This window comes from Rhinolophus sinicus, chromosome 14 (genome assembly GCF_057876585.1).
Source record: "Rhinolophus sinicus isolate RSI-liver-muscle chromosome 14, RSI-T2T, whole genome shotgun sequence".
NCBI lineage: Eukaryota > Metazoa > Chordata > Mammalia > Chiroptera > Rhinolophidae > Rhinolophus > Rhinolophus sinicus.
The window spans coordinates 143,344,903-143,483,845 of NC_142514.1; the positions used below are offsets into that span (position 1 = coordinate 143,344,903).

The window sequence follows — 138,943 nt, forward strand, 5'->3', positions numbered from 1 at the left end:
GAAGAAATCCAAAATGCTACTTTGAGGGCACATGTGTATCTATATGTTTGTTGGAGCATTGTTTACAATGGCCAAGATGTGGAGGCAGCCTGGGTGTCTGTCAATGGAAGAATGGATAAAGAGGAGGTGGTACATATATACATATATACAATGGAATATTGCTCAGCCATGGAAGGGAATGGGTTCTTATCATCTGGGGTGGCATGGATGGACCTAGAGGGTATTGTGGAGTACATCAGACAGAGAAAGACAGATGCAATGTGGTTTTGCTTATGGAATCTAAAGAACAAAATAAACAAACAAACAAACAAAACAGAAATAAACTCATAGATACATAGAATATTTTGATGGTTGCCAGGTGGAAGGGGGATTAAGAGAGTGAGTGAAAAGGGGAAGGGATTAAGAAGTACAAATTGGTTGTTACAAAGTAGTCATGGGCTGGGCGTATAGGGTATAGCACAAGGAATATAGTCAATAGTGTAATAACTATGTATGGTGTCAGATGGGTACTATATTTATTTGGGTCATAGATGGGAGGGGAGGTGGGGGACAGGGTGAAAAAAAGTGAAGGAATTAAGAAGTACAAATTGGTAGTTGTAAAATAGTCACAGGGATGTAAAGCATAGGGAATAGCCAATAATATGGTAATAACTGTGTATAGTGCCAGGTGAGTGCTAGACTAGTGGGGAGGGGTCACTTCTTAAATTGTACAAATATCTAACTACTATGCTGCACACCTGAAATCAATATAAAATAATACTGAATGTCAACTGTAATTGAAAAAGTGAAAAAAGGGGAAAAGGTGAAAGGCAATAAGAGGCCCAAATTTCCAGGTATAAAACAAATAAGTCATGGGGATGTAATGTGCAGCATAGGGAATATAGTCAATAATACTGTGATAGCATCATACAGTGTCAAATGGTTACTGGACTTAATCATGGTGATCACTTCTTTAGGTATATAAATGTTGAATAACTATGGTGTACATCTGAAACTGATATAATGTATGTTAGCTATATTTTTAAGAAAAACTTTAAAAAATAAATAAATAACAGGTGGTATATATACACAATGGAATACTACTCAACAATAAAAAAGAATGAAATCTTGCCATTTGCAACAACATAGATGGACCTAGAGGGTATCATGCTAAGTGAAATAAGTAAGACAGAAAAAGACAAATACTGTATGATAACTCTTATATGTGGAATCTATTTTAAAAAATGAACAAAGAAAACAAAAACAGACTCATAGAAACAGAGAACATTGAAACCTATGTAACTTTACTAACCATTTTCTTTTTTTTTTTAAATTTATTGAGGTGACAATTGTTAGTAAAATTACATAGATTTCAGGTGTACAACTCTGTATTACATCATCTATAAATCCCATTGTGTGTTCATCACCCAGAGTCAGTTCTCCTTCCATCACCATATATTCGATCCCCCTTACCCTCATCTCCCACCCCCCACCCCCCACCCCCTTACCCTCTGGCAACCACCAAACCATTGTCTGTGTCTATGAGTTTCTGTTTCTCATTTGTTTGTCTTGTTCTTTTGTTGCTTTTGGTTTATATACCACATATCAGTGAAATCACATGGTTCTCTGCTTTTTCTGTCTGACTTATTTCGCTCAGCATTACACTCTCAAGATCCATCCATGTTGTCACAAATGTTCCTATATCATCTTTTCTTACTGCCGAATAGTATTCCATTGTGTATATATACCACAACTTCTTCATCCATTCATCTATCGAAGGACATTTTGGTTGTTTCCATGTCTCGGCCACCGTAAACAAAGCTGCAATGAACATTGGAGCACACGTGTCTTTATCTCTAAATGTTTTCAGATTTTTTGGGTAGATACCCAGGAGAGGGATTGCTGGGTCATATGGCAATTCTATTCGTAATTCTTTGAGGAACCTCCACACCGCCTTCCATAATGGCTGCACCAGTCTGCATTCCCACCAACAGTGTATGAGGGTTCCTTTTTCTCCACAGCCTCTACAGCACTTGTTACTATTTGTCTTGTTGATGATAGCCATTCTGACTGGGGTGAGGTGATATCTCATTGTGGTTTTTCACCCCAATAAACTTTAATTTAAAAAAAAGAAAAGAAAGAAAGAAACAGAGAACTGATGGTTGTCAGAGGGGAGGAAGGTGGAGGGATGGGTGAAAAGGGTGAAGGAGAATATAGTCAATAATATCGTGATAACTTTGCATGGTGACAGAAGGTTATTAAACTTAGTGTGGGGATCACATTGTAAGGTATATAAATGTCAAATCACTATGTTGTACACCCGAAACTAATATAACTTCGTATGCCAAATATACTTCAATAAAAAAATTTTAAAGAAATTATACGAAAGAATCAAATGGAATTTCTGGGATTGAAAAGTACAATAACTAAAAAAAAACTCACCAGAGGGGCTCAACAGCAGGTCTGAAATGGCAGAAGAAAGAATCAGTGAACTTGAAAATAAATCAATAGAAAGTATACAATCTGATAGGCAACCACTTAAGTAATACCCTATAGAGGTACTTGGCAGCTTAAAAATTGTCCCAAGCAAATCTCATTTAATCCTCATAAAATCCTGTTAGTTAAATATGCTTCTTGACATTCAAAAATTCTGAAAATCAAACTAATTCAGAGACTGACTGTATTACTAAGAATACGACTTCAAAGCTTCAGTTATTTAACCCAATAAAACATAAGATGCAATGGGGCAGCTGGTTAGCTCAGTTGGTTAAAGGACGATGTTTGTAATGCCAGGGTTGCCGGTTCAATCCCCACATGGGCCAGTGTGAGCTACGCCCTCCACAACTATTGAAAGAACTACTTGACTTGGAGTTGATGGGTCCTGGAAAAACACACTGAAATAAATAAAAGTTTAAAAACAGAAAAAGAAAAGACAAAATGATGGTGTTGCAGGTTGAATGATTCTATTGATGGCTCTCCTCCAAGTGCTTACTTCCCCAGCTTTATTAAAATAGAATTGACATATAATGTCAGTTTAAGGTGTACAATGTGTTGATTTTATATACATATATATATTGCAATATGATTACCACCACAATATTAGCTCCATCATGTCACATAATATCACTTCTTTTCTGTGGTGAGAACATTTAATATATACTCTTTTAGCAACTTTCAAGTATCTAATACATTAGTATTAGCTATAATCGCTGTACTATACATTAGATCTCCAAAACTTATTTGTCTTATAACTGGATGTTTGTACACTTTGACCAATCTCTCCATTTCCCCCACCCTCAGCCCCTGGTAAACCATTCTACTCTCTGTTTCTATGAGTTTGGCTTTTTCAGATTCCAGGTGTAAGTGATATCATACAGCATTTGTCTTTCTCTGTCTGACTTATTTCACTCTAACACTTCACTCTTTTGCCTCCTTTTTTCACTTATAAGAATGCTTGTGACTACATTGGCCTCACACACATAATCCAGAATAATATCTGCTGATTAGCAATCATTTTTAAAATTTATTTTTTATTTAAGTATAGTTGGTATACAATCTTTTATTGGTCATATTAGTTTCAGGTGTACGATATAGTGATTCGACATTTTCATAATTTACAATGTGATCACCCTACTAATTCTAGTATTCATCTGTCACCTTGTAAACTTATCACCATATTATTTATCTGCAACCTTAATTTTCCTTTGCCATGTATCCTAACATACTCACAATTTCTAGGGATTAAGACGTAGATATCTTTGGGGGCCATTATTCTGCCTACCACAGAAGGTTAAACAGAAAAAACTCAGAGCTTTGCAGAGAAAAAAGAATTGTTTCTAAACTCCAAACAGTAAAAAATGGTTTTTAAAAGCTTCAAGCAAAACCTCCCTATAAAATGTCTCAGTTAATTAAAGTACCTAAAGATAAAGATCATGTTATGAGGGTGCTGACAAGTAAACATCTCAAATAAATAAAGCAACTGAGTGCAAAGATCAGATTAAAGATGGTACCTTCCACTAAAGCATCATAGTCCCAAATTAGCCTTCATTTAGTTCAGAGATGTATATGGAAGTGATAAATAGAAACTAGAAAACATTTGAGAATTAGATATTTATAAGATTTTGGGGTGTGTTTATTGGCACATAAGTGAAACCAAATACATGAGAAGTATATAAGGTTTATTTTATTTTTATTTTTATTGGGGAACAGTGTGTTTTTCCAGGACCCATCAGCTCCAGGTCAAGTCATTGTTTTCACTCTAGTTGTGGAGGGCGCAGCTCCCTGGCCTATGTGAGAATCAAACTGACGTCACTGGTGTTATGAGCACTGCACTCTAACCAACTGAGCCAACTGGCCACCCCGAGAAGTATACAGGTTTTTAATAAACATATATTAAAAAAAAAACAAAAGAATTCAGCTAAGAAAGCCTTTGACTATGAGAGTTAACATAATTCTTGGAACCCAACCGTTCAGCACCAGGAAGTAGACTGAGAAAGCTGTGCTGTCCCCAAGAAGGACATATTCACCAATGCCAATTTTAGATACAGCCTAAAAAGATAATGGAAAAGAAATACGCTCCCAGAGAGAAGCTCCCATGAGCCACAGAGAGGAATGAACAAGAGAGTTCCTGCTAGTCTAATCAAGACACTTCTCCCAAACCCAAGGCACAGAACCTTCCCAATGTTCTGGGGTTTTAAAAATTATGTACATATAGGTACTTTTTTTGTATTATGAATTAATGACTATTGTGTGTCTTATACTCTTCATCTTTCCAAATGGGGGAAGTTATTATTGTTAAATGTCCCTGTTACATTAGTATATATTTAATAAGAAGGTGAGAAGTAAGTAAATAAATTTTCTTTTAAATCATAGGTCTCTAGACCAAGAAAAGCCCCCGCCAAATCTGATAGAGAAGTTCTTGTATATCACCTGAAGATCTTACTCTTTGAGCTGAGTAAAGTGCCTAGATGGGACTTTGGGGTCTCTCCTACGGAGAGGATTTGACTGTTTCCTATACGTGGGAAGAAGGGAACAAAGAAATATTAAGTGACCAAAAGCACAGATGGCGGCAGAGAAATTAGCACTCATTGCAAATCCATGAACACTCCTACATTTCCCACTTTCCCTGGAAGTTGAGTTGGGGCCATGTTAGGGCAACACGCTCACCAATGAAAATGTGAACAAAAGTGATAATTCACTTCAAGACAAAGGCAATTAATAATTGGAGTACCTCACCTTTCCCTCTCTTTCCTTACTTGGCAACTCTGAAAAATGCATGTTGATACGACAACTTCATGAAATGGGAAGATCTAGGATTCCTGGGTAACTAAATAGAGAATAGATTCTGTTCACATACACTACACTTTAAATGAAAGAGGAATGAACTTTGTTTTGATAATTCACTGATATTAAGCATAACTTAAGCTATCCTAATACAGACATTTTATTTTGAGGTACCACATAGACATACAATTGGAGATGTCAAGAAACAATTGAATACATGAATATGTGATCTCAAGGGAAAAGTCTAGGAAGTCATCCTAATTTAGAAATGAGATTTTAAAGCCTTACAACTATCTCTAATTAGGAAAAAATTACCAATAGAGAACATATAATCATAGAGTATTGGCTTGCTTCATCTTTTTAAAGCTGAATGTTTATATAACATATCATATTTTCTATTATCAATGTGCCCCCATAAATTGTTTTTGTTCATGTGTCCAGCTTTCTAAGGGCAATGCCTGTGTCTGGGTCACTCAACCCATTTCCTGTATAAGAGATTTTTTAATATAATAATGGTGATAGTTCCTTACATATAAAATGTAATCAATATCAATGTTAGTCTTTTTCAACAGCTTAATTTTTTAAAAACACTCTTTTCTATTCATTATCTAATTTAATTTTTACAATAAACTTGTTATGATGGCAGTGGTGTTGGAGGTGGTGATAGTCATCATATAGTCTTACAAGGGAAGCAGGAAAAGGCAGAGGAGCCTCTGAAAATACTGGAAATCTCATATACATCAAATCTAAAACATCTTCCTCAGGTACAAACTTCAAGTTAGAATCATAGCTAACAGTGAGAGCCCACGAAATGCTGAGCAATGTAACAAGTAGTTTACATATTTAATTTAACTTTTACATAAACCTTAGAGCCCAGATACAAGTGGTTTCATTTTATAGGTTAGGACTAAATTTCCAAAAGGTGAGAACCTACCCATGGTCAAAACTCAGAAAGCAAGAGGGCCAGGATTTGAATCCAGATGCATTTTATTCCAACGTCCATGTTCTTTCTGCTGCAACACACTATAGTGCCTACGTTCTCTTTTCTCCTGCTGGTAAAAGAAAACTATGAAGGAACTGTGAGCTTTCTCAAGACTTCCCCACAATAGATAACATGTGAGACATACTGTCCCTGATTTGCTTGATCTTTACTCCATAGATGATGGGATTAAGCGTGGGAGAAATTAATACATACAGATTTTCCAAAAGGATGTGGATATGGTGGGGGATATTCTTGCCAAAGCAATGAGTCAGAAAAGTAAATAAGGATGGGATATAAAAGAGGAGAATGACTCCAATCTGGGAAGCACAGGTATTGAGATTTGTGTCCGGCATCCTGGGAAGGAAGTCTAAACACAGCTTGGAGGATCAAAGTGTAGGAAATACTAATGAGTGCAACATCTACTAAAACTGATGCCATTGGCACTAAGAAGCCATACAAGATATTGACAGTGATGTCAGCATGGGCCAATCAGGCCACCCCAATGTGTTCACAGTATGAGTGGGGGATGATATTGGTCCGACAGTATGGCAGCCTCTTCAGCAGGAATATGATAGGAAAAATTATCCCAATACTCCGTCCCCAGATTGCCAGGGTCATTTTTCCAATTGCCATAGGAATTAAGATGGCTGTTTATCTCAAAGGAGTGCAAATGGCCACATGGAGGTCAAATGCATGGCCAGCAGGATTCCTAATTCAACCACAAAGGCAACATGGGTGAAAACCATCTGAGTGATGCAGGCATCAAAGGCAATCTCCCCAGCATGGAACCAGAAGATAGCCAGGGCTTTGGTTACAGTGGTGGTGGACAACAAGATGTCAGTGCCAGCCAGCATGGATAGGAAGACATACATGGGTTCATGGAGGGTGCGCTCATTGAAGACAACAAAGATGAGGGCTCCATTTCCCAAGATTGCAGTGATGTGCATGAGCAGAAGGGGATGGAAAGCCAGGTGTAGTAATTCTCCAGTCCTGGGATGCCAAGTAGAATGAACACAGTGGGGTGGGGTATAATGAGGTTAGCACCAAACATGCCTGCTTCTGGAATGTCTCTATGAAGACTGCAGAAAGTGAGAGTCAGTGGGCAGAAACAGCTATAGATTTCACTAAAAGTTGAATATTAGATAATGGAATCAATCACTAATGCCATGACTTAGAGTATATAATATTATGCTTTCACTTCCTACATTATCATTACAAACATAAATAGAAACAAAAGTTCCCGATCATACCTCAGCAATGTCTAGAATCCATTCATGCCTCACCATTTTCGCTTACATGCTCCTACTCAGGCTTTGGTCATCCTTCACCTTTTCTACTGCAATAGCATCCTAACTAATCTGGTCTCCCCACCTCCCAGCTTCCCATCCTCAACCCCTCCATGTCCATCAGCTATTTTGCAACCTGGATGGTGTGCCCAAAACAAAAATCTAATTGTGTTTTCTCTTACAACTTTTGTATGATTTATTGAATATAAGATAAAGCCCAACTTCTCAAGCATGCAAAGACTTCTCAATCCCAGTTACTCTCTTCTCTAGTTTTGATCACCTTTAGGAACTCTGACAAAGCTAAATTAAACTATAATCCATTCTCCACACAATTTTTAAACCTTCATGACTTTTCTCAAGCTTTTCTCTTAATCTGGAACATACTTTTATACCTTTGGTGTTAGTTAAACCTACTGATCTTCAAACTCACAGCTTAAATAGTTATCTGGGAACCCTTCCCCAGATTCAAATTCTGGGCTTCCAATTTTCTGATTATTAACAGAAGGCAAGTTTTTCACATCTCAGAAATTAAGCCAATCTGTGAAAACTATTGCTACTCATCTTGCAAAGTATACATTAAATATTTTTTTTAAACTGCCTAGTATAGTGCCTTGTATAAAAACACTAAATAAATGCTACTTATTACTATTCAGTGGATCAATACAACTTAATAGAGAACACAAAAACTAATATAAGTATATTTGGAATTTAAAGTGTGATAAAATGGCATTTCAATTTAGTGGGGAAAGGAAGGCCTATTCAATTAATGACATTAGGATATTGGACAATGTTGTTTTTGTAAAAGAATAAAATTAGTTCCCTCCTCATTTAGTAAAGAAATAGAAATTCTAGACAAATTAAAGGTGCATATTTTTAAAAATAAAACCACACAAATATTAAAAATTTAAATGAAGGTCTTAAGAGAAAACACAGGAAAATTTAGGGGGGATTGGAAAGATCTTCCTGAGTAATATAAGAAAACCATATTTCATAGTCAGTAATAATTGAATGATTTAATTATGTAAAAATGTAGATAAGAATAAATGAAAATCCTAGGAGAAAAACATTACAAAACATGTAATAGGCAAAATGTTATTTTCCCTAAATACTAAAAGTTGGTATGAATGAATGAGGAAAAATTAGAAAATGTGCAAAAAATCAAAATAGGCAATTCATGGTCAATATTCGTATGAATAGATGCTCAAAATTTAAAGAAATGAAAACCAGTGTCATTTGGAAATATTATAGTTTTCTTATCAAATTGAAAAAACATAGGAAAAACAATTAGCCCTCAGAGTTCAGGACACAGCATGAGAACATATAAATAAATCTATAGGGGTAGTCATTGCTATATTGTTGCAATAATAAAAGAAATTATTACAATTTCCATATCTATCAATAGAGCAATAAATAAATTATGGTACATATATTAAAATGAAATGTTTTGTTTCCATGTTTTTAAAAAGGAGTCTTAACCATGGCAATATAATTATGTGAAAAAGCAAACTGAAGATTAAAATGCATAATATAGTTTTTTTTCTTTTTCTCTTTTTATCAGGACAGTTTACATTATAAGTAACAGAAAATCCAATCCCATTTTGGCTTTCACACAAAGGGAAATTTCTTTGCTCGAGAAACTGAAAATTATGTTTCTAGTATCAGGTTTATCTAAAGATTCAAGACATCATTAGGGGTTCCATTTCTTTGTGACTCTCAGGCCCGCCCTCCAGGTGTTGACTCTCCTGTGGCCAGAACTAAAGTTAAAAGAGTAAGGCTCTTACTTCAGGTGCAAAATTTAAGTGGGTATCAAAAAACTCAGTAAAGATAAATAATATTTTAATAAAATTTTTAAAATCAAACTTAATGCAAAATACCTATAATGAAAAAATATCAAAATTTTAAGTAAAACTAGGATTGACAGTGCTTCACTGAGCCATATGGTAGCCTGAGGCAAAAGAAAAAATGGAAGCCTATATATGATTTTATGTGTTTTTAATCGTCAAATTTTTCCATAATTTTATTTTGAAAATGTTATTTATGAGTTTCTTTCATTAAATCCAGCAAAATTACACTAAATTCTAATTTTCATATACATAATATATTTAAACTTAAACTAATGTGAGTTTTAATGTGAGGAGTTTTAATATACCTATTTTTCAATGTTATTTTTTAAGCTACTTTAATGATCTGGGGGAAAAAATTAACCTTAGTCCCAGTCCTGCATAGCAAAAATGTCTGCAGCACTTCAAGATGTCAAGATATACACACTGGATAGTGGGTACTTACGCTACATCTTCCAGAAAACTCAAGAATATCTCATCTGAATCACAGTTCAGTGGGTTTATTCCAAGAAATAATCTAAAAATCCCAGGAACCAAACATTTATTCTCTTCCCAGAAACTTACCCCAACTCAAGAGAAAGAGCTTCCCCAGTATGTGAAAGAAGCTGCCAAATGCAGATTCTGGAATAAATTAGGATAGTATTTGTCCTTATCTGCAGGAACCTTTTGGGTGAGGAGAGAGTTTCTACCCCACTAGGTCTTTAGGGAACATTCGTTTGATTAGACAGGAGTAGACACTAGTACAACCCATCTCCAGAGACCACTGGCTCAGGAACAAGAGAGGGTGGGTACTCTAACTACATCCTGCCTTCAGCAGTCCATATGTACTGCATCTGTTAATGACTCCATATACATACTTCACCAACATATGGACACAGAGTGGATTTGGGTTGCTGTTAGTCAATATGTAGAATATTAAACCCCTGCTATTACCTGCTAGACCTCAAAGTACATAGAAGCCTGGAGATATAGAAGAAATAGTAGGTCGGAAGGAGTTAAGTGTGGGGTGTGGGGTGTGTGTATGTGTGTGTATGTCCAAATGATTTTCAGTCATAAAATTAGATAATATTTAACAGTGAAGGGTCCAGAGATCAACCACCTCATCAACATTTCAAATTAATCAATCCACAAGTATATATATTGAACCCTATGCTAGATGCTGGAACCATAATAATGAATGAGACATATTTATTGCCCTCACAGAGTTCAAGTTCTGATGGTTTCAAATAATAATTAATATTCAGTTGAAACTATAAATGTCATTGCTGTGGAGACCCGGAAACAAGCTGATCACCTCCAACTTAGGGGCTTGGCGAAGGCTTCAAAGAGGAGTTGACATCAGTACTCTACATTTGCCAGCTGTGTGGCCTTGGTTATTTATCCTCTATGAGCCTTGGGTGCCCCTGTGTATAAAACAGAGATAGCAAAGGTACAATCTATGAGGTTGTATGAGGATTAAATAAACTAATGGCAGGGCACTTAACGTGGTTCCTAGCATAGAGTAATCTCTTCATAAACATTGGCCATTGTTGTAATTATTATTATCATTAATATTATTATGGTATATATTATGTGTTACAATATGGTGGTGTGTTTGGAAATCGTGATGGAAAACTAAGTTAGGACCAGATTATTAATGCTCAGTTTAGAAATTACTCTGTAGTCCTGTGATTTCTAAACTGTGGCTAATGGAACATCAGGTTATTTTAGAGATGTAAATTGATGTGCTATAAAAATAATTATATGGATATGGATACAAATACCTATAGTCAAATAAGTATGGGAAACATTGCAAACTCTAGCCTTCTCTTAGACAGCCATGTGTGTGACTCACAGAAAGTCAGCATTTTTGACCATGGAACTTTTTAATAAAACATTCATTACAATATCTGATATTTTTTTCTACACAATGTTTTGTGGAAAACACTTCTGTAAGTAATGAAGAATGCTCAAAAGTATTTAACAGAAAGTAGTATAATCCCCTCTGTCTGTTACAATGCTTAACATCAAATAAATTTATAGTTTAAGTTACAATGTAAAAGATTGGAAACATTGAAATCAATTAAGAAACTAGTGCGATATCTGAGGTGAAAGATGATAAGGGACATAAGTAATTGGTAGAGGCAATGTTAAGAAGAAAATTAACAATACTAACAACTTACCATTATTTTTCAGATACCCACTATGAACTAACGGTTATGTTAAGTGATATATATATATATATATATATATATATATATATATATATATAGTTTATTTCTATTAATCTTCTCAACAAACCTAGGCGGTAGTATCACTACCCCCACTTTACAGATGAAAAAACTGGGGACTAAAATTGTTAAAGAAATTTCACAAGTTCACACAGCTAGAAAGCAATGGGGATAGGACTTGAATCCTGATGTGACTCCAAATACTATCCAGGTAACTATTTAGTGGTACAATCAATATGAGTAACAAGTAATTTCTTGAGGAGCAGGTTAGAAAGGAAGAAGTTGAGAAACTCACTAGGGTTTCCAGCTCAGTGAAGTTGATGGGATCATCATGATCTAGTTCCCAAGAACAGGAACAAGAAGAAAAGCTGGCATGAGTGAGAGTTCTATACTCTGGAGGAGATATCCAATTGTTAGGCGGGTTTATGCATTTAAAACTCAAAAGAGTTCTCGGATGGAAAGAGAGATGTGGGACTCATTAGTATAAGTGATGATTGAGGAAATGAGTGTGCATGACCTTTTCTGGAAAAGCATGAAAGAATGAGAGTCAAGAAACTATTCCAATTTTGCTAACCTGGCCAAGAACAATGTGCTATAATTCCTAATATGGAGATGTTCAGAAGCCAGGTAGAAGAGACAATCAAGAGTACCCTGTTTCCTCCTACTCTTGTCTATTGCCTGGAGTAAAAAGTACTGTAATCAGCAGCTTATTTGCCTCCATGATACCAAATTGTCTTTGTGAGTAACTTGTTTACTAACCACTAGGTTAGTGGACTAATTTAACTGATCATTTCAGTGCATGATAAAGACGCGTGTTCTAACTTCAGGGAGGTAATTGTACTGTCATTCATATCATAAACATTTATTACATACCAGGCACTTTGTAATGCACTAAGACTACAAATATGAATGACACACTCTTCTCATTTCAAGGAGTTTACAGTTAATTGGGGGTACAAATAAATAAACAACCCATTATAATTCATTACATACATTTAGAAATTTGTACAAGATGCAATAGACATGCAAAGATAATACCCTTGGATTGAAAAATCAGGAAAGACTTCTCAAGAAAGACTGTTCTTGAACTGAAATTTGAAGAATGAACTCCTGTTTTCCAGATGACTGAATGGCAAGCATGGCTGTTTTTCAAAACACCTGCCACTGTAAAAGTGCATGGAGAGCTACTTGATTCTGTACAAAGAATCAATACACATTTTGGGATAAAATACTGCAACCTTTTCTGATGTTAAACATAAAATTATTTTTATCCATTGATTCATAACTCCCTTTATGTCAACTCCCTATGTTTCTGGAGTACATCTGGTTTACTGGAGATACCAAATGTTCATAACAGAGGCATGTACACTTAGTTATCATTTTGGGGCTGTGTGGGAGGGACATGAGCATAAGATAGAGAAAACAAAAACAGGCGGAGGCAAAAAGAAAGAGCCAGAGAGAGAGAGAGAGAGAGAGAGAGAGAGAGAGAGAGAGAGAGAGAAAAGAAGAGTTGGAGGAGTAGGTAGATGAAGAAGGAAGAGAAAGAGGACAAGAAGAAAAGCCCTCTCAGTTCAGGAAATCTCTGTATTTCACACCTAATTTCCTTGATAAAGCTAGGAGTGGTGATGCATGGGGAGCCATCAGCCCAGAGGGTAAGCACAGTATCAAGACTTGATTTCAAGGAACCGGCGGGCTACACCCTCACGGATCTGCTTAGTCTTCACACCATAGACCATGGGTTTGAGCACTGATGGCACCACCACATAACGGTTGGCCAGCAGGATATAGACATGTTGAGGAATGTTACATTCAAAGCGGTGGGTCAACATGGTAAAGACAGATGGAACATATAATATGAGATGACACAGAGGAGGGAGACAAAAGTGCCAAGAGCCTTGTGCCGGGTGTCCTGGGAGGGCATATGAAACACTGCTTGGAGGATCAGTGAGCAAGACACAGTGATGAGGGTCACATCCAAGATGACTCTGACAATGGGCCCTGAGAAGCCAACCAGATGTTAGCAGTGATGTCAGCACAAGCTAAGCGGGCCGCCCCAGTATGCTCACAGTAGGAATGGGGGACAATGTTGGTCTGGCAGAAGAGCAGCCGCTTCAGCAAGAAGATCACTGGGAAGATGATGCAGAAGCTTCAGGTGGCAATGGCCACAGTAATGCTTCCCACAACAGGTCATGTTAGCACTGTTGTATAATGCAGAGGGGCACAGATAACCACAAAGCGGTCAAAGGCCATAGCTAATAGGATGGCTAACTCCCCCACAAACAGCACATGGACAAAGAAAACTTGGGTGACACAGGCATCAAAGGCAATATCATGGGCATGGAGCCAAAAGATGGCTAGGGTCTTGGGTACAGTAGTGGCAGACAGCAGGATGTCTGTGATGGCCAGCATAGAGAGGAAATATTACATGGGCTCATGAAGGCTACATCCTGTGATGACCATTATCAGGATACTGCTCCCTAGGACTGCAGGGATATACATGAGGCAGAGGGGTATGGACAGCCACGTATGATACACCTCCAACCCAGGGATGCCAAGAAGGACAAAAACTGCAGGGGGGAGGATGGTAAGGTTGGTGTGAGTCATGATGAACTTTAGGGTCCTCTCTATGATGACTTAGAAACGAATCTGCTGAAAGTGATAGGAACAGAAAGCAGCACCCCTCAGTATGTGCAGAGTTCACAAAAGATAGCATGGTTCTGGAAAGGAGGTTACTCTCTGTGTGAAAAAGGACTTTCATTTCATTCAATGGCTTCTGAGGGTTCCATCTCAGTCCTGCTGAGGTTCTCAGCAGGAGAGTTCTAGGCTAGTACAGGAAAGGGTCGGGGGTGAGAAGAGAGGAAAGTCACAAGCACAAAGAGGCATATCCAAAGTCTTATGGAAAGTACCTCCCACAGCCCTAGTAGAATATCCAGATGAGCAAGAGAAAAGAGCAGAACAGCAGAGAAGGGTCATGCTGAGTGGGAGAGAACACATGCAGTGGATAAGGACACAGTTCTGGAGCCAGACTTCCTGGGCTAATTTTCCAGTTCTTCCCTGACTCGCTGATTGGTATTGGACAAGTTACTTTACTTCTGCATGCCCCTGTCTTTTAATTTATAAGATGAGGAGAACAATAAACTCCATGAGGTAACTGGGAGGATTAAATGAGAGTCAATTCATATAAGTCCTATTTTTAGAAGAGTAGGCTACCATTATTGCTGTTATTATTATTTATAAACCTGTTTGGCCATCATCCTATTGTATTTTTCCAATATTCAAAACATCTTAATGAATATTCAGCAATATTAATGTTTTATTTTTATCCAAATATAACCAAAGGGAATCCCTTTCCTGGGAACAAGAGGGAAAGGGATGAGAGAAGTGCCAAGGAAGAGAAAAATACCTTGAGAACAGATCTCTCAGATGGACCTGGTGTCTCAGAACCAAGGCCTGAGGGCTTTGAGTGGTGCACCAGGCAGGTCCACCAGTATTGAATTTAGCTTGGGTCAGAGTTACTTGACAGGTTTCTCTCAAATGCTTTGAAAACATCCATGTGTCTCAGCAGAAACAGAATGTCTCCATCATTTATAGAATCCCCAGGGAAATGGTAGAATGATGAGAGTGATAGCTTCAGCTATAGAACCAAGGAGAGCTGGGAATCATAGGGAAGAGTTGATCCAGACTAAGGAGAAATGGAATCACTCTTCTATTCTCTGCTTTCTCCTTTTCTTCCTAGTGTCTTTTCTTCCTGTGAGTCCCATCCAACCCTATTTTTGGTTATGGCCATTCCCTATTTAGGGGAAAGCCTTTAATGTCTTTATGCAATCTTAATTTTGGAAGCCTCTCCTAATACCATGACAACATATTAAAGTACATCCACAACCCACATCAGATATAATTGTTAGATAACTATATTCAGTCGAGTTACTTTTCTGCCTAGTTGTATGATCTATTTATCTGTCCTTTACATATACTTCTACACACACACACACACACACACACACACACACACACACACACACCTGCCAATTCCCCTCCTTGCCGTCATCAATGCTCTTAAACTCACCTACTACATCACAGTATCAGCTGAAGGATTGAGAAAATGGTAGAGAAGAGCTAAAAACTTTGCTTGTTCTCAGAGAAGAGGAATAAGAAGAAAAGAGAAAACTAGACTGATCATGTTGGTATGAGGGGTATCACTATTCCTGCCCCATCTTTGGTGCGTCTGTCTAGAGACAGAGAAGCCATATGCTTCCTTCTTCTGGGGGCAGTGCCAGAGTCACTTCTGGCATCACTGAGCATGGGGTCAATGAACAAAAGGAGAAATGAAAACCCTAATGCCAAGAAGAAATGAAAACTCTAATGCCAAGAGGGAACACTAACTCTAAGAGTAATTAGCAGCTCCAGAGAAAATGCACATAAAGCATTTGAAAACACAGCATAATAGCAGTGACAGAAATCCCAGCAATAAAATAATAACTTAATAATGGCAACATTTATTGAGCCCTTACTATATTCCTGTCACTGTGTTAGGGTTTATCATAAATTGTCTCATTTAATTCTCAGAACAACCTAATGAGATATGGCACTATTACTATTTTCATTTGGCAGATGAGAAAATAGAAGCTTATAGAGACTAAGTAGTTGATAAGGGGAGAAGACAAAATCCCTCAGGTGAACATGTCAAAGAGTTCAGATTCAGTTCAGAAACACTGATTAAGGGATCATTTTAAAACAACCCTGAAAGCTCAATCACTCAAGTTCAAGGGGAAAAAAGGTACAGAATAAATGAAAGATTGATTAAAATTTTCACACCATTAAAAACAAACATTACATTGTGTGAACACTTAATTAAAGTATTCTAACATTGTTGGGAGGCGAGTAATTGTTCCCAACTCATAATATCTAGAGCAAAGAAGTTTCTAGAAACCCAATAAGGAAAGAAAAAAAAAAAGACATCAACCTAGCAATCCCACTCTTAGGTATTTACCCAAGAGAAATAAAAACATAAGTCCACAAAAGCCTTGTACACAAATGTTTACAGCAGCTTAATTCATAGTAGCCAAAAACTGGACAAAACTCAAATGTCCAGTCAAAAGAAGAATGGATAAACAAATTGTTATATACTCATACAACGGAATAGTATTCAGCAATTAAAAATTTTAAAAACTACTAAAACATCCAACAATTTTACTAACCAATGTCACCCCGATAAATTTAATAAAAATTTTAAAAAGCATGTAACAATACAGATTAAGTTCATTATTATGTGTATAAAAAAAAAAAAAACAGATACAAAAGTCTACCTACTGTATGATTCTATTTATATGAGGTTTTACAACAGACAAAAACTAGTCTGTGGTGACAAAAATCCAGAATAGTGATTACCTCTGGAGTAATCCTTTGATGGAAATATTTTATAAATTGAGAGGAGTGTGAGTTACATAGGTGTCTGCATTTGTCAAAAGAAAGATTTTTTTAGGAGCATCAGGAAGGAATAAAAAGAGTGGAAGTATAGGTAAATTCTTTTTCTAATGCGTTTTTATATCACATGCAATGATTAAAATAAAAATTATTACACCATCTGATACTCAAGATAATGATATTTGAAAGTAAGAAGAGTAAAGGAAATTAAATGAAACTAAGATTTCCTTATTTAACGTAAAGTGGTAAAATGTTGATACCAGTGGACTGTGAGTCACATGTTTTAATAGAGCAACCACAAACAAAACTACACAAACCATACACTCAAAATCCCTATAAATAAATCAATAAGGAATCCTAAAAATGTTCAAATAACCAACAGAAAAGCTAGAAAACAAAAACAGAGGAATGAGACACAGGAAACAAATAATAAAGTGGAAGGCTTAAGTCCTAACATATTAATAATTACCTTAATATAAATGATCTAAATACACCAATTTAAAAAACAGAGATGGCATTTGCAAAATAATAACCCAACTATAGAGGAGAGATCCAAGATGGTGGAATATATAAACACTGTGCCTCCATTCTTCCCTGAATACATTAAAATTACAACTAAATTATAGAACAATCAACCTGGAAAACCATCTGAAGTCTAGTCAAACAGAAGTCCTATAACTAAAAATATAAAAAAGAAACTACATTGAGATTGGTAGTAGGGGAGGAGACATGGAACAGGCCCCACACCTGCGTGTGGTGGTTGAGAATAGGGAGGGTTATCTCAGCCACTTTGGTTCCCCCCAGAGGAGTGAGGGACCCCAGCCCCCCACACCTGGCTCCCAGCCCAGAGTACTGGTACCAAGAAGAGGAGCCCTAAAAACATCTGGCTGTAAAAAACAGTGGGGATTCCAACAGTTCGAGGGCGCCGGAAGGTTGCAGGAAACCCAGACTTCCTCTTAAAACGCCTGTGCACAGACTCACTCACTCACAGGCACTCACCTAAAGATCCAGCAGAGAGATGGTGACTCAGGAGTCTTGGAGACATACGGGGGTGCAGACTGAGGTGTGTAACTTTGCGGGGAGGATTGGAGGACAGTCAGCATGTTCCCAGTGAGGGGCCACCTTCTATGCAGCCAGCAGGCGGGCGCCATCTTTCCTGTGTTGAGCCCGCCCCCACAGGCCAAGTCTGAATCTGATTGGCCTGGAGAGCTCTGCTGCTACACCCTGCTGACTCACTAGGATCCCATCCCACCCAACTTGTGCACTGCCGGAGGCACTTTCTGAGCTAGCAGCCAGTCCTGCTGACATTGCACTCTTTCTTGGAAAACTGTCAGAGTCCGGCAGGCCCCAGGCAGGCGGCAACTGGTCTCGGTGTTCTCTGAGACTTTTGCTGAATCACTCCAGGCTCAACACTGGCACCAAACAAAATTTACATTAACCTGGTGACCAGGATTCTTCCCACTCAAGTGACTTCTTGAAGCCCTGCCTCACTCCACTTGAATAGCTCACCAGACATTATCAGTGGCTCAGCTTAAAGCAAGCTGGCAGGTGGCAGTAGGCCTTGGGGTGTTGTGGCTTTTTGCAGAGCTAACCCAGACCCGATAGTGGTGGCAGCCAGCCTCCCACGCACCTCCAGGTCCAGCACAGGCAGCAAACAATTGCAGATCACTTTGTAGCTTCTACCAGGCAGTCCCCGACAAGTCATAGGCAGTGGCTGACCTGGGCCTGCACCAGAACCCCTCCCAAGAGGCCCCAAAACCAACATACTTGGAAGTTGGCTTCAGACCACAGCAGAGCACCACCCAATTAGTCCCACAAGTGGCACACACAAAGGGTGGTCTCAACAGACACCAGAGCCCATTAGGGCAAATCCCATTCAGTGGGAAAAGCCTCCCACACAACAGTCCGTAAGCTGTGGACATTGCCAAACACCACAGTCAGTCAGTTTAAAGGTGAGTCCCACCCAATGATGTGCCAAGAGCAATGAATGCTCAACTATAGGAAGGCATACACAACCCGCACAAAGGACCTTCATAGAGCACCCAGCTCAGGGACCAGGGAGACTGTGCCACTGAGCCCCATAGGACACCTACTACACAAGGTCACCCGGCCAAGACTGGGAGACATAGTGGATCTACCTAATGCATAGAAACAAACACAGAGAGGCAGTCAAAGTGAGGAAACAAGGAAATGCATCCCAAATGAAAGAACAGGAGAAAACTCCAGGAAAAAAAAGAACTAAACGAAATAAAGACAAGCAACCTACAAGTGACAGAGTTCAAAACAATGGTTATAAGGATGCTCAAGGAACTTAGTGAGAACTTCAACAAAGAGATAGCAAGCCTTAGAAAAGGACATAAGGGGGCGGACGGATGGCTCAGTTGGTTAGAGCATGCACTCTCAACAACGAGGTTGCAGGTTCAATTCCCTCATGGGATGGTGGGCTGCACCCCCTGCAACTAGACTGAAAACAGAGACTGGACTTGGAGCTGAGCTGCACCCTCCACAACTAGATTGAAGGACAACGACTTGAAGCTGGTGGGCCCTGGAGAAACACACTATTCCCCAATATTCCCCAATAAATTTAAAAAAAAGAAAAGAAAAGGACATAAAAACCATAAAGAACCAGTCAGAAGTGAAGACTATAATAACTGAAACGAAAAATGTACTAGAAGGAATCACCAGCAGACTAGATAAAGCAGAGGATAGAATCAATGATTTGGAAGATAAGGTAGAAGAAAACATCCAATCAAAACAGCAAAAAGAAACAAGAATTTAAAAAATAAGGCTAGTTTAAGAGACATCTGGACAACATCAAGTGTAACAACATTTGCATCATAGGGGTACCAGAAGGAGGAGAGAGAAAGCAAGAGATTGAGAACATATTTAAAGAAATAATGACTGAAAACTTTCCTAACCTGGAGAAGAAAATAGACATACAAATCCAGGAAGTGCAGAGAGTCCCAAACAGGATGAACCCCAATAGGCCCACACTTAGACACATTATAATTAAAATGGTGAAAGTTGGAGACAAAGAGAGAATCCTAAAAGCAGCTAGAGAAAGATAACTAGTAACTTATAAGGGAGCTCCCATAAGACTGTCAGCTGATTTCTCAACAGAAACTTTGCAGGCCATAAGGGATTGGCAAAAAATATTCGAAGTGATGAAAAGCAAGGACATACAACCAAGACTACTCACTCCAGCAAGGTTATCATTTAAAATTGAAGGATAGATAAAGAGCATCCCAGACAAGAAAAAGCTAAAGGAGTTAATCACCACCAAAACAGTATTACAAGGAACTTTAGACTTCTTTAAGATGGAAAAAAAAAATCAAAATTATGAATAATAAAATGGCAATGGCTGCATATCTATCAACAATTACTTTCAATGTAAATGAATTAAATGCTCCAATCAAAAGACATAGGAGGGCTGAATGGATAAGAAAATAAAACCCTTATACATGCTGCCTACAAGAGACTAATTTCAGATTAAATGACACACACAGACAAAACGTAAAGCAATGGAAAAAAACATTACATGAAAATGGAAACAACAACTACAACAAAAATCTGGGGTAGCAATACTTACACCAGACAAAATAGACTTTAAAACAAAGGCTATAAGAAGAGACCATGAAGTACCCAGTAATCCCACTTCAGGGTATTTATTAGAAGAAACCCAAAGCATTACTTCGAGGGGATGTGTGCATCTATATGTTCATTGCAGCATTGTTTACAATGGCTAAAATATGGAGGCAGTCTCAGTGTCTGTTGAAGGATGAATGATTACAGTAGGTGGTGCGTATATACAATGGAATATGGCTTGGCCATGGAAGAGAATGGGTTCTTGCCATCTGCAGCAGCATGGACGGACCTGGAGGATGTTGGGCTGAGTGGAGTATGTCAGACAGAGAAAGACAGATGCAACGTGATTTTGTTTATATGTGAAATCTAACAACAAAACTAACAAACAAAACAGAAACAAACTCATAAATTCAGAGAACACTTAGATGGTTGCCAGATGGGAGGGTGGCTGGGGATGTAGGTGAAAACAGGGAAACGGATTAAGAAATACAAATTGGTTGTTACAAAGTAATCATGGGGATGTAGGGTATAGCATAAGGAATATAGTCAATAATACTGTAATAACTATGTATGGTGTCAGATGGGTACTAGATTTGTTGGGGTGATAAATGGGAGGGGGTTGAGGGCAGGGTGAAAACAGTGAAGGGATTAAAAAGTACATATTGGTAATTACAAAATAGTCATGTGGCGCCACGCAACAGCTTAACCGTTTCTACCTGCCCCCAAAGAAAGGAGAGTCTGTAAGACGGATCCTTTCAGGGACTTTGCTAAACCTTTGTGTTTGCATTTTGTACCTCCCTGTTTGGTCCCAGAAAGATGACTGGACAGTCAATGATGAGTAAGATTCCTCACTTAAGGAACAACTCAAGCCAGACGCAGTCGTGTGGGGACCAACAGGAGAACCCACAGGGTTCATGGAGGTGGGCACAGCCCCCCACCTTCCTCAGGCTAAGGAAAGCCTCAGCCTCTGTGGCTGCATTCCTTCCCAAAACCTGCAAGGGAAGTGATTCAATGAGGTACTCTCCATCTATTCATATGCATATAGGTTTTGTCTTTTGGGCAAGTTGAAACTTATGGTCCAGCTCTCTGCAGGCAAGGGTGATTGACTTAAATCAGTTTCCTATTATGATGTATAAGATTCACAAATCTTGAGATTGACAAGCTTTATCTTCTTTACTTCCCCACCGAACTAATAAAAGCTGGTGCAAGGCTCGATTCGGGGCTTCCAGTCCTTGAGATTGGGGGTCCCTTGGTCTGCTTAAACCCTATTCATGACTACTGTCTTTTCTTAACCCTGTGCCACCCTGCTCGCTCCCCACAACTCTCATCACGCTGGACGCGACAGTCATGGGGATGTAAAGTAAAGCACAGGGAATATAGCCAATGATATGGTAATAACTATGTATAGTGCTACGTGGGTACTAGACTAGTCAGGGGATCATTTCTTAAATTATGTAAATGTTTAACCACTATGCTATACACCTGAAATTAATATAAAATAATATTGAATGTCAACTGTGAATGAAAAACTTAAAAGGGGGGTAGAGTGGAAAGGGAATGAAGTCCTAATTTCCAAGTATAAAACAAATAAGACATGGGGATGTAATGTAAAGCATAGGGAATATAGTCGATAATATTGTAATAGCATAAAACAGTGTTAGATAGTTGCTAGACTTATAATGGTGATAACTTCTTTAGGTATATAAATGTTGAATAACTATGGTGTACAACTAAAACTAATGTAATATTGTATGTTAGCTATATTTTCAAATACAATTTTTTAAAAAATAACCCAACTATATGCTGTTTACAAGAAACGCACTTCAACTTCAATGACATAAATAGGTTGAAAATAAAAGGATGAATATATATATATATACATATATATATGTATATATATATATATATATATATATATATATATATATATGTGTGTGTGTATATATATATGTGTGTATGTATATATGTGTGTATATATATACACACATATATATATTCTGGAAACATTCATCAAAAAAAGCAGAAGTTGATATATTAATATCATATAAAGTAGACTTCAAAGCAAAGAAAATTACTAGTAACAAAGAGATACATTACATAATGATGAACGGATGAATTCACCAGGAAGATATAATGATCCTGAGTATGTACATACCAAACAACAGAGCCTCAAAACACGTGAAGCAAAAACTGAAAGAACTGAAAGGAAAAATAGACAAATCACAATTATAATTTAAAACTTCAACAGCTGCCTCAGTGTTAAAGTTCTAACTCAGCAACTGATAGAACTACTAGACAGAATATCCACAAGGATTTGGATTTGGAAGCACTAATCAACACCATCAATCAACAGGATCTGGTTAACGTATAGAAGACTCCACCCAACAACAGCAGAATATACAGTTTTTTCAAGCACCAATGGACATTTACCAAGATAGACCTTATTCTGGACCATAAAACAAACCTCAGCAAAAAAATTTTTAAGGCAGAAGTCTAATATATGTCATTTTAGGTACATATACAATTATACATACATAATTTTAACAAATGCTTGAAAAAACCAAGTGTACAATTTGGTCTTTTTTCTATGTAGCTGATATAGGAGAAACAGAAATATGCATACCAAAATATTAACAATGAGTAGGCTTTCTAAGAGGTGATATCGGGAATACCATTTATTTTTTCATTTGTTTATTTCTACATTCTAATTTTTTCTAAAAGAGTACATGAGTTGTATTACAAAAATCTTGAAGTTTATGTTTTAGGATCACAAGTGTATTCAACTGAACTTTATTATTAATCCAGTCTATTTTTTCAAGTTCTCTTTAATGTGTGTGGTAACCCATTTGTTAAGTCAAAGGAAGTATGACGACATAGTTATTTTAACTACTGACTTATTCACATTATTTGAGTTACGTTCTGTTCTCTTTTTTTTTAATTTATTTTTTAAATTTATTGGGGTGACAATTGTTAGTAAAATTACATAGATTTCAGGTGTACAACTCTGTATCACATCATCTATAAATCCCATTGTGTGTTCACCACCCAGAGTCAGTTCTCCTTCCATCACCATATATTTGTTCCCCCTTACCCTCATCTTCCACCCCCAGCCCCCTTACCCTCTGGTAATTGAGTTACTTTCAATACTTTATAATACAATGCTATTGAAATGGGCATTTTTCCCACTTAATATTGTTATTTATTGTAGAAACTAGAAAATGTTCCCTGAGACACAAACATAAAAATTATTAAAGATAAAAGTTTAAAAACATACTACTTTTTGGAGGACTCTATTTTTTTTTAAGGAAAATGGAACTTGTTGTAATGCCATTAATATTTTATTTTAATCAAGCACCAGGTAAGAGCAACATTATCATGCTTGAATGCCTAGAAGAAACATGTTTACATCATTGGAATTTATTGATTTACATAGGAAAAAGTGGGAGAGATAAAACACTCTAAGTTAGTAATGGTCGTGACTTCTTTTGTTGGGATTATGGTGGTTCTTTTTCATCTTATTTAATTTTTCTATATTTCTAAGCATTCCCTAAAAAATTAAAATACACATTTCTAAGATAATCTCAACAATTCCTTTAAAATGTGATGTTTAATTTTATTTGTCAGTGTGACTTGGCTAGGGAATGCCCAGACTGGTAAAAAATTTCTGGGTGTGTCTATGAGGGTACCTTTAAAAGAGATTAAAATTTGAATCAGTAAACTGAATAAAAAAGACTGAGTGGGCAATGCAGGTGGGCATCATCCAATCCAGTTAAAAGCCTGAATAGAACAAATAGGCAGAGGAAATACAAATTTGTTCTCTCTGTTTGAGCTGAGACATCCATCTTCTCATGTCATACACGCAAATGGATTAAAAAAATGAAATGTAAAAATGTCTATACACTATGAAAAGAAAATGTACGAGTTCTGACAATTAAATTCAAGAACTTGCTACCATGAGCTTACATTGGTAGCACTGCACAAATAGCTCGGTAAGGTTTCATAATCTTGTTATATCAGTGTCTCACAGCTGTGTTCATGTCAATGTGTGGCGGTGTCTTGCCGAGTAGTCTTCAATATTGTTGTTGTGTGTTTTTGTGTGCCGTCACAAGAATGTCTGCACTTAAATTAGAGTAACGAACAAACATTAAATTTCTTGTTAAACTTGGCAAGTGTGGAAGTGAAATCAGGGACATGTTAGTCCAAGTTTATGGAGATAAGGCCATGAGGAACCAACAGTGCACAAATGGATTAAACATTTTTTCTGAGGGGAGAGAACATATTACTGATGAAGAAAGGTCAGAGCGACCAGTAACAAGCAGAACTGATGAGAACATTGCAAAAATTCATTGAATTCTGCGTCCAATTCATTGGCTGACTGTGAGAAGCATAGCAGACCAAGTAAACATCAATAGAAAAACAGGAAAATCTTAACTGAAAATCTTGGCATGAGAAAGGTATGTGCTAAAATGGTCCTGAAGACTGACACATGCAAAAAAATGAAACTGGACCACCTCCTTACACCATATACAAGAACAAGTTCAAAATGGATTAAAGACTTAAATGTAAAACCCAAAACCATAAAACTCCTAGAAGAAAATATAGGGAGTGAATTTGCAGACATTACCCTGAGTAATATTTTTACTGATATATCCCCTCAGCCAAGGGAAGTAAAAGAAAAAATAAACATATGGGATTACATCAAACTTAAAAGTTTTTTGGGGCTGGCCAGGTGGCTCAGGCAGTTGGAGCTCCGTGCTCCAAACTCCGAAGGCTGCTGGTTTGATTTCCACATGGGCCAGTGGGCTCTCAACCACAAGGTTGCCAGTTCAATTCCTTGAGTCCCGCAAGGGATGGTGGGCAGTGCCCCCTGCAACTAAGATTGAACACGGCACCTTGACCTGAGGTGCCGCTGAGTTCCGGGATAGCTCAGTTGGTTGGAGCGCATCCTCTCAACCACAAGGTTGTCGGTTGGACTCCCGCAAGGGATGATGAGCTGTGCCCCCTGCAACTAACAACAGCAACCGGACCTGGAGCTGAGCTGCGCCCTCCACAGCTAAGACCAAAAGGACAACAACTTGAAGCTGAACATCATCCTCCACAACTAAGATTGAAAGGACAACAACTTGGAAAAAAGTCTTGGAAGTACACACTGTTCCCCAATAAAGTCCTGTTAAAAAAAAAAAAAAAAAAACTTGAAAGATTTTTCACAGCAAAGGAAACCATCATTAAAAAAAAAAGGCAGCCTACTGAATGAGAGAAGATATTTGTCAATGACACATCTGATAAAGGGTTAATATCCAAAATGTATAAAACAGTCATTCAACTCAACACCAAAAAAATAAACAACCTAATTAAAAAACGGGCAGGGTATATGAAGAGTCATTTCTCTAAAGAGGACATACAGATGGCAAACAGACATATGAAAAAATGCTCAACCTCACTGATCATTAGAGAGATGCAAATGAAAACCACAATGAGATACCACCTCACTCCGGTCAGAATGGCTATCGTCAATAAACCAACAAACAACAAGTGCTGGCGAGGTTGTGGAGAAAAGGGAACCCTGGTGCACTGTTGATGGGATTGCAGATTGGTGCAGCCACTATGGAAATCAGTATGGAGCTATCTCAAAAAACTGGAAATGGAACTACCTTATGACCCAATAATTCCACTCTTAGGTATCTAGCCAGAGAAATCCAAGACACTAATTCAAAAGAATATATGCACCCCTATGTTTATTGCAGCATTATTTACAATAGCCAAGACTTGGAAACAACCGAAATACCCATCGGGTAGACGACTGGATTAAGCAATTGTGGTACATTTATACAATGGAGTATTACTCGGCTATAAAGAAGAATGAAATCTTACCATTTGTAACAATATAGATGGACCTAGAGAACATTATGCTAAGTGAAATACGTGTGTCAGAGAAAGACAAATACCATATGATCTCACTTATATATGGAATTTAAAGAACTGAATAAACAAGCAAAGTAAACAGAAATAGTCTCACAGATATAGAGGAAAAACTGATGGTAGCCAGATGGGAGGGGGATGGGGATGAGAGAGAAGGGGAAGGGATTAGACAGCATAAATTGGTAACTACAATATTGCTGCAGGGATATGAAAGACAGTTTGGGGAATATAATCAATAATGTTGTAAAGATTTTGTAGGGTGTCAGACGGGCACATGTCTTATTAGGGAGACTACTTCTTAGACAGTGTAGATGCTTGACAAATGCACTGTACACCTGAAGCTGAAGCTGAATAATATTGTATATCAACTATAATTAAAATATATATATATATATATATATATATATATATATATATATATATATATACACACACACATATACATATATGTATATGTATGTATATATGTATATATAGTCACAGGATACAGAGTACAGCATAAGGAATAGAGTCAATGGAATTGTAATAGATATATATGATGTCAGAGGGGCAATAGATTGGGGGAGAGGGGTTATCACTTTGTGAGGGGTGAAATGCCTATTACATTGTTTGTACACCTGAAACTAATAATAAAAAATAAATAAAAAGAAAATGATCCCAAAGGAGCTCACCGATGAACAAGAACAAAGAGTCAAAGTTTGACAAAAACTTTCGGAGAGGCAAGATGATGTTTTGGGCCATGTTATCAAAGGTGATAAAACATGGATGTACCAAAGCATCAAAGTGCACAATGGAAGTCAGCCAATTCTCCAGGACCAAAAAAGGTCTGTCAATCCAAATCAAGAGTCAAAATGATGTTGCTAAACTTTTTTGATATAGGAATATTATTCATTCTGAATTTGTACCAACTGGACAAACAGTTAACCAAGTTTATTATTTGCAAGTGCTGAAAAGGCTGCATGAAAAAGTTAGACAAAAACGACCTGAACTTTTTGCCAACAATTCATGGCTCTTGCATCTCAACAATGCACCAGCTCACACGGCACTCTCTGTGAGGGACTTTTTAGCCAGTAAACAAATAACTGTACTGAAACAACTTCCCTACTTACCTGATCAGGCCCCCAATGACTTCTTTCTTTACCCAAAGATAAAGCAAATATTGAAAGGAAGACATTTTGATGACATTCAGGACATCAAGGGTAATGCAATGACAGCTCTGATGGCCATTTCAGAAAAAGTGTTCCACAATTGCTTTGAAGGGTGGGCTAGGCTCTGGCATTGATGCATAGCTTGCCAAGGGGAGTGCTATGAAGGTGACCATAGTGATATTCAGCAATTATATATATAGCAATTTTTCTAGGATATGTTCACAAACCTAATTGTCAAAACTCATATAGTGATTTTTACAATCTCAAGATAGGAAAGGACTTAGTAAATAATACACAAAACTCCATGGCCTAGATGTGCTTTTTATTAAAATCAAAATTTTCTGTAAGGCAAATGACATCATAAACAAAATTAAAAGATAATTAGTAGACTGGAAGGTTATATTTCCAACATAAAGCATTAACATCCAGAATGTATAGAGAAGGGCTACAAAAATACAGGAGGAAAAAAGGCAACTGAATAAAAAATGGACAAAGGAAATGATCAGACAACTTAAAGAAGAGGAAACCTAAATTATCAGTAATTATATGAAAGATGTAAATTAAAATAATGAGCTAATATTTCTTATTAACCAGGTTCACAAAAATGTAAGTCTAATAATATAAAGCGTTGTCAAGGAATTTAAAAAACAGTATCTCTCATAAACTACTAGTGGGAATACAAACTGGACTAACTATTTTAAAGAGCAATTTGACAATATCTGCTAACGGTGAAAATGTGCATATTTATGACCCAGCAATTCCACTTCTAGATGTATACTCTAGAGAAGCTTTCATATATATGAAAATGGAAGCATGCATAAAGATGTTAACAGTGGTATCCATAGCAAAAAAACCCCACATAATTGTAAGTATATCAATAGATAAATAAATATAATTTGGCATAATCATATGCTGTAAAACTATGTGGCAATTTAAAGGAATGAAAAAGATCTGTATTTCTGCATAAATAGAACTAAAACATAATTCTCTGTGTACAGTAGGAGGTTAGTAAATATTTTAAAGCACTAATTAGCAAAAGCATTAAAACCTGAATTAGAATGATAAGACTAAATTCATGATAACTACTATCTCTGAGGTGAAAATGGAACAATATAGCAATATAGGAGATAAAAGAGACTTTAATTTTATCTGTAATTTTTACTGCGTTTATTTACAAAGGACTAAAAACAAGTGGGACAAAGTGTTAATAATTGTCAATTCTGGATGTGTTGATACATGTGCATTTGTTTTTATTCTTTGTACTTTTATATACATATATATTAGCCAATTCCCAAATAAAAGTATAAAAAAAATACGAAGAAGTATATCAGAGACAAAGGTATCAGTATGAGGGTACTGCAATATTTTAAGCTTGTGGGATGTAAAATAGGACATTCTCTAGCAGGTACAGAGAGAAGAAATACATGAGGTCTTAAGATGGGTATCGTTGGTTGTTTGAATTTCATGATAAGGGAGGGAGGCTGTTTTCCCATTCATAATACTGTGCTTGGCATGTAATGAGTTCTTAGTGTTTGTTGAATTCTGTGGATGATGTTAGTACTTTTTCTGATTATAAGAGTCACGCATGTAATGTGAGCATAGAGGAAGGGAGGTTATGATGGGAAAAGATAAAGGTGCTACCTATTATATTTCAGAAAAGAACTTTAGGGAATTAATTTCTTGAAAGATGGCCCCAACATAGGTAGTCAATGCAGAAGATCCTTTTATATGCTAGAGAACCTTTAGAGGAATCTACTCATCTTCTGCAGGAAAGCCTTTGGAAGACCATCTCAGCACTGATCTCTTTAGCCAATACTGGTCAGAAAGGCTTAGTCCAAAAAATTCCTCTCCCATGCTTCACATTGAAGGAAAAGAATGATTGGATAAATTAAGGGGTCTCAGGGTCCTAATCTAATCTTATTGTCTTACAGAGTTGTCTAGGAGACAAGGATAGAAATTGTGACCTCACTATTCAGGAGAACACTAGAGTCACTGCCATATATGGTCAAAGATGGAATCAGTCCAAAGGACTGACCCAGATGCAGAGGAAGGGGAAATGGAGAAGAGAAGACAATATAGGAGAATTGATAAAAACTAGGTCCGACCTACTCCATACCCTTACTAGTACGTGATTTCCACTAGCTCCTATTATAATATAGAGGGAGAACGGTTTCTCTCTTAACTCTACAACCTCAGTGCCAGACCATCCACTATCCTAGGGATTGGGAACTCCCAGAGTCCCCAGAGCTTTTTGGAATATTAAGGACATTCTTATGAAAGGACTGGTGAGCCTCAGATGGAAGGGCAAGAGAAGCTAGAAGACCTAGAAGACAGATGGAGTGGTGGGTTCCACTTACTTCCACATCACCACAGGATAGTGCCACCTTAGGGTAATAGGGTCCCTCTGGCCCTCCCGAAACTGAGGGAAGGTGAAGCCTGGGCTACTGTGGTGCTACTTGTCACAGAGTGGTCTCATGCTGACCTGAGAATTGAGACTTGACAATTGAGAATTTGCCTTAGGAGGTTTCTAAAAGAGGATTCAGTGTTCAGTGGTACCACTAGGACCCAAGATTTTCTGATCTGTAATCTATTCTGTAAATGGATAATCTACTCTTACATGTTTTGCTCATTGGTCATTGTAAGCAGAAAACCGTAGACCCACACGGACACAGGCTGATGATTCGGGACCCTATTCTATAGCAAGTGTTGATGGTAGCTGTATTAGTCAAAGAAGTCAGAAAATCAGGGTCAGTTCCCAAACAGAGCCCTCTCTTATCTGATTTCCCATGCCAGTCCAGAAGCAAATGAGAGGTCCTGTGAGCCTTCCCTCCTCCTCCCACTCTGGCACCCCCTCTGAGGAGCAGACTCTGGCATATAGCTCCCCAAGGTCACAGGTATATTGTCAGATCCCCTACTCCAATGGCCAGTATCACAGAGAAAAGACCAGCCAGGTAATCAATACAGTTCAGGAACCTCCTATAATGTTGGGCTGGGACCTGGGAGACAAAGAAACGTTTCTAGAAATAAAGTTGATGGTATCCCCTAATACATCCTGGATTACTGGAGAGTGGGAAACGCAGAATATATCACATTTGCAGGAACTTAATGAGTTCAGTTCTGTTGGGCTTAAAGTGTATGTGATTTATCTTATGAACAATCTTTGTACAAACAGTGTCCAGAATAGGCATATGCCAGTCAAAAGTCCTATTAGTGTTCTCTCAAAGCCATTTGGATACGATGGCATTCAAGGGCATTTTTTCCCAACCCTCTCCTTCCTGGCTCTCAATCCACTGCTCCCACCTCCCAACTGCTTCTGCCCCACCCCCACCCCCAAAAGATGAGAGCTCACCATCTACTGCCAACTAATTGAAGCTCTTTATACATCTCCCCGTTCAGCAATCCTAGGCCCACCTGCCAATCTCAGGCTCCTGAACTCTTCCTCCCAGGAAAAGATGCCTTTTGCCCCAAATATCCTAGAAAACTACTCATGTGCTAAATCTCAGTGGGACTATTCCAAGTAGTGGCTAAGAGCAAGGATGCTAGAGCAAGACTTAGCTAATATCCTGACTGCTATTTATTGGCTGTGTGACCTTAGGCAAGTTACTTCATCTCTTCGTGCCTTAGTTCTTTGTCTGTACAAAGATGGGAGAAGGAATTGTACCTACTGCAGGTGCTTGTTGTGAGGATAGGGCTTAGAGCAGGGCCTGCACAAAAGAAACTCCAGAGGACTGTCGCCATTACTGTCATTCAGAGAAGACTTCCCTGACTCCCCCAGGAGAGGGGAGAGGCTCCTTTCTCTGTGCTCCCACCATACCTGGTACTGACCTGGGTTAATGCAGTTACTTTATGTGTCCACTCCCTGTGTCCACTGGACTGTGAGCTCCTGGAGGGGAGCAGGGTCTTGTTACTGCCATTGTATTCTCATCACGTGGCATGGGGCCAGGCACAAAAGAGATTCAATCAGTTCTGCTATAAAGCTAGTTTTGAAATGAAAATTTGATCCATTCAATTGATATATTAGGGAAATGAGCATAATGTGAATTTTGTATTTGCTTATGTGTGATTCCATCTGCAAGAAACTAAACGAATGCGGAAAACTCGGCCAGCTGAACTGAGCCGCGTAGGAAAACTGAACATGCACACGTGCACACACGCAAACATCTACCCGCTGCCTCAGGTCACTGCTTGTGTTACGAGCCACATCCACCCACCTCTGGTATTACAATATTTCACCTGATTTCAGATTAGCTCTCTTTCTACCTTTTCACAATAATTCACAAGCTGCTTCCAACACTCATTTCCACAAGGAAAACTCCAGGTCTTTTCATGGTGAAGTACCATATTTACTGGTGTGTTTATGTACTTTCTAACCAAGTAACATGAGCTACCGTTTTTATTAGGTTCCTATCCTTTTTAAAATGTGTCACTGATGCAGGTTTTAAATGTTGTGCCCCATTCCCATTTTTCCTATAAGCCCTGAATTTTTTATTGCATTGTCTTGCATAGTGTAGTGATTTTTAGCATATGCCTTGTTATAGCAGAAAGAAGCATACTCAGTGGACTTATGGTTGATGGCGACTAATTCTTTCTTTCTCATCTCTATGGATACTTAAGGCTCCTGAAACTGTAGGAGGCCCTGTTAGTCAGCAGTTTTGGCCAGCACTTCTGTCCCACAATTAAAAGCAATAAGTATTTGTTTATTCATAGACAACTACATCCCAGGCATCGTGATGAGCAGTGGAGCTACTGTGGCTAATGAGAAGCACTGCCTGTGACTGTGTCAGCCTAGTGTGTGTGGGGGGGAGAGAGAGAGAGAATTACAATAGAGGGGGACTGATGCTATTACAGAATAAAGCAAGGTCTTCTCTCTCCAGACTTCAGGGAGTCAGCAAAGACGTCTCAGAGGAAGTTGTTCCTCTTTCCCAGATCTTTGCCCTCCTATAAGTCAGTCTCTTTCCTTGTTGCCCCATTTCTGCCTCCTTACTCTACTTCCTGAGTTACCAGGCCAATCAGCACTGAGCAAAAGACAGAACAGGGAAGAGTTAATGTGGCACAGGTGGGAGGGGTAAGGGCCCTGAGGGAAACAGGTAGAATAGCCACGTAAAGGCTATTGGGCACATAAAGGCCACGGGCACTGGTCAAGACAGAGAAGCTGCCACCACGTGGTGCTCAGGATCTTTCCCCAGTCAGATCTTCTGCTGGTGCTTTCTTCCTCCTTCACTTACCCATTGCACATTTGCTAAGCTTCTGCCATGGGCTACATTCTGGGAGAAATCGGTTCTACTTGCCCTGCCTCCTCCAACATCAGAGATGCTTCTTCTTCCTTCTATCACTGCTACTCTGGGTTGAGTGTCATTTCCTTCCTCTCTGTCACCTCCACACCCTCTGGCACACCAGGAATGAAACTCCAGTGGAACTCCCTTCTGGATTGTGAAGATGGAATAGAGAAGTGCCTTTTTTGCTGCCATCTCTTTCTCTGTTGCTTCCTAGGCCCAACTTCAGCTCTCCAGCCGGTGTTCAAGTTCACTATTTCAGCATCAAGTTAAAGACAACGTAAGCACCCCACACACCAAAAACCTACCAAGTTTTCTCCTGTCACATAGGGCTTCCAGCTTCACCCCAGGTCCCATCTGCCGCCGCCTGCTGTTTCTCTCGTTCTCTCTACTTTCCTTTCTTCATGGAGACTTGGTGCTCAGAATGTGAAAGCTGGGCACATTTAAGCCTGCTCCCATTATAGAGCTAAGGAAGCTGAGGCCCAGGACTTCTGCCTAAGGGTACACAGTCAGGGACAGGACCAGCCTGAGGACTGATCCCCACCCAGCACTGGCTGTCTCCCCATCTCGAGACTGAGACTGACTCTACTTGGACCCTGAGGAAGAAAAACTTTCACTCCACTCCATCTTCAGCTGACCTCCAAATGGAGGGCTCTGATCGTACCAGTCACTGAAGCAGTGACCCTTTCCCCCTCCTCACTACCACTGTCCCCCATTTCTTCCCCTACTATGCTCATGGGTTTTCAGGCACAAAGGATTTTCCCATTTCAGCTAGGGTTGTGACCTTGATTACCCATCCAAAACTCCAACCAAAGGTTATAACCCTGTGATCCTCCCAGCCATGCACTACTTACCCCTACACATACTCCATGGATGGGTCTGTGCCACTGTGACACGCCAAAATCCTTCCCTTTGTCCTTCCCCTATCAAGAGTCATGATCCCATGAGCCCCAAAGCTTTACCCCCACCTCCCACAGGATGGCAGAAGCTCCACAGCCAAACTCTACCTTCCCATGCCCAGCCTTCTTCATACTGACTGGCATTCCAGGGCGAGGGGGTGCCCAGGTCTGGCTCACACTGGTCTTTGGGCCCATGTATCTGCTGGCCCTGCTGGGCAGTGGAGCACTGCTGGCAGTGGTACAGGTAGATTCCACACTGCACGAGCCCATGTTTTTGCTCCTGGCCACACTGGCAGCCACAGACCTGGGCTTAGCCACATCGATAGCCTCGGGGCTGCTAGCTGTGCTGTGGCTTGGGCCCCGTCCTATGCCATACGTTGCCTGCCTGGTCCAGATGTTCTTTGCTCACATGCTGACTGCCCTAGAATCTGGTATACTGTTGGCCATGGCCTGTGATTGTGCTGTGGCAGTAGGGCGTCCACTGCACTACCCTAGCCTAGTCACCAAAGCCCGCGTGGGCTATGCAGCCCTGGCACCACACTGAAAGCTGTGGCTATTGTTGAGCCTTTCCCTCTGCTGGTGGCACGATTTGAGCACTTTCTAGCCAAGACCATAGACCATGCCTACTGTGCACACATGGCAGTGGTGGCGCTGGTGGTGGGCCACACATGGGCCAACAACCTGTATGGGCTGGCGCTTTTACTGGCCATGTCAGGTGTAGATATTCTGGGTAGATATCACGGGCTCTTATGGGCGCATTGCCCACACTGTGCTGCGCCTGCCTACCAGGGAGGCCCACGCTAAGGCCTTTGGGACATGTAGGTCCCACATCTGTGTCATTCTGGCCTTCTATGTGCCTGGTCTCTTCTACCTCACACACCGCTTCAGTCGTCACACTGTCCCAAAGCTCGTGCACATCCTCTTCTCTAACATCTATTTGCTGCTGCCACCTGCCCCCAACCCTATCTACGGGGCCTGCATCAAGGAGATCAGGGACCGACTGGGAATCTTCACGTTCAGAAAAGGCCAGTTCTAAGGGCACTGAAAACAATGGAGCCTGGGGGTGAAGATGGGGGACATTCAGAGGAGAATCTGGGGTCTGGATTATGTGGATTATGTCATCTTTGTCCCATTATCTGGATGTGACTGTGATAATCACTCAGCAAATTTTTCCTGTGAAGCCCCTGCCTAGCCACATATCCTTGGGAGGAGGCAAGAGGCAGGGGCTATGTGTTACCATGATCACAGTACACAACATTTAACTTAAAGCTCCCTCCTCGCCTCTCACCATCATTCAAACCTAAATCTGCCCATGTTCCCTCACAAAAGCTCCTCTATAGATCCTGAACCTGGGGGTCTAAGAAGAGTAACAAGTTTTAAGGTACTTGTCTGGGATCACAGCCCTGTCTATTCCTGGAGCCAGATTCCATTTCAGCCAGTCCTTGGATAAGGAATCATATAAGCTTATCCCCTACCTTCTAAGAATCTGGACAATGTGTCCTGTGGTCCCAATTTGGCCAGGACACTGATCTTTAAGACATTCCCAGTTCAGAGAATCCTCTTGGTCTCATGTGTAATCACTATCTCCCCTACCCCTCGTTCCTCTGCCAAAGTCTTAAGAATAAATGGCTAGACGTTCTCTCTCTGGGCTTCCAGCTTCAGGAGTCAGGCATCCACCTGATACACATTTTGATATCCCAGAAAATCATTGTAGCCGTGTCACCTGCTTGCCTGAGATCCAGAGTCACTACGGTCTCTTACCAACCTGCCCTTTTGGGCATCTTCGGCCAAGAGTGCCAAATTCCTAAATAAAATCCTCATCAGCAATTCAATTTGCCCTGGCCAACATCACCAGAAGCACATGATACTGGTGTAATATGATGAAATAGGAGTACACAGCTGCGGATGCCAGAGAATAGAAATATTAACAGGAAGTGTCATGGTGTTGCCCAACAGGGGATTCACTTTCCACTCCTCACTGGAAGGGGCATTACATAAGCGAGCTTTCACACCAGCATGGAGTGCAGAATGAGTGTAATCTCAGACGTAAGGCAGGAAGTCACTACTACAAGGTCAGAGAAAGCTGCAGGCTGCACAAGCAGACCCAAGCTCTCCAGGAAAACTCATACCCACAGGTATTGGAGTTAGTCATGAAGACCTGAAGCCAGGTGCAACGCTGACCACTGAGCACAGACAGCTGGACCACGCACTGTGGGATACCACACAGGGGGTCACAGGTCTGAAAAAGCAGCTGATGACATCTCTAGGGCCACATGGGGTCTCACCAGGTGCTCATTAACAAGGAACTGAAGAAATAGCCCAGAAGTTCTGTGACATGTTCAGAGGTGTTGTCACCCTGAAACCAAAGGGATGAGAAAAAAATCTACACTTGTCCACAACCCAAGTGTGAGCTCAGTCATTCTCTCATGAAGTTATGAGTTAAAAAGCCCTCTAGGCAATGATTTTGTGGATTACTGTGACAGAATTCTAATCCTACTGGTATACAGGTCTTTAAATTGTCCATATCCTTCTCTTAGGGGTTCCTCTTCAATAAATCTATCCTGACAAAATAGTTAGACGTGAACAAAGATGTATGCACTAAGATAATTTGTTACAACATTATAAAGAAATGTATGTGTGGCCGTCACACATACACACATGCACACCATTTTTCGCCTTTCCCCTCTGGTACGTGAAAAGGGAAATCATATGCAGCCAGTGTTCATAAGCAGTGAATTCTGTCACCCTCCCAGAACAAGCAGCCTCTCTTCTAAGGCACTTTCTCCCCCGGTTGTGCACAACTCCCCAAGGCAGCTGATTCCAAAGCTGTGCATTATTCATTGTAAGAACTTGCTTTCTTCAACCCCAAAAGTCACTCCCTTGGATATTTGTATTTTGTTTTGGATTGAGATTGCGTATATCTCTACCATGTGATATGTTTAGAAGGCTTTACCAGCACTCTTTTACTCATCATGACAACCTGAGAAGCACTGAAGCCCATAACCCCTTATCTACAATTCCAAATATTAAAAAAAGAATCTCTGAACAATAGTTTTTGGTCCAAAACCTGACCTAAACCGTCACAATTCTATTTATATTTATTTTAGTGTGACTATTTATATATTTAGCTGCAGAAATACTGTATGTCCATTTATAGGACACTGAATCTCACTGGGGTACCCCTGCATCTCTGTCTCCTCCTCACACTGTTGGTCAGTTTTGCCCATGTCTCTCTTATATAAGGGCACTATAGCCCCTTTCTAAAATCTGAAGAATTCTAAATTGCAAAACACATCTGTCCTGGAAAGTTTTCAAATAAGGGATTAGAAACTTCTGTGATTACCCCTTAGCCTGAGAGAAGTGAAGCAACTAAATAGGGCCGTTATCACACTGAAGTCTTTGCTATCTGTGCTATTCTATCCTGCCCTAAAGGTCCCTGCAGAGAACCTTGTATTCTCTGGAAGATCAGCCCCCACCAGTTTGTTGTCCTCACGCTCTCCACTCTGCTCACCCCTCAGACGTGCTGCAGATGATCTGTGTCTTTTTCCCAGGGAAGCCCCAGAACGTGCCACATGGGAGGCAAACCCCATGAGCAGGGTGTGGCCCGCACAGCCCAGCCCTTGGGCTCATCGGCTCCACCCAGAACTCAGGTGTCATGTTTGCCTTCAGCAAGTTTCTGTCTCCAACTCTATGAGCCAAAAAGAAAGACAGGTTTTCTTCATATCAGGGGAGGGTAGTGTGGAGCTCAGGGAGCCTAGAAAATCGTGATAAACGACAGCAAAAGAGAGAAGACAGAGGTATGGGCTTCTTGGTGCGGAGTTCATCAGTACCCAATCTCCCTGCTCAGCCCCCTCGATGAACAAAAATCTGAGAGACCTCATCCGATTTCACCAACAGCCCATCAACCCTGCCCCTACCTCATCCATGCCCTTCTCATTCTGGAACCCCCTCAGCTATGGATGTGCTTCCTTCTCTGCCCGTTTATCAGTGACTCTCATGGTCTCTGTACCTCTGCATCTCTGTCTCCTTCCACTGTCGGTTTTGCCCCACGTCTGTCTCTTGTCCTCGTGTATCTCTCTCTCGCTCTCCCTCTGTCTACCTCACTCAGGATTCCTTTCTGCAAGGAACAGGAGTGCCAACCATACTCCCCCAGGTGAACTCTCCTGGTCAACTGTGATAAAAAATGTGCTAATGGGCGTTGGAAGGACTTGGCTTCACTTGTCTCAAGGGGAAACTTGGGGTTTCAATTTGTTCTGTTGCAGCTCTCCTCTCACCCTGCCCATTTCCTCTTCATGCCACCACTTTGCACTTCCATCTAGCAGGCAACCCTTCCACCACACACTCAGGTAAGTAGAAGGAATATGTTGGTTTCTCCCTTCACCAAAAGGAACTACTGTTTAATGATAAAAGCTGGAATCAGGCAGACTTGCACTTATTTAACCTCTCTGAGCCTGTTCATTCACTTGTAAAATGGGGAAATGATAGGAACCTACTTCAAGAGATTACTAAAAGGTTTAACTAAGATAATGGACTCAAAATGTTTGGCACAGCCCCTAACACTTAAGAATTCAACAAATATTTGGTATTAATTCCTCTCCTGGAGCATGGGCCCACACCACTGTCAAACCTTTGCTCAAAGGCCTGGCATCACATCCTTAGCTCTGTCTAGGGAGACCCTCCCCTAAGGCCACTTACATCTCTTTCAGGAAACTTTTCTTGGCAACACTCTCCTACCACTGTAGAACCTTGTCTATTCCCCAAACTCACACCACCTCGGCCAGCTCAGACAAGGGCCAACTTTGTGGGCTAGCTCTACACACTGAGCTGGGATAGGGGAGGACGCTCCCCACGCATGGCAGGTCTTCCTGGGCCCACAGGAGGTTCTGCAGGAGGACTTGGGAGAGCACTCTGGACTGGTGAGGGGCAGAGTGGAGAGGAGACTAGAAAGGCTCCCTAGAGTGGTTCTTCTCTGCGGAAAAACCACTCTTCTTTTCCAGCAAAACAGCAGGTTGAGATCGCTGGACAGAGACACAAGGGGAAATCACACATAGGTTAGGGCTGCAGTAGGAGTACCTACGAGACACAGAAGAGCCTAGGACAGGGAGTAGAGCATGAAGAAAAATGTCCACAGATGTACCTGGGTAATTCTGGCTTCCTGAGAGTTCTCTCTCGTTACTAAGGCAACCGTATCCCAATTAGATTCTTATCCTCCACATTGTCACTGTGCAGCATGGCTCCCTCCTACACACACCTGGTTTTCATTGCAGTTTAACCCACTTGTTAATAATGGGTTTCAACCCAGGCTACACATTAAAACTGCCTGAGGAGCTTTTAGAAATCCTGATGCCCGGGCACATTCCAGACCAAAATCAGAATTTCTGGGGGTAGAATCCAGGCAGCAGTAATTTTTAAAGCTCCCAGGTAATTCCAAAGTAAGGCCAAGGCTGAGAACCAGGGCTTGATTCTGTTTAAGTCCTGATCTGTACTTCTCTCAGGACTTTCAGGACCCCAAGGCAACCTCACAAAGTCATCTGCAGGTGACAAGGTCCATAGTAAATTGTTTCATGGAGGCTGCTGACAGGAAGTGGGACCTGGTCCTTTTTCCTTAAAGAACTCAGACCGAGAACTACACACACACACACACACACACACACACACACACACACACACGCAAACATATACAGACATCCTAACAGCTATCTGCATTTTCCTCCCCTAAAGTCCGAGAATGGATAGGTGACTCGAGTATGGACTCCGGCTATGAAAATAGTGAGGCTAGGAGAGTGACTGCCCTCTCCTCACCCAAGGCTCCGTCACCTACCAGGCCCTCTATGACCTCATGCTGTAGTAGGTCAGAGCCTAAGGCCTGGGCCTCACCTTCCTAGGCGGCTTGGGGCTCCTGCAGCAGCCACTGCCCTGCCTAACCCTTCCCATACCTCACCATGTTGGTTGGTGCCCCCCACCTGCTAACACTGGATGAAGCTGATGCCGCCTGGACCCTCATCAAGGATAAGGTAGGTAAAGCACGAGGCTAAAGGCGAAGTAACAAAGTGTCACCTAGTTGGGTCTGAGAAGCTTATGAACAGGAAGCAGCAGGAAGCCTGAAGACAATAATAACTAACATTTACTCAGTGCTTGTTTATTATGGTCCAGGCACTGCACTAACTGCTTTGCACAAACTGTCCAATTGAATCACAATTGCGAAAGCAGTAAGAAATTTTCCTTGAATGTATAGGGAGCTATGAGAGCAGACAGGAAAACTGTTAAGTCAGGGGTAGGACTTGGGAGGTCAGGAAGGCTTCCTGAAGAGAGTGACATCCTAGCTGGGTAAGTAGGAGTTATTCACGCATAGAAGGAAGACGACTACTCACATAGAATCATTGCTTAATAAACACTTGAATGTGTTTATTCATATGAACTCACATGAAGGAGTTCATGACCAGCGTGGAGGTAAGTGATCAGTGTACCAATTAAAGGTAGAGCATATGTAAAAGCCAGGAGAGGAAAAAGAGAAATGTGGATTCGTGAGCTACAAATAGTCCTCTAGAGCAGAGTTCAAAGGAATCGTGGTAAAAACAAGGTCAAAGATGTACAGGGGCTGATCAGGAAAGGCCGTTTAAGTTTTCTGAAGAACCTTAACTTTACCTTCGACTTCTTCACAGACACTCCCTCCACCTTAACTTCCACAGAAAGAGAAATTTGGGTTTTCAGCCATATATGTAGATTTCAAGGAGCAGGTAGATCTTGGCCTGAGTTGTAGGTATCCAACAAATCCCACAAAATCTAGATGGTTAAAAACTTCTGAGGTGAGAATTTAGGGATCATGTTCTGGTTATACGACCCGAAGGAGAGTGAATTTAAAGCATTCGTAGAAGGCAGCCCACCAAGTTTAATAAAACAACCATCTTAAAAGTGCCTACCATACTCAAAGCAGCCTTAATGGCATGTAGCTCCCATTTGACATGGAGTAGCTGCTCACCACAAAAGTCAGCTTCCCAGGGAAGCAGAAACATGAGAGCCAAATCCTCCCAAGTTTTAAAGTAACTGGTTTCAGCACTGGAAAAGGTTGGCCCTGGACTAGATCAATCAGAATTAGCGTGAAAATAAATGCAGCCTTCAACCATTAGAAAGCTATACCATCTCTGAGCACCAGAAAACACCCCTATCCTATTTAAATAGAAAATTGTCAGGAAAGTTGGGGTAGAGATATGCAGGATAAATCACTAGCGGTATGTGGCAAATTCAAGCAGAACACCTCTGAGTGACCTGCTTTCCTCTCAGGAACTGCTGACAGTTTATTGGGCACTTTGTAGAACATTTGGTTAAACAGAATGTGGCTTAAGAGGTCCCCATTCAGAATACAAACCAGCCAAGGTACATTCAAAAAGATAATCTTCCACCATCACTTTCCTGGGCTGCCCCTGGGAGATCTAAATTTGCAGTCCTATAAATTCCACAGAACTTCTACCCGGAAGTAAAAGTACAGTGGAAACAGGGACTAGTCTCAAACGGTGATTCTATCAAGAATACAGTCACCCTAGCATAGAACTGAGTGCCTTACTGTTCCTATTTGAGGATAACACTGGGGCCCTCAGGGGTAAGAAAGAAGACCTAATAAACCTCCATGGTATATTCATGTCTATGTTCTGACAGTCTCCAGCTAACCCAGAGGTTCACCTTTTAGCAGAAACCTGGACCATAAGAACCAAGTGTTGTGTCACACTTCTGTTAGAGGGACCTCTTCTGGAGACACTCCCATTTGTCATATTTCTTTAGGATCCTAGGCACCAATGGAGGAGCTGGGGTAGGATTCTGAAGTTATGCTTGGTGACTATGGTTTGATTGTCATGGGACAGAGCATTCTGTACATAAATACCAACCCAACCAGTGCTCTGCTCCCAGCCCTGGAAACCCAACTGGCCTTTCTCAGAGCCCTTTTCTTCAGCCTGATACCCCCACCCAAAAATAAGGGTTCCATGTCTCAGTGAAGCAAGCGAGAAGGAATGATGGGAAATTCTTCCATGCAGATCAAGTATGAGCACCAGTTATTTTCTCGGCTAGGTGACAAAAGACAGTAGTCTTCAAGCTACCGGAGCTTGCGGGAAATGCAGACACAACTCCATCAATTAGCTATCCTTCTTTTATGTTCAAGGGCAGCACTTCCAAAATAGCTTTATGTAGCAAGAAGCAGATCAGCCTTAAGGGACCACTAGTGAATTCTACCAGAAGGCCAGCCAAGTGGGCAATACCATCAGAAGAGGCACAGACATGTGAGATGTGGGGGCTCGGGGAGGGGAGCAAAGTACACAGCATTTGAAGAACAGGGCTCTAACATGAAAGGGACCCAAAGAAATTTTGGAATTTTGTATTCTCCTAGCAGAACACAGAGCCAGAAGTCTCAGCCAACAATATCCTGGATGAGTTATCATACCTAAGTACAATTACTGCAGAGGACCTTACAGTGTTTTGCAGTTGCTCATGAAGTTAAGCTTTCCAGAACTGGGTTACCAAACTCAAAAAGGCCAAGACAAGTAGGAGAAAACCAAGAGGAAGTGGAATCCCTAAAAGCATATTGGAATTAGCATTACAAAGAAGAGGTCTCAGATCCTTAAAAGAACCCTCAGCTAGGGCAGGTGTCTCCTAAGGGGTGATAGACTGAGTGTAAGAATGGATATTCCAAACCTATTTTGGTACACCCTTTCTTGGTTAATGACATTACCCATTTAGGAATAATCACCTAACAATAATCCTTGAGGATTCCTTTCCCACACCCCATTAGTGACCAAGCACTACTAATTCTATAACCTGCAGCTCTTCCCTCATTATTTTAGTTGAGGGGCTCCCCGTCTTGCCTGAAGTATTACAATACTCTCAATTATCTTGACTTTTCTCTCTCTCCTTAGTTTCTTTCTGCCTCTCTATTCAAAATTCGCTTTCTAAAATGCCTATCTGATCCCGACCCTCCTAACCAGAGCCTTTCAAGTAGCTTCCCATGGACCTCAGGATAAATTTCCCATCACTTAGGGTGAACACAGGCTTTTCCTAGTCAACTTCCTGTGTGCTTGTTCCTCCTCATACCCTACATTTATGCTATATGAAATGACATGTTCCTGATGTGCCCCTCTTATTTGCAAGCTCAGGTTTTCTCACTGGCCACTCCTTCTGCCTGGACTAACCATTCCGCCTGGTTCATCCCTTCAAAGCTCAAGTATTACCACCTAGAAAACTAACCGCAGACAAGGCTGTTAAATCTCCTTTCATCTCTTCCACAGCTTGCTATTATTTTCCTTAGCTGTGACTGTTTGTTTAAATTTTTGTCTCCTCCTTTAGACTGAGCTATATTAGGACAAGGACAAAGTCTCCTTCTTTTATGTATTCCCCGTATCTAGCAGTTTGGCACACAGTATACATTCAAGGTTTTGCTACAGGAAAGAACTGGGAGATAAGCAGAAGGCATGACCGTCTGAGTACATTGTGGAGATGTAATTGGACAGTGACAGAGGGAGGGTCGGTCTAGAGCAGGCTACCAACTCCTGACCCATGAACTGGCCACTTACAGGTTATCGAAGAGCGCTTTGGGCCCAATGGAGTGGCAGTACCTTTCCTGTCGGATGCAGCCTGCTATGACCTCCTGGGTGTGCTAGTGAAGCAGTCCCGCCCAGCCCACACCCGCCTGGCTTTGCCGGGTCGGCAGGGAAGGCGGGCACTGCAACCAGTGGGACCACTACCGAACCTCCTGGAGCAGGCAGGGTCCGAGGGTGCCTTTGCCCACTGCACTCGGGAATACTCACCAAACGGCCGAGCAGAGATAGCCTATGAAGAAATGCGACTCTTGGATGGGCAGCCCTGCCGGATCCACCTACATATGGGTGGTCTGCGCAAGAAGGTGGCCTTCCTGCAGCTGCCACCAGGGCAGGTGGGCTTACAGAAGACTCTCCCTTGGCTCCGAAGCACCCACAGCATCTATGTCATCTACCAGGTCTTCTCCTGTGCCTGGCTGCAGCTGGGGCTGTTGCCTACAGGCCGTGAGGCCCAGCTGCTCCGGTTACAACGGTCACTGCCTATTGCCTTCTCATGCCTCAAGTTTTCACTGCAGCCCAAGGGAGTGCTGGGACCACAGAAGCCCCTGAGCAAAGACCCACTACTCCATGGAGCCCACTGGGTCAGACCCAACCTCAATATCATGCCACCTCTGGCCCCCATATCGGCCCCTGACAACATCCCCGAAGCTGCTGATGTACCCCTACCTGTCCCAGCCCCACCTACACCACCTCCCCAGGAAGGGCTAGAGGGCAGATTCACCAGATTCTCCTATAAGGGCCGAAACCCTTTCCGAAGGGGGCCACACACACTGTCAGGTACTACTGGGGGGAAAAATTCTGAGGGGGACGGGACAAGGTGGAGGGAGAGGGCATGGAGGGAACAGCCCAGGAATGTGGGACACCCATAACTGTGGTGAGGGGGATGGAGGAAGGGAGCCAGGGAGGGTGAGATGGAAGCATGATCTTGATGACGGGGTGGGTACAGTACAGAGGACCAGAGGGAGGGACCAGGGAGACTGAAAGAGCAGGGCATGAGTCAAGCTGTGACTATCCCCAACCCTGGCAGAGAACTGGCTCTTCAGCCCCCGCAGCCCCCCACCAGGAGCCCAGGGTGGGGGCCCCGGGGACCCCGACCGGCACTCCATGTCCCTGCCCCTGCTGCAGGGTCTGTCCTCGGAGTTCGACAGCGACGACTGAAGCTGAGGCAAGAGGTGCAGGGGGCAAGGCCTCTAAGATCTGGCATAGGGATATTGGTCCCCAATAAACATCAGCTGCTGCTCCCCCAAACCACCATGTGGTCCTGCTGCTTCTTCCTTCAGGGCTCTGAAGAAGGGGTAGAGTCCCTACTTTTTTCCCTAGGTGTCATGTCCCCTCACTCTTTAAGGGAAGAAGGAGCACCTTGAAACTTTGGCGTCAATGTTCCTACCAGAGAGAAAATATCTCTGACCACCTCCCCATCTATGTACAACCTTCTTGGGGGCCCAACACCATAGAAAAAGGGTGGGAAAGAAGAATGAGCACAGAATAGAGATTTCCCTTTTATACATATTGCAACAAGTTCTCCATAAAACATTCATCTGAAATAAATTAAAAAGTCCTCTTGCCACACTGCCTCCAAACGTAAAAAGGAGCCTGTACCCTGGCCCCAACCCAGGCCACTCAAGGCCCTGATTGTCCATGGAAGGAAAGTTAAGGATTGAGGGGCACGAAGCCTGAGACCGGAAGGGCACATCCCTCTTCTGAAGTATCCAACAAGAAAGGCGAGGTGACAGCATGGGCCTGGGAGATGGCAGCCAACTCCTTGAGAAACTCGGGGAAAATGACTGCACAGTAGACAGCATTCTTGACTCGCAGAGCCTCGCCTTGGCGCTCGGGGACCCCGCCCCGGGGGGTCAGAACAGGAGGTGAAGTCCCAGGGGAGCCGCCACCTAGGCCAAGTCCTGCGCCATCTCTCGCAGGCTGATGAACCACCTGTGCCGCCTGCCGGGCCCTGGTAGGACTGTGTGCATGCCGCAGGAGCAACTCTCCCAAGGATGGCCTCCGGCTCTTCACTGCAAACAAACGGGGCTCATGAGGTGCTGGGGTCAGGTAAGCTCACTGCGTCTGGGAGAGATTTCCCCACCCCATTCCCCAGGTACATGGACTTCTCAATGAGGACTCGAACACCAAAATGCTACCTGCCCAGCCTTCTTCTCTATCCAGCCTCCCCACCCAGCAAACCATCATCCTCAGCCTTCCTAGCCAGTCAACACTTCGGCCACTTCATTCCCAGCCAGATCCCTTTCTTCTCCATGCACCTTCACCCTGGGGGATTCTCTTACAACTCCTCTTTCCGATCACTATTCTACCATCACCAACCTATTTCTCCCTAGTCCAGAACATGCCCTTACTTCATGCTTCCTATCACCCTCCTGAACTAGAGTCAACCTCTTCCACCTCCCCATTGCCTCTGTAACACGTGACCCACACAGCCTCTGCTCCTTCAGTATCACAGAGGCTGTATACGCAGTCATAGTTCAGTGACGTATCATTTCTGTCATACTCCACTATCCCTCCAAGATCTGCTCTCCTGTGCCACTGTGCTTCTTCCTACCAGTCTCTCTCTTATATTCACCCAAACCACCCTCCCACTGGTTGTGGGCAGACAACTTCATGTCAGATGAGCCATTTAGAATACTGCCCTCTCTCCTCTAATTCTCTGTCTAGATTCCTGGTTCTGGATCTACGTCTAATACCTAAGGCCTAAACTCTAGGGATCTAGTCTCTAGATCATGATACAGTCCCCATTCTCTACCTCTATTACTGGCTGCACTGACACTGCACAGATCTATTAAATTTGGCATTCAGAACCCTTCACAACCAGGCTCACCCTCCCTCTCCAACCTCTTCTCAAAACTTTCTACTCCCCACCCTGCCTTTGTATCCACACCTTTCTGCTCTTCCCGGAACCCTCCAGGCTCTTACAATGCTTCTATAGCCCCCTCTGCCTTAACTTTGCTCTCCCTACTGTTTTCATCCTTGACTTACTTTCACAATCCCCACCTCTCTGGGAAACTTTCTGATTTGCCCTCCACTGACTTCCCATTTTCCTGCCCTTACCACATTGTATTTTAATACCCTGTTTACATGTCACCTACCTCACACACTAATCTGTGAGCTAAAGGACTGGGCCTCTGTCTCATTTACCTTTGTATCCCTGGGCCCTCCACAAAGAACACAGAACCAGAACTGTGGAAGCAAGAAAGTTCACAGTACTGGACTGTCAGGAACTCATGCTAAGGAACTTCGCTGGGTCTTCACAGCTGGATACCCTTCTGGTACGCTCTTCCCAACCCATGCATTTTCTCTTTAAGCCCCCATCTTACCCCCCGCTCTCCTGCTCTCAAGCTATTTTGCCTCCTACTTTGATTAACTAAAGGATGGCTTCAGTTCCCTAACCTTCCCTTCCACACCTCACAACTTCTTTAGTACATTTCCTTTGATCTCTCCTCATTGGCCTCAAAGGGGGGGGAAAAAACCACCTTTTCCTGTCCAAAGTTAATCCCTCCCCAGTGCTCTGGCTCACACTACTCCCATCACTCTGGAACCTTGCTCCTCGATTATGACATTCCTCTAGTCTCTCTCTAGACCATCAGCTCTTTGAAGGCAGAGATCTCATCTTGTACCTCCATGAGTTCCCGGGACCAAAGACAATGCCTAGCTCATATGGCAAGTGCTCAGATATTTGTTGATAAAAGATGAGGATTTAAAACTTCATGGTCATATTTAACTAATCCTTCTTCCTTATACCCCCACAACCACTCACCAAATTCTGCCAATACGCCCATCCTATTTCTACTTTTTCAAATTCTTCCTTTCTATGTCCACTATTCTAATTCAAGCCTTACAGGTCACATCTGCATTACCGCAGAATCTTCCTGCCTGCTCTTTCTGACTACATTTTCCCCTAGCTCCAATTTACCTAGCACATGAACTAATATTAATATATAATACTTATCTCACCACTCCCAGATCTAAGAACCTCTAATGGCTTCTCATTGCCTAAAAGATCACAACTTCTACCCAACCCAACTTCTACTCTGAGAACCTTCTGCTCCGCTCAATTCTTTCCAGCTTTACTACCAACTATTCTACCACCTTCCAAATCCCCTGCTTCAACTCCTTTTTCTACCCAAGTCCCATCTCTCAAGGCCCATGTGAAATGCCATGTCCTTTGCCACGATGTAACAATACTTCAACCTAGAAGAGACTATGTCCCCTTCTCTGTCCCCAACTACTAGAGCAGTTTTTGCTGGTACTGTTGATTTCGCTCTTAGTGGACAGAAGTATGTTTATCCTCTGACCAGAAGCCTGAGGATGAACACCGAGACTCAATTTTCTGCAACTTCCCAGTTCCCAGCACAACGCTTCACCCTCAGTAAGACTCCAATTAACCTAGGCTAATTAGCTGTCTGGAGAGGGTAGGGAATGGGCTGGGGGTAGGCCTCACCTAGGGGATCAGAGCGGCGGGGAGCAGGTCCTGCTGCAGGGCCCTCGGCCCAGTCCAACTTGCCACGGGCAATGAGGTACTTCTTGGCTTTGGAGAGCAGTGCTGGGAAGTCTTCCTGGGAGGCCGCAAAGCTCTCAATCTTATTCTTCACGGAGCCCAGCACCTACAAGCACAACTTCATGGTACTTCTGGGTGGCTCTAGACGGACAGTCCTTTCTAGTCCCACGGGGCCTGTTCCCAGCCTCTCCCTCCACCCCCCCGCCCTAGGACCACTCCAGCTGCGGGCCTGGCCCACCATGGAGCCTGGACGCACCCATGCATGCATGCATCGCACACCTGCAGCAGGGACTTGACACTGGGCTGGAAGACCATGTTGGTGTTGAGCAGGAAAGAGCGGAGCAGGGGCTGGGGGTGACAGGCCAGCTGGGCCACCAGCCCCGTCAGCAGGAAGTTGACATAGACGGAGTTCTGCAGCATATTCTCGAGTTTGGCAAAGAGCACAGCCATGAAGGGGCCTGGCGGGTGGGCACAAGGATACCAGGCCTGAACACAATGCTCATCGCACGCATTCCTCCCCAAAAAAACAAGAGACACCCCCCCACAAGATGAAAATTATTTGTATGTCAGTCTCTAGGTATGTTTAAATATCCCGTGACCACCTATTCTGAAGGAGATAGAATGGCAGGCACCACATGGACCCAGAAGAACTCAGACGCCAGCTTTAGCTTTACACACACTTGAGCTGAAGAGCCAGATCGTAGGCTCTGGAGTCAGACAGACCTGGTTTCAAACTTCAGTTTTACCCTTTACTGGCTATTGGATGAATCAAAACTCTCCAAGCTTAGTTTCCTACTTGGTAAAATAAGAAAATATACCCACCTTATAAGGTTATTATTAATAAGAAGGTCAAAGAGAGACTGACATAGAGCATTTAACCTAAGATCTAGCAAATTATAAGTATTCGATAATAGCTATAAACTACATATTTCTCAGTTTTTTTTAAAAGCTTCATCCAAGAGGCACAGAACTAAGAACAAGAGAGAAAGTGATTAGGACCAAAAGAAGACTCGGGTTGCACACAAAACAGAGGCTAACTCTAGACAGGTCAGAAAGAAAGAAGAAAGTGTAATGAAGGCAAAGAAGGTGACTATATGGGCTGACTGAACGTTGGGGGAGAAATCTTTGGAGGACCAAAGAAATCAGCTCTGTTTAGGAGCTGGAAATAAGAAGGTGGATAAGAAGCTATAGGAAGAAAGAGCTTACTTCAGAGCTAGAGAAAACCGATTCAGGGCAGGCTCTTTGATGGGGGAGAAGAAAACAGAAGGGAGGAGAACCGGCCTCAACGGAGCCAGATCCCCAGCACTAGGACTCCAGAACCATCAGTTTGTCAATCAGGAATCTGTGGGGCAAAGGGACTGTACCCAAGAACTGCACTGTGAATTGAGACAGAAGAACAATGAAGGACAAGAGGCAGTGAATCCTGGAAAAGATCCCAGGATGGTCTCCACTCCAGATGCACATGACCAGCCTTAACTCCAAGGCAGCTCTAGTTTAAGAGGGTCCTAAGACACCCCGTAACCTTGTCCTTCTGTTCCTCTCATTTCCTGGCACTTTCTTGCAAGAGAAAATTCAAAAAGGTCAGAGAAGCTTTTTTGTTTGTTTTTGCATAACTTTTTTTTTTTTTAAGTTTCGGGTGTACAAAACAATGTAATAGTTAGACATTTATACCCCTCACAAAGTGATAACCCCTCCTCCCCCAACCTACTACCCCTCTGACATCACACTCAGATGAGTTTACAAAGAAGTAAAAGGACAGAGCTTCAAGTAATGCTTCAAGAATGTGGTAAAACCTGCACACCACCTTCTAGTGGTACTGAGCAGCAAGGAGCAAAGCAAAGGCTGAATAAATAAATGGAACTATGTATTTTCTGTAGTCTGCAAGACAGAGTCATCATGACTCCAGAGCAGAAGGCCTGATGCTATGCAAATAAGAAGGCAGCATATCCCAGGCCCAGTTAGGACATGTACTGATCAAGGCATGACAACTTGACCTCAGCCAACCAAAAGATGGGTGGTTGCCTTGGTCAACTTATATCTGCCATGCACCCAAGATATGATAATCCTAATAAAAAGCTGCCACGTGCCTAGTTCTCACAATGTACCAGCATCACAGTAAGTGATTTACATGCATCAGTGACATAAATGGAACACTACTCAAGGTTATGTCTAGTCCAAAGCACTACACTGCTTCCCAGAGGGGGTTTTTTGTTTTATTTTCCCCCCAACTAGGGTGTGGAGTAAGGATAAGAACCAGATGAGGGCTGGGCTGGGTAGAACTGGCTCTCAAACAAAAACAAAGGAGAGTTAGCCCAGATACTCAGGTCAGGTCCAGCTCCAAGGGCGTCCTGGAGAGACGAAAGAACTCAGGTGAGGCACTCAGAGCCACACTTGGTCATTTGCCCAAAAGAGGTATTTCACTCTTTCTGTTTCAGTCCTTACTATAAACCATAAATCCTTAAGAAAGTCTTACAGGACAGTCATGGCAGCCAACAAGATACGAGGACAGGGAACAGGAGACACGTGAAATTAACTCTTTCTGCAAAGAGGCTGACAGAAAGGAGGCAAGGACTGGGGAGGGGAAGAACACCAGAAGAGCTCATCCTGGGCCACAGAAAAGCTGACCGGAGGCCTAAGCCCCAGATGGATATACTGGTGGGAACAGTATCACAGCGTGGTTTACAGGTGCCTCACACAGGACAGCAGGTGTGTCTTCCACGTGGTTCAGGTATATTGCTGTGATTCACCAGGAAACACTAAGCACAATATCCTAATCACAAATCCCAGTAAATGGCCAGACTTGGGAAGAGGAGGAACATGCACATAGGACAGACATACAAAGCTCAGACACAAGTCAATACTAAAACCAGCACAAGCATGGAAGATGTACACACAGACACAAGAGACACAAGTATTACATGATATGTATCTGGAAGGAACCCAAGCAAAATGGATGAGGAGCTAGGCAAGTACACAGAAATGACATGGCCAAGAAGTCTCCGAGACCAGAACAAACATGTTGAAAACATGCAAAGAGCACACAAAGGAGAAGGCCGAGGGTAAGTAGCTTACCAGTGAAGGGCTGGCTTGGCAGCTGGTTGAGAGTCCGCAAAGGGCTGCTGAGGAAGGGGCCAGGGGGCTCAGGCGGACAGGTGAAGCTCTCGTAGGCCTCCTCCTCCTCAAGAGGTAGTGGAGGCTCTAGTGGGGGCTCTGAGCCAGCCCCCCCATTGCTCAGTGCCACCTCCAGTTCCCGGAGCTCCTGCCCAAAGCCCTCTAGTCCTGCCATGCCCTCGGAGGTGCCCTCTAGCAGTTCCGCAGCTTCCTCCTGTGGCACCCGACGAACTTTCTTGGCCCCGTCAGGCCATGGTCCTGGCATCCCATTGAGCTGGGGAGGAGGCAGGTGGCTGGGGCCTTCCCCCGCGCCCCCAGCCAGTCCCCCACTCCCCAGCTCCTCCTCTTCCCCTTCCCCCACATTGTCCCTGTCTTCCTCAGGCAGGAGGCTGCGTTTCTTAGTCCGGGAGCCAACAGGACTGGGCTCAGGAGGGGGCCGCTCGCCATCATAGGGGGCAGACCAGGTACGGCAGGCTCGGACACAGCGGTCCACACCACGGCGCGCCTCACGCAGATACTCCAGGTAATTGTCTTCCAGCTCACCAGGCTCCTCGGCAGGGCTGGGCCGTCGGCCAGGACTGGAGGCCGGGGATGCAGCAAGCCCTGGTGAGCGAGGGGCTGGGGCTGGAGACTCAGAGCCACCCAAGCTCTGCTGTCGCAGGAAAAGGGCCAGACGAGAAGGCGTAGAGGGCCGGGGTACTGTCACCACAGAAGAGGAGTCAACACTTGGGCTTCCAGGGCCTGCAGAGGGGGAAAAACCATAAAAGGGATTAAAGAGTCAAGGTCCAGGAGGAGGGATAGGACACCTAGGGAGACTGAGAAAGCAAGCAAGGAGGCAGCAGAAACACGGGACCAATTCATACAGCTGACTCTCCACCCTCTAAATGAAGCTTTTCCTCATCCACCACCCTGTCTCACCACCACCATCAAAGAAACCATGGAGATAGGAAGAGGACAGGACTGCAGAGGAACAGCGTTGCTTAGAAGCTAAATTTCTTTGGTAGCGTTAAGGATCCACCCTGCAAGACCCCTCATTGACTTCCCCAAAGATGGAATGCCATTCACGGCCACCTCCCTCCCCTCACCCCTTCTTATTAGGCTCCCCCAGAATCCAGGCCATACCCGTGGTGTCCTCCCTTCTCCCTGCCTCTCTGCTAGGCCCACCTCGTGCCCACGAGGCATGCTCTGGACGGGGTGGGCTGGGGGCATGGTGCCGACAACAGCGTGGGATTAGGGAGAGAAACTTGTCCGCTGCTCGTCCGTAGAGGTCCACGTCACGCACAGCTGGCTTCTGGCTCAGCATCACATGGTTACACGGAACAAGATACCTGGGAAAGACAGCAGAAAAGGGACACAGGACAGATCAGGAAGGAAGGACAGGGCTTGGGAGAACATCAGGCCAATGGAACTATATGGCTAAGCCAGGCTCCAAGAGGAAACACGTGAGCAACCCAGGACAACCCATCGCCCCAGTAATGCACAAGGCGCTGACGGCCCTGAGGGTCCAGGATCAGCCATCCCTCAGCCCTGCCCCCACAGGTACCTGAGAACCAGCTGCAGCAGGACATCCTCACAGCTGAGGTTCAGTAGGGTCCTGAAGAGACTCAGAGAGACCATGCAGAGCTGGGGGGTGGGGGAGGAGGGAGGGAGTCACCATAAGAGCTCTCTACCCTCCAAGATGTTTACCAAATGGGAAGCCCCCCTCAGCCCCAGGTCCAACCAACCGCTCCTAGAGGAACAACGCGCACAGGGCCTGGCCCGTAACATTTAAGTATTAAATAAATGATCACATGATCTTTGTGAGCAAGACTTCATTACTCACAGTTAGGAATGAACCATGTGTCACATTCAGTGTATTCCTATAGACCATACACACGTTAGCAGGCTCTCTGGCTATATTCACCGGTCAGCAGAGATTCCAGCAGCACTGAGATGGAATGAATACCCATGAAAAGAGACCCTAGGAAGTACTAGGACAGAAAGAATGGACTAGCAGGAGACAACAGCAACATGATAACTAGATGAATGCCTGCCAGTAGAGACTGGAGCAACACAGTAACTGAATGCTACCAAGGAGAAAACTGAAGGAACCTGGAAAAATCCCAGCTGGGAAGAGGGCGGGGCTCTGAACAAGAGTCTGAGTCACCTTTCCAACACCAGTGTCTCTCTCAGAAGGTAGGATAAAGAAAAGCTCAAGGGCAGCTGACAGAAAAAGGAAAAAACAGGTGGGTCCAGAACAGGGGAAACTTTGTTTTAGAAAAGGAAGAAGGGTGGTCTGTCTCCAGCGAGACAAAGAGAACAGACACCAACATGTAAGCTCTCCTCCGCTCTTCTGAATCCCCACAGCCCTTTCTCTGCACTTGCAAGTATGTCAGATACCTTGAGCTCCCTAAAGACAATTATGGCGCTTAGTCTAGGGCACGACCTGCACAATCTAGGTGCTCATCATTTACTAAATGACTGTGGGAGAATTCAAAGCCAGCCACGGCGGGAAACAGATGACACAGCAGTTCACATTTTGGATAGTATGAATGTTTAGGTTTACCCAAAATGATCATTTTAACTTGCAGTGAAAACATTCAGACTCACCGAAAGGTTATGTGATAGGGAGAAAAATACCCACTACCCACCCTACCCACCACCGCCCTGCCAAGATGTCCAGGTCCGAATCTCCAGAATCTGTAAATATTTTACCTTACATAGCAGAAGGGACTCTGCAGATATGATTAAGGTTACAGAGTTTGACGTGGGAAGATAATCCTGGATTATCAAGTATCAAGGTGGGTCCAATCAAATCACACAAGCAGAGACTCTTTCCCAGCTGGGTCAACAAAAAAGACGGAAGAGAGATTTGAAACATCAGAGGGACTCAATCCACCACTGACTTTGGATGGAAGAAAGAGGCACAAGGCAAGGATGTGGTTGGCAACCAGAAGCTGGGAATGGTCCTCAGCTGACAGCCAGCAAGAAAATTGGAATCTCAGTCCTATAACTGCAATGAAATAAATTCTACCAACAACCCAAATGAGAAAGGAAATGGATCTTCTCCTAGAACCTCCAGAAAGGAACGCAGCCTCACCACCACTTTAATTTTAGCCTGGTGAGATCGTGTCAGACATATGAACTACAGAACTGGAAAATAATAAATTTATGTTACTTTAAGTCAGTATGTGGTAGCTTGTGGTAGTTTGTTATGACAGCAAGAGGAAACTAATACCGGTAGTCATGCACACAGAGACTGACTAGCCAACATGATTCACTTTAAGCCACAAAAGACAAGCTACAGAAGTTACAAGGTCAGGCCAGCAGAATCAAGCTTAAAGGGACTAAACAGTGGAAAGGAAAGCATCTGCACATTTAACACAGGCATCCTGAAATCAGACGAGATCCAGTTCTTCAAAGAACCAGGAACCAAGAATACCCCAACAACATAAAAGGCTCCTGAGACCAGAGGACCAAATGTGAGACTAATAGAAATATATGCTAAAGATTAAAGACAACGAGGGAGTGTCAAAGAAGTTGGGATAACAGTAAGACAAGCAAGATGGATAGAGGCCAACACAGGAAACAAAAAAAATAAACAATAAACAATCGACCCCAAGAAGGAAATCAACTGTCCTGAAACATGAGCAGGACATTCCCTGAGGTCAAACAGATGAAAAACCACACTGTAACTTCAGCATAATGAGAAATATTTTGATATCTTTGTAAACTTAAAGCTTTGACATCTATTCTCTATTGGTTTATACCAGTAATTCCTAACCCAAGGCATGTATCATGATTACTTTTTGGAAGATTTTTTAAAAATACACAAGCCATGGGCCTACTCCCAAAGAGTATAATTCAAGAGATCTAAAGCAGAGTTTAGAACCTGTTGTTGTAGTCATTTTCAAATTCTGAAGCGTACGCTTGGTTCAGAAACTCTGGTCTAACCAAAGTGAGTCTTGATTATCTCATATATACCCTAACTTAGCTATTCAAAACCCTCACCTACAAACGTATACAAAACATAGCTATCTGAGAAACTCACCTGCCTAGAATCCTACTACCAGGTGCCTCAATTATCTAGAACAGTTTTCTAGAACCCTTAGTGATCCAAGAACTTCTGTTTTAAACACAAGGACCCAGGGAACTTAAAATTATTTGTAATAAAAGGAAACAAAAATGGTTCCAGAGCCGGAATAAATGCCATAAAGTCCACAGCTAAATTAATGTTTTATTCCCCCAGAAAGACTTCAGGTTTTTATTACTTGGAAATTATTTACTCCTATTATATACATTTTTATTGGTTAAAACCCAAACTTCTTACCATGGTCTACAAGGCCCTGCACAATCTCACTCCTACCTACCTCTCTACTTTCATCTCATATGCTTCTCCCCCTTGCTCACTACACCTCCGATCACACTGGTCATTCATTTCCTCAAACACATTAAGCTCTTCTCCATTTGTTGTCCTTTGCATGTTGCTGCCTCTGTCTAGACTGCTCTTCCACTTGCTTGTCAAGAGGCTAACTCCTTCATGACCTTTAAGTCTCAGCTCAATGTCACCGCCTCAGAGAGCGACACACATTATTATGTCACTGTATTATTTTATAAGCACCCTATTTGATTTTTTCATAACATCCACAATTTTCTATTATTTCAGTAATGTGTTTGCTTGTCTACCTCCTCTAGAAAGGAAGGTGCATGACATCAGCAACCGTATCTACCTTGTTTACTATTATATCCTCAGTACCAGAGAACTGCATGGCACATAGTGAACATTCAACACAAATGTGTAAAAGGAAGGAATGTAAGTAGGTAGGTGGATGGATGGGTGCTCCAAGTTATAGCAGTTCAAATGCAGCAAATCCAAAGGGGAGAAAAAGTAAGCATACCAGTGGCAGCTGGATCATCTATCAAAGCAGACGCAAAAATTGAAACAGTAATCTTGAGTTACCCCCAACAGGCCACAGAGCGTTACATACTGTAGCTGAAAAGAACCTCCTCAGGCCAATGCTACATTACAAGTATAGCACAATGGCAAAACCTACAGCCATAAGCAGCCAAAGTCATCCAGAAAAGGAAACATATGACTCAGTGTACTAGAGTCATATATTATAAAAGCAAGGGAATAGTTTAAAATCTGTACCAAAATGGTTAAAAATTAAATACTAGAAAGTAAATGCCACCTAACTTTGAAGTGATTGCTGGAGACAAAGGCCAAAGAAGGGCAGTACCACCCTCCCAGAACAAAGGTCAGAGAGAGGAGATGGCTCACCCAGGTAAGCTGGGACAGAGGTAGGGGCCATACCCGGGAGTTGCTGCCAATACGGGCAACGAGGGTGTCAAGGATGGTGTGGGTGTCATGCCGGTGTAACAGCAGGAATCGCAGGAAGGTACGGAGCAAGGCAGGCTCTGAGATACTCCGTAGGAAAAGTTCCAGATAGGCGGTGCTGGCGATCATCTCTTCCACAGAGGTCTGGATGAAGGGAAAGGGAAGTTTGGAGACTTAGGGCTTCCCTGCACATATACTGAGTCATTTTCCCTGGGTCCTAAGGCGGAACAAGGAGCAGACAGGGAAAAGGGAGGAGTTTCCTGTGCTGTAGCCCACTGCCTCCCACACTGGTCTTGGCGCTGAGTTACCACCCATCAGCCTAATGCCCTAGCCTACCTTGCCACCCACGACTCTCACCTTGTGCAGGGCAGGGCCCATGACAGGGACCAAGAACCCATTATGGATATAGTCAACCAGCTGCTTCTGCACCAGAGGGTGAGCCACCTGTAGGAGTGCGAGAAAGAGGAGGAGGGCTGTGAGGAGGACCACTGTCTGGAAGGGAGTAGATGGTACAAAACAAGCAGGTACCCTACCCCCAAGATGACAAAATAGCAGAACTTCAGGGAATGCACCACCTCCCACCCCATCTCCCCAGAATGTCCAAGGAACCCCAGTCCCACCTGAATGACTGCATTACAGAACTCTAGGGAACTCATGAACAGTGCAAGGGCTGGCACCCCCAGCCAGTCCTCCCGTCGCAGGCAGTGCCAGTCGTCCCCTGGGACTTCAATCTTTCGAGGCAGTGAAGAGTACAGGGCACTCAGCCCTGTAGCCAGCACCTGGGGGCCGTCCCCAAGGATAGGTTACCCACAGCTCAGACATTATGAAAAAGGGGAACAGGGGAGCTAGTAACCCAGAGTTTTAATTGGAGTAGGGGCAAGAGCTACTACCAGAGCAGGTATTTAGTTACCCAAGGTGCCAGGCCATCCCCTGGGAACACTGGCCCACGAAGAGGCTTAGTGCCTGCCCTATCTACCTAAGCCCATGTTTCATCCCCACCCCAACTCCAGGCAGGCTTTCAGACCCCAGGGGCTACTTCCTGAGGAGAGAGCCCTGGGACACAGCCCTCCACATCTCTTGTCCAGTGCCCACACCCACACACCAGACCCTATCCCCCATCCCAGGAGGTGCTGACCGGGCAGAAGTAAGAGTGATCTGCGATGTAGCGGCCCACAGTGGGGCTCCCAGCTGACAGAGCCATAAGCAGGAGTAGGGCGTCACGGGCCTGCTGGCCCAGGGTGCCCTCTCGATGAACGAAGGGAACAAGGCGAGAAAAGAGGAGGAGACGGGGGGCAGCTCCAGGCTCAGGAGGTGGCTGCAGGAAGAACTCAAGCAATGAAGGCTCCCGGGCCAGACACACACACAGCTGGCTGAGAAGTAGCACCAGGCCTTCATCCAGTGCTGGGCTACTGGGCACAGGGCGGCCGCAGGCATCCAGCAAGGTCAGCAGAGCCTCACGAACGGGACCATGCCGCAACAGTGGCTGACGAGCTTCGCTCACCAGCATCTCAAACAGTTTCAGTTGCTCAGCCCGCCGTTCTTCAACCCCATCCCCAAGCTCATCCCATTGAAGCTGCCATGCCAACACACGGCTTAGCAGATCCTCACGCAGAGCAAACTCCAGAAGGGGGCCAGGGGCAGCGGGGGACAAAGGGACGGCACGATCCTCTACCAGCAGTGTCAACATCTGGTAAGTATGGTTGCGCACAGCACTGAGATCGTCTGCACCCCCAGGAGCTGCCCGAGGGCCTTGCCGCTCCAGGATTCGCACCACCTAGGGACACAGGACAGAAGACAGAAAGAATCTAAGATGATGAGGTAACTAAATGGGATGCTAAGAGAACACAGAAGGTTAGGAGGACTGGTTAGGAGGACTGCAGAAGCCAATAAACTAGGCCCTTTGGCATATAGTCTCCTACCTGGGACCAGTGATTCTTGAAGACCATGAGGCAAGTCTCAGGGTCAGCCATGACAGGGGTCTGCAGACTGGCCCCTTGAGGTACACGGTGCCCAGCGCCCCGGGAGGCCAGTCTGCTCAGCCAGTTCATCCTCTCCATTAGGCAGGCTGGACAGGGCCAGCGGCCAGAGCACTACACTCTGAGAATTTGCCAGCTGGAGGCTTTCTCCACTTGTGTTTCCAGTCTGCTTCATCCGGTCTGTAGGAGCCAGTAGCTGGCCATGAAGCCAGAAAACACACCAGGCTGGAGTGGCAAGCCCAGAGGTTACTGACCAGTCCAGACTTACAAATCTAATTCAAAAAGAGAGAATGGAAGAGGTCAACAGAAGTTTGCCTCTCTGCACTCCCCAGCAGGAAGAACTCAGAACCACCACTCCACTGCCAACTCCACATACACGTGCACAAATGGAGTCAGCATCTTAAACTTACCATGTCTAAAACAACTCATTTCTACCACCAAGCTTATTACTCCCCAGCCTTCTCCATCTCAATAAACATCAACATTTACCTACATGCTCAGGCCAAAAAGCTGGGTATCACCCTCATTTCTTCTTTTCCTTACTTCCAATATCCAGTTCATCAGCAAACTCTTATCATCTATACCCTCAAAACATGTCTCACTATTGCAATAGCTTCCAATGTGGTCGCCAGGCTTCCAGTCTTCTCCTCCCTGAGAGTCTATTCTCCACACAGCAACCAGAGTGATATTTTTAAAACATAAATTATATTACATCTGTCTTCTGCTGAATACCCTCCAATTATTTCTTATCACACTAGTAATAATCCAAATCCCTGCCTTGGCCTAGATAATCTAATCCATGTAACCGACCATCCTCCTCCTCATTCATACTTTTCTCATACAGGCCTGTGTGAATACTTCCCATTCCCTCTGCCTGGAATTCTCTTCTTCTGATCTTCACACTGCTCGTATAACTCAGTGCTTTTCAAATGCCATCTCCTCAGAGAGGCCTTACTCAACAATTCTATCTAAATAGTACATCTTCCCACCTTCACTTTCTAGCTTTCTAATCCTACTTTCTTCTTAGCAGTTTTTACTACCTGAAATTACGTGTCTATCTTCCCCACTAGAATGTAAGCTCATTGAGGGCAGGGTTTGTCTGCTTTATTTACTGTTGTATCCCCAGTACCCAGAACAGTGCCTAAAGACTCAATATATATTTGTTGAAGGTGTGAATGCTTAAGTGAATGAATGAATGAACAAACGAACAAATAATCAAGAAACCCAGTCTTGATCTGACTCCAGCCCACTGGGACTGTTAAGGAAAAAATTTTGTTCTGCCTATCAAAGATCCCTCCCTAGAAATCCACCCAGCAGGAAATGAACAAATAGACCCTTAACTGCCTGAATACTCTTAAGAGATAGAAATCCAGAGCCCACCAAAAGAGCAGAACAATTTTCATTCTCCCAAGGACACATTCCCACATACACATATACCCCACTCCTGTCAGATACAGCAACACTCACTCCTGGGGACGTGGCATGACACCCTCACTAAAGAAACGGAAGAAACACCAAAATAGTTGTTGGCTCACAGTTCCTTCTCCATAACACCCACCACCCCCTCGGCAGTATTGTCTCTAAAGAATGTCAAAACTGCAGAGGAAAGGTGTGGTTCAGTTGTCCTTCCTCTTTATACTCAACAAGGGCTGAAGAAACCCAGAGACCTGGCAACAGCCCCACACTTTGTTCTTGGGTTATAGTAACCAGCATCTCCTTCCACCCAGATACCCTCTCGCCATCATCAGCTCACAGCTAAAGGAATATAGCAACTACGCTTAAGCAGACCTTCTACAGAAGAGGAGACAGTCTTACAAGGGGTGGGGTCAGTCCTAAACAGCAGACTGGACTCACGCACTGATTAACTCAATGTACATCCCCACCGATGAAAATACTCGGCACTGTGCTACGAAAACACTAGAAATACCAAGATGGATAAAAACAGCTGGGAGGAGCATAAACAGAAACTCCAATAAATACTAAAAACAGAGGTATTTACAAAAGTGTCACAGGGGGCAGGGGGTATGAATGAAAGCAACTAATTCTGCCTGGGATGCTGTAAGAGGATTTCAGGAAGGAAGTGGTATCTGTCTTAAATCTTAACAATGAGATACTGGCCACAAAGAAAGCAGAGGGAAACACTATGTACAAAATACTATGTACAAAGGGAAGCAGAGGGAAACACTATGTTAAAAACACTACGTACAAAAATATGGCACTATGACAAATTTGAAGAACAGTTTCAAGTTTAGTGTGGCTTGCAGACTACAGATACAATATTGAGTTGAAGCGTAAATATGGTTGATGGTTATAAATATCACTGGATATCATGCTAAGGAATTTGGGTTTTATCTATTGACACCCTGGAGACAAAAGAGGTTTTTAAACAAGATAATGACAAGATCAAATTTGCCTTTAAAAAATAAGTTAGATAGCAATATAAGGGGGACAGACAGACATGACAGTGGACAATTTATAAGAACCTGTTTCAATAGTCTGTTTTAAAGGACGCAAAAAAGGATGGCATGAACTAAGGTGGTAAGAGCAGGATTAGAAAAGATAAATCTGAGATTCACCTCTATCTTAGCATGTCCCATGTGATAATGAAATTATTTACACTTGTAATATTTCTGCCATTAATAGCAAGCTCCTTGACAAAAGTGACCATATCATTCATTCTTTGAAGCTCTGGCAAAACAGTGCCTGGCATTCAAAAATTCTTGTGAAACTGAATGATGAATTAAAAGTAATTATAACAGCTAACATTACTGTGTGCCAGGCTCTAGCCTAAGCACTACATGTAGTAGCTCATTTAAATCTCATAAAAACCCCAGATGTACTATTATCTCCATTTTACATATGAGGAAATCAAAACCTAGAAAGGTTAAATAAATGATCACAGCTGGGCAGCTAGTAAGTGCCAAGACTGGGATGCAAATGCAGAAAATCTGCCTCCAGATTTAACTTATTCATGAAGTAGAAGCAATAAGACCTGGCAAATGAACGGAGGAGAAGACCCTAATATGAAGTACAGGAGACTCAGTAAAAAGTAATGCTATTAACAGACTAGGAACATGTAACAAAGGGAAATGTGTTTCAGAAGAAAAAAATGAGTGCAGTTTTGGATACGTTAAGTTTTGAGACACCTGTAGGATAACCACGACTCCAGAAAGCAAGTAAAAATATTATAATGAGGTCAAGACTGAAATCAAGACTACAGATACAAATCCAGGAGTCACCAGCTCATAAGTGGTAGATGAAGCAATAGAAGTGGATGGAATCATCCAAAGAGATCAGCAGATCATGAAAGGCGCTAACAGTGACATCCTGGGGAAAACCAGGATTTAGGAAAGCAAAGGAGGAGGAGTCTTAAAAACAAACTGTAAAGGTGGCCAGAAATGGAAGCAGAAATCTAAGATATAGTGGTAATCTAGAAATCAAGGAAAAAAACGTTTCAAAAAACTGGAGCTTGCCCATAGTGTATAGTCTACACTGAGATTAAGTAGAATAAACACTGAAAATGGTCGGTTTTAGCAATCACGTTTTAGATAAACTTAGGAAAGTCATTGGCTAAAGAATGACTAGGAGCCAAAGACAAGTAAGATGAAATTTCAGGAAATTCCGTAATATAGGGAAGGATGAAAATAGGGCAATAGTTTAAAGAAGCTGAGAGGAGTGGTGGGGAGTCAAGATAAAAGAGTTTTTATTGTTTTGTTTTGTTTTGTTTTGTTTTGTTTTGTTTTGTTTTGTTTTGTTTTAGGATGGAAGAGCCTCAAAGGTGCTTACCAAGTGAGGAAAAGAAATCTGAAGAAAGCAACAGATCATGGGTAAATAAGATGGGGATAACTGACAGAAAAATGAGGTATACCACTTTAAGAAAGGAGGACAACAATAATAAATAAAGGATGGGTGCCACTTCAGGTAAATCTGAAATGTGAAAGAGGGAAGCTAATATCTACCACTATCATCCCCCTCAACCTTCCCTCCCTCACTCACCTAAGAAAGTGGGGTTCAGGGAGAAAAGAAGGGGTGAGAAGGTGGTAGAGCCACAGAATGCTCATTCTTTCACACATGGTTCCCTACAAACCATCAAACACAGTCACACAGACTACTAGCTATCAGCAGCAGGGATGCACTGGAAAAGGTACTCATCCATCTGCCCAAATACTTATGGTCCCAGGTAGACCTGGGCTGGAGAAGGCAAAGCGAACAACTGAGAATTCTGGTAAGAAGTCTCCTGTTACTACCCCTCTCATTGTTATTAGCCCTGGGATACGGCATCACCCCTTGCTGGATTGCTTAAATTCTGCCCATCTATGTGTAAATATCATCCCTTTATTAAATTTTTCCCAAACCCAATTTGTGCCATCGTCTACCTGCAAAGACCCGGACTGAGACAAGAGTATTATTGTTTACAGAACACTGTCTCAATCGCATGGCACTTGAGTACTGAAAACAAACAGAGGCCCTAAGGTCAATCAAGAGAAACACGAAGTAGGTAAAACATGAGCTCCAGAGTCCCTCAAACAAAGGCTTGAATCTCAGTCCACCATTTGCCAGCTGTGTGACCTTAAATAAATCACTTCACACATTGGAGCCTCAGTTTCTTCATCTATAAATTTGATGAAATAGTGGTTACTATTTTAAGAATTAAATAAGATAATCTACGTAGCACTCCAGGCATAAAGCACGTGCTCTATAAATGACGTTTACCTTTCCCCACTTCCCTCTCCTGGTCCTGTTTGACCAAGGAGCCCTCATCTCTGACTGAGAAAAAAGATCTAACTTGCTCTGACACGTCCATCCTCACCACCTCACACTCATATCCTGGTTAGACAAGAAAGGCCAAGCATCCAGTCTCAAGAAAGTTAAGGCCTTAACATGTCCAAACTGCCTCCAGCTTCTAGAACACAATTCCAAAGATTAACAAACCTACCATGCAAATATACCTGGGATGCCCACTTCTGCTCCACTGCTGGACCAACAAAGGACACTGCTCAGGACCCAAGGGGGAATGGCCTCTAGTGCCTTTCCTTGTCCCCACCCCATCTCTTTTCAAAGACCTCAAGGACAAGAGGCATGCTGGAATTAGTGCCTCATAACCCAGAAGCCAGCACTTAATGGGCCCTGTTCGCATAATGCAGATACATCAGAGAAGACCATATCTTAGTGTCCCTTATCACCTAGTTAGACTCCCTGTTAACCCTGCAAAGTTCAGAATGAGACAAAGAAGACTCTGGAATCACCACCCTATTACTATGCTCCTTCCTCCACAGCAAAGTCTAGAAAAAAAGTATACCCCCTCTTCTGAGATTTACCTTCACGTTCAGTCACAGGGAAAAAGAAGATGATCTTTCGGACCCACAAACAGCCAAGGTCAGACATTCATCTTAGGGCCCAAAATATAGCGTTCCAGGCACATTTGGCAAGCGTGTTCACCAACCTCAGAACAGCAAGCACAGGGCAGGAAGTGGCTCAGCCTCACTTCTGAACCTTTGCCCTGGGAGAGGCAAAACGAGGGAGGGAGCTGGGGGCAGGGAAACACCTGCAACACTTACAGCACACAGGGAGGGACCAGAATGACCTCCAAGAAGAGATTGGTAAAGTCCTAACACTTCTCTCCCTACAACAGCTCTCCCGAAACAAGATGACTGATACTGATACAAGAGGCACGGACGGGCTGTTACCCTACATACTAAACATAGAAAGACCAGATTAAAACCTCATTGGAATACAAAAAGTGGAGTGGGGGAAGAACCACCTCAAAGGAGACTACCAACCTGGAGCTTAGCTTACACATCTCCTCCCTGCTTGTCTGTCCCTCAGCCTATATGTGATAGACAAATGGGCTATCAAATGGGACAAATGGTCCCAACTCACTCCCTCACCTCTCCCCAGTACCACCTGTTTCTTACAGGGAATCCTCTCATCCGACTCCAGCAGAGCCCTTGTAACTCAACAATGTCAACCTGAATCACACTGTGACTCCCCTTTACAACAGTGAATCCCCACGTCACACGTGGTTATCTCTACTCCATTGGATGAGGGTGACAAAGAAAATGTCAAAGAGGAGGTAAAGCTGAACTAGATCCTAAAGATGAGGGAAGTTCACTGGGCAGAGAAGAGAAAGCATTCCTCGTAGAGGAAGCAGCTACTACAAAGATTTTGAGCTTGTTAGGAAACAGTGAACAATTTATTCAAGCTAGAACACAGAGTAGAGAGTAGCAGATGAGGCTGGAGAGGTGAGTTCAGGCCAAATGATGCCATATTAAAGAATTTGGATGCTGTCCTACAGAATACAAAGAGCCAAAAGTTTTTCAGCAGAGGAGTTCCGTGATCCGATTTATATTTTTAGAAAGATCATTCTAGGGACAGACTAGAAAAGAGCAAGTTAGAAGGCAAGAGATTGTTGGGGGGGGGGGGGGGGGGACATCCAGATGAGAGATGAGGAGGAAGTAAACTAAAGCTGTAACAGTGAAGCTGTAGCAGTGGAGATGAAGAGAGATAACAAAAAAAATGTATTAAGATTTTAGTGACTAATTCAAGTCAAAAGGTGAAGGAACAGAAAGAATGGAAGATAACACTCAAAACTTGAATGGATTGAGATGCAGCATAAGATGGAAAAGCATGCTTTCAGAGCAAAGACAATGAGTTCTGTTTTGGACATGTTACTTTGGCGATACTTAGATACCTGTGGAGATATATAGTAGATCACCAAATATATATGATGGAACATAGGAAGAGATTGAGACTAGATATAGAGAAGTAATTACCTTATCATGATAGATTTTTATATTTCATAGTCTCCAAACTGAAATTATCTTTTCACGTATCTATCTCTCCCACCCAGATTGAGAATTCCTTGAGAACTCAGAAGGCCATGTCTTTTTCATCTCATAAAATATGAGCATCACAAGAGCAGGCTATATGCTGAAGAAGTATTTGCTGAATGAATAAATGAATTAATATGTGAATGAATGAATCTGTCCTCCAGCACTTGGTAGACTGCCCGGCATACAGCAGATGTGGATTAAATGGTTACACACAGTGGCCCAAACGTGTTTCTATCTCTCCATCATCACTCTCATCTATGTTTCTTCTCAAATATACCACTGAGCTATATGCCATAAGTCAAAATCCACGATACTTAATGCACTGCTATGTCAACAAAGAGTTCAGTACAGCAAACAGTTAAGTTTACCAAACCCAGTGCTTTCTCTAGAATACCCAAGAACTTGGACCGTCCCGAAGAAGTCTGACATGTGACTTGACTCATCCTATCACTATCACGATGTGATCCAGGTATTACGTGTATATATGTACCTGTTCCTATGTCATTGCCACAATATTAAACAGAATCCTCATCCCTGTCACCCTCAAACTACCTTTAATTTTTTAGAAACAGAAGGATTAGGAATCATAAAAAATGATTTTTGGCAGTATAATGCCCCCCACGATATCACAACCTTCCTACACATCACGTGCGTGTGTTAGTCCACATCGCTTTCACTCTGTCTCACAAACTTTCTTTCTCAAGTCACTCCCTCTCAGGAGACCAAATTTTGGGTTCTGTTTTGAGACTTTATCACTATCTGACCTCTGGCTTCTGAACTTGATTCCTCATCCTTAAAATAAGAATTCCTGCCCTTGCCTACTTCACAAGATAGCTATATAAATCCAGTACAATTTGTGATTGCTATGTAGACCACAATGCTGTTCAAATGTCAGAACTTACATAGAATTATTGTATAAATGCATGCTTCCTCAATATAACACAACAGCCACATCATTATCACTAAGTTTCTGGATTTCATGAGCCAGTAGAAATAATTTAATTAAAAAATGGGGTTCTTTCTTATTTTAACAAATAAGACCATTTTTTAAACCCATCATCTACTGTCATCATTATTCCATCAGTGGGAGAGCATTTAAACACCAAAATAACAGAAATAATAATCACAGAATAAACTTATGAAAAACTCATGTTTCTTATGTTATCTTTTTCTCCTTCCACCTTGGATGGATGAACTTTATCATGGACTGGCAACATCCTAGGCCCTCTGTTTAGGAATCACTGCTCTAAACCCTGTCATGATACACGTAAGGTTCCACAGCATTCTGACCATCTGGGCAAGTTGCCAAGGGTTCCACAAGCATGAAACCTTGTTTGGCCTCCAGAAAGGAGCAATGAAAATATACCACGGGACAGAAAAGTAGTTGGCTCTGATGCTGAGTCTCTGGAACAGGATGGGAACTTGGGCTGCCCCTAATTCTCAGAGAATGGTCTGGATAGGAAAGGCCTAACTCTTCTTGAGGTTGGGGAAGCTGTCTAGGCATTGTGGCACACTGTCAATAAAGAGGAAAATTTAGTGGTATAAAAGTGGTCATTGTCACTCAGTGCCAATCCAGCTTTCCAGAACTTTCAAAATTTTCATGTGCATGTGAGTTAGCAGGGAGATAGGGACCTGTAAAATGCTAGCAAAGTGAACCCAATATCAGGTGGTGGAGGAAGCTATGAATTGCAAAGGGACAGGAGAAAACTTTTGGGGGTGGTAAAAATATTCAGTATCTTGAAAGTGGTATTGATTTCACAGATGAAAACATATGTCAAAATTCATCAAACACATACACTTCGAATATGAGCAGTTTATTTATGAGCTGTACATAAATTTACCTCCATTAAGTAGTTTTTCAGAAAATTTAACTGTAAGAAAATGAGAGCAAAGCCACCCTGTCTGGGAGCCTAAATGTAGTGTTGTATGTAACAAACCATGTGATTTCCACCAAAATAGAATTAGCAAGTGAACGTGGTTAGTCCAATACAGATAACAACCATCAAAGCCCCACAGCTCAGTATAGGTGAGGAGCAGCAGGAGAGTAAGATTGCCCAGAAGCAGGTGGAGAGAAAACAAAAACAGGCAGTCATAGCCAAAAAACCGCCCTGAGAGGAACCATCTTCAAGTCTGCTGTCCCAAGGAGGAACCTGAGGGAACGTGGGTCCCAGTAACTATTCTGTTGAAGACTAAGCCTCAAAAATTATTTCATTATCATAGTATCGCCCAAGACTTTTTGTTTTTTTTTGCCCTCCAATATATGTCGAGTCCATGGACGCAGAAGAGCTAAGTGCACAACACTTCCACCCAAGCTGTCCTACTCAACCTAGAACTAGCGCTCTCACTGGGCAGGGCAGTCCACTGAAGGAAGCTTCAGAACCAACCAAGCTCTCACCCTTATTTATCTGAGTCTCACAACCCTCAGTCCTTCCTCCCATGCCCTGCCCTCAACTCCCTCATCAATTTACCACCAGCCTGCATGTTCCCGCCTTCGCCCTTTCCTCTCCCCAACCCGCACAGGCCTCACCCCCTCACTCGGGTCCCGGAACTGTCCCTCATTTCTGCCTACAGGAGCCCCAGGCTCTCGGTAAATCGTGTTCACAAGTCCCTTCCACTTGGCCCCTCGGAAATCACCGCAGTCCCTCAATACAAGCCAGCTCCTGGTTTGCCCACTCACCCTTAGGTTCCCACCCTGCTCTCCCACCTGAGACACTCAAAACCGACCCCTCACCACATGCTAGCCCCTCACCCTGTCCCCTCATAACCCGTAGTCACCAAACCTGGGGCCGTCGTGGCCCCGTCCCTCATCCCCTCACGCGCCTCTCGGGGCTCTCCGGCCCATACTTACTGCTACTCACGGAACCCCTACCCTGACCAGGCCCGACCGCCACGGCGCCACTAGGTGAGCTCAGGCCGCCGCCATCGCTCTCAGGCGCACCAGCCGCGCCCCGCCCCGCGCCCCACGCAACCCGCGCCCCCGCGCACCACACGTAACCACCCAGCGACGCACGACTGGGCAGTGGCGTGCCAGCTCATTGGCCGGGCCCAACCAAAGCAGGAGAGTCGATGCCTGTATCCTGGCAACGGCTGAGCGTAGGGGCGGGGTCGCCGACGGCCGGTAGAGAAAGAAGCACCGCCTCTTCCCCAGGTCCCGCCCCTTCGTGCTGTAAACCCCGCCCCTCAGAACCACTCCGATGTATCACAGGGGAAGACCTCTTGGGAGGCGGGGGCCCGCAGGGCAGGGGCGGATCCTGAAGAGGAAAAGTCGAACCAGAGGGCAGAAGGCGGGACCTATAGAGGGACACTACTGTTTAAGAACCCGGGAAATACCGGAGGGCGGGGGCGTTGGAGAGAGACGGGAGTGAAATAGACTAGCCGGGAAGGGACGGGGCCACGGGTCCTGGGAGGTGCTTAGAGTGGAAGAGTGGGCGTGGGAGGGGCGGGGCTAGCTGAAAGGGTAGGTCTGAAGGGGTGGAGTCAGTGTGGGGGCGGGGCCTGTGGAAAAGCGGAGCTGCAGAGAGGGCTGACTGCGAACAATCTAGGTCATTTTTGCTCCGTCTGTACGCGTGGCTTGAATAGTACCTGGACGATGACCGCTACTCTCGGCTTCTCAACACCTGCTGCCCCATGATTCCTTGGGTACTATCTTATTCAGTCACTCAGGAACACGGAATAAGCGCCTCCATGTCAGGGGGTATTCCAGATCAATGAGAACGGGCCTCTCCCCTCCAGGACTCAGCCCGTTAACCAGACAATTGCAACATAGTGTAATAAGTGCCATGGAGAAACAGCACTTGGCATGATTTGTGTGTATAGAGGATGAGAGAAAAGAAAGGCGCCGGGGCTTAGGGAAGCCTTCCAAGAGGAGGTGATGTCTGAGCAGTCTTGTGAAACAAGCAAGAGTAAGATAAACTGAGATAGTGCTTTGGAAGTTTCAGATAAGGTCTGTAGTTTAGTTGAAATTATTGTATCAATGTTAATTTCCTGGTTTTGATCATTGTACTCTGGTTATATAAGACGATAACAGGGTAAAATGGGTAAGAAGTTTACAAGAACTTTCTGTACTGTTCTTGTAACTTTTTGGTAAGCCTAAGATTAGTTCAAAATAAAAAGTATTGAAAAGGAAAAAGAAATGGAAGTTTCAGCTCAAAAGATCAGCACATACCAAGGCAAAGGAGAATGGACAACACGTCGGGCGTGCTCTAGGAATTAGAATCAGTACAGCCTGTCTGGATCCTAGGGAACATGCAGAGGAAACAATGTGAGATGAGGCTGAACACACCGACAGAGGTCAGGTACTAGAGAGCACTGACTGGAAACGGGCAGAGTGTTGCTCTTGATGTGAGTGATAGTTACATGAGCATGTTCACCTTGTGAAATTCGTCAAACTATATATGTAGGAAATATGTACTTTTCTGTATGTTGTTTGTTCTGGTTATGCTGTGTAACAAACCATCCCAAACTTAGTGGTATAAAACAATGGCCATTTTATTCTGCTGGAAATTCAAACAAGACACAGCAGCAATGGTATATCTGTTTCATGATATCTGGAGCCTCATCTAGGAAGTTCAAACACCTGGAGGTGACTTGAGGCTGGTGACTGGAATCATTTATATGTCAGATACCTGGACTGGGATAACTCAAAGGCTGACCTCAGCTGGGACTGTCAAACAGAGTACAGACGTATGACTGCTCCTTATGACTTGGACTTCTCATAATATGGCAGCTAGCTTCCAAGAGGGGTCATCCTGACAGGGAGCTTCAGGACAACGAGCATTCCTAAAGAACCAGAAGGGAGCTGCATGGACTTTTCTGATCTAGCCTCAGAAGTCACACACATCACTCCTGCTATACTCTTTTTGTTGAAACAGTCACAGGGTATCAAATAATTTGTGACTGTTTTTAAAAACTGCCACAGTGTCTTACAATAATAATAATGTTAAGTAATAACAAATACTGGTACTAGGTGTTTTGGCTGAAAGCCAAAGATAGGGATTATAAGAGAAAGAACAGATGGAGGAAGATAATGAGCTCAGTTATAGACCCATGGGCAGAAAATGACTGTAGGATATCCAGGCAGGGACATCCAGTGAGCAATGAGTGGTATAGATAGGCCTGCAGCTCAGAAAGAGTTATTGGAAATCATTAGATGGCAAAGGATATCCTGTGGGTGACTGAGATTGGCCAAAGAGAGTCGGGAGGATGGAAAAAGGGAAGGCCTAGGACAGAGTCCTATAAAAACACCAACACAGAGGGATAGGCAGAAAGGTTTATGGAAGAGATTAAGAAGAAATAAACAGAAAACCAAGAGGTTGGGTGTCACAGAAGCCATGGGAAAAGAGGATTTCAAAAAAAACTAAAAATGTTGGGGACTATATATGTTCCTTCCAAGAAACTCCAAAACCACAAACCGGACCATATCACTTAACTGTGCAGAACACTTCACAGGTTCTCCATTGCCCTTAGATAAAATCCTAGCTTTATAACATTGCCGACAAAGCTCCCTGAGCTATCCTCTCCACCATTCAGCCTCATCTCTCACCACCAGCCCCTTAGGCTCTCAACAAAAACCAATTAATGTTCACCCAGTTACCCATGCATTTTTTGTTTGTTTGTTTTTGGGGTTTTTTTTAGATTTTATTGGGGAAGAGGAACAGGATTTTATTGGGAAACTGTGTATTTCCAGGACTTTATTGGGGAACAATGTGTTTTTTCCCAGGACCCATCAGCTGCAAGTCAAGTTGTCGTCCTTCCACTCTTAGTTGTGGAGGAAGCAGCTCAGCTCCAAGTCCAGTTGCCGTTGTTCAATCTTAGTTGCAGGGGGCGCAGCCCACCATCCCTTGCAGGAGTAGAACAGGCAACCTTGTGGTTGAGAATATGCGCTCCAACCAACTGAGTCATCCAGCTGCCCAGGAGCTCAGTGGCAGCTCAGCAGCAGCTCTTTGTCTTTATTCTAGTTGTACAGAGAGCAGCTCGCTGGCCCATGTGGGAATCGAACCGGCAACACTGTTGCCCATAGCTCGTGCTCTAACCAAATGAGACACCCATCCACCCCCAGTTACCCATGCATTTTGAAGTCTATGTCTTTGCACACTCTATGCACTTTGCCTCTAGTGTTCTCCACCCTCCACCCTCTCTATACCTGACTAAATCCTATTCATTATACAGAACCTAGGCTCAGTTGGGACACTTCCTATGTATTGTAATAGCCGTCTGTGTACCCACCTAATAGAATACCCATCAGACTGATGTGAAATTACCTACCTACCCAGCTATTTCCCTTACCAGATTGTTCCCCTACCAGAGGACAAGGAGTGTCTTTCATTCATCTTTCATCTCCAATACTTAGTACAATATTGGCCTGACACATGGCAGCTGTCCTGATTATGACTTGTTGACTGAGAAAGATGATAATAGTGAAAGGGACATGAACTTAAAGGAGAAATTTTAGGTTTGGGTTTTGTTTTGGTATGGGAGGGATTTAACCATGTTCACAGAAAGGGAAAATTGAAAGAGATTAAGTTTCCAGAAAACACAGGGAATAGTTGGTGGGATCAGGCACTAGAGATAACAAGAAAGAACTGGGGCAAAAACACCACAGAACCGCCCCCATCACACTGATCCAGCAGAAATAAAGTAAGGTGGGTGTGCTTGTAAGACAGGGTGCAGATCACGAAAACAGAGCTCACGTCTATCTGACAAGTATTGTTTGTCCCTGGAGACTAGTTCAGTACCTGACACAAATGAGCCATTCAGTAAATAGTTATTAGATGAATAAATAATGAGGCCCAAGCAGGGAACTTGCACAAAGTAAAACAGAATGAATGTCTGAGCCTACACTGTCACCCAGGTCTCCTGAGTAGAGGACCCCTATATAGTTCAGCTTGGAGTTGGCGGGAGGAGACAAGGCCCAGCCTTACTGCTGAAGTATGCACCCCCACCATCTCCAGGGACCTCATTAGCAATGTTTAGCTGTGCAGGTGTAAACTCAGGCCCTGGGAGACAGTGCAGGGCGCTTGAGCCACACTGCCTCCGCCCTTTCAGTGGTGCTGGCCCTGGCTGTGTTGCTAAGAGCTTCAGAAGCCAAAAACACTGGAGTCGCAGCTGGAGACCAAGGGCAGCCTCTTTGAGGCTTTCAGTCACTAGCCCCCACCTCCTGAAGCTGTCTACAGGCAGAAGCCCTCGTTATCTCACACCTAGGCACCAGTCCACAGAACCATGAGCCAGGACAGCAAAGTGAAGACGACAGAGTCCAGCCCCTCTGTCCCATCCAAGACCAGGTGAGAGATCCTGGTCTCCCATGTCAGATCTGTCTGCCTCACTGGATGGAGCCTGATTCTTCTTGGTGCCTCCAGTCACAACTTCAACATTAATGATGAATAAATGAAAGATGACTTCCCCTCTTGCCCACAGGAAGTCGCTGCCAGTGCTGGACCCATCTGGGGATTACTACTACTGGTGGCTGAACACAATGCTCTTCCCAGTGATGTATAATCTCATCATCATCGTGTGCAGGTTTGGCAGGGCACTAAGGGAAGGAAGGGCCTTAGCAGTGACAAGAGCTACAGAGGGAGGCACAGAAGAGGGGCGGGGCCGGAGGAGGAGCGGGGCCTAAGTGAGAACCCGGGGCGGAGTGCTCAGTGGCTTGGGAGATCGTCTCACACACAGAGGGTGCCCTTAAGCCAATCCCTTATGTCCCCGCCACGCAGAGCCTGCTTTCCTGACTTACAGCACGGTTACCTGGTGGCCTGGTTTGTGCTGGACTATACGAGTGATCTGCTGTACCTACTGGACGTCATGGTCCGCTTCCACACGGGTCAGTGAGTCCCAGTACTTGCCCTTTGTTCCCAGTTCCTTTTGTAAAGAGAGCCTCTTACTAACAAGAGAGTGACCCCTCCCAGACCGCACCTTACATGCCTCTATTCTTGACAACATCCCTTATGCTCACCCCAGAAACCCTGGGGCAGCGTTATACCCGCCCCCACCCTGTCCCGGTGACTGTCTTCCTGTCCTTTCTTGACCTGCCCACCCTCACCCTGATTGCTGGAGCAGACTGGTGCCCTGAATTAGCCCCGTACTTGACCCCATCCCATGACTGATCCCACCAGTCCTCCCCTCCCTTTCCCAGGATTCTTGGAACAGGGCATCCTGGTGGTGGACAAGGGCAGGATATCGAGTCGCTACGTTCGCACCTGGAGCTTCCTCTTGGACCTGGCTTCGCTGCTGCCCACTGACGTGGCCTACGTGCGTCTCGGCGTGCACACACCCATGCTGAGGCTGAACCGCTTTCTGCGTGCGCCCCGCCTCTTTGAGGCCTTTGATCGCACAGAAACCCGCACAGCTTACCCAAACGCCTTTCGCATCGCCAAGCTGATGCTCTACATTTTTGTGGTCATCCACTGGAACAGTTGCCTCTACTTTGCCCTGTCCCAGTACCTGGGCTTCGGGCGTGACGCCTGGGTGTACCCGGACCCTGCTCAGCCTGGCTTTGAGCGCCTTCGGCGCCAGTATCTCTACAGCTTCTACTTCTCCACGCTGATCCTGACCACCGTAGGCGACACGCCGCTGCCAGCGCGGGAGGAGGAGTACCTCTTCATGGTGGGCGACTTCCTGCTGGCTGTCATGGGTTTCGCCACCATCATGGGTAGCATGAGCTCTGTTATCTACAACATGAACACGGCAGATGCGGCTTTCTACCCCGACCACGCGCTGGTGAAGAAGTACATGAAGCTACAGCACGTCAACCGCTGGCTGGAGCGGCGAGTTATTGACTGGTGAGGATGCTGGGGATCCAGACCAGGACAGGGAGAGCTGTACTGGGGGGAATCTGAGGCTGGTGGCTAGGTTCTTATTGCCTGTGGGTCAGGAAGGCCATCAGGAAGTGGCATTCATTGTGGGGTTCAGTGGGTGGGGCTTGGAAAAGGATGTTGTCCACTAATTGAATCTGTACTTAAGGGGAAGAGTTGGGTGAGAGACTGATAGGGACAGGAACTTAACCACAAGTAAGGATAACCTGGAGACTAGCGGATGGGAACTGCCACTGCCTGGTAGGGCTCAGAAAGCCCTGGAAGGAGTAAGGGAGAAGAGCAATACCCCCCAGGAGATGGCCAACAACAAGATGGTTTACTAGGTCATGGCAGTCTATACTGTGAGCTGAACAAAAGGAAGTGTCACCAACTATAGCAGAGACTTCTAGAGAAGATGAGGCTTGGTGATTGAACTGGATATCAGGGGGATGGTACAAGACATCATTAATTGGTGGATAGGGTAGAACCTGACAGGAGGTAAAGGTTGTCTTATTTATTGTCTGCTGATGGAGGCTTCCTCCCTGGGTGAGGGAGAAAAAGTCAAAGCATATCTGTGACCAGCAAAGGAGACTGTGGACTGAAGATATTCATCAGCCAATTGTCACGTAGTCTCATGACCCCTGTGAGATCTCAGTGTGGTTGGGCTCTTGGCTGAGGCTCAACTGAACCCTGATGGGGAAAGTGGAGGGAGGGATGTAGGACACTGGTGAGGAATTGGTGCTGTCCTTGTCCCCAGGTACCAGCACCTGCGGATCAACAAGAAGATGACCAATGAGGTAGCCATCTTACAGCACCTGCCCGAGAGGCTGCGGGCAGAAGTTGCTGTGTCTGTACACCTGTCTACTCTGAGCCGGGTGCAGATCTTCCAGAACTGTGAAGCCAGCCTGCTGGAAGAGCTGGTGCTGAAGCTGCAACCTCAGACTTACTCACCAGGTGAATATGTCTGCCGCAAGGGCGACATTGGCCGAGAGATGTACATCATTCGCGAGGGTCAGCTGGCCGTGGTGGCAGATGATGGCGTCACACAGTATGCTGTGCTTGGTGCAGGGCTCTACTTCGGGGAGATCAGCATCATCAACATCAAAGGTGGGCATCCCAACATTTGTTCTGGGGACAGGGCTGGGGGAGGGGTATGGGGACAGCAGAACCCAGTACTGATGAGACCAGATGGTACTTCAGGGCCTACAGAGTAAGGACACTGGCCCTTGCCTGAGTCACAAGAGGGCTCAGGAGAGAAGAAGATCATAGAGGGTCTGTTCCCTGAGAAGAAGCTGAGCCAAGGTCAATGAACAGGGTGAGTGTTTGGAAGAGAGAATAGACCTGCTCTATGGGTATCGACCTGAGGCACCAACATTCCAGGGCAAAGTGGCAGAAATAGTAATAGTATTTATTGTATGCTTACTACATGCCCTGTTCAAAGTGCCTTACATGTACCAACTCAAATTCTCTCAGCAGCTCTATAAGGTAGGTACTATTATCTGCATGTTAAAGGTAAGGAAATTAGAGCATAGAGAGGTTTAGGAACTTGTCCAAAGTCAAACGGGCAATAAGTACACACACTTGGGGACAGTACAAGGAACAACTTTCTCACAGTAAATGGAAAGGAAGGAATTCCCATTTACTGAACATCAACTCCAGTTGGAGCCAGGTACTGTACTGTACAGGCTCATGTATTGCTCTTAGCGCCTGTGCAGTCGGAGTTGTTATGCCTAATCACAGGTAAAGACACTGAGGCCACGGGAGATGGGAAAGCCTGGAAAGGGGGTGAGCCCTCTGTCACTGACTGAGGCTAGATGCGCTCTCAGCCTGGGGATCCTACTCTTCAGCTGCCCTAAAGGCCTCACGTCTGTCCTCCACGGCCCCCTCAAGTTCCATATCCTCTATGCAGTTTGCTGCTGTCTACCTGACTTTGGACAAGGCATTTCCTTTTTTTGCACTTCAGTTTCCCTACCTCTCCAATAAGGATGATATTAAGAACCCAAAAAGTTATTTGTGAGGTCTAAATGAGCTATGTGAGTGAGGCACCCAGAGCAGCGCCTGGCATATAGCATGTTTTCAACAAACGGTAGCTCTCTTGCCCCTTCTAAGGTCCTTCTAGCTCTGAGACTGTACAAAATTTGGCCTAATCTACCTTCCCACCCACCCATCCCCCACCAATGCTTTCCTAAAAATGGTATGACCTGCTCAGAATATTTCCCTAGTTTCCCTCCACCCTCAGCGTAAGGTCTGAACTCCTTACCATGGCTTAGGAGATCTGGCGTACCTGGCTGTCCCCTCCTCTTTCCATTGTCCTCACACCCTGCATTTCAGCCACTCTGGACTGCTTCCTGCTTTCTGTACCCACCTACCTCTTTCCTACCTCCATCCCTCTGCTCACGCTCCTCCGTCTTCCTAGCTGCCCTCCCCCCTTTCCTTCTTCCCCAAGTTACCTCCCACTCAGTCAGGCATCACTTCTTTCAGGCTTCCCTAAATTCTCTGCCTTACAGTTATGGGCTCTTTGCCTGTCTTCCCACATTACCAAATGCATACATCTGCACTGCACCAGCTATATTGATATGTAACTATCCGATTAAATGTCTGTCTCCTCTAGGGTGTGATTTGTTGGAGGCAGGTCATTGATACCCACCCAGCACAGGGCGTAATCCCCAGTACATTACAGAATGAAAGCATTACTGAGGCAGAAAGAGAGGTACAGAAGTACAAATATGGAGGGTGGGGGTCTTGGTTCGGAGTGAAATGCTCCCTCACACCCACTCTAATTAACTCTCCTTCCATCTGTGGCCCATGAACCACAGGGAACATGTCTGGGAACCGCCGCACAGCCAACATCAAGAGTCTTGGTTATTCGGACCTGTTTTGCCTGAGCAAGGAGGACCTGCGGGAAGTGCTGAGCGAGTATCCACAGGCCCAGGCTGTCATGGAGGAAAAGGGCCGTGAGATCCTGCTCAAAATGAACAAGTTGGACGTAAACGCTGAGGCAGCTGAGATCGCCCTACAGGAGGCCACGGAATCCCGGCTGCGAGGCCTGGACCAGCAACTGGATGATCTCCAGACCAAGTTTGCTCGCCTCCTGGCTGAGCTGGAGTCCAGCGCACTCAAGATTGCTTATCGTATTGAACGGCTGGAGTGGCAGACTCGAGAGTGGCCAATGCCTGAGGAAACAGCCGAAGCCGATGATGAGGGCGAGCCTGGGGAGGGAACTTCCAAGGGTGGAGAGGACATGCCTGGCCAAAAAGGAACCCCAGGCCCAGAGTGACCCCATCCCTAACCTTAGGCCCCCACCTCCAAGTGAATTCAGGGTTGTAGGAAAGTCTGCCTGCAGAAACTCTGCCATCGTATCTGTTAGGTTACAGAGATGGGAGTGAATGGGTCTGCAGATGCCCACCTGGCGATGTAGACGTACGGCACAAGTTCATCCCCGACTTACCAGCACACACACACAGTTGCACATACACACACCAGCACCAAGACTGCATTCCATATAAAGTGCTCTGGAGTTCCCATTCTCAGAGCGCACATGCTTTCTCACATAGATATGTCTTATGCCCACGTGATATGTACACATTCAATCATGAATCTCATAAACAGACACATACTAAGAGTCATACACCAATAAACACACAGATACCCTCCACAGGTGTGCACACACTTGTGAACACATAAAAGCATACCCACAGCCCTCTTGTTCCGAAATATCCTTTTAATGCCACCCATATGTGGTCACAAGTGTACCATGCAAGTTGCACTTCAATAAAATATTTGCCTCCTCACTAAGCATTTATGGGGCTGACAGGAAAAGGCTATTGGTTTAACAATGGGCCAGGGTGACTTCTCTCTAAATTCTGAGTGATAGCGATAAAGGGCATGGTCTCTGTAGTAGCTGGTGTGTTGGATTCAAAGGGGGCTGAAGTAGCTGGTGAATTGAGAACCAGTACTGAACTAGGCAAGCAAGCTTATGCATCACACTGCTGTGAGAGTGTGCATGTGTTCGTAGGTATACTCACATACTTGTACACACACTGATCACTGCATCTCATGGCAGTGTGTACATCCTCAACCTTGTGAGCTCTGCGAAGTTTGATCTAGCTTAGTGAGCCAGAGTAGATAGCTCTGCTCCTTTTTCCTTCCCCTCGCCTAGCCTGGAACCTGGGGCCAGGGCTACCCTGCATTCAGGACTCATTTCAAGGGGAGACTAGTTCCCAGAACCACTCACCTGGCCCTGTACTCCCATGCCAGTTGTTGGAGCTGGCCTTGATACTTATATTATCTAGCCCTCATTTTATATACAGTATTCCAAAATATAGGGTGGTGGAGAGAGACTAGGTGGAGTGGAATATCATGGCTGGGGACAACTGGAGATAAGTGTTTTGGGGATTCTAACATACTTGGAAGGAGGTCTGCAGTTTTGGGGCTGGGAAGGTGTTGTGGGGTCTGTGGGAAGGAATCTGATGTCATCTCTAAATCAGATTCACCTTGGTACCTAGTCACAGCTTTACCTCCTCCAGGGCCCAGCCAGGCTTTGTGTGTGAGTTGTGCCATGTGGTATTTTTAAATGTACCTGGAATTTAATTATCAATATGATGGAGTGATGACACAGAGAGGTCAATGCCATTGAAAGAACTTATTACTTACAATCCCCAAGAGGAGAGGGGAGGGCACACTGTACCATGCAGGACCACATGGGGAGGAACCAGAATGGATTAAAAGATAAAAACAAAAAACAAACAAATGAAAAACAGAGGGGAAATCATGGGTAAAAAGCCTTTATTACTATAGCGGTGGGAAGTTTTTAGGTGGGGATGTCTCCTACTAGGCAGGAAGTGAAACACAGATTTCGGAGCTTGGGGAGGGTTCATAATATGATTTCTAAGCACCCGTAAAAGCTGGACCACAGGGAGATGTTTGGTCATTAGTTTGGCACATAATTTCAAGATTCCAAATCATCAATTACAGAATAACAAGAATGGTTATTACAAGTGGTACAAGAGAATGTAAAGTATAGTCCTCAGTGCTGGAAGGGCTGCATGTGTGGGGAGCATGTGCTGATGTGTGGTCATGGACACAGTCCCCCAGAGCTGTTGGTGACCAACCTTTTGGGTATGGTGGGTACAGGTGACATAGGTGCACTCAGATATGAAGGACTTGGAACAACACTTTCACAAATAGTCATAGGAGCTGAGGCTGTGGCTGAGGTCAAGGTGTCAGAAGAGACTATGAGGGACATTGCACATTAAATTATGTTAAATATGTGGTTATTTTGTGATATCTTCCTCACAAAATATGAGATCCATAGAGCTGACACTCGGTCTGTCTTGTTTATCTATGGACCCTCAGGGTCAAAATTGTACCTGGCTCATAGTAAGTACCCAAATAAGCATTTGGCAAGCAAAGAGATGAGAGTTGAAGTAGACAGAGGCCTGATGTCGGAGGAAGATGTGTGTTAACTTCTCAAGAGATTTCCCTACCATCTCTGCCCTCAAATCATGTTGAGCTAGAATGCGTGGGTATTTTATGAAGGCCCTTTTGGTCGTACCTGATGGATTTAGGGCTGAGAATAAGCTTTTCATTGACATACTACAATGTGCACACCTGTCCCAAGTGAAATGAAGGCTTTTTTAGAACACATAGCTCTGCCACCCCATAGAATCCTGGTCTACAGCACAAAGAGTGTGATAACTGGCCACCTTCCCTATCCTGGATGCAGAAACAAAACTTTCCTGTGGCCAGGTGAACATTTTGCTTTGCTTCTGCTTTTCTGGGATAATATCAAATTCCTCATGGTGGAGCCACTACACCAGATGATACCTTGAACATCAGTAATTCCATGCTGGGGTCCTCTAGTTGTGGAGTGATTTCCATCACTATGTGGAAGACAATGTTTTGACAATTTAAAATTAAGCTGGGTAGAGCTAGGTCAGGATGGGAAGAAGGGAATCCAAATTTTAAGTTCCTGACATAGCCAAAAAAAAAAGAAAAACAATAATGTTGTAGTCCAAAGAATATCAGTTACTGTGTATCAAGCACTGAGCTAAATTCTTATACGAGTACATGTGGCAGAAAACTTTGCTAAGATATTGGTTTGGATACATTTTATCCCTCCTCCCATTATAGGAAAGCACCTAAAGCTTTGTATCCCATGGACTTAAAGCTTCTTGAATTGCAGCATCAAAAATAGAAAGTTTCAGAAACTCTGCCCTAGCTTTTGTTTGTGAAAAGCAGGACTTCTAACTTTTCACAAACAACTGTGCTTGATTATCTGTGAGGGCTTAGAGTTAAAGAAGCAGGACCTTCTGAACCCAAGGAGAGATTTCCCAAGACTAAGAAAAGGAATGGGATTCTTGAACATTATATTCGTTTTCTTTTGCTGCTGTAACATCCTAGCACAAATTTAGCAGTTTACAATATCATGCATTTATTATCTCTCAGTTCTGTGAGTCAAAAATCCAGGCACAGTATGGCTCAACTGAGTCCTCTGTTCACAGACTCCCAAGGCCAAAATCAAAGTGTCAGCTGGGCTGGGCTCTTTTCTAAAGGCTCTGGCAAAGAATCTGCTTCCAAGATTAGTCAAGTCGTTGGAAGAATTGAATTCCTTTTGGTTGTAGGACTGAGGTCTTTTATTTCTTTGATACATGGCCCCTTCATCTTCAAGACAACATAAGTGTGTTAAATATTTCTCATTCTCCAAATCTCTTACTTCTCCTTCTATTACAAGGCTGAGAAAGGTCTTGTTTTTTAGGACTCGTGTGATTAGGTCCACCCAGATAATCCAGGATAATCTCCTGATTTTTAAGGTCAGCTGGTTATTAACCTTAATTACATCTGCAAAGTTCCTTTTGCTGTTACCACAGGAACAACACCAGAGGGCAAAGGTAATGGGAGCCCAAATTCTACCTTTCACAAGGTTTCTGGGGAGGAAAGCAACGTGGACCCCACTTTCACAGGGATCACAGAATAGGGAACATTAAGAATGGAGTCTTGGAAACTGGAGGAAGATCTCCTAGTTAGCACTGGGGCCTCAGACAGCGCCCCCTAGGGGGAGAGCCTTTTAAAATAAGATGCATACCAACATAACCAGCATGGTCTGAAGGCCAGGACCGTCCCCACCTCCAAATATTGTGTCCAATATAAAATCCCCAGAGACTATGCAAGACACTAAGTTGGGGGGGAAAGAGACTGGAAAGAAAACCACAAAACACAAATGACAGAATCAAGGAAATGTCTAATTTTTAACACACTGTTATGGAATCATTCATTGAATAACTGCTACACATATATTATCTCATTTAGTTCTTAGAACAATATTAGGAAGTTTAAATTGTTATTATGCTCATTTTTCCAGGTCAGAAAACTGAAGCCCATAGAGCAACTAAAACTATTAGATACTATATATTATTGTAAAGCATTTTATCCTAGATCCTGGACTAAGTGTACTGTCTTAATTAATCCTTACAACTATATGAAAAAGAGGTTAGTATTACCCCCATTTTGAAATAAGGAAACTAAGCCTTTGGGAGATTAGATAACTTGCCCAATATCACAAGAATCCTAAGTCACATGGAATGAAACCTTACTGTTTCTTTTAGAGAGATAAAGGAAGAGGCTACCGCAATTTAAGCTGAGGCCAGGCAAGCTGCCTTCCTTTCTTGAGCATGACTGTTGCAGACAGTAACAGTGGTAACCAGGGAGAAGGAGCCAGTCATACAGAACAAAGACTGGGAATCACCAGCAAGCCTGCCTAATGTGCTGAAGTGTGATCTCAGGGCTGCAGCCAAAGACAAGGGACTACCCACTGCTTTAGAGAAGAACTGCCAATTCCAGCTCTCCTGTCTGCTTACAAGCAGCTGTGGGAGGAGGGCAGGAGTTTTGGAGTCACTGCTAGATGCTTACAGGGGTGTCAAGAACTGTCCAAGGGCCCTCCTACTGAGAGCCCAGCTGCTTCTGGCTTAGCTCTTCTCCCTCCCACAGGACCTAGAGCCTCATCCACTTCCCTCCTTGGGTCACTAACCTCAGGACGCCTCAGCTTGGCTAAGAATTGGGATATATACTCCTCCTCAGTGTTCCCAGTTAGCTACTCCCTACAGAAGCTTCTTTGGCCCTTCCCACTTTATCCTTTTTTTTTTTTTTTTTACCTGAGGATTTGGCTCCCAGCCCCCAAAGACATATGGAAATAAAGCATCAAGCTTGGAGGAAATCAGATTCATAGGGAGAGGAGCCATTCAACCAAAGGAGGTATCTGGTGCAAACACTAGGAGCAGGAGCAGAAGGCAGGGTGGGTGGATTCTAGTTTAGGGCTGAAGCTACGGTTTGGCTTGAGGCTTGGATCAGTGATGGATGGTTAATCGTGGTTAGAACTGTGATCAGAATCATGGCCTAAGTCAGGGCAAGTATTAGGCCGACCTTAAAGCACAACAGATGGAAAAGAGCTTAGAGCCAATCAGGTGCTTGGAGCCAATTAGCGTCAGCTTTTAGTTCTGTAACATCACTCACTAGCTGGGGGATTCTCAGCCCTCTACAAAATCTTTCAGGGTTTTTGAAAAACAAACACTTGGAGAATTAAATGTAAACAAGATAATGAATATAAACTGCCTATAAGCGCCTGGCGGATAGCAACTGCTTAATAATGAATAGTAGCTATGACCATTATTCCTATCCCTCTAGCAGCAGTTGTGCCTTTGAGGGGCCCTGGGGCACAGGTTGTCTGGCCCTGCTTAACCCTGAGCCTCTGGGCTGTGCTGGCAATGCCAGACCTGGCCAGCAGAGGGCACAGAAGTTTCTTTCTCCCCTCCTTCCTGCTCCGTACCAGGCTTCAGGATTGCATTGCTTTGTAAAGTTGGGAGAATTACCCAGGGAAAAATGGAAACTTAGGGACAGAATTGTGGTCTCGACTGGTTTGTGAAAACCCTTGTTCAGATTGTTAAAGACTAAAATGCACCAGTGGTGGTGCTGAGAGACGTTACAGAGGAAGCCATGCCAAATCAGAGCCTGAGGCAGCCCTGTTGGGGGCAGCACCATCTACTGGCTGGGAGCATTCAGGACTGCCCTCCACACAGCCTGAAAAATCCTTGCACTTTTCCCACAGAAGGCATGGGTCCTCTATGTGTCTGGCACTGCCTTTCCAATGTCAGTGCCTTGGCCTGTTGCCCTCAGCATTGCAGTTGACCAACAGGTCCCATAATGCCCCAGAGGCTAATGACATGGATGTGTTCACTGAAGCCCTCTCTCTGGGTGACTTCCTGAGAGAGTTTTCCTGTGACTTTTTCAGCCCTCAGCCCTGATGGGAAGATCCAGGCCCCCCTTGAGTCACCTGTGAGAGCCTATGTCTGAAGCCAAGCGTAACCATCCAGTAAGAGCCAGCCCCTAGGGGTGTGCCTTCACTCTCCCCAGCACAAGCCCCAGGCTCTGGAAGGCCTGTCCTGTCACCTGGTTTTTATCTCTGCCCAACATTTCCTGCCTGCTCTGGTTCCAGCCCATCTGTCTTCTCAGCCCGCTCCTTCTTTATTTATTCCAAGAGAAGGGCCTCCTACATGGGCAGGAGCTCAGCACATAAGCATATCTGCATATCATAGAAATGCAGAGAAAAGAAGGCCTTGAAAGATGTCAGGAGAAAGCAGCCTAATCAGCCACAGAGGGAGGGACTGAACCAATGGGGGAGTGGACACCCCAAGGACTAAACTGTGACTGGTTTCTCTCCTACACTTCATCCCACCTGCCAGGAGCACCCAAGGCCAAGCCTATTCTGACATTCACCCCTCTGTGTGTGTTATTACTGGGTTTCCTGAGTAAAGGGCTGATATTTTGTGGGCCTGCGAGCTACCTAGAATAAGCAATACCTTGTAAGGCAGGTTATCTGGCTGTGCATTAGGAGCTATATTCTCATCACTTTAGATGTTTCTGCTCAACATTTACTGAAGTATTGTTTAACTATTCCCCTTATCTCCATTGTGATATAGAATGTTGAAAAAGGACCTGCCCACTCTGGGGCCAGTAGGGGCAGTAGCTGGGTGATTGAGACTTCCCCAAGAGAATATAAATTGTTCTAGCTACAAGAGTCAAGGTAAGTGGGCCAGCACCCCGCTCCAAAACACAAAGAGAGAGAGAGAGAGGGAGGGAGAGAGAGACAGAGAGCGAGAGAGAGAGAGAGAGAGAACAAAAAACAAAAAAACTGACAACCTTGGAAGGTCAAAGCTTGAGTCAGAAAGGCGGCTTCCTTCAGAACTGAGCCTGGTTCTGCTTCAAGACACCTTGCTTCCTTGACCTCCGAGGTGTCTGATTTGTTCTGGGACAAGGGTCTAGGTCTCTTTCCTCTGGCTACCCATACTGACTTTCCAGTTGCCTCCTTGTTCTGATCTAAAGGGCCATTTCCTGAGTAATCCCATTTTCTGAATGCTGACTTAATCCCAGGCATGATGGAATTTCCTGATTTGGGAAATGAGCTTCAACACTCTTAGCCCTGCATTTTCACCCCCTCCTCTACTCATGGTATGGACCCCTCTTCCACTGTAGTGATTACTTAGGTTTTTTTCTCTTTACAAACCATCTTCGTGAGATAATATATTTCCACCATCTCCTGGCCTTCACCTCCCATCGCCCACCTGCATTTAGAGGGCAGATTATGAGTGAGGTACAAGGGTGGTGAAAATATGGAATGCACCATTAAACCACAAGCAACTCAAGTTTCCTTGAGCATAAAGAAAAAATAGAAAATAAGTAATGTGAGTAGTATGGAGAGCAGTTTGAGAGACTGTAGGAGAAATGGACAGGAGCAGACCCTTGGAACATAAACAGTAAAAAGGCAAATACAAAACATGTAATTGTAAGAATTACCATCGTGATAGGTACAGTGTTACAGAAGTACACAGGAGAGGCACCTACCCCACACCTGTGGGGTTCAGGAAAGCTTTCAGAGGAGTTTGCCGTCTAAAACTCGTTTTCCAACATTAGCAAACTCATATCCCCAACTTTTTCAAATACTTTCCCAACTCCTGTGTTAACTAAAAGCAGCAATCCAGAAGGATGATGCAAAAAGGGGTGGTTTCTCATCCCCTCACAAACCATGTATGTAGATTTGGGGTCCTCTGCACTTATGGATGCCGCTTCTCCACTCCCAATAGACCCCTGCTCCTTGACATTCAGATGTCCACTGAGCAACCCTCTTCCCTTTCTCACTGCTGACAAATCCTACCCTTCCAGAACCTACTTACTACTCACTTTAGACTTTGTCACCTACCTCATAGTTCTGCCTTCTCCATGTTCCATCTGAGATTTCATGGCCCATTATTTTATCCTTGTCCCTTTGGTTTTCCATCCCACCCACCTGGTAAAATCTTAACTTTGGATGAATTGAGCCACCAACATTCTCCATGCTTGCATCCAACCATCTCTGCTGGAGAAACTGACACCACTAGATATTCTTGGTTATTAACTCTTCGGTGGGTCCTCAGTGGTTTCCTAATTATGTTACAACATTCCTCTGGTCTGCATTTTCCCTTTCCCATTATACATAATTTTCTCAAACCATCTTGACTCCTAAAATGTCAACCCTATCCATTCACACACACACACACACACACACACACACACACACACACACACACCACTCAGTATAATCAGATATCCAACTTCATAGAGAAAATAGAAAGTATCAGACAGCAGCAGCTCTCCCCTCCAAATCTACACACCTACTTTCTTAATTAAGATACAGATCAAGTTGCTATGACAAGAGAGAGAAAAAAATTGTATGGCCTTAAAATTGTAGTTTCTTTCTTTTTCATACTGGAGAACCAAGGGTGGTAAAATGGATTGAGACTATTGGAGACCCAGGTTCCTTCCATCTTGTCACTCTGCCATCCTTAGTGTGTTACCCTCACTGCGTGACTAAAGGTAGCTTACCGCCACATCCACATTCAACCTGTAGGAAAGGGCAATAAGGAAGACAGAAGCCATTTCTCCTCTCTAAGAGCTTGACCTGAAAGCTGCATTTATCACTTCTACCCACAATCACTGTCGAGAACATAGTCATAAAGTCACACTTAGCTGCAAAAATAATCTAGGAGATATAGTTGTTACCAAGTTGGCCATGATTTATTTTCATCTATAATTATTCTCTTCTATTAACTTCTTCTTACAATTGAATCGCCACTCCTATCAAAATCTAGAACCCTGCACATGTGCTCTGGGTTCCATACCTCCCTGCCTTCTCAGGAATTTTGCATTAGTGATTAACTTCTCTTACAACCTCACCACAATGGCACTTTTTCCAAGGTTACCAAGGGTCTCCAGGTCACCGAATTCAGAGAGCATTTCTGTTCTTGCTGTCTTGGTCCATTTGAATCAGTTCAGCACTTTTTTGCTTTTATGATGCCTTGCTCTCCTTGTTTTCCTCCCACCCCTCTGTCTGCTCCTCTTGGTCTCTTTTGCAGGCTGGTCTTTCTATATCCAACCTTTAAATAATGCTTTTTTCCAGACTTCTGAGCTGGTTCCTCATTTATCTTATTCAGCACACTCTCATTAATGCTATGGTTTACATTACTTCCTCTGCAACCTATATATTCAGCTTCCTACTGGCATTCTTACTTAGATGTCTAATAGGCATCTGAAACTCAACGTGTCCAAAATGGAACAGATTTGCTGCTTGGAGTTGCTGTTTGATAGTAACTATTTTGATAGTTACTATTTTCTCTATGAAGTGGGAGGCTGACTTACTTATTGTGAGTGAAGGGTGGGGAGTGTGTGTGTGTGTGTGTGTGTGTGTGTGTGTATGTGTGTGTGTGGTGAAATTAGACAGTTTGTGAGTCAAGAAAATTTGAAAAAAATATTTATAAAATGAGAGAAAGAAAGTGATCAGAGACTTTTAGTAAAATTTACTCATTCTGGGAAGCAGCACAGTATGAGCATCTGAATTCTGACTTCCAAAATCCCTAGCTTTAAACTATGGCTCTTTTACATAGTGGCTTTGTGGCTTTGGGCAAGTTACTAAAACTCTCTGAACCAGTTTTGGGTGTTTTGTTTTTCTGTCTAAAATAGTCATCAATACTATTGGACCTAGATTTGTAGTTATTGGTGAGGATATGCTTGGAATATAGTAGTTGATCATCAAACCATTCCTATCCTAAGTTACCAGAAACCTTACTCATTTTAATTTCATCTGCTCCCCCACCTTCCACATGCAAATGGCCTCTAAATTCTGTCCCTCTTCCTCCTAAATAGCTCTTGAATTCATCTTCTCTACTAACTCCACGACTTTAGATCAGGCCACTGTCATCTCTCACCTGATTACTACCATAGACTCCCAATTGATCCCACCCCTTAAATTGTTCTCCTCACCAGCTGCCACTGCAATCTCTCCAAATCTTTCTAAATTTTAACAAATTTCCAATGCCCCCATTTCTTCCTTGCATGGCTTGTAAGGGCGTGCATTTGCTACTTTCTAAAATGAGAAATGTGTTATTTTCTATTCTTGCTGTAACAAATTATCATGAATTTGGTAGCTTAAAGCATAAATTTATTAGTTCACGGACATGTAGTTCAGAAATCTGGTATAGGATGGCTGGGTTCTTTGCTCAGGGTATCACAGACTGAAGTAAAAGTGTCAGCCAGCCTAAATTCCTTCCTGGAACCTCTGGGGGAAAATCTGCTTCCCAGCTCATTCTTGTCATTAGCAGAATCCAGTTTCTTGTGGTTGTAGCACTGAAGTCCCTATTTTCTTGCTGGATGTCAGCCAGAGAGTGTCTCAGCTAGAGACCATTCTCCGGTACTTACTTACTCTGTGTCCTTCTCCATCGTCTAGCAAGCCACAGTCACCCTTATTCTTTGCCATGTGGCCCCAGCCATCTTCAAGCCAGCAAGAGTATTGAATCTCATTTTTCAAATTTCTCGAAGTTCCTCTTCTGCTTCCAACCAGGAAAAACCATTGGCTTTTAAAGGATTCATGTGATTTGGTTAAGACTAGGTGGATAACCTCTCTATCTTGAGGTCAACTGATTAGTAACATTAATGACATCTGCAAAATTCCTTTTGCCATATGACATAACCATGGGAGTAGTATCTCCTCGTATTCACAGTATCTCCTCATATTCACACCCACACTCAGGGAAGATTATACAAGAGTGAGATTATAGAAGATTATACAAGAGTCATTGGGGGTCATCTTATAATTCTGCCTACCATCGGAGGGAAGCCAGGAAAAACACCCCTGAGAAATGCTGGGACCTTGAACTGAGATCAGAAGGATGAGTGAGAATTAACTAGATAAGGAAGGAAAGCCTCTAGAGAACATGTGCAAAAGACATGTAACTGGAGGACACATATCAAAAAAAAAAAAGACTATAGGAAGACCAGTGTGTCTACAGCAGAGAGAACAGGAAGCACAGTGACTTGGAATAAGGTGGTTAGGGAGGTTAGGAGGAGCCAAGCCATGCAGGCTTCAAAAACTCTCTTAAAATGTTTCTCTGTCCCAAAAGCAGAGGTCAGAGAGTGGCATGATCAGATTTGTATCTTGATCATATCCTTTTGGCTATAAAATGGAGGTTGGATATAAGGAGGCATCAGTAAAATGAGGTAGACCACTCAGGAAGCTTAGAAAGCAGTGCAAAAAACAGTGAGGTGATGTCAGTGGAGACACAGCAGACGGATTCAAGGAACACTCAGTAGCTAAAACCAACAGGGCTTCATGATTGATTAAATATGGGAGTGAGGCAGTCGTGTTCCCAGGAAGTGGACTCTAAGACAGAGATTACTGTGGAGGATGTTTACTAAGGAGTGCTCTTCAAGTCAACACCTGTGGGAAAGAGAGGGTGAAAGGAGGATTGGACAAAGGGAGAAACTGAGCAGTAGTTCAGTCTCAACAAAGGCCTCAGTCAACTCCAGAAGGAGCTGTGAAGAGCTTTCAGAGTTGCTCTCTGCTGGGGTGAGGGGACTGAACTTTTATACCTCTCTACTCATCAGTCATTGGTTGCAGGATGCCCCAGAAAGGGAACATGACTTTGGATGAGTCGACTTTCTTCCGTTCAGGCAACTCCTGACAGGGCTGACAGTTGAGCACTGCCTTCCAACAGCCTTCTCAGCAACTGGAGAATAAATTGTTCACTTCTGAAGAGGAGTCTGGGCTTTTCCTCACAGCCTCCACCACAGCGATGAAGAAGCATAAGACAGTAAGGCATCCAGGATGGTCCCTAAATTTCTGCTTAGTGCATTTTGGTCGATGTTGCATGTTGTAATCTTGGTGGACCATACCTTCTAATCATTGGCTCACCTGTCATTCTCTCCCCTCCTCGCTGCCCCACTAGAGTGGAAGCTACTCAGGCACAGACTGCATGGAACAGCTAGTACACAGCCTTATACCTGGCATATACCTTGCTAAATAAACGAATGCCCATCGACTTCTATTTCCACTCCCCTCTCCCCTACATTTCCTTTGCTCCCCCAACCTCCACACTCTCCGGTCATCCAATGTGGGAAAAGTCCAGCATGTTATCTGAGGCCCCACCTGTGCTGGAGTTGAGCAAACAGCAAATCAGGATCCTCTGGTCCAGGACTCTCTGATGGGAAAGGCAGGCAGTGCCAGGAGGAAAGTGTGTGTGGTGGGGGTAGGGGAGGTGGAGAAGCAGGTGACGACATCCCCACCCACCTCAGGCTTAAATCCTCCTTAAACGCCCAGCCCCTTTAAACTCGGCGCTAGGCGGACCAGGTCCTTTCCAAAAGACTGGATAGGGCTCTCTGAATTCCCCACAAACTCAGACCTCATCCCCCATCTAATCTGCTCTTTGGGCTAAAATATTAGAGGAGGCAAGTCCAGCCCAAGGAGCTGAATCCGACTCAGTCCTGCGCATGCTCTCGACAGCTTTGTTTCCGCTGCACCCCAGTGACCCAGCCCCCTTCTGGCCCCTCCCGTGGGAACCTGACGCCCCACACAAGCTGCTCCACCTGCGCGGAGAACAAACAGGGAGCGTCCGTGTCGGGTGACGGTGGGCGCTGCCTGGAGACCACGAAGAAAACCAGCAGCCTCCTCCCCTCTTACGCCTACGCAGGGCTAGTTTAGAACCATACCCCAACCCTCACCCCACTCCACCCCCGTTTATCCTAGGTAGTTTTCACCACCCCACCCCACCCCCAGACTCCTCAACACCCAAGTCAGACTCTTCCTCCCGGCAGCCGTTTCCCCCGCCAGGGTTCCCCGTGATCAAATGCTACCTCTCCCGCCCCATCCTCGCATGCTGCTGAGGGTTCCCTGGGAGCTTTGGGTGGAAGGCTGGGTGTTGGCCTGAGGCAGGATGCGGCGAGGAGCTGCAGGGAACTACGGGAACGATAGCATCGCGGTCACTGCGGCCACTGCGGCCACTGCGGCACAGTATCGTAACTGCAGCGCTCGCTGTGAGCTAAGTCATTTGCGCCGAAGCCAGTGACCTCGCACGCGGCCACCGTCTGTTTCCACTTCCACGTCCCCCGACACTCCAGGAAAAGATGCTAAACCTCACGGCAGCAGCCCCGCCCTACCCCACCCCTCTTACCCTTCCTCCCCCGAAACCTACCTCCTCGCAACCTCCCCACCATCTCTACATCCACCCCCAACCCCCACCCCACCCTTCCATCTCAGCGCTCTCTCGCTCTCTCGCTCTCTCTCTCTCTCTCTCTCTCTCTCTCTCTCTCTCTCTCTCTCTCTCTCTCTCTCTCCTTCCCCGGGGGCGGAGACTGTAGTGAAGGGGAGTGGGCGGGAAGAAAATCTCTAAAAGAAGAACGGAGAGATTTATTTTAGGGTACGGAGGGCTCAAGCCTGGAGGACAGTCACGCAGGGGGCACGTCCTGAGCGGGGAGGGGGGCGGAGATCACCTGGCAGGACAGCAGAGGACCCGAGCTGGGGGGACGCGAGCCCAGGCTGGGCGCACCGCGGAAAAGCTGAGGGCAGGAGCCAAGGTTGGGGGCGGGACCAGGCGAGGCGGGCGCCTCCGCGGAATCTCAGCGCGTGCAGGTGGAGCCCCCGCGGGAGCCCGCCCGGAGGAGCTGAGGGAGGGGGGCGGCTGGGCCAGGGCCATGGAGCTGCTCAAGCTGAACCGGAGCGTGCCGGGATCCGGACCCGGGCCAGGGGCTTCCCTGTGCCGCCCGGGGGTGCCCCTCCTCAACAGCAGCGGCACAGGCAACCTCAGCTGCGAGCCCCCTCGCATCCGCGGAGCCGGGACACGAGGTGGGTGCCTCCCTAAGCCCCCTCCACAAGCTCCTTCTCACTGCACCCCACGACACGAATAGAGGATCCCACTGCCTCCACATTGCCTCCTCAAACACCCACACCATGCCCTCAGGGCACTCCCTCAGTCCCCAAACAGCTCCCCTGAGGAGGACATTTGTCCCCTTCACCTCATAAAACTTCATCCCATCTCACACTGCCTGGTGAGAAACCCTACACACCCTGGTTCCCGGGTCACAGCCGAGCTTTTAATCACACCCCAAACACAGTACCTTCCCCAATACACAGAGGGTGGGGAGTTAATCCTTCTAGGTCTATCTTTTGCCTTTACATCCAGTTCACAGGGCCACAATGGGGAAGGAAAGAAAGAACAGAAGGCAAGATTGGGAAAAAGAAAGGGGCTGTTTGGGGAAGGGAGCAGTCTGGAAGGCCTGAGTGGGAAGTTAGAGTTATAATCTCCTGTGTCCCCAACCCCAACCCCCAATCTTCCCCAAGCGATTGTCAAACTTGAATTAGGCTGGGTGCTGCTCAGTAGAGCTGCCTGTCTCCGTTTCACTCATCCTCAAATCTTCCGGCCTCCCAACATGGAATTCTTCTCAAGGTCTGAACTCTCTCTCTTTCTCTGTCACCAAGTAACGTCTTCAAGTCCCTTCCAAGCCTCCCCTCCAGACTGCCTCTCCTTAGGTTTCACCATCCTAGAGCCTGGCTGGACCCTGCATCACCCCATCACTTTGTGCTGCCACTACCCCTTCAGACTACTTCCATTCACCCAGTCCCCAAAATAATTTTCACTCTTCCCATCAGCCAACATCTGCATTTTCTTGATGACCCAGCTCAAGTTATATATTTTCTACTTCCTGTATGTTTCCTTTCCCTAAAAGTTTCCTGGGCAACTGCTATTGTAGTCCATGGGGACATAGGGATGAACTAGACCCAGTCTGGACCCTCATCGGTCCATAGTCAAGTGCAGAGAGGAGACAAAAACCAATGGAAAAATCACAGTCAGCATGGGAAGACCCACAAAAGGGTCTGAATTGTGGGCACCCAAAAGGATTCAAGAACTTCACAGAGGGAACCTGGGAGCTGGGTCTTGAAGTTGGAGTTTATTATGCAGACAAGGAAGAAGTGGGATTCCAGGAGAGGAAATAATGTTAAGCAGAAGGAAATTATGCCAATCCCAAAAAGGGAAAATGGGAATAAATTATAATTCAAGTACTTTGTTACCCCACAAAATAATGCATGCTTTTTCATACCAGTTGTTACAGACTCTCACTTAGATTTTTATTTTATTCAACAAATATTTATTGAATCAGGGATTGTGCTAGGCACCAAAACTGACACAGTTCCTATTTCATGGAGCTCACAGTTTAGTGAATGAGACAGACAAGTAAGCAGGGAATTGCAGCACAAAGTGCCTTGAGAGAGCTGTGGAAACACAGAAGAGGAGCACCTGTAGCCTAGCCTATCGTTGGGAAATCAGTTAGCCTCCTGGGGAGGCAAAGTATGAACTGAATAAAAATAAAAAGGATGAAAGAAAGCCAGCCAAATGAATGGCAGAAAAGGCAAAAAAAAAAAAAAAAAAAAAAAAAGGCACTCCAAGCAGAGGAATAGTATATGTAAAAGCCCAAAGTTTAAAACCATGGCACTTTTGTTCAGTGTGTCATAGTTTCTGAATGCCTGAAACATATACTATAAGAAAGGAATAATGAACACTCAGAATAAAGGTGAGCCTAAAGAGCTTTATAGACCTAAGGAGTGTCAATTTTATCTTGAGGGCAATGGAACTACTGGAAGTTTCAGTAGTACTGCCAGGATTCATTCTGTAGTGTAGAGGATGGATTGGAGGACAAGACATGTAAGGAAGGGGGATGGGGGTGGGTGGACACTTTAGAAAGCTATTATATTACACTGGCTCTGGGGAAAGATGATACTGGCTTAGACTAAGTTACTGGCAGTAGGGATGGAGAGAAGTGGATGTTTGAGAGGCACTTCTGGAATCAACAGAATTTAGCTATTTATAAGAAATGGAGAGGGAGGAAGAGGTCAAGGGATAACATCCAGGTTTCTGGCTTGAACAATTGGATAGATGGTGGTGCTATATAATGAGAAGGATAACAAAGGAACAGAAACAGATTTGAAAGAGGAGATAATAAATTCGATTTGGAACACACTGAGCTTAAATGCTGGTGAGGTCAGCCAGTAAACTATTAAACCCAGGGGTCTGGAACCTAAGGGTGAGGTATGAGCTAGAAATATAGACTTGAAAGGTCTTTGCCTAGAGGAGCTAATGGAAGCTATGGGAATAGATAAAATTATACAAAGATTGTGTAGGATGAAAATAAAAGAGGTCCTGAGACAGGACCCTGAAAAAGACCAATATTTAAATGCCAGACAGACGCAAGAAAATCCAAGAGGGTTGAACATGCAGAAGATAGCAGGGATAGTCAATAGAGCAAGGGACAGTAAGAAAGCAGAATGTAAGGGATTCAAAGCACAGGTATAAGAATTGGCCTCTTATCTGGCTGTTGTTACCTACACGCAGTGGGATGTTACACAGGCTGTCAGAAGTTACCACAAAGGCTCTGTTAGCCATGCTCACTCAGATATTACTCTCACAGGTGCTTGTAACCCAGGCTCACTCCAGTGTTACCAGTAGAAATTTGGATGTTACCCACACTAGTCTGTATAATCCACACAAACTTGAGTGCTACCCATGTTCACTCAGATTCTACCCACAGAAAAACAGATGTCACCCACACTCACATTAATAATGCCCACATCATTTAGATTTACTCATCCATCAAACACACTCACTTTCATTTTATTATTATCCACACACAATCTGATATTACCCATGCTCACTTAAGTAACCCTTCTCCAGTTATTACTCTCACACATTCAGATACCACCCCCAAAGATTCAAATATTCACTTGGGTGCTCAGTTATTTCACTCAGGTTAACATCTCACTTAACGTCTTAACACGTTAACTTCCCACATCCATACTCACTTAAATACTGTCCACACATACTTGGATATAACTTCTGTCTCCAACAAGACAGAGGCAGAGAGGAGAGGGCAGTCTCAAGCTTTAGAGGCACAGAGATGAAGGATGAATGAGGAAGAACAAAGCAGGTGCATTTGTGTGCCGAGTGACAGAGATTCATTCCAGATTCATCAACAAGCATGTGTTAACACCTATGTGTGGGACATTATGCCAAGTGCTAGGGATATGCTGGAGAACGAGATGGACATTGCCCTCGTCCTCAAGAAGCTCATAGTCTAGTGAGGGAGACAGAATTAAACGTCATCATAATGTAGTGAGAAATGCCATGATAGAGAACAGAGGAAGGAAGAGGCACTGAGATTGAGATTTGATTGGGGAAAGGAGGCAGCATGATGCATGACAGACAAGTGTGGGAGCAGTAGCAGGCAAGCATTTTACAGACGTGGAGATTTGGCTTCTATTCTGATTCTGCCCCTTACTTGTTGTGTGCTTTGAGTAAATTATGTCACTGCTGGGTTCAGTTCAGGGATCTCTTGTAAATAGTATTTATTTGATGGTTATGACAGCTTCTGAATTAGTTGGTTATTTTGATGAGAAGACAGTTTAATTTGGGGGCTAAGGCAAAAATAAGCCAATATATAGGGGCTGTGGAAGAGGAAATTGCACTTCTGGGCCCTTCTCTACCGGCAACCTGGAAGGCTCTGTCCTCTCTCCCTCATGCTGAGGCCATGGGTATGGGTAACTAGGCCAGTTTAATTCAATTCAGTTTTGTCTGGATCTGCTTTGCTGTGATATAGAGGCCCAAAGATGTACCAATCTCCCAATAGATGGTGATGCAAATCCCATCTGGGGTCGGCCCTCTGTCTAGACCAGCAAACCTAGTGTCCCTCCTGTGACTTCCCACAGCACTCTGTATTCCTCAACCTCACTCCTTATCACACTGTGTGGCGATTGTCTGTTTATATATCTGAGTTTCCCTCCTTCTTTTCATGTTCTTCTCTGTCCCCAGTGCCTGGCATAAAGGGAATCCTCTGTAAATGTTTGGTGAGTGAGAATGAATGTTTGGAGATCATTAAAATACAAGGCAGAAAGTAAAAAAGGTTCTAACAAATGTGTAAGGAACATGCATGGGTCAGAAGAAGGGGAGATTAACTCCAAATGAGATGTCCAGAAAGGCCTTACAGAAAAGGGGGTATTTGATCTGAGTCTTAAGGACGATGGTAAATTGGAATGCACGAGATACAGACAACAAGTTTGTGATAGGAGGCGGGGGGGTGGGGAGGAGGGTGGTGAAAGAGCATTCCAGACTGAGAAACCAACATGAGCTAGAGAGGAAGTCATGAGTGCACATGATGCCTTCAAGTAACTGAGTCATCCAGCAGCTTAAGTGGGTGCATTACAGGGAGGAGGTAGAAGCAGGAACAGGGCAGTTCTTGGAGAACCTGGATGACATGCTAATGGGTTTTAGACAGTAGAGAGTAGGTGAAGGTGGTTTTTTTTTAGACAATTAAGGACATGATCTGACCTGTCCCCCAGGGAAGAAGGGGTGTCGGGGTGACCTGGGCGGATCCCAGGAGACCAGACCCGGGGGTGCCACACCCCAAGCTGAGAAGAGGCCTTTGGATTTAGCAGTTAAAGCTCAGTGACCTTGGGAAGAAGTGTCCTAACAGTGATGGGGGGTCAGATGGGGCACTGGATTGTAATGGGTTGAGGAGTGAATGGAAAGATGCAAATAATCCTTTTAAGAAGTTTGGCTGCAAAGACTAGGAAAGATTTGTAGTAAAGCTTGAGAAGAAACAGGCTTTTTTTTTTTCTTTTTTCTTTTTCTCTGTGTGTGTGTGTGTGTCTTAAAACACACATTTATTAGCTCACAGACTTGTAGGCCATAAGTTTCGGCTCTGGGGGGAAATCTGCTTCCAAGCTCATTCTTGTCATTAGCAGAATCCAGTTTCTTGTGGTTGTAGGACTGAAGTCCCTATTTTCTTGCTGGATGTCACCCAGAGACTGCTCTCATCTAGAGGCCATTCTCAGGTACTTGCTCTGTGCTCCATCTTTCAGTGAGCCACAGCCACCCTCATTCCTTGTCATATGGCCCCAGCCATCTCAAGCCAGCAACAGTGTATTGCTGGCTTGAGATGCCTGGGGGCCTTATGACAAGCAAATTTCCTGAAGTTCTTCTTCTGCTGCCAACCAGGGAAAACTGTTGGCTTTTTAAGGATTCATATGATTTGGTTAAGACTAGTTGGATAACCTCTCTATTGTTTTTTTATCAGTTTCAATGTACAAAACAACATAATGATTAGACATTTACACCCTTCACAAAGTGATAACCCCACCAAGTCTACTACCCATCTGATATCGTACATAGCTGTTATAATACCATTGACTATATTCCCTATGTTGTACTTTACATCCTGTGACTATATATATATATATATATATATATATATATATATATATATATGACATTCAATATTATCTTATATGAGTATCAGGTGTACAGTGCAGTGATTAGGCATTTATATAATATATGAAGTAATCCCCCCATAAGTCCAGTACCCATCTGACTCCCTATATAGTCTTTACATTCATGATTATAGTCCCCCTACTGTATTTGACATCCCCAGGACTATTTTGTGACTACCAGTTTGTACTTCCTAATCCCTTCACCTTTCTCACCCATCCCTCACCCCCCTCCTGTATAGCAATCATCAGTTTGTTCTCTATATCTAGAGACAGGCTGTCTTAAGGAAAGGTAGAGTTAAGCCAATTTAACTAAGCCCCAACAGGTTAGAAGGGCAAGGAATTCAAGTTCACCATTTACTGAGTGTGTGGGGGGGTGGTGTTCTTGGCAAGCAGAGCATCTGGCTGGGTAGTGGGGGTTGGGAATAAGTGGGATTGGAGGATCTGGCTGAGTGGAGGCCAGACCCCCGATTGTCACCTCTCCCTTTTCCTACCCAGAATTGGAGCTGGCCATTAGAGTCACCCTTTATGCAGTGATCTTTCTGATGAGCGTTGGAGGAAATGTGCTCATCATTGTGGTCCTGGGACTGAGCCGCCGCCTGAGGACCGTCACCAACGCCTTCCTGCTCTCTCTGGCCGTCAGCGACCTCCTGTTGGCTGTGGCCTGCATGCCCTTCACCCTCCTGCCCAATCTCATGGGTACATTCATCTTTGGCACAGTCGTCTGCAAGGCGGTTTCCTACCTCATGGGTAGGTGAGACTACCACCTTGCCCCCTTGCCCCTCTCCTCTTCTGAAGTCCTTGGCAGAAATCAGGGTGTTTCCTGGTAAGGGTTGGGAATGTGACACTAGCGAATGTGTAGTACAAGTTTCCTAGGTGACCCTTTCCCCTTCCCTTGCTTAGGGGTGTCTGTGAGTGTGTCCACACTAAGCCTCGTGGCCATCGCCCTGGAGCGGTACAGCGCCATCTGCCGACCACTGCAGGCTCGAGTGTGGCAGACGCGCTCCCACGCAGCTCGTGTGATCGTAGCCACCTGGATGCTGTCTGGACTGCTCATGGTGCCCTATCCCGTGTACACCGTGGTGCAGCCAGCGGGGCCCCGTGTGCTGCAGTGCGTGCATCGCTGGCCCAGTGCGCGGGTTCGCCAAACCTGGTGAGGGTGCCTCTTACCTACACCTGGAAATTCCCTTCTCCATCTCCATCACATGCTTAGAACCATTCCCAAGAATCTTCTTTTAGCTGCTCCAAGAATTACCACTCCAATTCCCTTTCCTCACCCACCACCCTAAGATTCCTATTTGGGGACCCTCTGCAGTGTTCTAGCCCTTCCCAGCAGCAAGTCCAAATCCTACATCTGCCTCTAGGGCCTGATCACCAACCCTAGAAACATCAATCCTTGGCTCTTCTTCCACCTGTAATTATAGCTGACAGAGACCATGGTTGGTCTGTGCTCTGCCTTCAGGTCGGTACTGCTGCTCCTGCTCTTGTTCTTCATCCCGGGTGTGGTAATGGCAGTGGCCTACGGGCTTATCTCCCGCGAGCTCTACCTAGGGCTTCGCTTTGACGGTGACAGTGACAGCGAGAGCCAGAGCCGAGTCCGAAGCCCAGGAGGGCTGCCAGGTGGGGCGGGAACAGGTGGGTGAAATCCAGAAGGGGCGGGGCTTTGGAAAGGGGCAGGTCCTAGGTGGGTGGGGCGAAAAGGAATCAGATGAGAGGCTAGAAATGGGGGTCAGGTGTGGGGTTGGGCTGGAGGTTGAGAGGACTGCCATCTGCTCTGAGCGCCCACCCTCTGCGCTCAGGTCCTGCTCATCAAAACGCGCGTTGCCGGCCGGAGACCCGGATGGCTGGCGAGGATGGCGATGGCTGTTACGTGCAGCTTCCGCGTTCCCGGCCTGCACTGGAGCTGTCTGCACTGACCGCGCCCACTCCCGGGACAGCATCCGGCCCCCGGCCTGCCCAAGCCAAGCTGTTGGCGAAGAAGCGCGTGGTGCGCATGTTGCTAGTGATCGTCGTGCTTTTTTTCCTCTGTTGGTTGCCAGTGTACAGCGCCAACACTTGGCGCGCCTTTGATGGCCCTGGTGCCCACCGTGCACTTTCAGGTGCTCCCATCTCTTTTATCCATTTGCTGAGTTATGCCTCGGCCTGTGTGAACCCCCTGGTCTACTGCTTCATGCACCGTCGCTTTCGCCAGGCCTGTCTCGATACTTGCGCCCGCTGCTGTCCCCGGCCGCCACGAGCTCGCCCCAGGCCTCTTCCAGACGAGGACCCTCCCACCCCCTCCATTGCTTCACTGTCCAGGCTGAGCTACACCACCATCAGCACACTGGGGCCTGGCTGAGGGGTGGGGACTGAGGCAGGACAGACCAATTCCTACAAGCACTGACCCATCCAGACACACAAGAGACACAGACCAAAACTGACACAAGATACTGACACCCAATAGCGTGGATTAAACCCAATGCACAGGAAATAAACCAAACCCCCACACAGGAAACGAGACACATTCTTGACATGGCACATCGAAATGGCACTGCCCTTGGACATACCCAGGCACAGCGTCCATAGCAATGGATTATCCCTCCACAGTGGGAGCTCTGATGGGTGACTTGCCTCTCAAACACAGAATAAGGGCACTAATTGTTATAGGAGCCTGGCATGGGGCTGACTCCTGAGATGCTCCAGGCTGCCCCCAGTTTGACCTCACAGTGCCCTTCCCCAATCAGCACTGGAAATACCATCCTCATCTCTCACATCCCTGACCAAAAGGCTGATTTGCACTGAAAAGTCCCTTTCTTTCCAGTTAAATACTATGCCCCCGCCCCCTCCTCCCTCACCTGACCTCTTCAAGAAATAATAAATGGCTTGGCTTCCTCCTAAACTTCCTTTCTGGACTTTTGGGGGGCAGGTGAGGCGGCATGGGGTTTTGTGATCTTCCCTGTCAGTTCATGCACAGTATGACCTCCTGCCAGAAAGCCCATGATCTGAAGCTAGATGAGGCTGTGTGTATTCTCTCTGGGTTGTCATCCCAGACCCACCTACACACCAGTGTCATAGTAGCTGAGAATAGGGGTGAGGGTGGGAAGTGGGATATCCATAATACATCATGAGTCCTGAGCACATTTTCCTAAAGTGATGCCATTGTTACGGTACTATACTCATGTTAATAGATGCTTATTAAAATTTTAATGAAAAAATAAAAGAAGCACTGTATAATGAGACTCAGTTTATTCAATGTGTGTTTGAAACATCAGAGATCAGACCATGACAGATATACAGAAGGTACAGAAGTTAATTAAAAGCTAGGGCCTTTTCAATGCATTCTTCTCTAGTAGCAGAACCTGGTCAAGCTTCTGCCCCATAGAAGCATCCCTACTGGCCAGCAATGACAAAGGGTGTGTGGGCGAGGTGGCGGGTGTGTGGGGGGGAGGCTGGACCTGAATAGGAGTCCCACAGCTCAGCCTCCCTTTTGACTGTAAGACTGATCCAGCCCCAGAGAGAGGTAGAGACAGAAACATCACTCCATACACACAATGACAAACAGGGAAAAGCAGATGACCTCACCAAGGGAACATACGTGGATAATCAAAGGTATGTTATGTTGGGAGAGGGCTTCTTTGACGTTATCTGTAACAGAGGGGCAAACTGAGACCCAGAGCAGGAAAGAAAACTGCTCAAGATCATACAGTAAATTAGAGCAAGACAGAAATAACCCTATTGATGTAGCTAAGCTAGAGATGGGAAAGTAGCCATACCCATCGAGGGGTAGCCAAGTTTTGTGGCACCTGGAGCTTATAACATTTGAAGTCCTTTTTAAAGAAAAGGAATACAAAATTACAGATATAAAATTGCTAGCACACTGACTAGGCCCTTGGAAGAGGCCTGTACAAGTGAGGAACCTGGAAATTTAAGCCTCATTAGCTTCACAGCAAAAATGCCTGTAAAATCCACCCACTAACTACACTGGACAAAGACTTGATGGAGCAAAGGACAGTGAGAAAGGAGAGTGGGTCTCCTGTTCACCATCGCTGAAGCAGCTCCCATCCACCCTTCCAACGGTGCTCTGGGCTACAAGAGGCAGGAGGAAAGAGAAAAGGAGAGAGAAGGCGTTCCAAGCTGTCAAGCAGGACAGTGCTGGTTAAAAATAGAATCCCAGCCGGTCTGAGGAGCTGAAGGCAAGATATTGGGCCTTTCTTTCTCATACCAACTTTTCCAGAAGGTGGAAGTAGGGCTGCCCATAGACTTCACTGCCCTCCCTGCCGCCCATCTTCACTGTCATTACCATCCCTTCTGAAGAGATGCAGCCTTGGTGAGCCCCTCCAGCTGGGGCCTGGGCTCCTCATGACCACCAGATGGCAGTGGGGAGCCCAATGAGGGAGGGCTCAGTCCAGCCTCAGCTTGGAGTGTCAGGTCAGGTACTATCGGGATGGGACTGGCTTAGAATCTAGCACATAGGCATGGCCCGAATAACCCCATTTCACACACTGGGCAGCCGTTTAGTCTACGAAATACTTACACATCCATCATTCCTCGCTACAGCCTATCTAGTTACTAGACGTGGAATGTTGGGAGTCTCCCATCTATTTCCCATCTCTTGAAATGTGACGAAACATTTCAAGTCCAGATTTATTTTGCACCTTCATGAAGTCTTGCTTGACCCTCCTAGCAAAACTCATGAGCTTGTACATTACTTACTGCTTTCTCTCTTCTATGATACGAGTAGTTATTGGCGACCCTGCCTGATTTCCCACATTGGACTGGGAACAACATGACGCAGTGGGAAGATGACTGAGCCTGGGCCTAGGAGTGATGGAGGGGAGTAGTGGTGAAATCTAATGCTTCTCGGTGCTACATGACAGGCGTTTTATATACACAAATTAATTTCACTCTCAGAACTCTTCTATAGAGCATTTCTCTTCATTTGACAGAAGAGGAAAGTGAAGCTGAGAAATTTAGGTCCTGCAGCTTGAATGAAGGCAAGAACTAAGTTTAGGTATCTGCCTCCAAAGTTTTTCCTCTTTCCATTATGCTGTGTTGCCTTCTTTCAAGCCTTGAAGACCTGGGTTCCAGTGGTCCTGCCTTTTAAAAGTTGTGGATTTGTGCAAGTTATCTCAGTGAGTCTCAATCTCAATGAGTCTCAGTTACATTAACTCCTGTGACATTGTGATTTTTATAATAAATATATATTCAGTCATCATCCCTGTTCCATTCCTAGCACAGAGCTCCCAAACCCTTAGAATTCTCTAAGTGTGGAGAGCCATAAATGTGTTTTTGTTATGTTAATGAGGTGTCTTTTGGAAAGCCCCTAGGTCACTTAAGGATGGAAACTTGTTGCCAAAGGAAGCAACTTTGTGATTAGAGGGTTGGAACTTTCAACTGCACTCTACAACCCCCAAGGAGGGGAGAGGGGCTGGAGAGTGAATCAATAGCACAATGCCTAATGATTTAATCAATCATGCCTACATGACAAAGCCTCCATGAAAACCCTGAAGAACTGGGTTTGAAGAGCTTATTGGTTGGTGAGCACATGGAGATTTGGGGGAGAGTGGTGTGCCTGGAGAGGGCTTGGAAGCTCCGCGCCCTTTCCCCATACCTTGCCCTATGCCTCTCTTCCATCTGGCTGTTCCTAAATTATATCCTTTTATAATAAACTGGTAATCTAGTAAGTAAACTGTTTCCCTGAGTTCTGTGACTCACTCTAACAAAGTAATCAAACACAAGAAGGGGATTGTGGGAACTTCCAATCTACAGCTAGTCAGTCAGAAGCATGGAGGACAACTTGGACATGTGATTGGTATCTAAGGGGGGGGGGTGTCTTGTAGGACTGAGCCCTTAATCTGTGGTATCTGACACTATCTCCAGGTAGACAGTAGCAGAACTGAGTTGAATAATTTTCGGACACACTAAGCAAATTTCTTGGTGGTATGGAAACACACAAACACACACACACACACACATTGTAATTTGTGTGAGAACGGTAACTGCATGCTGCCATTTTGAAAATTAAGGCAAAGCTCAAAAGTGCTTATCATTGTACCAGGCACAGAGCATAAGAAGGGTTAGACTTGAGGTTGCCTCAAGACCAAAATAAAGGAAAAACACCAGGAAACAAGGCCCTCTGCAGACAGAAGATCATCCCTAACTGAACTCTGAGTCCAAGGGAAAGCTTGGGGCCTGCAAGGAGGTGGTGTTAGAAAAGTGGTGGAGTCAGAATTTGAACCCAGGCCCATACAAAACCAAAGTTCGTGTGTCCGATACTTCAGAAAGGTCAAAACTCAAAATGTCAGAGTCTGGAGTAAGGAAAGGTTTATTGATTGAGAAGGTGCTGCCAACTAAAAAGATGGGAGATCTATTGGTGATTCAAATCCATCTTGCTTGCTGGAGTAGGTTAAGGGTTTTTAAGGGGTTAAAGGGGGGAAATTATGTGAAAGTGCTGGTAGAGTAAGTTTTAATTGGAGGAACTTGAACTTGGCCATTTATGGTAAAGGGACCTGAACACCTGTTCTTCCTGGACAACAGACCCTTGGCTTCTGAAAGGGTTCTGGTATTCAAGTTCTGGTTACGTCTTGGTCCTTTGGTTTCATGGGCAGGGGCAGGGGGTAGACTTTAGTTCTGGGTGCAGCTGGAGGTCAAAGTTCTCTCCTCTGTGCATGCTTCGGCTGCATAACTTGCAGTTTTGGTCTGTTGTCTTGGAAAAGCAACTCAGTATCTGGTTAAACAGGATAGGACCGTTTTGAGCTGGTTCTGTCGTGACAGGTTTTCCTGACTCCAAAGCCCATGCTCTCTTCAATCTACATCCTGACTTTGACCTCCCAGGAGGATCATTCAGGGCTGGAGAGTTGGGAGCAATTTGGAACCACTCAGCACTCTTCCCAGGGCTCAAAGAAGAAGAACAGGTAAGTCTGTAGCTCTGCAGGCCCAGATTCTTCAGCGAACCCAGTTCTAGCATCTCCATCCCTGGAGGGAAGCCCCTGGAGATTCACCTCCATAAAATAAGAGGAGGTGAATCAGCTGTCCTGGAAAACTCACCCCTCAAATCTTCCAGGAAAGCAGGTTTCCTGGCTAAGTCTCAGAAACTCTGGCTGATATGGAGACAAACCAGAAAAGAGGAGGTGTCACAGTAAACATGTACAGAGGTGGACCTAAGGCCAGAAACTGGTGCCTCTCACTGACAACTGTAGCCAGAGTGTTAAATGACCACACACTGTGGTTACTCAGGTATGACTAGTGGGGAGCAAGGGAGGCTTTATTGAAAGACTTTGTTCTTCTGAGTTATCTCTGGGAGGGGACAGGTAGGAGGGATGAAAAGCAAGCAGAAAGGGTGGGGAAGAAAGCAGGCCCCAAGGGTCAAAGCTCTGTGGCTGGGATATAATGTCTGGAGGTAGGGCCCTCCTGGAAATGGCCGCCCTTATTGCAGAGTCTAGCTGTGGTCCTTTGGCTGCTTCCCATTCTCTGAGCTTCATTCACCATCCCCCAACCTTAGGGGTTACTTGGTCAGTCAGACTAAGGGTCCATCACTAGCACCACACACAAAGATTAGCACCTCCCTCTTGGTAGGGCCAGGTCTTTTGGAAACAGAATTCTAGCCCATCCATGTAGCTACATCATGAGGGAAGGAAACAGTTAACCAATTAGGCTCACTGAAGCAGCACTTTGTCTTAATCAAATAGTTTTGGGCTCCAGAGACCTAACTGGGCATATAAGGAGTGAGAGATTAGACATGGAAAGGCTCGTAAGGAAAGTACACTTTAATGATAAGGCAGGTTTGAGTGATAAGGCTGTCCAATTTCCCAGGGCGAATCAAGTAGGCTTTGAGCAACGTGGAAAAGGCAGAACCACAAGATATTCCCAGCCAGGATACATGACCCCTTCTGTCCTTCAAGAAACAGAGCTACAACACCACACATAGGCTAGGAGAGGCAGGTGCTAAGGTCCCACCTGGACAGGGGCAGAGCCTTCCAGGTAGAACTCAGTTTGTGAGCAGGGGGAAAAACTCCTTTCTTGCCTCAAATCAGAGATAACTCTCCAATTCTTCCAAATTTAGCAATATTGGCCCTCCATGAAGTAATGGGCAGCACTTTAGGATATTTGAAGGTCAGTCCCCAGGCTGTGTGGACTTGTAGTTCTGCCCAGAAGAAGCAAGAGCAAGAACAATGGGGTGGTTGAGGCAGGAAGTCTGGCTTTGAGCACAGAATTTGTAGGTATTGCAGCCAGAGAGATGGAGGGCCCTCACATGTGTCAGGGAACAGCTGCAGCCACCAACTTGGAATGGTGAGGCAGGTTAAACCAGATCTAGACAGCAAAACTGGGGATCTGGCCAGAGGAGACCAATATGCAGCCACAGTCTAGGGAGCTAACACCAGTTTCCTGGTATGAACAATGGTCTCATCGACAGAAGGATCTGGTACCTAGTCTACCTCAACGCCACTTACTAACTTTGAAGTGACTAGCTCTGCCTAGTTACTTTCCTTTTCTGAGCTTCACTTTCCCTCATCTGTCAATATCCCTCACTGGGGACTATTTCATGCCTTACTAGTTGTAAGGGTTACACGAGACTATCTCCCCCAGAAAATGTACAAGCTCAGGAAGACTAGTAGAAGCCCTATCATTGAAATAATTTAGCACCCACCTCCATATATAATCCAAAATAAAAATAGTACAGAATCATAACATAGTGTAACACGTCCAATAAACTTCTGCTTTCTCCATGATAAGTACTTCAGAGTCTTTTATTTGAAATGTCAAACACTGATTTACTTAATTTAATTTTATTAGTCATATATGCACATAGCTTAAAGAGTTAACTAGTTCTGCAACATTAAGACATATAACAGCCTCCAGCTCCCTGCATTGTTCCTCTCCCTTTCCCTTTCCCCATCACTTTCAAATCTTTTAAGTATCTACTTCCTTTTAGTATTTATACCTGTATCTTTTAATAAAATACTAATATTACTTCTTGGGTCTTCTGTTTGGCAGTATTATCTATTGACTACAGACCATGGAAGATGAGGGTTTAATTCTCATTTTCACCAATAGCCTACCAGACACACACATTCCTATACCCCCTTTCCACCCAATAAAATCATAACACAATTTTTGTTATTGTGATAACCATGCCCCAAGGTGATTCCCCAATGATACTCACCTCCTTGTATTCATGTCCCTATGTAATCCTGTCCCACTTTAAGTAGGGCTGACCTGTATGACCAACACAATATCAAAATGTTTAATAAAGATGAGATCCAATCCAGCACTTGAATGACTTGGCCTCACCTCACCTTAACCCAGCCCTGTTGGGTCCTATATTTATTTAACATGTTGATGTTTTGTTCATAATGGATTTTTTCCATTAATTCTATTTTTTAAATATTGCATTAAAATACTTTTTATCCTAATCACTAAAGGTTTTGATGCCCCTCTAAATTTTTCACCCAAAACATATAAACACCTCACTCACTTTACTTTAGTCCCAGCCCTAACATATTCTAATAGCTTCTTAAGAAAGGATGCATGGAAAGTAAATTTTTAATAACTTTGGGTCTATATATGTCTAATTCAACTCTCACATTGAATTCATAGTTTGGCCAGGTATATAATTCTAAGTTGGGAATTTTTTTAACTAATATTTTAATGTTATTCTTATAAAATCCAAAGTCATTTGACTTCTGATCCTTTGCTTTATTTTGGCTGCCAATTTTGGAATTTTGTTGGTATGCAGGTCAGTCCTATTCACAGTAGGACAGGACTTAAAGTTTAGCAATGGAAGACTAAAAGCCGATTGGAAGTTCTGAGCAGTGGGTGGAGCTTTTCAATTTGGAGCTTCACTATAGGGTGATCTGGTTAGATTGTTGGGGAACTCAATGTCTGGACCTTCAAGTTTTTCCTCTTGGACTAGTCAGATCTCCTAAAGAAAAATTTTCTAATTTCCTGAATAGAGAATAAAGGCCTGGGTTCCAACATTTGGGGAGCCAGTGGGAGGAGAAGATGTGGGATCGGATGAGGTAGGGTGGGTTGGGCTGGCTAGGCATTTAGCAAGCATATGTGCCCTTAAGCTTTCAGTGGTTTTATGGTATCCCTGCCTTCAACTATGCCTGAAGGACCCTCAGTTTTACCCTCTCTAGACAGATCTACTATTTCTACCTGGTGAGAAGAGCAGTAGGGAGTTATGGAAGGGATATAGGAATCTATCTTCTTCTCAATAGCTTTCAACTAATTTTCTCTTATTTTTTCACTTCCAGAGATACCTTGAACCACCAGGCCTTTTGAGGGTTCTATCATTTAGCAGTGGTGGTTCTTTGCTTATCCTGTAGTGTTAGGTTTCTGCTTACTTGGGTCCATGATGTCATTCAATACCTGTCCATCTGTTTTTCAGTTTCCAAAATGTTGTCATCATCTCTGAGGATTTATGCCTTTAAAAAAATCCCTTTAAGCTCAGTTAAAGGATCAGGGCAATCCTCAGCATGCTGCCAGAGGGGTTACAGAGCACAAGAGATGGGGACACATCATACACTTTACCTAGGGTAGATGAGAAAATCCTATTCCCTAACTTCCTCTCACTTTCACTCATATTGCAAACACTGCATTAGGAAAGGGAGATTACTGTAGCTTTAGTGGGGTTTAAAAAGAGAGCAAAATTTTATGCCTGTGTTCAAAGTGTAGTATTTATTCTGTTTAGTTTTTCTATTGAATTATCCAGCATGAGATGAGCTGCTTTGGGAGGTTAATTTGAGACTTTAAAGGAGCAAATACTGCTGATGCTTATGGAAGTACAATTTTACTAACAGCATATTCAGTGCATTCCTCAAATAATCATTTTAATTCTAACAATTATAAAATCAGTTATTTTGTATAGAGAGCATGGCCAAGGAAGATGCTCCTAAGGGTTGGATTCTGGGTCCCACTTGTCTGATCTTTGTCTGCCATAATTCATCTCAAGTTCAGGCTGTGAAGGAGAGACTGACCCAGGGCAGCTCAGGAGGAGACACAAAGATGTGAGGTGTGCCCAAGGGAGGTGGTTCAGCGCCAGGCCCTTTCCTAGGTGAGCCCCAGGGAAATTGGATCTTTTTGTTCCTCAGGTGCTGTGGCGCCACCCTCGCCTCACCCCCACTCGTGGGCGCACGTAAGCCAGTGCACTCCTGAAAGCATTGAATTTCCAATGCCTGCTGGTGAGAACCCGAGCTAAGCACCACCCGGAAATGGCTGAGGCCAGGAATGGCTGAGTGGCTAAGATGGAAAGAGGCTGAGCACTGTGGTGTTCCTGGCTGAAAGGGGCTTTCAGCGGGAGAGAGGGTAGGAGGAAGTGCAAAGAAGAGTTGCTGGGGGAGGAGAGTGAGCCGTGGGGAGAAGCTGGCAACAAGAATAGGACATAAGGAGCAGGTGATGAGAGCAAAGGACCAGAGGCAGGGGGAGAGGTAGTTTTAGTGAATAGCAACAAGGAACAGATAGGCAAGAAGAAGAAAGAGAAAAATGAAATAGAGGATGGAAAACTAGGGGAAATAAAGGACTTAGGAGGGGAGCCAGTGTGCTTTCTGACTCTAGCAAGGAGGGTTCCTCACCAGGGGCAGGAAAAACACGTGGAGCTGTGGAGCCCAGAAGTAGCTGCCTGGGGAAGCCTTGATTCTAATATGTTTTGATAACCTTGCAAGGCTCTCAGCAAGACTTGGCAGACACTGCAGTAACTATTGTGTTGGGTTGTAACGGTTGTGATCTGGCAAAATGCAAATAACTGTAATAATCCTACCTCCTGGTCACATAACCCTTTTAAAGTGCTTTCAACGTACTTTCCCTTGTTCTAATTTGGTCCCTGCAACAACACTGTGATGTCTTTAGGTGGTTGCATTTTACAGGCAAAGAAGTTAACACTCAGGTGAAATGACCTGCCCAGAGTCATAAATCAAGTAATGCTGAGGTTGGTTGTGATCTTATTGAAGCCAGTATTATTGGACTAGTCTGGAATAAAAATAATTATAGCAGGATGTGACTCAGTAACATAGACCTGATGACTTGCTGAGTCCACAAGAAAATGTCTCCAGACTCAAAAATCATTCCCTCCTCATCATAAAGTTCAGGAAGGCAGAAGCTCCTCACCCTCATCCTCAGGTCTCCAGGTCCCATTAGAGCATCTCTGAGAGTCCTCAGTGTGGAGCCCTCTATCAGGCATACCTTTACTCAGAGTAACAGTCAGTTCAGAAATTGGGAGCCTGTCTTAGTCGGTTCAGGCTGATATAACAGAATACCATCGATTGGGTGGCTTACAAACAACAGAAACTTATTTCTTACAGTTCTGGAGGCTGGGAAGTGCAAGATCAACGGGCTGGCAGGTTCCATGTCTGGTGAGGACCTGCTTCCTAGATGGCTATCTTTTTGCTGTAAGGGGCAAGGGAGCTTTCTCTGGCCTCTTTTATAAGGGTACTAATCCCATTCATGAGGGCTCTGCCCTCATGACCTAATCTCCTCCAAAAGGCCCCACTTAATACCATCACCTTGGGGGTTAGGTTTCAGCGTATGAATTTGGGGTACACAGGATGCAGACCATAGCAGAGCTGTAAAGGACTCAGTGCTAAGATGGTGTCAAATATGCTCAGGTAAAATGATCGATCCTTTGTTCTTCAGGAGTGAGGCAGAGCCACAGCCTCTAATCTCTTAGACTCGCTTGCCAGCCCTTCTTTATTATTTTAGAATGTGTTTAACCTTTCTTCTGATCCATATAACTTAGGTGTTCATTTAATCTATTGATGCTGAACCCAAGGGAGATTCAGGGACTTTGAATTGGTGGGTAGGAACCAGGTAGTGAAAAGTCTAAAAGAAGTGTTTTCCAGGCAGATGGAATAGGGAGGGAAAGGCTGTAGAGCAGGAAGGACCTTAGGAAACATGAGCTCAGGAAACAGAGGTCCCAGGAAGCTGAAGCACATAACCTTGCAGGCTAAGGTATGAAATTTGGGCAGAGGTGGGCTGACAGTAGGAATGTCCCCCTAGAGACCCCAATATTGCAGAGCAGTAGAGGAGGTGAGACAAGAAAATGTATGCCAACCGGTCTGAGCCTCCTAAATGAAGAAGGCTGGTAGAGATGACGTGGGATGAACAGGAAGAAGCACAAAGACCACTAGTTTGTAACACAGCGAGCCAGTGACCTAAGGAACTTTATTAAGAGCCATACCAAAGTCTCAAACCCAGAAAATGAAGGGTGTTTGGGAGGATATTTGAGACCACAAACCCAATTCAAAGGTGCAGACTGTCTTAAGTGACTCCTTTTTAGAAGATTCTGTTGAGAACTCTGTGGACACTTCTGAGGATGGAGATGCACTGTCTTCTTTATTTAAAAGGGGGGGGGGGACCTTTTATGTTGTTGATGGCAGCACATGGAAGTTTATTACTCACTGGCTGGGGGCTTGTCCTCTAAAAATTTATAGTTAGAATATACAAATAGGGTTTTAACAGATTGTCTGATGGTAGGTATGTTTACAATGGAGGATAAATTCTTAAAAGGTAAAAAATACTGGAATGTAATTCTACCTAATAGATTTCACAGTCCTAATGAGTTTCTGTATAACCCTAGCACTTGAGAGTTCCTGTATGATTTCACTTTAGAGAAAATAATGATATAAAACTCTTCAATGTTTGTTTTTAAAGGACTTGTTTTTAAATTATTCACCCCTTCTCTCTGGAGATTCTGTATTGTCTCCACCTTATACCAAGCCACCATTGTCTTTCACCTGGATTATTGCAATAACTAATTAATTTATCTTTCTGCTTCCACACTTGTATCTTTACAGGATGTTCCTCAAACAGCGGTCTGAATTTTCTAAACACTAAGTCAGGGCTTCTTTTTCCCAGTAATGGTGTGCTACGTTATTTGGATCAACCCTCTAGCTGAAAACAACTTGAAAGAGAAATACTCAACAAAATGTAAGAAACATTTTCTTAGTCAATGAAGAGATGACAAAGCAATAAGGAATTATCATGCCAAACAGTGAAGGGGTAAGACTTAAGAGGGGTAAGAAGGCATGGAGTCGCTTTTGCTCTGAAAGCTCTGAAAGCACTTCCGTATTCCCCAAATTATTAGGTTGGTGCAAAAGTAATTGCTGTTTTTGCAATTATTTTTAACCTTTTAAACTGCAATTACTTTTGCACCAACCTAATAGAATGTTTGCTTTGTGAGAATAGTGAGTCCAACGTATAGAGATCAAAACCAGGGGCTGGCAAAGTCAGGAATCTAATAGGAGACTGTGGTGAACAGGCTCTAAGGTACCCACTCTTCCCCACCCCAAGTGTAGCTGAAGGAACCTATGACTTTAACCAAAAGAATATGGCGAAGTGATAGAATGTTACCCCCAAGATTATTATTTCATAAAAGTCTCAGTCTTATTAGTAGACACATGGCAAGGAGCTTAGGGCAGCTTCTAGCAAGAAATTAAAGCCACAGATTCAAGAAACCCTATGAATCCCAACAAATATAAAGGAAATCAACACCTAAAGTCAATATAAGAAACTGTAAAACACCAAAAAAAAAAAAAGAGAATAGCTTAAAAGCTGCTAGAAAACAGGATAAATTATGTTTAAGAAAGGTACATGGTACATGAGAGACTCTTAATAAATATTTGTTGAATGAATAAACTATCACACTGTATTTGGGAGCTTTTCTGCTTACTAGCTCTATGACTTGTGTCACTTGACTTCTTTGAAACTCAGTCTCCTAGTCTGCAAAGTATAGATAACAAAACCTACTTTGTAAGGACAAGTGTCAAGATTAAATTCGTATTGAGTTATACATAAGAGCTAACAGCTCCTATTATATATTATATTATGTGTTCCTGTTCTATGCAGATTCTCTCCCAAATTTGGGTTTCTGGTCTGTTCTACGCAAATTTACTCTCTCATCTAGGCCTCCAGTTCAGGCTTTCTTCCCAGTTCCAAACATCCATCTTGAAATACTTCTGTATCTAAAACATATTTCCTTCCTTCCTTTTTAAAGTGCTGGAGGCTTCATAAAAACAAGTCCTATTGCAATAACACCTGTTTGGTCACAGGCAGGAAAAAAAGCTGAGAGAACAAACATCTAGCTTAGAGTGCACCCGATAATTCCCTGACCTAAATTACACTCAGCAGTATTTTCCGAATTTCTGTCATGATAAGAATTACCTGGGCAGTTGTTACAGATTTTGGTTCTGTTCTCCTGAACAACATGATTCTTTAGGTTCAGGGTAAAACCCAGGAATCTGACTTTTTAACGAGCACACAGGTGATTCTCACTTTCATGGAGTAGTGGGAATATGCCTAGGAGGTGAGGATTGTAACACTGGCCAAGCCACTGATTGATTGAGTGAACAATATTTCTTATTATAGGAAAGGAGAGAAGAAACTACAAAACAAGAGGCTGGATCTGTGAAGGTGGTTGTAACATGGCCCATGTCTGGATAGGTTCACCAACTTTTGGAAGACATAGGTGTACATTAACTATTTTAAGGCAAGCAGACTATGCTCCTATTGGATGGGCAATAACGGACAAAGGAGGGATTTTGATGTGGGGACCTGGGAAAGCTCTGTGAAGGAAGTACACTCAACTAGACTACTCTCTAGACTTCTAGAATTTTTTTTTTTTTTTAGGTGCATAGAAAAAGGAAATGGAATTCCAGGAAAGGAAAATTGTTCTAAGCAAAAGAAGAAAAATAGGAAATGCCCAAGTTGGTCCAGGCAAGAAAACTGAGACATTCTTTCCATACTTACAGGGAAGGTACCTGAGCTAAGAATATGGGGGAGGTAGAAGAGTCAGGTGGAAATGAGTGCACAGTTTGAAAACTCCATGCAGAAGATCAGGCCAGAGTAGAGGACAGAATGGGCAACAAGAGGGAGCAAAAACCTGAAAAGTCTCCCATGAGATAGGAGCTCCCGAGAGAGGGAAAGCCCGAGATTAGTTCCTACCTCAGGACCCCTGATCCCACACCTTTAGGGATCACTTTCTGATGCCACAGCTGACTGGGAAATCCTGAAACTTTAGCCCCCAAATGTCGAAACTCCTGCTAAGCTACCAGTAGTGGGTAGAGACTCCGAGATCCCCTCCTGAGACTGTAAACACTTTCTTAGCTGCTCTGATCCCTGCCTACCTACCCAGCCTCTCTCTTTTGTTCAAAATTCCTGTTTGTTCTTGCATCAGGAACCCTTTCTTTTTTTCATCAGCAATTTCCTCTGCCCAAAATGTTTTCGGCCTCCTCTTCATTTGTTACATTCATTTGTCAGGTCTCTGTTTAAATATTTCTTACTCAGAAAAGCCTTTCTCACTCCCCTAATCTAAACTGTCCTCCACTCATTATTTCTTAGACACCCATTAGACTTTTTCTTCATAGCACATATAAATATTTAAGGTTGCATGCTTGTTTGTGTTTGTGGCTCTCTCCCTTCACACAGTAAGCTCCACCAGCCTGTTTCTGTCATCACTCTACTGGGTTCCCAGACAAAAACAATCTTCCACCATTAACACTTGTTTTAAAGAAGAAGGGAGGAGGGGATTGTCACCTTAGTAACTACTAACCTGAGGCCTTGGCACACCCCCTTCTCCAAGACTCCTCAGTCTCAAGACGCTAATGCCTTTCTTGTCTTCTCCTCCAGAGCTCGTTCCTGGTCAAATCCTAATATCAGTATTCACTAGCTGTGGTTCACTGGAGAAATTGTCTACACTTCTTAAATCTGAGTTTCCTGTTCTTATAAAATTGAGACAATAACAGTTCCTACCTTGTAGAGTTCTGAGGTGGATTACGAAATAATTCATGTAAAATATCTAACAGAATACCTGGAAAATAGTGATTGATAAAGGTTAGCTGCCTTTATTATTCTTGCTAATAATTAATTACCTCGAAAATTCAAGCTATTGGGCTTTTTCCCCACAAGTAAGTCCTCACTGTATTAATGTATACAGAGGATGCCAAAAAAATGTATACACATTTTAAGAAAAGAGAACTGTATTGAAATTGTGATACTCAATATATACCAATAACAAAGGTGAATACAAGTCACATTTGACTTCTGCAATTACAAGAGGTACTCAAAGTGGTTACCATCAGTGTCCAGACACTTCTGATTACGGCGAACTACTGCTTGAGCAATGCTGACCAAAGTGACCACTTGTATACATTTTTTTGGCACCCCCGGTAAAAGAGATATTATAAAGCAATAAGAAAATACAATAGAAAATGGGCAAAGTTTATAAACATGCTAATTTGTAGAAAAATATTATCAGAGAGAAAGAAAGAGAGAGAGTGGGGGAGAGAGAGAGAGAGAGAGAGAGAGAGAGAGAGAGAGAGAGAGAGAGAGAGAGAGAGAGAAAAGAAAGAAAGAAAGAAAGAAAGAAAGAAAGAAAGAAAGAAAGAAAGAAAGAAAGAAAGAAAGAAAGAAATCTCATTCTCAGATACTCCCACATCTTCCCTCTAGTGCTGGGGAAGAAGGAAAAGCAAAAAGGCAGGTGCCCCTTCCTTGATAGAGTGATGCTGGACTCCTGTCTCGTTAGGTGGTTACTGCTCCTCTGGCTGACACAGCCTGCCGTGATGCCCTCCATCCATGCTATTATGGAGCTCACATGTGGTTCTTTGGAGGTCATATACTTCTCTACCTCTTGCCATGCCCCTTAAGCCCCTCTCACCAGAAATGTATTTCTGGGACTTGCCAGTGACGTATCATGCATGCTCTCCCATGTGTCTGCCACAGTTCTGCAGGGGTTCCATTTAAGCAGCCTCACATCTGTTGATTATAGACTTCCTAACTATTAGAAAATAACCCAACCCAGTATAAATGGTAGATTTTGAAGGAACATGGAAATCATCTGCACCTGGAACTTCATAATACCTTCTCCTTCAGGTATATTTCAAGATACATCACTATATTTCAATATTCACTTATATCTGAATAATTATGGATGGGAAAATGATTATAATGCACCTATTTTGTTAGCAGATGCATACATTCATGGTGCTGAGAAATAAACAGCACAGCTTACATTGAAATTATACCTGCACAGGGTCCTTAAAGATAATTCTTTCCCCAGCTTATAACTTGTATCAAAGATTGGTTTGAGGATATTGCTGCTCTCGGCAGAGAGGTTGGAAGGGCTTCAGCTAGTGTCCACCTGCCACTCCACGGTGCAGAGTCTCTAGAATTCACCCAAAGGTTCTTTGGCGTGCTTCCCGGGACTTAAGTCTCACAAAGTACAGAGAACTGCCTTGTGAGTGTGTTTTCAGAACTCATTGCATTTTCTGTGTGGTTTGATTTCTCCATGGTTTTGATCAGCTGGATGAGTCAGCACTGATTCTTTTTCCTCCTTTGATAAACAAGCCCTTAGCTCTAAAACTTTCTGTCTGATGAATCCCATGGAGTTTTCAAAATCTAAAGGCAATGCTAAAAGACCCTGAAAAAAACATGAAATCTTGCTATTATTTTCCTGTTTGGCTGCTATGTTCTGTCAACTAAAAAAATAATATTGACTAGGTGTTTTGTCACCAAAAAGGATTTATTTATTCAAGAAAAAGTGTTGCAACCCAATGCATGCAGACATGGCAAGCCACGTGCATGTTCTGGCCTGCATGCCAAGATGGAGGGGTATTTATAGAAGGGAAGAGGAAGTTAGAACCATAAAGCTTTATTATAAATGTCAGAGTTCTCCCTATAGGATTCTTGAGATTGTGCAGAGTGCAAGAACTTCCATAAGCTCTAGCTCCTCCTGTAAACCCTCCTGACTGATTATGTTTGCTTACAGTTCCTGTTAGTCTTTATCAGTTCTTTATGATTGACAAGTTTCTCAGAGCCTGCAGGGTCTTTTTCTGGCTAGGATATCCTGGGAATGGAAATTTCTGAAGTCCTGTTGAACCATTTTAGGAGGACAGTGATTGGCTTACTAAAAGTTGAGAAAGAGTCTGTCTTCGTTGGAGCAAACTTGTACAGCCATCATGTTAAAGGGGTGGCATTTGACAGGGTGTGCTCAGAAAGGAACTTCACTTTTTCATGTTCCTTCTGCTCAGGGGCTAGTTTCTTCTCTCTTGCCCCTGGGTGAAATCTCAGGCAGGTCCGTGTAGCTTTTCTAAACACTCAGAAAAATTAAAAGTTCCTCCAGTCAATTTTAGTCATAAAGTATCTCATTTCTGTCATTGAAATATCCAGTCCCGTGTAATAGTTAAGACTCTGAACTTTGTTTAATGCAAATATTTCTCCTTTCCCAGCTAAGGCTGATTCAGGCTAGAAGTCTGAAGTGAGGAGAATGAGGTGGGGGCTAAAGGGATGAGCACGGCCCAACTGGCTTCTGTTTTCCCGCCTAATCCTTTCACTCCTCCTCCCCCACTCCCTCTAGGACATGGGTCTGGCAGGGCTTGGAAAGGAGGTAAGAGGAGGAAGGAGCGAAAGGAGGAAAGGCCTTACTTTAGGGGAACTGTTGCTGTTTCAGGATCTAGTGGACATTGACTATGGACTCCTCCTCTTATGGGACAGTTTTGTGGGGCTCTTGGAGTTGACGCCACTGAAAACACCTCCTCTGCTCCACTGGCTTCTGCATTTGATTCCAAACCCCGTTGCCTATCAGCCTGTAGCAGGAAGCCCACCTCTGTGGGAGCTCCTTGAAAAGACCCTCATTTTCTCCCTTCCCCCATCTCTGCTGCTCTGTGTTCAGGGGTTTATGCCCTCCTCTTTGTTCTACCACGTGACTCCGCCACAGCCTCTTGCCTTTCATCTTCTCTGGCATGGGTCAAACACCAGTTGCTTTGGCCCTCTCGATTCTAAGGGACACCATTTTCTGACTGATCTTTCAAAGCCCCTTCTCAAGAGAGGAGGTGAGGAAGAGCTCACCTCAAGGGGGAGGAGGTGAGAGGGAAAAATGCCACAGTGCATCAACTATTTTTTCCAAAATCTCTCTTTTCAAATTCTTTAACCCTAAACCTTGCAGGGTTGAGGCATGAATGTTAATCTAAGGGTCACAAAATTATCTCCAAGTAGCTCCTTTGTTGGTCCTCCCAGGTGGTTTCACAACCCACCTTGAAGAAAGGGGACTTGCCACCTACTGTTTTTTCCTTTGCTTCTGGGCCTCAGCTGCATCCATGACGAAGAGGGCCCATTTTAACATCATGCTGTGCTTTCTAGCTCCACAATGCACCCGTGAAGTTTCATTTTAAAACCCTAGGGGGAGAAGGACGAATCCCTACCTTTTTTGAACACTGTTTTAGGCTTAATGAATGAGACTGCCTTTTTTTTCCTTTCTGTCCTTATTAATAGTTTATCATAGTACATTTTTATGAGAGTTCCTTTTTTTCTCTTTTAACCGTTTAGAAATGAGACTGGGCAATTCATCATAACTCTGAGTTGAAAAGAATTATTATAGAGAAGTAGGGAAGCCTGCTGTTTTTCTTGTTGAAAGCAGTTTAAGGAAAATGCTTTTAGATTTATGAGTGTTTTCTTTTTACATTTGAAACTTAAGTCAGGGAGGTTTTAAACAATTTCAAGTTTAAAAAAAATATTTTTTTAGTTTTGAGATTTTCTGGACTTCAGAAACATCGGAGGAAATTATTTTCCCCATTGTTTGTGGCCTGGCTGGTGATCTTCTAGGTGTTAGGCGGGAGTGCTTGGCGTAATTGAATGAAAGTGTGAGGTGGTTGGGCTTGGGGAAGTGTTGCAAACATAATCCTAGAGTAATCCCCACCCCTAGTTGGGACCTAAGAGTGACTGAATTACAGGCAGGTCCAGTAAGACCATATCTTTCCAGCATAGGGAGTGGCGTCAGCATCTCAACTTTAATGATAACCTTAGGTAGGAAAAAATTGGAGCTTCAATAACACCCTGCATTGTTTATAGTACACCCTTTCCATTATTTGATTCTAAATCTATTGGAGCTATTTTACAAAACCAAGTTGTAGATAATAGCAAGTAAAACACCTTCCCTCATCCCAACCCCACCCCAAAAAATAATCAGTTTGGGCTCTATTTGTACATGCATTTCAATAATCCTATCCGACAAATGTCTGTCCATTCTTTGAATTCTCCTTTGACCTAGATGTAACACCTAACCACTTCCCGCATTAATGAGTTAAATAAAAATTGTAATACATCTTTATATGTGTATGAGAATTATGCTTTTTTCTTCTTTTGAAAATGGCCTTTTGGCGTTTTGGAGGTCTCCCACCAAGATACCCATGGATTTATCTGACAGCCTGGTTAACTTCATCACCAGACAAGTGCACCTCCCAAGGGCTGCTTAAGCCTGGGCACCTTTCCTCTTGGCTCACCGCTGCTTGGCTCCCAGAGGTGAATCTAAAGTGACAAGGCATCTTTGCTATTTTTCTAATTTTGATTTTCCTCTCTACTAATTTTGTGTTTTGTGTTTGTTTTTGTTTTTAGTTCATTTACCACCAACACTCATTAGTGGTGGCAATGACTGAGAATTTGGTCTGACCACTCGGTGATCTCTGTAAATGGATTGATAGATTATACAGATCTAGTCTCTGTTGGATGAGAGACAATGGAAAATCTGGATTGTTAATCTTTTTTGTTTGTTTATTTTGAGCCCAAATCAGTTAAGAATCCTGTGCTCAAGGGGAAGGAGAACAACTCTCATACCAGGACTGGGGAGATTTGGCATTTCTGTATTTACTCTTAACCTGTGACTGAAATTTTAGAATTGAAGCTATAAACTCTCTTAATCTGTCTCTGTGTGTCTGTGTGTCTGTACTTTAGAAAGGCCTTGATGTCTCATTGTGTGAGTGTGTAGTGTTTTCCTACCTCAAGAGGGTATTAATAAATTTGATTATAAAGCCTCATGTTAAAGGAGTTCTTTTCTGATTGGCTGATAAAGATAAATAAGCATATAAATAAAGTGAATATTCCTAAAATTCCCAGAAAGTAGTGAAATTGAACTTCTAAATCTTTAAATGTGCTACATTAATAAAGTATTCTTAAAAAAACCAACTCAATAACATTTTAGAATTCAAGTTTGTGTATTTAAGTATATCTTTGGAAAATGAGACTAGTTTAATATTTGGGGTTTAATAAAAACAGCTATATTTTCTCTGACTTATTCATGTTAACTATAATTCCCAACAGTATTCTATGTGGATATGTTTTTTCTAAACTTATACAGGTTTACTGATCAAATAAGTTAACATTACTCTTAATGTTTAAGATAATGAAAAATGGAAACTTATGTTTAACTTGAATTACTATTCTGAAAAATTTTTTATTTCAACAGTAATTTTGTTTAGCAATATGTCAGCTTGAAGGTTTAGGTAACTTAAAACCTTAAACTGATATTAAAATGGAATTAATTAATGGATTATCAATGAATACCAACATTATTCCCAAGTAAGTAGAATACTGAAACATTGATTACTAAGCACAATTTTAAGTGTATATGTTTTTGCTTCTTATATTTATACAAGTTTCAACAATTAAGTTCACGAACTTGTTGCAACGATGTTGCTAACTTTCTTTTGATGTCAGAGGGATTATTCATTATAAATTTGTACGAACTAGACAAACAGTTAACCAAGTTTACTATTTGGAAGTGCTGAAAAGGCTGAGTGAAAAAGTTAGACAACCTGAACTTTTCACCAACGATTCATAGCTCTTGCATCATGACAATGCACCAGCTCACAGGGCACTGTCTGTGAGGGACTTTTTAGCCAGTAAACAAATAACTGTATTGGAACACCCTCCCTACTCACTCTGATAAATCACATAATAAGGGGGCAAATGTACACTTAAAACCTATGTAATTTTACTAAACATTGTCACCACAATAAATTTAATTAAAAAAATAAAATCCAAAGGAATTTACCAAAATGCCTAAAACTAATAAGTGAATTCAGCAAAGTCACAGATTCATAAAAATCAATGCATAAAAATCATCAATGCATAAAAATCAGTCACATTTCCATATACTAATAATAAACATATGGAAATAAAAACATAATACTATTTCAATCACACCAAAGAAATCAAAATGTTTAGGCCTACACTTAATAAAACATCTGTAGTGTCATGGCTCTTGCATCACGACCATGCACCAGCTCACACGGCACTGTCTGTGAGGGACTTTTTAGCCAGTAAACAAATAACTGTATTGGAACACTCTCCTACTCACTTGATCTGGCCCCCAATGACTTCTTTCTTTACCTGAAGATAAAGGAAATATTGAAAGGAAGACATTTTGATGACATTTCAGGACATCAAGGGTAACACGATGACAGCTCTGATGGCCATTCCAGAAAAAGAGTTCCAGAATTGCTTTGAAGGGTGGACTAGACTCTGGCATCAGTGCATAACTTTCCAATGGGAGTATTTCAAAGGTGACTATAGTGATATTCAGCAATGAGGTATGTAGCACTTTTTCTAGGATGAGTTTGCGAACTTAATTGTCTGACCTCGTATGCTACAGAAAGGCTGTATCTTTGGGTTTGTTAATAACTGTGTTCATTTTTACCACTTTGATAAGTTGTATTATAAGGGATGTATGTGGCTGTGGAAAGTTGTATTATATGTATTTATGAGCCCTGCTTGTCTGTTAAAAATCTGAAAAGCTGGTATGTGACATAGAGTTCACAATAAACCACTCCTCACTCCCACCCCAATTTTCTCTGTGAAATAGAAGTTACTTTAGTTAAAACTTCTCATTTATGTTAGTGGTTGATACTGTATTGAGGAGCAATAGAGAAAAACTGTTCATGTTTCTGTTTTTCAAGAAAAAAGAGTAGTTTTGTCCTGAAGCAATGGTTCTCGGGGGTTTTATATTTGTTTTATTTTGTCTCCAAAGCCCCCCTTGCACTCTCCAAACATATTGAGGGCCTTAAAGAGGGTGTGGAGGTGGGAGGAGGGGAGTGTTTAACTATCAACATCTACCATATTGAAAATTGAATTGAGAAATGTTTATAATTCATATTTATTGAATTGTATGAAGATAGAAACAACGAATGCATCATATATTAATAATATCTTAATAATATTATAAAATTGAAATTAGTTCTGATATTGCAGATGCCCTGAGATGGTTCCTAAAATCAAGTATGAGCTTATTCCAGAATATGAAAGAACATAATGAATGACAAACCCTGGAAACAATTTAACATTTTAACCCTCTTTAAGTGTACAGTTCAGTAGCATTAAGTATATTCACATTGTTATGCAACCATAATCACCATTCATCCCAGAAATTTTCATCTTCTCAAACTGAAAACTCCCTACTCATTAAACAGTAACTACCCACCCCTACCCCCACCGCCACCCCAGATGCTGGCAAGCCACCATTCTACTTCCTGTCTGGAAATAAATTTTATTTGCCTTGGTTTATAAAATCTAAATCTGAAAAACTACGAAAAGTGTTAAAATCTTAGAATAGCTTGCTCAATTTTGATAGTCTAGTTCCCTTGGTTTATTGTTTATTGCTTTCACCTACAATATGAAAATTCTTTCTTCTGTGTAATCTGTGTAGATTGCAAAAGATTCTGTCTTACTAGAATAATTTTCGATGCTTTATATTAACTTTATTATGTTTTTGATCATTTTTAAAAAGTAAACAAAGTTTCCTCACTTATGAAAGAACTAAGGTTTTTTTGTTTGTTTGTTTGTTTGTTTGAATTTATTTATTTTTTTAATTAAATTTATTGGGGTGACAATTGTTAGTAAAATTACATAGATTTCAGGTGTATAATTCTGTATTACATCATCTATAAATCCCATTGTGTGTTCATCACCCAGAGTCAGTTCTCCTTCCATCACCATATATTCGATCCCCCTTACCCTCATCTCCCACCCCCTACCCCCCACCCCCCACCCCCCTTACCCTCTGGCAACCACTAAACTATTGTCTGTGTCTATGAGTTTCTGTTTCTCATTTGTTTGTCTTGTTCTTTTGTTGTTTTTGGTTTATATACCACATATCAGTGAAATCACATGGTTCTCTGCTTTTTCTGTCTGACTTGTTTCGCTCAGCATTACTCTCTCAAGATCCATCCATGTTGTCACAAATGTTCCTGTATCATCTTTTCTTACTGCCGAATAGTAGTCCATTGTGTATATATACCACAACTTCTTTATCCATTCATCTATCGAAGGACATTTTGGTTGTTTCCATGTCTTGGCCACAGTAAACAAAGCTGCAATGAACATTGGAGCACACGTGTCTTTATCTCTAAATGTTTTCAGATTTTTTGGGTAGATACCCAGGAGAGGGATTGCTGGGTCATATGGAAATTCTATTTGTAATTCTTTGAGGAACCTCCACACTGCCTTCCATAACGGCTGCACCAGTCTGCATTCCCACCAACAGTGTATGAGGGTTCCTTTTTCTCCACAGCCTCTCCAACATTTGTTACTATTTGTCTTGTTGATGAAGAACTAAGGTTTTTTACAATCATGTTACAGTGTATGCTTATTTTCAGATGTTCCCTTGTTGCTTTCAAATTGAGCCAACTATTGTTTCTTAGGCACCATGATCCTATCTTAAGTGTTCAAATCTCCTGACAACTTTTGATTTTTGCCTCCCCAGAAGCCAAAATTTTATTATTTTACCTTATAAAAGAGAGTTGTTAGAAATAGTCTGGTTTTATTTGTTATGTTACTAATGATGAGTTTTATGAAAAGTGTCATCAAACCACAGAAGATGCTCAGCCTTCCATAAGTTAAATTTGTATAGGTAAAATATTATTAACATCAATATTTTAAAACTGGAATGCTTCATGGGAAAGCCCCCGGGGATTTGTCAATATTTCTATTTATCAATATTCTGATGGTGCTTTGCCTGATGTTAGGCAACAACAATATGGTGTTACCAGTACTAATGTTTGTTATTGTTTAAAATGTTTACTTTGGTAGAATCTTATTTTAATTTGAATCTCACATCTTCTAGGCCGGTGGTTTTCGTTTGGGGATAAACATCAGACTTATCTATAGAGTTTAATTAAAACACAAATGTTTAAGATCTACTCCTGATATATTCTTGGTATATTGAGTATATTTAGTATACATTATGACTCAGGAATATTATACATTTCAAGAATTTTCCCTCTGAAACAAGTATATTCATCCATTATTATAAATCAAATGTAATAGTCACCATCTTATTTGAAAATAACCTTAATTCTTATCCATATAGACATTGTGTCTAAAGATGTGTTTGTTTTAGATTAGTTTTGTTTTTCATGACACAGAAATCATCAAATTTCATTGTCAGTAGCATCATTCTTGTTATGAACCCTGATCAATAATTATCAGTCATTTTAAGTCTCTGGCATCTACAGATAGTCTTAGTATTACTTAGAAGCCTCTGTGAAGGCTCTGCAATCAGCTGCCAGCCAGAGTTCACATCTTCAACAAAGAAGCATGGTCTCAGAGACTGTGGAAAAGGACTGTACCAGGTACTTCAAACTATTGACACTTCAGATCTTAGGTACAGGCTTCTGATATCACTTAAACAGCTTTCAGTGGATGCAGTCAGGATTTCCAGAACTCTTTCGAGTCAAGAAGCCAATGGGTTCATGATACCATTAACCCAAGATCAAGCAAAACAAGAATTGATTGCATAGGACTGAATGAACTCATGAAAGATGATTGTAGCTATTTGTTTGGAATACTGTTGATGTTGTTTTAATGTTCTACTTCCTGGATATAGAAGAAAGCCCTTTCTCTTTCTTATTAAGTTATCCATAACCCATAACAATTTAGTAGGTTCTGGGTTTGTACACTGAAATGAAAAATTCTTAAATGATATCTATTCTCCCTGCCTAACCCACCCTCTCCGATTCAGAACCTCTTATTAAATATCTTACTTTTAAATGGTAAGACAGTTATTTGCACAGGTTCAATAAAACTTTACTCACCTTTTCACTAGATATAATTGGGAAAATTGTTTATGCAACCAAAGCCTTGTCTGGAATGTCATATTTGAGAATAATGCTTATTGAATTGAGTATAACCAGCCACTGTTTTTTTTTTCCCCAGAACTGTTTTAAAATGATATTGCATTCAACTGTTCATCCCAAATTATGGAGTATGAACTAGCCATTTACACTTTTTCCTTTGGAAAATGGCTCTCCCTATAAATTACTTTTTAAAATAATATTGTCAATAGGTTATTCATTTCCTTTATTTCAAATACAAATTTCAAAATCAGCTGTTTTTCATCTCTTGACTTTTTTGGATTTCTCTGACTTTACTCCTTGCTGCTTACATAGGAAGCAAAACACCATTATCAAAAATACATTTTACATTTCAATTTGTTTATTACGAAGATTAGCTGTTCAAAGTGGTACTGTGATTCTCAACTCCTTCCTGAATATCTTTCATTACAGACACAAAGACCTGAGTGCATTTACTGCTGCTCCTCTGCCTCTGAGTGGCTGCCACACAGCTGAACAGCTCTTCTGGTGTGACAGCCTCTGCCAACTCAGTTAGAAGCTGTGCTGTATGAATAAAGTCTATCTGTAGGAAGATGTGTTCATATACTTGGAGGATTTCCTAGCCCACTTCTAAATAAAAATTTCTCCCATCTCTGCAAAGTATATCCCAGACTGCACAAGCTGGGTCAAGTAGAGTACTGATCTGTGACACTGTGTGAAGATCCGTTTGTCAACTGTATGTCTGATGCAAGACCCTAAGACTTGATGTGAAGAAACAGTTTGAAGAGAGTGTCCTCAAAGAATACTTCAAATGTTCGAAAATAGTTCAACATCTTGCTGTGATCCACACAAAAAGGCCAACGGGTATGACTTATTCATGAGCTTTCCAAATGCAATGAAGGCATCTGCCTCTTCCAGAACGAAAATATGCATTGCCTCAATGAAGGACATCCTTGGACATAACCAATATCAGGTATGTAACATGAATATGCTCCCCAGATGCTGTGTAAAACGTCATGGTATGGGTGGTGCTTGTGAAAGATGTAGAGATGGAAATGCATAGGTCACATCCAGCTTTTTTCCAGACTAGCATCTGGACCGTCAACAGATACACCTCCTACATACAGAGAATGATATGTCTGGAGAGAATGTGTTTCACTGAAACTTTTCCTTTCCTTTGCAGAGGAATATTCAAAGTTCAGAAATGGTATTAGTTCACGTCCCACAGTGAGACTCCAAACTACCATGAACACTAGAGGGCAATCACTGCACCTCAATTCTCCAAACTTCTTCCTACATACTATGTATTACTTCCAATTGGGAAATATTTCAATGGTACAAATTACCATTGCATTTGCAATATTTTCTTCTTGCTTAATTTTTTTTTTAAATGTACTGCTTTGATTTCTCAAGTTTGAGACTCAGCTCAAAGAATAATGTTCTTGTTGATGAGGTAAAGCTTCTTCCACAAATGTGGCAGGAAGATTTCCTTGGAGTGGACAAAGAAATCTTAAACAGGACACAAAAGCAACTGTGAATCATATGATTGCCCATATTCAAGAATCATACTGGTGAACAAAAGTGGCTCAAATTCAAAATTCTTGTCTTGACGACTGAAACAGTGGTTCACAAGTCCTCCCTGTTCGTGCTTCGTATTTCTGCTGAATGATTTTTGGAAGCTTTTCTAAAGAAGCTTCCAGGAGGGACTTACCTAATAATTTCCAATCGGGGCACTACGGACAACTGATCTGAGCTCCTTTTGTCCTTTTTGGAAAAGTTTTCAGATAAGCAGGGACAGGTGGAGGGGCACTCTGAAAGTTGGGAGAGGGGATCATACGTCTGAGCCCCTGCTGCTCCGAGTCTAAGGTCTTTGGTGTCTGCCACCATCAGGCAGCCACTTTGAGAACAGGCTGACCATGCCAGCAGCTGCCTTGTTGCCAGGCCCCACCAGGTGGATATGACCACAAGGCTGAGGGAGGAACCTCCCTGCCAACCTGGAAAAGCTGTTTCCGGTGCCTGACCAGTCAGTCACTTTTAGGGAATTAAGATTGACTCAATGGAGACAGTGCTGAGAAAACCCTACTGGTACCTGGCTTTCAGGGCCCAGCTTTAGAGCCGGTAAGGGAGGTCACTTCCATGGCAGGCCAAGAGCTAGAGATGTTTAGAGAACTTTGAGAAGCGAGGAGGTCACACAAAATGTATAGCTACTGCAGATGAAATCTGGTGGATAGAGTTTTTTAGCCTCAGGACAGAGAGTAATCCAATCTGAGATTCGTTATGGAAACTTCCAGCAGAGCAAACATAAAGATGGCATTTATGGTAAATTAATATGTTTGTTGCACCTATGTAAATAATCAGCCAAATCTGTGAGGCCAGACTCATTTTGTGATCAAGAATCTCTGAGATTCTTTTTGATCAAAGGTGGGGAAACTGTAGCGTAAAATTTGTGCTTAAATGGAAAATTACGTGTTGTCATTCTAAAGCACACCTGGGTTGTCTGATTGTGATTCTGTAAACTATAGATAACTGACAGCACTGCTAAATAATTCTTGCCCATAAACATGCAAACAAATTCTGTCCAGGGGAAAAACAACTGAAAAACCAATTTGGACTCTATTTGCACATTCATTTCAATAGCCCTGACCTGTACCTGTGTCTGTTCTGAGGAGTCTCCTTTGACCTGGTTGTAACACTTCACTAGTTTCATCACGAACGAGTTAAATAAATTCTTCAATATGCTTATTATATCTGTATGAGAGTCATGATTTTACCTGCTTTTGAAAATTATCTTTTAATGCCTACATGGAACTAAACCACCATTTAATGGCTGATCACATGTGCCTTGAGTTTTTGCATCAGCCACTTTCAGACAAAAATGTTATCAGAGACTTTTGAGGCAGCCCAGTTTGGTGACTTTTCAAGCAACCTAGTGGAGGAAATTTCTAGAAGATTTATGGTGGCTGCCCTGTTTAGAAGCCACTTGGTGTGGTTTTTTTTTTCTGTTCTACGCTTTGAGGTGGCCTGGAAATTCTTAACAAGCATTGTCTTGGTCATTCGGCTCCTCTTAAAAGGCTGTGTATACCCCGGGGGAGAAATACAAATTTAAGACCCTTATATTCTAACTCTCACAGACAAGAGAGAGATACTGCTGAAGTACTGTGACTTGGGGTTTTATAAGCTTGCTTAAATTAATACCATATAAACCTTCATGCAGGTAGAAGGGGGTCATATTTTCCTCAAGGAGAACCTCAGATGGTCAAGCAAGTTATAAAGACCCAGGACGGCACATAGTATGGTAAAACTGGTACATGAAGATGTAGGTGGTCTGAGCAGCACAGGTGGATCCTTTGCATGCTTGCAGAGAGCCATGACCACTTAATCATCCATGAGTTGGCACAGGATTTATTAGCCATCTCTAAAGTTGGATGCACACATCTCGGGGGTGACTCAGGGCAGCCTTTCTTCCTTTCTATTTTTGTGTATGTGTTTAATATATTAGTACAGTATAGGACATGCATATAATTTGTAAATATATATATATATATATATATATATATATATATATATATATACATACACAGAGACGTGCATGTGTAATTTTTTTCTTATAGCATTTGCAATAAAGATTATAAAATAGTAGCATATGTCAAGAAAATATCTTGCTATTGGGTTTCCCAGATATCCTCACCAAAATGGTATGGGGAAGGGCTGACCATTGTGAGCACTTATCCCACAATTCATTCAGAAGAAGCATGCCAGCCTGCCTCTGATTATACTCCTGAAAATTTGTTCTCTGAAAAGTAAGGACTTTATTCTCCTCATTACTCTATTTCTAATACATAGTAAAGTGCTTGGCCTACAGTAAGTACTCAATACATTGTTTTTACAGTGAAAAATTTTCATATTTAGAATTAGCCAGCTGGACTCAGTTTTGGTGATCCCAATTTTGCTGGCAACATCCAAAGCATCATAGTCAGGAGCAAGTTGAACATATGCCCTCTTCTCTCCATCAGGCCTGATCAGGGTGTTGACCTTGGCCACGTCAATGTCATAGAGCCTCTTCACAGCCTGTTTGATCTGGTGCTTGTTGGGCCTTGGCATCCACAATGAGCACACGTGTATTGTTGTCTTCTATGTTCTTCATGGCTGACTCAGTAGTTAGGGGAATTTGATGATGGCAGAGTGGTCAAGTTTATTTCTCCTGGAGGCGCTCTTTTGAGGATATTTGGGCTGCCTCAGAGCGGAAGTGCCTTGGGCTATTTTATTGGAAGGTGGGTGACATGCAGATATTTTTTTATTTTTGTGGCTGTGGATGCCTTTCAGTACTGCTTTCTTTGCCTTCAAAGCCTTTGCTTTGGCTTTGGCTTTGCTTTCACTTAGGGAGGAGCAGGGGCTTCCTTCTTTGCTTTCAGCTCCATCTTCGTGAAAAGGAGTAAGTACTCAATATTTGTTGAATGAATCTCATAGTCATTTAACTCAAAATCCTATTTTTGTAATCCTTCCTCACTATATAGCACTTCATGGTTTAGAAATTGGAAACCTCATTTTTATAGCACAGGTTGCAGATGAACATATTCACCAAAGTTATGTGAAAGTTTTTCTAAAATACTAGACTTCATCTATCTTGCTAGTCCCATACACTTTAACCAGAGCCATATTCAGTTCTATTTAAGGTGACCAACCATCCCTGATTTGCCTGAGACTGAAGGGTTTCTTGGAACACGAGATTTTTGGTGTGAAAATAGGGACAGTCCTGGCCAGAACAGGATGAGTTGGTCACTCCATTTCCACTGGACCCCAAACCCCTGCTAAGGACTGTTGCATTTTCTGTACAGTGCTGGGCAATACACAAGCAGAGGCGTGTGAACATCAGCTTTTTCTGCACCCTAGTAAACAGGACAAGACAGAACAGTGTAGCCCAGGGTGGGGCTACACTTATACTTTCCTCAGTCCAAAATAGTATTGCTTAAAATCACCAACTCTGTCAATCGATTTTCAATACCCACCACAGTAGCGCTTGGTCTTGTTCACAAGCGGATACAGACTAGTGAAGATATGATGGTAGTGTTTCCTTTTCCCAGAGTGTGAAACAAGCTGTAGGTTAAGCACATGTTTATGACCACCCTCCAACAAAAGAGCTTCCCAGAAGTTCCAGAGGCAATAAGTAAATGATACACCTAAAAAAGACCTGAAGCAGGAGCTGTCCCTTCTTGGGTTTTCTGTTTGCTCACTTGCTTATTTGTTTGTTTTATAACAGTGTGGCCCAAAGGAACAATATACTGGAAACCTGAGGCATCCACAGGATGAGAACAAACCCAAATTCCATTGTAATTTTGCCCAAAGGTGATTTGTTTCACAGGGTGGCGGTCTCTTACAGCCATGGGGGCTGAGTGTGGGGGGAGAACAACCACTGAACTCAAAGACAACCTAGTTCCTCTAATCATGGCAAAGCCATCCAGGAAGTAATACCTGACAAGACCCTTCCTTTCTTGGGGGGCATAGCATGTTAGATAGCCCCTAATTGTGGGCCAAATAGCACAATTTTTGGACGGAAGAGGTACAGCAAGGAAGAGGTGTGACATAGGCAGCTGGGGTTTTTTGTTTTGTTTTGTTTTATTTTGGCTAAAATGCTCATATAGAGCCATAAGGATGGATGGCGGCATAACACATTGAAAGGGGTCAGTGACTTATGTTAATTCTCCTCATTTGCTCAGAGCCATCTTGTTGACAGCTGGCATACATAGTACTGACTCAGAACCATGTTAAAAGATGTGAGCAGTGCCCCCTTATTTATCAGAAACGCCTTGGCTTCTGGCAGCTTCAGGGAAGATTGAAGGGTCTGTAAAGTGGCTGTTTAAAGTTTTGTCTTATATGCCAAACATTTTCCATATGTTAGCCACACCTGACCACCCACTCTGCACACAGGAGATGTTTGATGTTCATTACTTGACCAGAAAAATGTTTTGTTCATCTTCTGTTCACCCCTATTCTTCCTAACAGTCCCTGCCAAGTTTAAGAACACATTTGCAACAAGCTTTGAGTTACTCTAATATGTTTGAAATGTGAGCTGATGAGTTCCTACATCCAGCTAAACTGCCATTCCCCTCACAAGAACTATGATTTGTTTGCCTCTCTCCAACCTGTCTGAGCTGAATGTAATATTCAGGACTTATTTACTTCTGGAATAACTACAACTTAAAACTCCCTATTCTCACCTTTTCACTGCATGCCAGGAGAATATTTTTCACCCAATTCTTAACCATAGATAAGTAAGGAACAGTCTGGGTAAGGCTCACACCAGGGATCCATCAATTGGGAGGTTTAGCAACCTCAGCACCGTTGACATTTTGGACAGGCTAATTCTTTGTTGTGGGGCTGTCCTGTGCTTTGTAAGATGTTTAGCAGCATCCCTGACCTCCCCCTAGTAGATGCCAGTCATGACAGTCAAAAATGTCCCCAGACATTGCCAAATGTCCCCTAGGGACAAAATCACCTTCAGCTGAGGACCACTAGTCTAGAGGAAGGACTGCGATTGACCTATCTTGGATGGAATGTTTAGTCCTGGGCCAGTCAGCTGTGACCAGGGGACAGGGATCAGTAAATTAGAATATAGCTCTAGCTGGATCTATGTGGCTGCTCCTTTAAGGGGTGCTGGAAAATTCACTAAGCATTCACCACATTGCAGACAGTTCCTATAGGGTTACTTTGGCAGACTTGCTCCTTGTTGATGGTGTTAAACTCTTTATTATTATATTTATTTTTATTTACATTTATTTTTTATTTTTGTCTGTAGATATCGAGATTTCTTGCCTTGTCTGGAGGCTTTTTTCTGTTTTCAGGTATTTATATTATCCCTACACTTTTAGTGTTCTGCCATCTTCAAATCAGTCTTGAGTTGATTTTTGTTTAATCTAGATCAGAGCTCCACTTTTCCTATTCAATTGCATCTCATTAGTATAACCTGAAAAATAGTAAGCAAACATGTGGGTCTTATTGTGTCTGTCTGCCAGGAAGAACAAACTGGGGGGCAGAATCATCATAACCAAATATTCTATGCTAACTGGCTTATGTACTCTGGAAGTCTAGAGCCATATTAGTGGCTAATAAACAAAGGCTTATCAGAATAAAACCCTCACTATCATAAGATTTAGTATATTTAACAATCTGGCTAGGTAACATGCTTGAAAGTCAAAGAACTACGAATCTGTTTGAAGCATTCTCTTGAGTCTCCCAGCCCACGGACCTGGAGAAAAGATCAAGATCCCAGCCCTTCCCTCAAGAGAAAGGTTGCAGTGAGTTTCTGGTAAGACAGAAGCAAAATCCTATTACACAGGACCTTCCTTCTGAAATAAGGATATTTGAAAAAGCTGGGCTTCCAGGGACTCAGAAAGGAAATCTTACCCCCAACCATAGCTAGAGCAAGGGCAGAGAGGGAGGTGTTCAACTCTACAGCAGAATATTGGAGCACTGGCAATGGAGTAGTAGAAGAGTTTGAGGAACTGAGATTCCTAGTGGCAGAGCAAAGAACCTCCAGGAAAGAAAGCAGAGCGTCCTATGTAATGGTGACCGTATAACTGGAGTCACCCCATAATTATCTGCAGTGAAGAACTTGTGTCTATCAAAGTGCAGAAGCTGCATCTACTTGGGCCTAATAGAAAACACTTTGTGGGGCCCTGGTGCGATTCTGTCCTGCATGTCTATGCAGCCGAGCAGTAGTCGTTTATCTCCGTCCATCTTCTCTCCCACCTAAGTGCATGTCACCACCCCATGGAAGATTCGATGGACATGGATGGTCATGAGTCCCCTGAGGCCCCAGAACTATCTTTTCGGTTGTGAACTAAAGGCCAATGAAGATTATCACTTTAAAGTGGATAATGATGAAAATGGGTACCAATTATTTTTAAGAAAGGTCAGTGTAGGGGCTGGAGCAAAGGATGAATTGCACGTTGTGGAAGCAGAGGAATGAATTATGAAGGCAGTCCAATTAAAGTAACACTGGCAACTTTGAAAATGTCTGTATAGCCAACAGTTTCCCTTGGGGGCTTTGAAATAACACCACCTGTGGTCTTACGGTTGAAGTGTGGTTCAGGGCCTGTGCATATTAATGGACAGCACTTAGTAGCTACGGAGGAAGATGTACAGTCAGAAGATGACGAGGAGGAGGATGTGAAACTCCTAAGTATATCTGGAAAGCGTTCTGCCCCTGGAAGTGGTAGCAAGTTTCCACAGAAAAAAGTAAAACTTGCTGCTGATGAAGATGATGATGATGAGGAAGAGGAGGAGGAGGATGATAATGACGGTGAGCTTGATGGCGAGGAAGCTGAAGAAAAAGCTTCTATAAAGAAATCTGTTTGAATGTTCTTCTTTTTCTAGTTCTTTAAGGTGTAACATGAGGTTATTTATTTGGGATTTTTCTTGTTTCTTGTGATAGGCCTGTGATGAGGTGGGCGGTGGGAGATGAGGGCAAGGGGGATCATATATATGGTGATGGAAGAAGAACTGACTCTGGGTGGTGAACACACAGTGGGATTTATAGATGATGTAATACAGAATTGTACACCTAAAAACTATGTAATTTTACTAACGATTGTCACCCCAATAAATTTAAAAAAAAAGAAAGAAATCTGTTCGAGATACTCCAGCCAAAAATGCACAAAAATCAAACCAGAATGGAAGACTCAAAACCATTAACACCAAGATCAAAAGGTCAAGAATCCTTCAAAAAACAGGAAAAAACTTCTGAAACACCAAAAGGGCCTAATTTTGCAGAAGACATTAAAGCAAAAATACAAGCAAGTATAGAAAAAGGTGGTTCTTTTCCCAAAATGGAAACCAAGTTCATTAATTATGTGAATAATTGCTTCCAGATCACTGACCAGGAGGCTCTTCAAAATCTCCGGCAGTGGAGAAAGTCTCTTTAAGAAAAATATAATAGTTTAAATAATTTGGTAAACTTTTCCATCTTATTTCATTTCTGTAACAGTTGATATCTGGCTGTCCTTTTTATAATGTTGAGTGAGAACTTTCCCTACCATGTCTGATAAATGTTGTCCAGGTTCCATTTCTAAGAATGTGTTGTATGAGATTCTAACAGAGGATGTAACAATGAAACAGAAATGAGGGACTACATTTGTGAAATGTAGCATATTTAGCCTCTTCAAGGTTTGTTAACTAATTTTATGTGGGATATGACTAAGAGGGAGGAGACAAAATGTTTGAGCATTGGGAATTGGGATAATGGAAGAATGGTTTACAGAAGTGTTAAAAGATAAACTGAAGCATGTTAAAATTTTAAGAGTTTATTTGACCATTTATCCATTCCAAACAGGCAGTGTCAAACATGAGTAGTTAGGAGCACTTGTCTGATAGTGGCCAGGAGAAAGACTTATACAGAGAAAATGAGGAAACAAAGTAAGGAAATTATTGATTGGCTATAATTTAAAGCTTATTTGGCTGTTTGTAATTGGTTGTCCTTAGGTTTCAATTTTGTAACCTTGAGGTATTTACAGGCTTAAATTTTGGTTTGCTTAAATAGGCCACCAAGGCATTAGAGCCACCTCTAATGGCCTCCTTGTTTAACTAATTTAACAGAAGAGAGATAAAAAGGAAATGAGGTGAAAGATGGTAATGCTACTTTAAACACAATACACTGAGTATACAAGAGGTTGGTGATTATATAGGGTGTGGCCATCTTGTCTTAGTTTTCCCCAATGGAGAGCCTTTCTTTGGATTCTGTCTGTTCACAGTCACATCCCTGGTTTGTAGATATTCTATGCAGCACAAGTATTTGTGTCTTGAAAGCCAGTGCTTAGTATTCGTGTCATCACTTCCCATGTCCACCCTGTCACCTCTTTATTTAGTTTTAGCTTCTTATAAGTAAGTCAGCTGCCCGCAGTTTTATTTTCCAATATGTGCTGACAAGATAGAGAGGAGCCTGCTCAGCTGGCATGTAGGAATACTCCAGTATTAAAGCTTTGTCAAGCGAGGAATAAGAGCCTATGGAGGCTGGGACTCAAACCAAAGATTCTCCATCTTTGGCACTTTTATTTTTTTTAATTTAAGGTTCATTTTTGTAATTTTTTTAAACAGAGAAAACAACACACTGTGGAGAAAGGTGAGGAATTGAGAAGACAGGCCCTGGGTCAAAATTATTCCCACAGCACCTGGAGTTGACAGGCCTGCCTAGGAGAGAAACGTGGGCACCACTGCACACCAGAGGGGACAGGTCCTGTCTAAGGCTCAGCAGACCAGTTCACATACCACGCAAAGTTGCTCTAGATCCAAGTCGTAAACACCTTCCAGCTCATCATGAAACAAGTCCCACTCCTCTTCAGAGTCTGTCGGGTTGTCCACCAACAGCCAAAAGCATAAGCAACATCTCACCCAGCTCAAAGGTGACAACCTTTTTTTTGTAATTGTCAAAGGGGGTGCTGTTCTCTGTTTCCTCAATGAGCTCCCAGAAGTGGCTCCTCCACTGGGCCCGGTATCTGCTTGATGTTCCCACTTTCTGTCCCTGTGGCTCCTTTCTACGACCCTGGGGATACTCATGGTTGTAAAACCAGTTCCCTTCAAATGGGCAGCTCCCCATCCTTTATCAAAATGCTTGCACACCCTGTTGCTCATGGCCTCCTTGTACTTCTGAATGAGTTTCTGCTTCTCTTCTTTCTTCTCCACCCAGTATTCACTCAGAATGACAAAGTTGGATGTGATCCGGCATTCTGGGCAGAACTTTATGATCTTGCTCTTAAACAGCTTTGCGCTCCTCCACTTGCAAATACACTTGAGATGCAGGTGTGGTTGCAGTTGGAGTGGAGAGGATTCCAAAGCAGCGCTCACTGGGGTTGGCTTTCTGTAGACCACTTCCATTCAGATCCCATACACCATGTCCTTACTGCGCTGGACGGCAGATGACAGCTCCACGTCCTCCTCATGGGCTTAGTGCAAGATTTTTATATGCTGTGATCTCTGGGCAGCAATCACTGGGCGGAGGACTTGCAGCCCACGCATATCACAGGCGTCTCCATGGAGATACACACAGTTCTCCCCCATCGACACTCTCCCATTGCTGCATTCGGCATACATTCGGGCAAAGCTGCTTCTTTGTTTCCACTGCCCTTTACTTTTCTCTGATTCTTCCTTGGTCACTGAGCCCTGCAGGGGTGCTTCAGTGCAGGAAGGGGCAGGCTGGCCACAGCAGGGGTGGCCAGGAACAAACTCAATGGCATTCACCCAGTCTTCTGAACCTGCTCCTACGGTTGTAAAGTTTGAATTTCTTGACTCAGCCTCGCCTGTATACATTTCAACAATTGGTCCAACTGCTGATGAGAGACTTGAGGAAGCAGCAAGGGATGATTTTGTAGTTAGAGCTGTAGCAGTTGCTTCTTCCTGTTTCAATGTATTGCTGTGTTCATATCAGCAGCGGTCTCCGTAAATACAGTACCCTCGCTGAAAATACTTGCACACTACACCGTATGGACTGTCAAAGAGGTCATGCGAGTAGCGACAGTTATTTCCTTCCTTACAAACCTCATGCATGAAATACCTGCAGGTGACCTGTTTAGTCCAGCCACCTCCTCTGCCGCCTTCCCCTCCCCCTGCGACACCCTCCCTCCCATCCCAACCCCAGGGACGGGGGAGGTGACTGGGAATAGGGGTGGGGAAGGCTGCTGCCACAGCGCCGCTGTCCTGCTCCAGCTGGTCGGCACTTTTTTTTCCTCAGCACAATCTGAAAGTACCTGATTTGGATGCTGGAAAAATAAATTCACATCTCAGGACACCATTTTCTATAAATCAAATGAGGCATTTGTACTAAGTTGAGTCTCTTCAGTTTTACACATCAGCATAGAATTGCCTCACTCTTCTTTCCTCAACTTTACTCTCATAAATTCCATTTTCATTTCTGACAGCTTCTATTTACTTGGATTTGTATTTATTGTTGTTTAACATTTTTTATAATTTTTCCTATTTACAAAAGTAACATGCACTCACTGCAAAAATAATTTGATTTGGAAACAGAAAAAAAGTATAAAGAAGAAAATATATGACCTGCTCTCTCATCACTATTAACATTTTGGGCTATTCTTTTTCCTTTTATGCACATATTAATTTTAAAACATAGCCAGGATCATACTGTGTAAATGATTCAGTTTTCTGATATTTTAAACCATTATATATTGAGAATTTCTCATATAATTAAAAATATTTTGTCATCATTTTTGGAAGCTGCTTGAAATTTCATTATTGTGGATGTTCTGTATTTCTTTGTGGTATTATCTCATATACTTATAGCTTAACTCCTTATAATGAAAATTTCCAGAGCTATGCATATTCCTATAGTGACAAGAAAATAAAGGAAAAAAATAAAAGCCAAAATTGATATAAAGAAAAAAATACAGAACTTTTATTCAAGATTTCTGCTTATATTTCTGTGTTGAGAGGTATCTCCAGTTTAGTTAAGAAATATACATTTTTGCCTTGATAATGATTATATAAAGTATTCATATATATTTAAAAGAAAGAAATAGAGAGTTAGGCAGAGTTTTCCCATTTTTATAAACAAAATTAATACATCTTTATAAGTGCAAATAACTGAAATATAGAAAATAAAATATGTAAGTGTATTTTTCCCATGCCATTACTGAAAAGGAAATAGTTTTCTATGGCACATATATTACACACTTTATATACTTGTATGTTTTTTAAGGGAATTATACAATTCATATTGTTCTACATTTGTTCTCTAAGTTAACAACATTAATGACATCGTGTCACATATTTACATATTCACTAGTTCACATATTTTTATTATTTTTTTTCTTGTCTTGTTACATTGGGTAGAACTCCCAAATCATACTGAATGATAACAATCATAGTGGACATCCTTGTCTAGACACGTAGAGGGCCCTTTCCATTAGTATGCACTATATATATATATATATAGATATATATATATATATATATCACCTGTTCACTGAACTGACAGGAGGATGCTTTGGTGATGGGGACAGTTTTTCGCTTCTCTGCATATGTATCTCATGTTTGCCACAGTTTTCACTATGGCTTCCATTGATTCTATATCATCATCTAGGGATCACTAAGTTCCCAGGACCAAAATTTGTCCTTCCATGAGATTGCAGGTAGTGACGTGATCTCTTAAGGACTTCCCGTAATGGATACTATTTGCGTCTTTTTCCTTTTGCTAATGTCTTCATCCTCTGATCCCTTTGTGGATCCCTCGAGCACATCAGCTACCTGAGATCCACATAATGTTCTGCAAATTTTAACAGCAAATTCTAGCAAATCAAAGAAATAATAATCCCTACTTTAGGTAAAATGTCTCTCCCTGTGTCAACTTTAAAATAGAGAGGATCTGAAATAATGAAGAATCTTAACTTAGCAAAGGATATTGGATAGAAGTCAAAGTTTTATTTGTGAGAGGGAATAACAGTGGATATATGTATGTATATTCTCCAAACTCACTGATCCTCTCTAAAGGAATGGCAAAGACTAGAAACAAGCTAAAACATTGAAAAATTAAGTACTTGTGCCTGTGCTGATTGTAAATTAATGCTTTTAACTCTGAATTATTATGCTTGAAATGTGTATGTTTAATCTTTCTGTGCATGAAAGAAAGGAATGTCTTACAGGAGTGGGGGGCAGGAGAGGGTATTCTGACCTTGAAATTATGTGACATTTTCAAAATACATTTCCTTCTAAGCAAATGTTTAAAAATAGTTTATTGGGAACATGAAATTTCCATTCATAAATGTGAGAAACTCCTTTTCAAAACTTATTTTTTGAGAGTGAATTGTGACAAGAATTAATGTGTCATTTATATGTGTGAGATGTTGAGAAATTGTAAATTTTACCAGTTCTAGTTAAATGTGTGATTTGCCTGTGAAAACATTTTTTTAAATTACCAGGTTTGTGAATGCCAGAATAATTTATGGTTCTCAAGTATACTGAAGTAAGATGGATTCCAACAGAGGAAAGTAAAATGCCATCAAGAGTTAAATCATGTCTTAAGTCATAACTTTTTTTCAGAATGTTTTTTCCATGATTTTTTTTCTTTCAAGGGTAAGTATAACCTTGATGAGCTGAATCAAGCAACATATCAGGGGGAAAAATAAAGATACTTAAAATGAAATATACCCAGACAATTTCTCCCACATGTAAATTCTAGAAGGAGAAGCAAGCATGAAGGGAGTCTTTTGAGCCAGTTAAAAATTCTACTTTGAGACAGCTGCTTCAGAATCAAGAATGGGAGGGAATCAATCACAATTCCTATTTTAGTAAAATTCCTATGTGAGGTTTCTTAAATTAATTTGTACAACTTCAACTTTGGTAACTTTTATTCTAAATGTTTTGTTTTAAACCCAAAAATATAGTGGTAAAACTAAATAACATAACAGAACTAAAAGATGTAATATCTCTCAATTTAAGAATTTCTTTATTTTATATTACTAATTAAAATAGAAAAATGTTCATTTATGAAATAAGTCATTTATGAACTTAATACTGAAAAATGGTTTTTATCTGTCATAATCAAAAATTATTACAGAAAACTCATTTGAGAGATATGGAAAGGGCATATTTTAATCCATTCAAAGAGTCAGTTATTGTTTATACTAAAGCTAAAATTTCTTATGACTAAAGTTTTCTAAATGTTCTCTTTACTTTTATAAAAAAATTATAATAACTAGTTTGATATTTGGGAGAATTAAATGTAAATGACAACGAGATAAAAGCTGAAATATCTTTTGTAAACTGATTTTGTGGAAATTAATTGGACTTATAAATATGGTTCTACACAAACTTGCTCATTTAAGTTTTCAGAAATGTATCTTTATTTATTTGTCTAATAATTTTTAGTATTGACTTGACTGTGTTTTAATGTTACATTAACTTAGTTGTAACTTAACTTTTTGTTTTGAAATACAGTGCTGAGGTAGAAAACACATATACGTGTTTGTGTATGTATATATATAAGTGTCCATATATGTGGGTGTGTATTCATACATATGAATATGGGTATATACAAGTATGTATGTATAGAACTAGATGGAAAGGTCTCCAAAGGTCTTCTGAGAAACTGGAATTCAACCAAGGTAAATACTGAAATGTTTTAAAATCTGTATGTGTGCGTGTATGAAAAAGTAAGCAGGTTTAAGTTATGACTGTAAGGAAAAGTTAAGTCTACACTTTAATCCCCCAAAATTGTAAGGGCTAGAGAATTTTAAATAAAACTCCATTGATAAGTGTTTGTATTATCTATTCATTACTATCCTCTATTATTTGTATGGGAATGCTGTATAAGACAATAGGTGCTCTGGCTTCATGTTCCCCAGTGTTCCTTTGGATGACATTATATTTTTCTTTAATTTTCAGAGATATTTGTTTTATGTTTAAATGATTCTAGCACCTGTTTGGATACATATTCTATAAATCAATTTTACGTTTTTTAAACTGCAGGGGGGAGGGAAATTGTATAC

At 43.1% G+C, this 138,943-nt stretch overlaps 5 protein-coding genes and 5 pseudogenes across 12 annotated transcripts; 5 read left to right on the forward strand and 5 right to left on the reverse strand.

The window, feature by feature from the left end:
- Nucleotides 1-6,351: 6,351 nt before the first annotated feature.
- Nucleotides 6,352-7,295, reverse strand: LOC109460443 (olfactory receptor 52B2-like; annotated as a pseudogene).
- Nucleotides 7,296-13,221: 5,926 nt separating this feature from the next.
- On the reverse strand, nt 13,222-14,185 carry OR52B2 (olfactory receptor family 52 subfamily B member 2; annotated as a pseudogene).
- Nucleotides 14,186-33,908: 19,723 nt separating this feature from the next.
- On the forward strand, nt 33,909-35,058 carry OR52W1 (olfactory receptor family 52 subfamily W member 1). Its single transcript, XM_019755838.3, is given in 3 exon segments — nt 33,909-34,362; nt 34,365-34,561; nt 34,563-35,058. Coding segments are annotated over 3 exon segments (954 nt in total). The 3' UTR covers nt 34,866-35,058.
- A 4,713-nt stretch (nt 35,059-39,771) lies between these two features.
- Nucleotides 39,772-44,568, forward strand: C14H11orf42 (chromosome 14 C11orf42 homolog). Its single transcript, XM_019755833.3, has 3 exons — nt 39,772-39,843; nt 43,389-44,187; nt 44,438-44,568. Exons 1-3 carry the CDS (start codon nt 39,772-39,774, stop codon nt 44,566-44,568), a joined length of 1,002 nt encoding a protein of 333 aa, XP_019611392.3.
- Nucleotides 44,569-44,896: 328 nt separating this feature from the next.
- FHIP1B (FHF complex subunit HOOK interacting protein 1B) lies at nt 44,897-68,115 on the reverse strand. 7 transcript variants are annotated; one of them, XR_012497494.2, is made up of 12 exons: nt 68,003-68,115; nt 58,265-58,593; nt 57,481-58,119; nt 56,966-57,124; nt 56,703-56,789; nt 56,322-56,489; nt 52,572-52,651; nt 52,151-52,356; nt 50,990-51,769; nt 48,174-48,375; nt 47,861-48,023; nt 44,897-45,422 (listed from the first exon to the last, which is right to left on the reverse strand). XR_012497494.2 is itself a non-coding variant. In XM_019755864.3 (12 exons), exons 2-12 carry the CDS (start codon nt 58,400-58,402, stop codon nt 45,061-45,063), a joined length of 2,919 nt encoding a protein of 972 aa, XP_019611423.3. In that variant the 5' UTR covers nt 58,403-58,593; nt 68,003-68,115; the 3' UTR covers nt 44,897-45,060. The 7 variants fall into 7 exon arrangements, 6 of the variants coding, with proteins under 6 accessions (XP_019611423.3, XP_019611421.3, XP_019611422.3 ...); XM_019755864.3 differs by having other exon boundaries at nt 48,197-48,375; nt 52,193-52,356; XM_019755862.3 differs by having other exon boundaries at nt 48,197-48,375.
- Nucleotides 68,116-72,763: 4,648 nt separating this feature from the next.
- CNGA4 (cyclic nucleotide gated channel subunit alpha 4) lies at nt 72,764-77,668 on the forward strand. The gene is made up of 4 exons (XM_019755830.3): nt 72,764-72,970; nt 73,283-73,928; nt 74,698-75,047; nt 76,757-77,668. The coding sequence occupies exons 1-4, from the start codon at nt 72,847-72,849 to the stop codon at nt 77,215-77,217; spliced, it is 1,581 nt and encodes a 526-aa protein (XP_019611389.3). The 5' UTR covers nt 72,764-72,846; the 3' UTR covers nt 77,218-77,668.
- Nucleotides 77,669-90,067: 12,399 nt separating this feature from the next.
- On the forward strand, nt 90,068-99,824 carry CCKBR (cholecystokinin B receptor). Of its 2 annotated transcripts, none has more exons than XM_088791608.1 (5): nt 90,068-91,137; nt 97,105-97,356; nt 97,510-97,759; nt 98,069-98,226; nt 98,406-99,824. In XM_088791608.1, exons 1-5 carry the CDS (start codon nt 90,987-90,989, stop codon nt 98,942-98,944), a joined length of 1,350 nt encoding a protein of 449 aa, XP_088647734.1. In that variant the 5' UTR covers nt 90,068-90,986; the 3' UTR covers nt 98,945-99,824. The 2 variants fall into 2 exon arrangements, with proteins under 2 accessions (XP_088647734.1, XP_088647733.1); XM_088791607.1 differs by having other exon boundaries at nt 90,620-91,137; nt 98,069-98,241.
- A 24,022-nt stretch (nt 99,825-123,846) lies between these two features.
- Nucleotides 123,847-125,296, reverse strand: LOC109460433 (TBC1 domain family member 12 pseudogene; annotated as a pseudogene).
- Nucleotides 125,297-131,219: 5,923 nt separating this feature from the next.
- Nucleotides 131,220-132,373, forward strand: LOC109460436 (nucleophosmin-like; annotated as a pseudogene).
- A 362-nt stretch (nt 132,374-132,735) lies between these two features.
- Nucleotides 132,736-135,138, reverse strand: LOC109460435 (E3 ubiquitin-protein ligase makorin-1 pseudogene; annotated as a pseudogene).
- Between the last annotated feature and the right edge of the window lie 3,805 nt (nt 135,139-138,943).

Coding starts and splice junctions, on each gene's coding strand:
- C14H11orf42 (XM_019755833.3), top strand. CDS start 39,772: ATGTTGGTTGGTGCCCCCCACCTGCTAACACTGGATGAAGCTGATGCC. Junction 39,844..43,388: donor GGACCCTCATCAAGGATAAG/GTAGGTAAAGCA, acceptor GGCCACTTACAG/GTTATCGAAGAGCGCTTTGG. Junction 44,188..44,437: donor GGGGCCACACACACTGTCAG/GTACTACTGGGG, acceptor CAACCCTGGCAG/AGAACTGGCTCTTCAGCCCC.
- FHIP1B (XM_019755860.3), bottom strand. CDS start 58,402: ATGGAGAGGATGAACTGGCTGAGCAGACTGGCCTCCCGGGGCGCTGGG. Junction 56,790..56,965: donor TCTGTAATGCAGTCATTCAG/GTGGGACTGGGG, acceptor GCACTCCTACAG/GTGGCTCACCCTCTGGTGCA. Junction 56,490..56,702: donor TGGGCCCTGCCCTGCACAAG/GTGAGAGTCGTG, acceptor CCCTTCATCCAG/ACCTCTGTGGAAGAGATGAT.
- CNGA4 (XM_019755830.3), top strand. CDS start 72,847: ATGTCCCCGCCACGCAGAGCCTGCTTTCCTGACTTACAGCACGGTTAC. Junction 72,971..73,282: donor CATGGTCCGCTTCCACACGG/GTCAGTGAGTCC, acceptor TCCCTTTCCCAG/GATTCTTGGAACAGGGCATC. Junction 75,048..76,756: donor CAGCATCATCAACATCAAAG/GTGGGCATCCCA, acceptor CATGAACCACAG/GGAACATGTCTGGGAACCGC.
- CCKBR (XM_088791607.1), top strand. CDS start 90,987: ATGGAGCTGCTCAAGCTGAACCGGAGCGTGCCGGGATCCGGACCCGGG. Junction 91,138..97,104: donor CCGCGGAGCCGGGACACGAG/GTGGGTGCCTCC, acceptor TTTCCTACCCAG/AATTGGAGCTGGCCATTAGA. Junction 97,357..97,509: donor GGCGGTTTCCTACCTCATGG/GTAGGTGAGACT, acceptor TCCCTTGCTTAG/GGGTGTCTGTGAGTGTGTCC.